The sequence below is a fragment of the Coptis chinensis genome, chromosome 9, assembly GCF_015680905.1.
Source record: "Coptis chinensis isolate HL-2020 chromosome 9, ASM1568090v1, whole genome shotgun sequence".
Lineage (NCBI taxonomy): Eukaryota > Viridiplantae > Streptophyta > Magnoliopsida > Ranunculales > Ranunculaceae > Coptis > Coptis chinensis.
Genome location: NC_141464.1, coordinates 40,326,656 through 40,470,834, shown reverse-complemented (window position 1 = coordinate 40,470,834; position 144,179 = coordinate 40,326,656). Strand labels below are relative to the sequence as shown.

The 144,179-nt window shown below is 38.5% G+C and overlaps 2 protein-coding genes, 4 long non-coding RNA genes and 4 pseudogenes across 10 annotated transcripts; 8 read left to right on the top strand and 2 right to left on the bottom strand.

Moving 5' to 3' along the window:
- Nucleotides 1–33,124: 33,124 nt before the first annotated feature.
- On the bottom strand, nucleotides 33,125–34,337 carry LOC147475987 (uncharacterized; annotated as a pseudogene). Its single transcript, XR_015209741.1, has 2 exons — nucleotides 33,846–34,337; nucleotides 33,125–33,453 (listed from the first exon to the last, which is right to left on the bottom strand). The product of XR_015209741.1 is annotated as an uncharacterized LOC147475987 (transcript).
- Nucleotides 34,338–35,325: 988 nt separating this feature from the next.
- LOC147475986 (uncharacterized) lies at nucleotides 35,326–36,822 on the top strand. 2 transcript variants are annotated; one of them, XR_015209507.1, is made up of 4 exons: nucleotides 35,326–35,349; nucleotides 35,498–35,609; nucleotides 35,771–36,066; nucleotides 36,788–36,822. It is a non-coding gene; the product is annotated as an uncharacterized LOC147475986 (long non-coding RNA). The 2 variants fall into 2 exon arrangements; XR_015209506.1 differs by lacking the exon at nucleotides 36,788–36,822 and having other exon boundaries at nucleotides 35,771–36,307.
- A 9,790-nt stretch (nucleotides 36,823–46,612) lies between these two features.
- Nucleotides 46,613–48,159, top strand: LOC147475985 (uncharacterized). Its single transcript, XM_086585597.1, has 2 exons — nucleotides 46,613–47,573; nucleotides 47,684–48,159. Exons 1-2 carry the CDS (start codon nucleotides 46,613–46,615, stop codon nucleotides 48,157–48,159), a joined length of 1,437 nt encoding a protein of 478 aa, XP_086441723.1.
- Nucleotides 48,160–65,533: 17,374 nt separating this feature from the next.
- LOC147475984 (uncharacterized) lies at nucleotides 65,534–69,060 on the top strand. 2 transcript variants are annotated; one of them, XR_015208351.1, is made up of 4 exons: nucleotides 65,534–65,803; nucleotides 65,890–68,006; nucleotides 68,237–68,402; nucleotides 68,506–69,060. It is a non-coding gene; the product is annotated as an uncharacterized LOC147475984 (long non-coding RNA). The 2 variants fall into 2 exon arrangements; XR_015208350.1 differs by having other exon boundaries at nucleotides 65,890–68,402.
- A 1,325-nt stretch (nucleotides 69,061–70,385) lies between these two features.
- Nucleotides 70,386–73,624, bottom strand: LOC147475983 (replication protein A 70 kDa DNA-binding subunit D-like). Its single transcript, XM_086585596.1, has 10 exons — nucleotides 73,472–73,624; nucleotides 73,125–73,401; nucleotides 72,966–73,041; nucleotides 72,767–72,885; nucleotides 72,595–72,688; nucleotides 72,390–72,522; nucleotides 72,158–72,312; nucleotides 71,960–72,080; nucleotides 71,705–71,878; nucleotides 70,386–70,619 (listed from the first exon to the last, which is right to left on the bottom strand). The coding sequence occupies exons 1-10, from the start codon at nucleotides 73,622–73,624 to the stop codon at nucleotides 70,386–70,388; spliced, it is 1,536 nt and encodes a 511-aa protein (XP_086441722.1).
- A 1,643-nt stretch (nucleotides 73,625–75,267) lies between these two features.
- Nucleotides 75,268–75,927, top strand: LOC147475982 (ACT domain-containing protein ACR4 pseudogene; annotated as a pseudogene).
- Nucleotides 75,928–103,477: 27,550 nt separating this feature from the next.
- On the top strand, nucleotides 103,478–134,323 carry LOC147475979 (inorganic pyrophosphatase 1-like; annotated as a pseudogene). Its single transcript, XR_015208866.1, has 6 exons — nucleotides 103,478–103,615; nucleotides 115,215–115,335; nucleotides 115,422–115,588; nucleotides 125,266–125,275; nucleotides 133,464–133,497; nucleotides 133,698–134,323. The product of XR_015208866.1 is annotated as an inorganic pyrophosphatase 1-like (transcript).
- LOC147475981 (uncharacterized) lies at nucleotides 126,184–127,724 on the top strand. Its single transcript, XR_015208867.1, has 4 exons — nucleotides 126,184–126,952; nucleotides 127,081–127,119; nucleotides 127,379–127,442; nucleotides 127,586–127,724. It is a non-coding gene; the product is annotated as an uncharacterized LOC147475981 (long non-coding RNA).
- On the top strand, nucleotides 130,903–131,985 carry LOC147475980 (uncharacterized). Its single transcript, XR_015208868.1, has 2 exons — nucleotides 130,903–131,052; nucleotides 131,675–131,985. It is a non-coding gene; the product is annotated as an uncharacterized LOC147475980 (long non-coding RNA).
- A 6,552-nt stretch (nucleotides 134,324–140,875) lies between the features above and the next one.
- Nucleotides 140,876–144,179, top strand: part of LOC147475978 (T-complex protein 1 subunit gamma-like) — a 6,152-nt pseudogene continuing 2,848 nt past the window's right edge.

The window sequence follows — 144,179 nt, the reverse complement described above, 5'->3', positions numbered from 1 at the left end:
AAGCTCGAACAAATATTTCCTCCTGCATTCTTTGATGTAATGGTCCATTTGGCTATCCACTTGCCACGTGAGGCGATACTTGGAGGACCAAAGTGCAGTATAGGTGGATGTATCCTATTGAAAGGTGAGGTTTACGGTTTGTAATTTATTTAATTTGAAATTAGCATGTTCAAGTTTTTATTTACTATATATATATATTACATGTGTGTGTTATATGTAAACAGGTATCTACACACGCTAAAACAATATGTTCGAAGTAAAGCTCGCCCAAGCAGTTCAATTCTTGGGCGTATGTAGACACCGAATGTCTCACGTTTTGCTCCATGTATCTTCAAGGAGTTGAAACTTCGGTTCAATCGCGTGAAGAACGAAACTATGATGGTGGTAATGAGAATCAACAGGTTGGATTTCCTGTTTTCACACAGAATGTTCGGCCTTTGGGAGCCTATACAAGTTCCATTCTTGATCCAAAGGACTATGCCAAGGCTCATTACTATGTGTTGAATAATTCTGAAGAAATTTCAACATATTTAGAGTAAGTTTTATTGCATTTAGCTTACCGAGTCTTTTTTTATCATCATCAACTACTCTGAGTTATTAAGTTTATATATATTTGATATGCATGCAGTCAACACATGACAGAGCTTGAAATGCAAAGCTCACACAACTTACATGAGAAACAAGAAATGTTGTTTCCTAGTTGGTTTCAAAAACGTGTAAGAGCTCAGATTGCTACTTTTTATACAATGGTTATGAACTTGGATAATATGCTAATTATGTTTTCCTAATTTGGTGTACTAATTTTATGAATAGATGCAAGTATTAAGCGCAGTGAGAACTCCTCCGAGGGTTTACGGATGAATTATATTCATTGGCATGTGGGCCCGATAAACGTGTGAAACGGTATAGCGGATGCATTGTTAATGGGATTAGGTTTCACACCAAGGATCGAGAAAAAAATCTCTGAACCCAAAATAGTGGTGTTGAAGTAAAAGGGGAACACCAAGGAGAAGAGATTGACTTTTATGGTGTGTTAACTGATGTTTTTGAGGTTAGTTATCTATTTGGGAATCGAGTTTATCTTTTCAAATGTGATTGGTATGATGTTGGTAATAGAAGGACGGGGATTCAAACGGATGGTGACTTTACTAGTATTAATGGCTCCAAGATGTGGTATAAAGAAGACCAGTTTGTCTTAGCCACGCAAGCATGTCAAGTATTTTACGTCGATGATACCAAATTAGGTGTTGGTTGGAAAGTTGTGCAAAAGACAAAGCCTCGAAACGTGTTTGATGTTCCAGAGAAAGAAGAAGCAGGTAGTGATGTAGCATATCAATAGGAAGAGCAAGTTGGGGTGAATATCGACAATGTCCAACTTGATCAAACTCATGAAGCAAGCAGCAGTGGGGTTCAAAATGCACCATTCACACCCATACGTCTAGATAGGGAGAATTTGGACCCAAACGAAGTTGATGCTAATGTGGTCGTGGCTGCTATGGAAAGTCATCAAACCGATAGCAATTTCATTATTGACGAGGAAGATGATGAAATAGATGACACATTAATAGAGTATTGTTCTGAAGAGGAGCATGTCGTATCCAGTGATGATGATACAGACATTGACTAAATGTTAATGAAAAACTTCATTATCCATTTTGTATGTTGGTAATCTATATATATATATATATATATATATGCATTCACATTAAGCGTTAAAGCATATTCTAGCTAGGACAAAGTTGTTTGGATTGCATTACATTAAGTGATAGTTTTGTTGTTGGATCTATTTAATTGCTAAGTCATGTACATGCTTATATATTAAGAATTGAAACTCTCCATTTTAATGCTATATTAATTTTTTATATATGACTTTTAATGTGCTTTATTATTGTATTTAGATTATGTGCCATTTGATATCAATTGTTTTTATCAAATTTAAGTTTTATGTATAGCTATGACGCTTGGTGTAACTTCGACGAAAGTGAGAGCACAACCAATGTCAGTGTTAGCGAAGTGAACACATCAAGTATTGGTAATAAGATTATATTTTGATTTGTTTAATGCATTGGATAGTTCAATAATAAAAAGACTAGGCATCTTTTTTTTTTTCTTTTTATGAATGTTTTGTTAACAACTCTAACTAAGAAAAAAAAAGAGGCAAGGCTATGAATAAGAAACTCATTGATTACAAAAGCTGCTCTGGTAAAAACCTAGGATAGAGATCCACAAAGATCATGCAAGAACTGTGGGAAGGTGGAGTACTCAATTCGTGAGAGGGAGATTGAGTAGTAGTAGCGTGACAACATGGACCTCTTACAGGCAGTGATTGGGATAAAGTGGAAGAGGATGTGAGAGGACCATTATTGATCGCATTAAGGTAATAAAGTTTTTATTCTAGTTGCATGGCATATCAGAATGATTCCTTGTAACTTTGTAATCCATTTCTTGTAGGACAAGTTTGATATGGATATGCAACTTCCACATGTGAAGTACGTCGTGGACAAGATATTAGGGGAGCGCTTAAGAGGATATAGGTGTCTTCTTCACTTGCACTATAAACGTTTTGGAAATGATGCAGTGGCACGACGAAATCCTTATAGTGGCGTGGCGCAAGATAAATGGGATGCTTGCTGTGATTGGTTTCGAAGGGAAGATTTCAAGGTATGATAGTTTACTTATTAGTCTCCTTTAAATGGTTATTGTTGGCTGGTTATTGTTGTTGTGATTGGTTTCATGTGTTTTGAGGAAATTAAGGAAATCTAGAAGAGGATATAATTATATTTTTGAGGTTGAAGTGGTAGTCTGGCTATGTTCCAAGGAAAGGATTGTTCTAATTTTTTTTTATTAAGGCTGAGACCCTTTGTTTTCCTCTTGACTTGAGATTAGGCAATAATGCAGCTCTTTACATTTATCCCATCTTAGTTCAAAGTTGAGTCCAATGAGCCACTGATTATATGATTATATTATTCAAATACAACTTGTAATACAATATTCATTTTACTTCAGAAAATTAGCGAGCAGAATTCAAGTAATCGGCAAAAGCTCTCAACAAACCATTGTGCTGGTTCAAAGTCATTTCTACATTTCTTCGAGGAATCGGTATATTTTTTATTTACATAATTTATGTTGCTTTGGATTTGTGTACTATTATTTTAAAATAAATTATGCGTTTTCAAATATTTTTCAGCGACTCTGAAACCCAACAAACCGTGGGAAAGATTGAATTCTACCGTCGAACCCACTTTTAGTAGTAAGGGATGGACTAGTCCTCAGAGCTCGGAAAATTATGTAAGTTAAATGACTCTTACTTGCTTTTACCATTGCACTTTAATTTCATATATTTATCCCTAGTTTAAACTTACGTAACCGGATCGACAACTTAAAGTTGAGTCAGAAGCGAAGGTGGTGAGCCAAAGACTGACGATGAAATTTTTAGTACAGTATTGGGTGTAAGATCTGGATATTGTAAAGGCCTTGGGCATGGTGTCATGCCACCATCAGCTAGAAGGATGAGATCCATTCACTTAGAGGAGGAAGTGCAAAGGAGCAATCTTTGAAGAGGAAGTACAAAGGACGAGGGTCGAGGAAGAAAAAAATATAATGACGAGCTCACTGCTGAAATGGTATCCCAAAGAACTAAATTGGAAGAGGTTTTGGCCGTTCAAGCTAGGATGGAGGCTTGGATGCTACAGTTCAGTGGAGGTTCTCAATGGTACGTAGTTTGAGAACTTTAAACAAGTAAGAAATATTGGTATCTTATCTTCTATTAATGATGTATTGGTTTTTTTTTTTTTTTTTCACACAATTAGGGATATATGATTGACAATTAGGTGTACACATCGAGGCATTGATAATTCCTTGAAAGCTTGGTGTGTCTGAACCTTTAAGACGTCAGATAACCAGTGCCATAGTTCCTTAGATATTGTATGAATTTTTTTATTTTTATTTTAATGAAATTGTGCTGCCTCTGCATCAGCTTCTGCCCCCTATGCTTCCTTTGCAGCCTCTATACAGGTAGTTAGCCCATTCTTGATTGGCATGTGAAAACGGCCAGATTCTCCCCAGAGCCAAATTACTTCGATCTGACGTAGGAGAAAGTAGACACGCCTTATCCCACACGGGATAACCAGTCCCAAAGCGCTAGTTATAAAACCGAAAAGGAGAACAACCATATTCTGTTCTCCTTATAATGGAAACAGGCTTCTATATTGATTTTGATTATGTCCTTAGTGCTATATCCATAGTAGTAGAGATGCTATCAATACGTAAAGAACTAAATTTGACATTTTCATGCATATAATTGCAATATTTGGGTCTTATTTTACCTTTTGTGATCATTATTTAACAAGGTACTAAATTGTCCAAAAAAAAAAAACAGGGTACTAAATTGTTATTTTGCGGCATTTGGATAATGCAATAAAACATTGCCCTCCCTCTCTGTATTGGCGCCAAGTATAGGAGTAGCATATTTGAACATCTTTTGTAACTTTTAGAACCAATGCAAATCGGGGAACATAGTGAGCTTGTATTCTGGTAGAATTTCAGTCAACCTATCCTACCTTGATTTCCATATCAAGTTTCTAATGCCTTCTTTCATCTTTTCGAGATACATCACAATATATTGATTCTACTTCAGTAGGCCCTTGTTGATTAGTTTGTTTCTGTACTACTTAAAAGCCACAATTTGCATGATGTTTGCAATGGGTAGACTTTGGACATTATTTTGGTGTTAGCTCCAGTTTGCACTTCTCACAACACGTTTGTTTTTAACTTTTGATATGTTGAAACACGATTCGACTCTAGGGGTAATCTCTCAATGAACTCACATTTTACTCGGGAGAGCTTTTTCATACATCTTTGATCAATTCAGAGGAAATGGAAAGGAAAACTTTAGTTTCAATCTTCTTCAGTGAGTTTTGGTGCCTAGTTATTTAGGGGCTGGATTTTTTAATGCACTTAATTCTGGACGTCTATGCATGTGTTTCCTTTTCTATTTTATTATAATTATTAACTTGTTGTTGTGTGAAATCTCGTGTGCTCTCACAAGCCATTTTTTTCCCCATTTGTGTGAGTCGGGTCAGTCCTGGGAAATGAGCAACGACTGTGGTGCTTAATTCCTAGGATATAGCCACCGACGTAAGATGCCCTCTCGATTTAATTTCTTCATTGAGATTTTTACTTCTTGTTCATAGTGGTTCAAAAATCTAAATCTTTACCGATCCGCTTAGTAGTTATATATCATTGCCTATTACAAGTAATGTTAGAATCGTCGATGTATTGTCATAAGAAGGGCTTCCAACCGCTTGAAAAGGGCCTTGGGACATCGGCAACAGATCCACCCACTAGCTTAGAGGCGGTAATGAGGTGTGTAACATGCCTTTTATACACTGGTGTATCTGTTCGCTGATACTTGTGTTGTTTTCTTGGTGCATACTGGATATGCAAGAATGTGTCAGAAATCCCACGCCCGATACCTTTACATCGGACGCCATCTATTTGGGGCGCCTTATCCCACACGGGATAACCAAATCCCAAAGCGCTTAGTTATAAAACCCGAAAAGGAGAACAACCATATTATGTTCTCCTTATAAAACGGGTTGCGACTAGTTCTCACCGAGGAAGCGGTCCACACTGGATACCAGCGAAAGCCGAAACGCATCGGCATCTAAAATCCACCTATTCTATTGTCTTATGCGGGACATACCGTTCAGCAAGCTCAACACACTTCGATCGAAGCCTAGCCTATAGTATAGAAGTAAGAGGGTGTATATATGGGCATAAACGACCGGCGAGGTGGAGCATCCTTTTCCCGGTTCACCTCTAGAGTTGGGTCGTACTCAACTCGATCCTGGTCTGGTCGACCTAACCTTGATGAAGGAGTGGATAACACGACCCCAGAGAGTTTGAAGTGAGGAGCCAAAGGAGTGACAACTGATTCAGCTTCAGCCATAGCAGTTTCTGCATCTGAAACTGCATGAGCAGCAGCAGCAGCCTCCTGTGCGGTCATGTTTCTCAACTTTGCAATCTCTGCATCGACTTGGGATTCTCAGAGCATTCTTTGCCCGGCAAAAGCTTGCTGCCTCTGCATCGACTCACGCCCTCTCGCTTCCTTTGCAGCCTTTTCAAACTTCAACCATAGCGGTTTCGCATCCGAAGCGCATCGCGGAAATACCGTTCAGCACAGCAAGGGTGCTTTCACTCTTTCTTTCCCTTTTATAGGCGTGAACTCTAGTTTCAAGTAGGTTTTCCCGAGCGTCTATGGGCTGTTGGATAATGCAGATAAAGAACAATTCTAGTCTGAATTAGGACTCAGGGGACACTTCTGACTTGTTAGCTGCAGGTACGAACGTAGAGAGTTTGTCCGTCAAAGAGTGAGAGAGTGAGAGGTGAGCTCAAGCTGTATCTCCTTTCTTGGGCTTGAGCAAAGTATTACAGTATGTATATAAACACAAAGCCTTAAGAAAGGGAGTTTAAGTAAGTAGTAATCAAGTATAGAAAGAAAGCCCTCTCTGAGCGAGCAAGCATGAGATGGAGCCGGATCGGATGCAACTCAACAAGCAAGAAAACATTATCACCAGAATTGTGTAGCATATAAAGAGAGAATAACACTAGCTTTTGTTCGATACTCATTCAAGCAACTCTCAAAGCGAAGCGGATAGTGAGCAAAGTGATCATTCTATAGATATTTGGAAAGGCCCGCCCCTTTTAGAGAGGGTCCCAAAGAGGAAGGAAGGGAGGCGAGAGTCGATTTGGATAACCCCAAAAGACTTTGATCCCGCCCGTGGAAGGGGGGCTACTAGCTAAGGTTTCCAAGTGTCATCGCCATGAGCTGACCTATCCAAACAAACAAAAGATGGAAAGAGCAATGTGTTTACGTGTTCCACGAAGTTTGAGGAATGGGAGGTTGAGCGGATTAGAAAATAGATTTCTTTTGTAGCTAGTAAGGATTTGGGCATATCGTCTATTGGTTGGAAGTGGGATAGCGATGCAAGAGATTTTTATCTTGAGGATAAGAAGTTTGCTCTTGTAGGGTTCTATCCCTAAATATGGAATTAGAACCTATTACTTCTATATATCACTTCCTTCTTTTAGTATGTTATCTTCACTTGCTTAATTACGTTATTTCTCTAAGGGCGTGTCCTCGCCCTATAGTTGATGTGTTGTGTCGATTAGCTACGGATCTTTGGAGACTTTTAGAATATTCGGTCCATTGAATAGCCCCAAGTTTTTTCTCTCGATGCCTTTGCTTATGGTTTTGGATCAAGCTATGTCACCGTGAGACAACTCGGAATTTGGAGAAAGAGAAAGACGTTATGGGTTAATGGGGTTTTACGCCTTTAGTCGCTTGTTAAGATGAGGGGGTGTTGCCTTTGCTTTTCGATAGATCTGGTTAATCAACGGGCTTTGGCCCCCGCCTCTCAATCTGCTTTCGAACTCAAAAAGTAACAAAGACCGGATTTTAAGAAGATGACCACGCCAGCGAGTTATGGATATGAGCAATTTGATTTTGGAAATCGTCCGCCTATGGCTCTCGCGATTATCTGATTACCACGACCACCTCCAGAGCCAAGGGCAGCTGAATCGCCAATAGGTGTAAGACTAAGTGGAACTCCACAACAACCGCATCGCACGCCCTGCTTTCAAGTCCAAGCATCGGGGAATGGAACATACGCCCTCCGGTTTGCATTTATCATATCCTTTGGCTCCTACACTTGGCCCTCGGCCACCTTACTTTTCGCCAAGGGCTATTCGATTTAGTTCCACTAGAGCCTGCAGGTTGTGGCTATGAGCAACAATTCATGTTTGGAAATCTTCCGGCTATGGCTTTAAAGTATATGATGCCGGACCACCTCACGGAGTGAAGGGCAGCTGGACTTCCAAAAGGGGTGTAAATCGTGATGGAATTCCACAATAAACCGAACCGCTTCAAATGTGAGAGTCGGATATATCCTCTCGCTATAGTGACTTGAACATGATTTTCTTTGGTGCAAGAATGGAGAAATCTGCGTAGATGGACCGGTCACCAAATGTCTTGAAGAAGTAAGTAGGTGAAGCCATGATTGGCCAGTTGGCTTTTAAAGGGAGAATTTTTTTGCTAAGAAAGTTGATTTATGTGTTTATAGCTTCTATTATAGAATAGAATACTAATGGAGAATAGTATCATTAGTTTAATCAAGGCCATGGTGTTTGGCAAGATCTGAGCTGCATCTGGATCTCGGTCATATCACTATTAGTTGTATAATGAGTGTGCGTTTTCTGAAAAAAAAAATTGCCCTGGCTTAAGCTTATGAATAGTATGATTTTGTTTACGTTGTTTACGCAGCTCTCGCATCGAAAGAAGAGGAAGACTATTGCTTCTTTTGAAGACGAACATCAGAACAATGATTTCTTTTAATACGCTTCGACATGAGATCGACCATCAAGGGCTTTTGTGCCTGGGGTGGAGTTGGGAATAATTCAATTGGAACACCACAGAGGGCACGCATGACCAGGAAGGTTTTGAAGTGAAAATATACCACACCTCCCTCTTATTTTGTGCTTGGAGTTGGAAATGAGCTGCTATGCCCACAGCTCTTATTCGAGTCCTTTTATTTTGAGTATACAGGAAGCATCCCACGCCCGATACCTTTACATCTGACTCTGCCATCTGTTGGAACTGCTTTTTGTAGTTGAGCTTGTTTGCTTGATTTACTTGATGTTTAGCCTTGCTTATTTTATTGTTTCATTGGTGATAACTTTATGACACGAGGTTTTTTAATGGTTTGGCATTTACATGTACAATTTAGTTCAAAATCTATTAGCTTTTGGCTATTTTTGTCTTCTTATTTGATCTGTACCTTCATGAATGTGATCGAGTTATAACTTTGATAAGTTCTTTCTAAGCTTTTGGCCATGGGCACCAATTTACGCATATAGGAGGTGCATAGTTTCACATGCATTGCCAACTTGTGTATATTAGGTTTATTAATGTTTCTAATAAATTTACTAACGTGATTTTTTTTTTTTTAAATTTGTTGTGCCAGATTGGTCGATTGGTTGCCAGAAGTAGTAGAATCAAGAAGAAACTCTGAGTGGATGCTGCTCAAATTAGCATGCTATAGACATTATTTGTGGAATTTTAGTTTTGAATAATTCGTTTAAATTTAGTTGAACGTTGTTAAGATTATGTGAGACGATGTATTTTTGTAAAAAATAGTTATGTGAATTCTTTAAGATCTTTTGTATTGAATGATCTAGTAATGAAATTCATTTTGTTATGATTTGTGGTGAATTGTTATAGGGTTACTGTGTTCTATAAAAATTGTTTTGGGCAGGATTATGTAAATGAAAATGTACAGGTATATGTATGAATTGCACCATTTGTAATGCTAAATGCGTCCCAAATAAAGCATGTGCTTTTCTGGAATTTATATCATTCGCAACAATTTTGGTGTAGCTAAAAGCTTTGATTCTACCGTAACGTAGACACCTTTTGCCACACTTGGTGTGTCGCTAAATTTATGGACGTCTTTTGCCACACCAAATGTACAGCTAAAAATTCAAACTTTCCGCACTGTGTAGCCAAATATTTAAACTTTCCGCAACAGAAATAGTGTAGCAAAAGGTTGCCTTTTGCGACGCCTAGTTGTGCAGCTAAAGGTATCACTTTTGCAACGCCATCCTAGTTGTTACAAGCTTTTTTTTTTGCGCCAAAGCGTTGCAAATAGTTTGAAATAAATTTGCAATTAATTTAATTTTCATAAATGAAGTAGCAACGGAATTAGTGTATTAGCAACGCCCATAGGTGTCACAACAAACTAGGAACATTTGCCACGCCGCTTTTGGCGTTGCATTTGAGTATTTGAGACGCACTTTTTAGCCACGCCTTTGCAACACCATCTGGTGCGTTGCGACAGATCTTTTGCCACGTTCAAAGGCACTTTTAGCGATGGGGTATGGCGCTGCTAAAAACATGTTTTGTTGTAGTGTAGATACCCACCCCGTAGAGTTCTTTGTTTATAATGTTTGATCATTGTTTTATTTCATAACTATATGCGTTAGAGTGTGCTTAGTGTGATCTGTTTAATATCGAATTCTTATGTATTTTTGCTTAGAATAACTAAAATTAAGTTATTCAAGTTTAATGTTTTACGTATGTCATTTGGTTACAAATAGATAGATGTGGGAGTGGCACTGAGAGTAAGTTTTACTATAACTTAAATATTTATTGTTATGAGTGTTATTATTTCTAGTTGTGTTTGTGTCTACCCGGTTGCCATAATAGAGATATCTTTATTTGTTTAGTCAATATTAGTTTGGTACTCAAGTGATCTGGCACTTGTCAAGACGCTTTAGAATCTTTTTCTTTTGTATCTCTTTTAGAAACTTTTATAGTAAGTACTTATTATTGAGAGCGTAAACCTTTTAATAGTTATGGGACTTGGATGTATGTATTTAACTTGTGTTTTCGATAGTGACTTTGTACGAGGTGTTTGGATGATCTGGCATTTATCAAGACATTCAAGCACATTGGCGTACTAAGTCCCAATGTTGAAGTGATCTCATTTTTGTAAGCCGGTTACTTAACTGCTCTAGCATTGGTCGAGATGGTTAAGTAGCTGGGTTAACCAATATGAAATATATTATTGTGATTTTCGGGTTATGACAGGTTATTATATTTATGAAGTGTTGAAAATACAGAGGAGACTTTACTGAAAACTTTCCAGAAAAGTCTCGTATCTTAGGTATATAATTGTTTGAGATTTGGGGCGTCACAATAGCTAAAAAACAAATTCTTTTTTATCTGGGATTGGTGTTGTTATAGAATCACCAAATGGGACAAAGGTAAAATGTGGTTTTAGACTTGATTGTGACTCATGTTCAAACAATCAAGTTGAGTATGAGGCCATTATCGTAGGACTAGAAACACTTGTTAACTTATGAGCATCTTCAGTTGAAATTTTTGGTGACTCTCAATTAGTTATTAGACAACTAATTGGAGTATATCAATGCTTAAGTGGTCTTCTCAAACATATTATGACTACACACTACAATTACTATCTAAATTTAAAGATGTAATTATGACTCATATTCCTAGGTTTATGAACGAAGAAGCAAATAATGTTGCTCAAATAGCTTCGGGATATAGGAATATAACAGATACGGATGATAAACTATCCCACATTTCCAAAAGGAAATTATTGCCTTTATTGGAAAATAGAGAGTTTTCATAAAAAAATCAATAACATTGATGTTAAAGAAGATTGACGTACACCAATAATGGACTACTTGAATAATCCAAACATAAAGGTGGACAGAGCAATAAAATTGAAGGCGTTAAACTACATCGTATATGCTGATACCTTGTACAAAAAAGGATCCGATGGTATTTTATTACAATGCTTAAATCGAGAAGATGGAGTGACGACCATAGCAGAAGTTCATGAAGGATTGTGTGGAGTACATCAAGCTGGAATAAAGATGAGATGGTTGCTTCGATGACATGGCTATTACTGGCCAACTATTTTAAAAGATTGTATAGAGTATGCTAAGGGGTGTCATGAGTGCCAGAAACATGGACCTATTAAGCATTTACCTTTTCGAGGATGGGCCTTAGATTTAATTGGGAAAATATATCCTTTGCCCTCAAAACAACATGGCTTTATCATATTAGCTATTGATTATTTCACTAAATGGGTGGAAGCAAAACCCTTAAAAAGGATCACACAAAACGAAGTGGTAATTTTCCTAGAAGATATAGTTTATAGGTTTGGAATTCCTCAAACTAAAACTATAACCGCTGAATGCTAGTATATTTGAAGGGGAAGTATTAACTTTTACTAATAAATTGGGAATAATCATTACCAAGTTAGCTTCATATTATGCCCAATCAAATGGGCAAGCTGAAGCAGCTAACAAAGTTATCAAGAATATCTTGAGCAAGGTGATAAAAAATAATCTTAGAGATTGGCCAACAGTGTTGCCTGAAGTTTTATGGGCTTATAGGACTTCTAAGAAATCTAGCACAGGTGTTACCCTTGTGCTTTAACTTATGGGCATGATACAGTTTTGCCTATCGAAATCAGAATGAAATCTTTAAGAGTTATGGCACATAACAAACTAGACGGAATAGATTATGGCCAAGCAATGGCCATGGAACTAGAAGATATAAATGAAGAAAGAGTTAGAGCTTTAAATAGTATAATAGCTTAGAAAAAGAAGACTGCAAAAAGCTACAACAAAAGAGTAAGGTTGCGGACTTTTGATGAGGGGGATTTAGTATGGAAAACAATATTTCCGCTTGGAAGTAAAGACTCTCAGTTTGGGAAATGGTCACCTAAATGGGAAGGGCCATTTAAAATCCATAGAGTTTTGACAAAGGGGGGCATACCATTTGTAGAACCTTAATGGATATGTACATCCTAGGAAGATTGATGACAGATTTCTAAAACCATATTATCCTAAAATGTGGGAAACTATGGAAGAACAAAGCATATAATGCCAATAAAAGTACAAATATAACACACCATATTTGGTGTTTAGTAAAGGATATGCAAAGGTACTTGTAAAGGGGCGTTTCGGTTTCCCTTGAGATTTTCTGAAGAGAGGGAAAGGGGGTTGAGATTTTCTGGAAAGACCGGGTTCGCTAATGAGCGAGCTGCCTACATATCCTCTCTTGATTTTTCTTTTTCAGGGAGAGAGGAATCAGGTCTGACGTAGTTCAAATAGGTGGTATTTATAGGCTTGCAGAAGTGTCGATCCTAGAGACACGTGTGTCTCTTGCACACGTGTAAGGTGGAGATTGTGAATGAGTGTTGGGCTGGTTTTAGTATAAGTCGTGTGCTGATTGGGGGTTGGCGCGGTAGTCCCTATTTCCCGGTGGTGGAAAATACAAGTAAGATTTTGGTAATGATTACCCCTGGTGGTGACCTTATTTGAGGCGTTATGTCTCTAGCCATGTGTTCGTACTGAGACATCTTTGTTCATACCACCTACATGAAAGGAGCTGCTCACAGATCGGTCATGGAGGTCGATGTTTTGGGTTCACCTATGCTGCGCGCGTATGTCTTCACAAGGGACCTGCTCACAGGTTGGTCTTGGAGGTCGATGTCCTGAGTTCGCTTATGCTTCACGCGTGCGTGATAATCCTTAATGAGGATATTACTCCCCTACACAGCCCCCTCTCAGTAGATTGTTTATGTCGCGGGAAACGATCTGCTGAGAGAAAAATGGAAGAACGTGTGGAGCATGAGTGAGCTGCGGTGGACGAGCCGACTGAGATGGCGCAAATTTTGAATCCTATGGCATGATGATTTGGCGGGAAAGGGAAGTTGTTTCGTAATTGGCACGTGACAGAATCGTAGCAGTTGGCAAAGAAACGTGTCGCCGCGTTATTCGGAACTGCTGAAAAGACAGGTCCTTGGGACACGTGTGCGGGCTAGAGCATAGGCTGTAATCATAACTTCTTGGTAAATGAACGGGCGGTTTGTACAAAATCAAATTTGGGACAACCAAAAAGGTATTTTGTGTTATCTTTTCCGCAAAAGCGCAGGCTAGGGTTCCTCAGGTAAGTGCTTCTGCTGCTGTTAGCTTTCCATTTTCAATTTGATTTCCTCTCTTTCAAGTGTGCTTTGTTAAGTAGGTAGGGCAGTGTAAGGTTGCAGGGTTTAAGCTTGAGTAATTGATAAAAAGGAAACGTTATAATGTCTGATTCTGATGATACTCGATCGAAAGAGGTTCGGGAGATATCATTAAGTTGTGGAGAGTATGAGGACGAAGAATCGGTGAGTGTTGGCATTGAGGCTGAGTTGGATGAGGGAGCTAGGATAGATGAGGGTAATACCCGATCTAGGTCAGAAGGTGGCGTGGCTAGTACGTCAGGTCAAGGGGAGATGTCGTCATCAAGCGAGTTGCCCCTTAGAACGGTAAACCGTCGTGCTACAAACTCGTTCCCCGAACTGAGGGCAGCGTATGGGATCAATATCCCCGACCTGGAGATATACGAGCCACGGTTGAGTGAAAATGTACGTAGTGAGAAGTACAACCCACCGAATGGTGGAATAATCATCTGTGAGGGCCAGCTGAGAGCGCATATGCAAATACCATTCTCGAAACTGGTATGTGACTTCTTGGCCCATTGTTGGAAGTCGCCTTGTCAGTTCGTTGGTAACACCTGGCGATTGTTTAAGGTGTTTTACCTGTTGAATGCGAGTGGGGAATACGACATAGGGGTGTCCGATATAGTTAAGCATTATGTTGTGAGGCGATCTGGTAATTTGAACTTTAGCTTGCAAACGATGACAACGCGTTCTGTTGTGATCGACGGTGTAAGCAACGAGGCCTAGACAAAGAGGCCGTTGCTACTAGTTGGCAACTACTGTGCTAACGGATGTAGGTTGCAAACTAGGATTTGTAACATATCTAGTGGGTAGGAATATTTTTCTTTTGTTGCTTTACTTAACGAGTGATAGTTATTCTAACAGGCCCATGTTTTGCTTTGGCTGTAGATTTCTCTGTGAAGACGCGGACTGATCGTGGGGAGATAGAGAGGTTCGCACGGCTGACTCGAGAAGAAAAGAAAGCAAAGTTGCCTGAGGTTGCACATTTCTTTGTGGAAAAGGGTGGGCCTGCGATCCGGGAAAAAAGAAAAGCGCAAAAAGACCGAGCTCGAGGTCAGATGGGGCGAGAGGTGATGGAGACGCGAACGAGTGAGTTGGTAACACGGGAAGATAGGAATCGGGCGCATGGCGGCGCGAGGCGACCTGTTAGGGGTGGTGCCTCAGGAGTTGGGGGGTCGAGCTCCCGACCTGAAGGGGGTTCGATCGATGCTCCGATAGAGTTGGAAACAGTTGTTTTCAACCCACATGCGAGGAGCAGGTCGGAGAAGAGACAGTGTGACGCCTCTGATCAAGAGGCTGTCCGAGTTGCGAAAGCAGCGCGACACGCTCTTGGGGAAAGCTCCAGCATAGGGGGCGGTTCTGATGGTGGCCCGGCTGGGGCTACGGCTTCTCGCCGGAGTCGGGCGCGACCCGAGCAGGTGATGGACTTGGCCACTTTTGGGGCAGGGCCTAGTCCGTCTCGGGGGCGTGAACCGAGTCAGCTGGCGAAAGCGAAGGCGCCGCGCAAAGTGAGTGGAAAAGCTGTTGTGATCGCTGACGACCTAGAGGGACAGTTTGTGTATCTGGATGAGCATGGGGCGCAACGTACGGTGAAGCGAAGTGATTGTAGCTTCAAATCGAGTAAGGTATCGGCCTGTCTGTTGGAACAGATAGCTCTGGACGGCAACCGTAAGGAGCTGGATGAGAAAGGGCTAGCTGATAACCTGAAGCGAATGGAAATTGCGTAATGTTTGGTACGCGAGTTTGTCTTCTTTTGATATAACTGCTCACCTATATATGCTATTACATTGTGGCTATTAACCATATGTGTGTAATTGCAGCTGGTAAGTGGATTTCAGAAATTGAAGGAGATTGCTCAGTTCGCAAAAGCAGATAGAGAAGCTGTGGTGAAGCTGTCTGACGAGCTGAAAAATGTTCAGGAGGCCGCGAAGATGGAACGCGAGGAACTGGAAGATCTGAAGAAAGCACATCAAGCTCTGAGTTTGGCCAAGATGCTGAAAGATACTGAAGCAGAAGAACTGAGGCAAAAGCTACAGGGAGTGGAAGAGAATGTTCCGCAAATGATCGTGGAAATTGGTAGTAACGACGACTATACCTTACACTGCAAGAAGGTTGCTCAGGATGCTACCAAGGCCTATGACGTTCTGGATGCGGACTTTGTTGAACTGGAAGCGGACTATAATGCTTTGAAGGAAGACCATGCACGCTGTACATCGCAGACCATGGTAGAACAGGTGCAGGGAGATGCCAGCAGTGTGCTTGCTTCTTCAGTGATCATTCTAGAAGTCGTGGTACCGCGAGTTAAAGCTGCTGCGTCTGATGTGCTAATGAATTTAAACTTTGATGGAGTGTCGGTTTTGGTGGATGGGAGGGATGCTGAAATTGATGAATCGCTCGTGCCTGGAGAATTAATCATCGTGCCTAGAGAGGACGAGCTGTAAATTTGTTTTGTTATGTTGCCAGCTTATAAGCTATGATACAATAGAGCTGGTTTCCTGGGGTAACCTGGGCAGTTCGTCTTTTTATTTGTATGTGCCATTACTATGAGCGATCTGGTACCCCATTCTGGTTTGGGGTAATCATGTGATGAGGAATATTGTTTAGTCGGGTTGGATTTCCTGAGTAGTCTCAGCAACTTGGCTAACGAACTATATTTCAACCTTGTTAGAACAGGTCGTTGTTTATTTGTATGCTACGCTTGTTGTGTGTTTCCCTATTATGTGTGAGTCGCTTGCTTGATCATATGTGTGCATGATTATACTGCGTATAACAAAGCATGGCGGCTGCATTACGGTGACAACTTCCCTGCAAATGACTGGTAAGCTTTCATGAGCGTCTTGTCATTAAATTGTTTTCAGCTATTAGGTGTTGCTAGTAACGATGCCACCAGATCGCTGGACTCTGGTTCGTGAAGCAGGCCGAATTGTGTTATGTTCAGTGCCGCAAACGGCAGTGTTCCCTCACGTGCGTGACACGTGTAGGGAAATGAGCGGTTCAAGGAACATAATGATGGCGGGCAGATGGCGTTTGGCATCTCAAGGTAATTATGAGGCGCTTAGGGAAAAGACGTTTCCTATTGAATAAAACTACTCATCGAATACCAAAAAGGTATTTGCTCATCTTCTTGCCGAAGCTTATCTCTGTCTTCTCGCTCTGCCTTTTCGCTGTGCACTACCTTCATTGGTGCTCCTTCAGGTACGTTCATTCTCATCTGTGAATGTGATTCCGTTGAGAAGGGCTTGGATTAAAATTCTAGCTCACGCCACAGTCTCTTTGTTCTTAGGTTTGATCATGGCTAGATGTCGCCCATTCATGAGGGGAGAAGGAAGTATGAGGGAAATGTCACCTCTGATAATGGAGAGGATGGAGTTTGATCCTCACGTGCATGGTGATCGTGGTAAGAGGAGAGCTGCTGCTGTAGAGGCAAAAGGTCATAAACGACCTAGGAGGGCTGGTCGTCCGGCTGGCGGCATTGTGTTTAGGTCGCTGCAGCGGGTAGGCCACACTGATCGTCATGCTGCAGAGTGTAGCGACCTGAGGCAAGGTCGCCCAGTCGTTGGTGAGAGTTCGCCCCCGCGAGGTGGGGATGTGGGGAGCGAATTCTACTACATGGGGAAGACGGGGAAGAAGCGTATGGTGAAACGCTCAAACTGTAGCTTCCACTCGGCGCCCATAGCGACTAGCGTTCTGAAGGAGATCATGCTGGATGGTGACAAGGCAGAGGTGAAAGATGAAGACATGGAGACGCTGTTGGGGACGATGGATATGGCCGCTTGTTTGGTGAGTTCATGACGCACTAGGTTGTTATGTCGGTTTCCAAGGCAATCTGATTCTTGAACTTCGTTCGTGCAGTTTCTTGCAGGATACGATAAGTTGAAAGATGTTGTACAAAACACCGAGACTGATGATAACCCTCACGTCGAGCTAGGGTGCATGCGAGCTGCGTGGGGGGCTGACAAGAGAAAGCTAGAAGTGATGACTACCAAGTACCAGAACGTTGCTGCGGAGAATGTTGTATTAGTGACTGACGTGACTGAGCTGGAAAGGGAATTAGCTGTAGTGAGTACTTATGCTAAAAATGCGAAGGTGGGCGTAAAAGCCGTAAGGCGCGATACCAACGCCTGTGTTTACACCGCTCTGGACGACGGAAGTATATGGCCAAGAAAGAAAGCTGTAGGTGAGGAACACGAGCAGGGAATGCGTGTGATGCTAAGATCTGCCCAGCACACTGCTTCTACTAGCGCGGCACCAGAAGATAAGCATGTCGTAACTGATATTTGATGATGTGATCTACCTTTGTCTCTGTCAGCAAGAAATTGTAAGTGTTGTTTACGTTCTCCTCTCTTATATGAGAGTTAACAATAGAGCTGTGTCTTCAGGCTTGCCTGAAGCGGTTGCCCTTTTAGTTCAGAGAACTGGTTTCCACGGAAGTGGCAGTTCGATACTGTGTTATTTTTGTAATAGACACCGATCTGGATTTTCTGGGTAATCCCAGCAGATCGGTGGATGTAGTTGTTGTGGCGATTGGTCACATATTGTTACTGGTTATGTTCGAATGCATGTGGCTGCTTACTTGTGTGTATCTAGCATCTTGCTTATTATGCATGTGGCTTGCAATCACTGAGGAGCTTGAAATTTAGTTTTAGAAATATGGTCGGCTTGTGTTTAGCACTGTCTTTCTTGGTTATCATGTTATAAGAGCAGAGATGTTAGGAGTATGCTAGATGCCCTAAGTCTAGGCTGAGAGTTCTTCCTTAAGTGCATTGCACTGAGTTTTAGAAGTAAGACTCAAAAGAATGCTCTAGTCAGACCGAACGTGTGTGCCTGTATAAGCATGAAGCACATGGAGAACACTGTCGTATAGTCGATTTTAGGAGTATAGGATCGTCGTCGACCGATGCTCTGGGAGGGGTTTGTGGAGTCTGCGAGCTCCAGATAGCTGTCTACTCGCGGAGAGCGTTCTTGTTTAGTCGATCCTAGAAATATAGGTCGTCGACGTGACAAGAATTGGATAGGCTATGGAGCCTGTAAGCTCCAGAGAGTTGTCTGCTCGCAGAGAGCGTTCCCGTTTAGTCGATCCTAGAAATATAGGTCCTCGATGTGACAAAGATTGGAGAGGCTATGGAGCCTGTAAGCTCCAGAGAGCTGTCTGCTCGCGGAGAGCGTTCTCGTTTAGTCAATCCTAGACATATAGGTCCTCGACGTGACAAGAATTGGAGAGGCTATGGAGCCTGTAAGCTCCAGAGAGCTGTCTGCTCGCGGAGATCGTTCTCGTTTAGTCGATCCTAGACATATAGGTCCTCGACGTGACAAGAATTGGAGAGGCTATGGAGCCTGTAAGCTCCAGAGAGCTGTCTACTCGCGGAGAGCGTTCTCGTTTAGTCGATCCTAGACATATAGGTCCTCGACGTGACAAGAATTGGAGAGGCTATGGAGCATGTAAGCTCCAGAGAGCTGTCTGCTCGTGGAGAGCGTTCTCGTTTAGTCGATCTTAGACATATAGGTCCTCGACGTGACAAGAATTGGAGAGGCTATGGAGCTTGTAAGCTCCAGAGAGCTGTCTGCTCGCGGAGAGCGTTCTCGTTTAGTCGATCCTAGACATATAAGTCCTCAACGTGACAAGAATTGGAGAGGCTATGGAGCCTGTAAGCTCAGAGAATGCGCTTTCGCGGCGGAGCATTCTCGTTTAGTCGATCCTAGACATATAAGTCCTCGACGTGACAAGAATTGGAGAGGCTATGGAGCCTGTAAGCTCCAGAAAGCTGTCTTTCGCGGAGAGCGTTCTCACTTATGAGAGCGCTAAGCGTGTTGGATCAGGGAAGTATATTGGTCGTGCATCTGATGCGAGCTGTAGGGTTGTTTGATGCAAGTAAATGGAATACCTTATACTAGGTAACATAAACATTTAACCTTAAACTTACAGTACTTTGAAAAATAGTTTATACAACAACAATGGCTTTATTGATAAAATCTTTTTAACAGATAAGTATTCCATGGGCGAGGTAACAATTTGCCTTCTTGAGTTTTTATCCAGTACGCTCCATTGCCTACAACGCGTTCTACGATGTATGGGCCTTCCCAAGTAGGGGCTAACTTGGAGTCTGTTGCAACCCATTTCACAAATTTTTTATTTTTACAATTCTCGACTACTTGGTTAGATGCTGAAGGCGAACAACACACCTAATCTGACTTCATCAGCTGAACCCATTTGGGTTGCCCTCGTACCCCTTATCGGGGATCAAATTTTGCACCGTAGTTCTCTCCTTTCTCCACTCTTTTCTATCTCACTCTTGGATTCTCCTCCTCTCTAGATGTCAACTCCTCTGGTTGTCTCCCTATTCTCCTCTCGTTGTCTCCTCATTCTGGCTCCTCTTCTCTAGGTTTCTCCTCCTCTTTCTCCTCCTCCCTGGATGTCATCACCCTACTCTTCTTCTTAAGATCTCTCCTCTTATTCCTCCTCTTTGGCTGTCGTCTCACCTGGCTGTCGTCTCCTTTGGCTGTCGTCTAACCTGGCCGTCGTCTCCTTTGGCCGGCGTCTCCTCTGACCGTCGTCTCCTTTGGCCGCCGTTCCTATGGTCGTCGTCTCCTCCCTTCTCTGCTCTAGATACCTCCTCCTCTCTTCCTCCTTATCTCGAGACATTGGACTCCTCCTCTCTAGCCGTCATTATCCCTCGGCTGTCGTCTCCTCTGGCCGTCGTCTTCTCCCTTCTCTGCTATAGATATCTCCTCCTCTCTTCCTCCTTATCTCGAGACATCATCTCCCTACTCGTATCCTCGGCCGTCTTATCCTGGAAAATGTCGTCTTCTCCCTTCTCTGCTATAGATATCTCCTCCTCTCTTCCTCCTTATCTCGAGACATCATCTCCCTACTACTGTGGCCGTCGTCTCCGGCGGCCGCGTCTTCTCCCCTTCTCTACTATAGATATCTCCTCCTCTCTTCCTCCTTATCTCGAGGACATCACCTCCCTACTCCCTCTCTCTAGTCATTATCCCTCGAACTGTCATCTCCTTTCCCGTCGTCTCCTCCGGCCGTGCCGTCTTCTCCCTTCTCTACTATAGATATCTCCTCCTCTCTTCCTCCTTATCTCGGGACATCATCTCCTACTCCTCCTCTTTCGCCGTCGTCTCCTTTGGCCGCCGTCTCCTCCGCCGCCGTCTTCTCCTTCTCTCGCTATAGATATCTCCTCCTCTCTTCCTCCTTATCTCGGACATCATCTCCCTACTCCTCCTCCTCGGCCGATGTCCTATCCCTCGAGATGGTCTCCCTTGGCCGTCGTCTCCTCGCCTTCGTCTTCTTTCGGCTAACTTATCTAGACATCATCTCCCTACTCCTCCTCTAATTCTCCTTTGGCCGTCGCCTCTTCGCCGTCGTCTTCTCCCTTCTGATATAGATATCTCCTCCTCTCTTCCTCCTTATCTCAGACATCATCTCCCCCTCCTCCTCGGCCGTCAGTATCCTCGGCCGTTCTCCTTTGGCCGTCGTCTCCTCGCCCGTCGTCTTCTCCCTTCTCGCTATAGATATCTCCTCCTCTTCCTCCTCTTATCTCGAGACATCATCTCCCTACTCCTCCTCTCGGGTCTCCTTTGGCCGTCGTCTCCCTTCGGCCGTCGTCTCTCTTTCTCCTCTTCTCTAGATCTCCTCCTCTTCCTCCTCCTCTCGGCCGGCGACGCCTCCATACTCCCCCTCTAGATTTGGAAATCTCCATACTCCCCTTCTAGATTTCCCCCCTCTTCCCTCTCTCGGGAGGCGATCTCCATACTCCCCTTCTCTAGATTTCCCTCCTCTTCCTCCTCCTCTCGCCGTCGCCCCATGCTCCCCTTCTCTAGATTCCCCTCCTCTTCCTCCTCCTCTCGGCCCGGCGTCCCCATACTCCCCTTCTCTAGATTTCCCCTCCTCTTCCCTCCTCCTCTCCGCCGGCGTCTCCTCTGGAGGCGTCTCCACCTACTTTGGTTGTCTCCTCCCTCCTCCTCCCCCTCCCTCTTTCTCTTTTTTCTCTCTGGTGCCTCTTTCCTCCATTTCTTCTTCCCTCTTTCTCTTCCTCTTCTCCCTCCCTCTCTGCCTCCTCTTCTCCTCACTTTTATATCTCCTCTTTGGGTTTACCTCATGGGGGCCTAGTGGGGTCTTGGGCCTATTCTCAGCCCAATACCACAAGGCCTATCTTATGGCCCGGCTATTACATTTGCCCCTCTCGGGGTTGGTGATTGATGATTGGACAGAGAAGTCTGAACTTCATTGTCTCTCCCCGAACTCTAGATATCCATGATTATCTTGAACTGTGATCTTCTTCTCCTCAAGGCGTTCATATCCATGGCTCTTGGATCATTATGTCGTAAGGTATTAGTCCCTCTTTACGCTATTATATCTTCTTATAGAATTCACTACCATTCCTGAAGTGTCTCTTTCCCGTGGCACTCTCTTCACCATCAATTATCATGTCCGTGAAGTGTCTCAATCCATCGGTTCTCGTTCATATACCTCATTAACGTATCCACGAAGGGTCTCCTCCCTTTCCCTCTCGCTTTTCAACTCAATACAATGCCCATGATGTGTCTCAACTTAACCCAGCCAGCCCCTTTCACATAGAATGAAATGATTGGGCGCCTCACCTGACCACCGGCTCTCTCCTTCCACCGGAACTCACTACCATGTCCATTGGTGTCACTAACGACCCACAAGCTCTCATTCACAGTACTCACTACTATGTCCGTGGAGTGGCTCACCTCAGCCACCATCTCTCCTTTATAAAATTCGCCACTATGTCCGCGGAGTGTTTTAGCCCGACCATAAGCTTTCCTTCACATAACTCACTACTATGTCCATGGGTGTCTCGCCTCGACCACCATGCCTCTCCTCCTCGAAAACTTCGCCCGAATCGTCCGGCGAATGTCTCAGCCCCGCCATAAGCTTCTCCTTCTGGTAACTTCACTATTATTATGGCTGAGTGTCCTCCACCATGTCGTCTCTCCTCGGAAAACTTCGCCACTATGTCGCAGAAATCTCCCGTTTTCATTTCCCTTTCATAGAACTCAACATTGTATCCTCCAAGGGTCTCTTCCCCTTTCGCGGCTTACTCATGGACCGCGATATCTCTTCCAAAGGGGCCTCAAATTTCTCTTTTTTGTCGAACTCAATAGTATTATTCATTCTAGATATGTTGCTTGCTCCCAACTGCAATTTGGAACCCCATTGGCCATGAGGGCTTATTATTTGTCTCTGGTTTCGTTTCGGCTTGCCCCCATGTTTGATCCGGATATCGCGGAGGGCTCATCCCCGGCGCTTCTGGGTGGAGTCGATGAGGGCAACTATTCGGATCTCATGTCCACATATCTTATTTCGAACGGACCACGAGGGTCGGGACAAATTGCATTTGTTTGGACCACGATGGTCGCGGATCCTATCCATTTCGAGGCTTCGGACACGCCGGTCGGGACATTTCTTTTTTGCCACTTTATTTGTTTGGAGCAGAGGTCCCCGGAAGGCTCATCCCCCCGCGCTCGCTCGGGTAGTGCGAACTATATCGAGGATAGCTTCGTCTTGTCCCCCAAGGAAGAGCCATTTTTGTTGCAACCCATTTCACAAATTTTTATTTTTTACAATTTCGACTACTTGGTTAGAGATCTTTGCGCGAACAACACACCTAATCTGACTTCAGTGAACCCATTTGGGTTGCCCGAACCCTTTATCGAGGGATCAAGCTGCACCGTAGTTCTCTCTCTCTCCACTCTTTTCTATCTCACTCTTGGATTCTCCTCCTCTCTAGATGTCAGTCATCTCCGCATTCTCCTCTCGTTGTCTCCCTCATTCGGCTCCTCTTCTCTAGGTTTCTCCTCCTCTTTCTCCTCCTCCCCGGATGTCATCCCCAGACATTCTTAAGATCTCTCCTCTTATTCCTCCTCTTTGGCTGTCGTCTCATATGCGTCTCCTTTTTGTTTCGTCTAACACGGCCGTCGTCTCCTTTGGCAATCTCCTCGACCGTCGTCTCCTTTGGCCGCCGTTCCTATGGCCCGTCGTCTCCTCCCTTCTACGCTCTAGATACCTCCTCCTCTCTTCCTCCTTATCTGGGACACCTCCTCCTCTCTGGCCGTCGTATCCTCTGGCCGTCGTCTCCCTCCGGCCGTCGTCTTCTCCCCTTCTCGCTATAGATATCTCATCCTCTCTTCCTCCTTATCTCGAGACATCATCTCCCTACTCCTCCTCTTTGGGCCGTCATATCCTCGGGCCGCCGTCTCCTTTGGCCGCCGTCTTCTATTGCCGTCGTCTTCTCCCTTCTCTGCTATAGATATCTCCTCCTCTCTTCCTCCTTATCTCGAGGACATCATCTCCTACTCCTCCTCTCTGGCCGTCGTATCCTCGGGCCGTCGAACGCCGTCGTCTTCTCCCTTCAACGCTATAGATATCTCCTCCTCTCTTCCTCCTTATCTCGAGACATCATCTCCCTACTCCTCCTCTCGGCCGTCGTCTCCTCCGCCGTCGGGCCGTCGTCTTCTCCCTTCTCTACTATAGATATCTCCTCCTCTCTTCCTCCTTATCGAGACATCACCTCCTCCTACTCCTCCTCTCTAGAAAAATCGGGACGTCATCTCCTTTGGCGTCGATCTCCTCGGCCGTCGTCTTCTCTCCTTCTCTACTATAGATATCTCCTCCTCTCTTCCTCCTTATCTCGAGACATCATCTCCCTACTCCTCCTCTCGGCCGTGCGTCTCCTTTGGCCGTCGTCTCCTCGGCCGTCGTCTTCTCCTTCTCTGCTATAGATATCTCCTCCTCTCTTCCTCCTTAGACATCATCTCCCTACTCCTCCTCTGGCGGCCGTCGATCCTCGGGTCGTCAATGGCCGTCGTCGATCCCTCTGCCCGCCGTCTTCTCCGCTTCTCTGCTATAGATATCTCCTCCTCTCTTCCTCCTTATCTCGAGACATCATCTCCCTACTCCTCCTCTCGTGCCGTCGTCTCCTTTTGATCGTCTCCTCGGCCGTCGTCTTCTCCCTTCTGCTATAGATATCTCCTCCTCTCTTCCTCCCTTATCTCGAGACATCATCTCCCTACTCCTCCCTCTCGGCCGTCGGTATCCTCGGCCGTCGTCTCCTTTGGCCGTCGTCTCCTCTGCCCGTCGTCTTCTCCCTTCTCTGCTATAGATATCTCCTCCTCTCTTCCTCCTTATCTCGAGACATCATCTCCCTACTCCTCCTCTCTGGCCGTCGTCTCCTTTGGCCGTCGTCTCCTCTGGCCGTCGTCTCTCTTCTCCTCTTCTCTAGATCTCCCCTCCTCTTCCTCCTCCTCTCTGGCCGACGTCTCCATACTCCCCTTCTCTAGATTTCCCCTCCTCTTCCTCCTTCTCTCTGGCCGACGTCTCCATACTCCCCTTCTCTAGATTTCCCCCTCTTCCTCCTCCTCTCTGGCCGACGTCTCCATACTCCCCTTCTCTAGATTTCCCCTCCTCTTCCTCCTCCTCTCTGGCCGACGTCTCCATACTCCCCTTCTCTAGATTTCCCCTCCTCTTCCTCCTCCTCTCTGGCCGACGTCCCCATACTCCCCTTCTCTAGATTTCCCCTCCTCGTCCTCCTCCTCTCTGGCCGACGTCTCCTCTGGCCGGCGTCTCCACCTACTTTGGTTGTCTCCTCCCTCCTCCTCCCCCTCCCTCTTTCTCTTTTTCTCTCTCTGGTGCCTCTTTCCTCCATTTCTTCTTCCCTCTTTCTCTTCCTCTTCTCCCTCCCTCTCTCTACTCCTCTTCTCCTCACTTTTATATCTCCTCTTTAGGTTTACCTCATGGGGCCTAGTAGGGTCTTGGGCCTATTCTCTGGGCCCAATACCTACAAAGGCCTATCTTATGAAACTGACTATTACAGAGTCGTCTTGTGTCTTTTTTAACACTAGATCGCCAGGCTGGAAAGATCGAGGATGCACCCGTTTATTGTAGGAGTTCTTCAAGGTTTGCTAATAAGATGTGACTTTGATGGAGGCTAAGTCACGCCGTTCTTCTGGGAAATCGACCTCTCGTGCTAAAACAGAATCATTGTTTCCCGTCTCGACAAGCTCGGATCGAGTCGTAGTGACTGTCAGCTCGGTGGAAATTACAGCTTCTGTGCCATAACACAAAGAGAATGTAGATTCGCCTGTACTGGACCGCGCTATGGTGCGATGAGCCCACAAAATGTTCTCCAACTGATTTGGCCATTGGCTCTTGTTTCTTTCAATCTTTTTCTTCAAATTCTCTAAGATGGCCTTGTTCCGGCTTACCTTGACCATTACTCGGCATATTGTGGAGTAGAAGAAGCATGAACTATCTTCCATTTGGCTAGAAATTCTTTAACTGTTACGCCTTTGAATTGGGGTCCATTGTCCATCACTAGCATTATGTGGCAAAACAAAATTTGGTGATGATGTGAGTCAGATGAAGTTTCGAACATGTGATTCTTTGACATGTGCTAAAGGAATGGCCTCGACCCACTTGGTGAAATAGTCTGTTGCAGCTAAGACGAATCGAAAACCAGTGCTCTTCTGTGGGACGAATGGTCCCATGATGTCCATACCCCATATGTGAAATGGCCATAGGCTTGCTATACTGATCAGCTCTCGAGCGGGCTGAATGATGTTGTGGCCGAACGTTTGACATTTTAAGCACTTGAGGACGTATGCTTTGGCATCGATCTGCATACGGGGCCAAAAGTAGCCTTGGGAAATTGCCTTGTGGGCTAAAGAGCGACCTCCGGCATGATTTCCGCATTCCCCTTCATGGATTTCGGCAAATATCAATTGGCCTGTTGCGAGTAATGCGGTAAAAGTGTGGTCCACCAGCAGATTTTCTGAACAAATTATTGTGCAATATGCAATAACGACGGGCTTGATATGGGATTTGTCTGGCTTTGGCACGTTCTACAAGGAGCGTGCCATATAGGATGTAGTCCATGATGGGCTGCATCAGGTCTGGCTCAGTTGATCTTTGGAGAGAGGGAATAGATCGGTTATAACTAGGGCATGCTCGACCTGGTATGTGGGTCAGTCGACTACCTCAATGAGGAGTTGTCGTGGAACGCAACTCGGTGTTTGAGTGGCTAAGTAAGCTAGACTGTCTGCGTGATGGTTCTCATCACCCAAAAAATGATGTATGGTAGATTTCTGAAAAGAAGGCAATAAATGATGAACGACTTGAAGATATTTCGAAAGGTTACCTTCATGAGTCGTGTACTCTTTAGCAATCTGGCGAACGACCAGTTGTGAGTCACTAAAGACTTGAAGTTCTTGCACACCGAGCTGTAGCGCCATACGAAGGCCCATGATCAACGCTTCGTACTCCGCCTCGTTGTTGGAAGATGCGAAGTCGAGTCGAACTGATTTTTCGACCATAACCCCTTCGGGGGACACTAAGACGATCCCGATGTCACTCCCTCCAGGGTTGCTAGAGCCATCTACAAAGAGAGACCAGATTGATTTGACACGTTCCTTGGCGTCTGCGAGCTCCATCTCTGGTTCCCAGTGTGGGTCCTTAACAGGGAAATCTGCTAGGAAATCGGCGACAACTTGACCTTTCTGAGAGGTGCGAGGTACAAACTCCATGTGGTGTTCACCGAGCTCTTCGCCCCATACTGCCATACGAGTAGTCTTGTTTTCTTTATGGAGGATCTTTTCAAGGGGAGGTCGGTCAGTACTTTGATCGGATGTGCTTGAAAGTACGGCCTGAAGTTTCATGCCGAATACAACAATGCAAGTACGGCTCTTTCAAAGAAAGAATAATTCTTCTCAGTTGGCGTGAGCGTCTTACTTGTAAAGTAGATCGGCTTTTCTGAGTTGTTCTCCCCTTTAAAGAGAACTGAGCTGATGGCGAAGTCGGATATTGCCAGGTATAGCCCCAGTGTTTCTCCATCTATTGGTTTGGCTAAGACGGGAGGCGTGGTGAGGTATTCTTTAAGAGTGGTGAATGCTTGGTGGCATTGATCGTTCCATGAGAACGGCTCGCCTTTTTTAAGGAGTTGTAAGAACGGGCGACATTTGTCTGACGCCCTGGATATGAATCGGTTAAGTGCAACGACCATGCCTGACAACTTTTGTATCTGCTTCATCGTCTGTGGATCAGGCATGTCGAAGAACGCTCGGATTTGGTCTGGATTTGCTTCGATCCCGCATTTGTGACACGATATCCAGAAACTTACGAGGGAGCTCCAAAGAGGCATTTCAAAAGTTCAACTTCATTCGAATAACTGAGAACGCTTGCTCAAGGTGATTAATATGGTCGCCTGCTTTCTTGCTTTTGACGACCATGTCGTTGATGTAAACCTCCATGGTCTCTCCTAACATGTCCTGGAACATGTCAGTTACCAGACGCTGATATGTCGCTCCGGCGTTCTTAAGGCCGAACGGGAGGACATTGTAACAATAAATTCCTTGCTCGGTAATGAACGAGGTCTTCTCTTGATCTTCCTCAGCAAGTGGGATTTGGTTGTATCCGCTGTACGCATCCATAAAGGAAAGAAGTTCATGCCCACAGGTCTGGTCGACCAGTCGGTCAATGGGAGGTAGGGGAAAACTATCTTTCGGTGTTTCTTGATTGACATTCGTGAAATCTACACACAAGTGAACTGTTCCATTCTTTTTGGGGACCGCAACGATGTTGGCGATCCAATCGAGATAGTCCACCTTTCTGATGAAACCGACTTGCTTGAGTTTGTCGACCTCGTCATTAATGGCTTTCTGAAACCGCAGGGATAACCGGCGAGGTCGTTGGTAAACTGGTCTAGCATTAGGATTTACATTTAATCGATGACATGCTACACTAGGGTCTATACCGGGCACATCGATATACGACCAGGCGAAAACATCTTTATTCATAGCCAAAAAGTTTACAAGTTGAGCCTTGAGTGTAGGGTCAAGGTTAGCCCCGACATATACAAACTTGGGATCATTATCAGTTCCTAAGTTCACTCTCTCTCTGTCGAGCTGTTGAGGTGCTGGCTTGGGTGGCGACGCTTCTTCGTGTGGTGATACTTCCGCGACCTGAGGGAGAGTGAACTTAGTCGCCCGAACTGGATCGGTATCTGTGGTGACGAGAACAGGGACTGGAATGGCGTCTGTGGTCATGATAGTAGGGGTTGGAGTGATTGTCGGAATGGAGATTTGTTGTGCGACATATGGCGGTGAGACTATTGGAATGCTAACTGGTGAGGTAACAATAGTAGAGGGGTCCTCTGGGGGTGTAACTACTGTATTGACACCAACCGACGACTTAAGGATCCGTTCGATGGGCGACAATGGCGGGGGTTAACCACGGAGTGGACACAGAGACACTGCATCATCTTACTGGAGCCCCCAGCGTGCTGCTTTGATTTGTTAGTTCTGACCTCGGCAATCAGATCTTTAGCCATCGTATAACTGGTGGGCTCGTTGCTTGTGTGGATTGGTCCACTGTCACTCCTACCTGCTGTCAAGATTTGGTTACAATGATATGCTTCCGGTTGATTGCTTCTCAGCTCCATCATTCCTCACGGGGCACGGGAAGCGGAGAACTTGATGCAATGTTGATGATGCGACTTGCATTTGGTGGATCCATTGTCGTCCTAGTATGGCGTTATAGGATGACTTGATGTCGAAGCGCTGAAAAGCGTGTATTGCGGTGACTTTGTCCTCTTTAGAGCCCTCGACATTGGAAGGATGATATGACCCGGCGGTCGACTCTCGAGCCATTGAACCCATAAAGGGGAGCAATCGGATCTATAAGAAACTGACTTGGGTAAACTCATTTCTTGGGCCGGTGTGATAGAATAAAATGTCGCGACGAACTTCTCCCGGTCGATCAAAGGCGCTTTTTTCATCGATCGCTAATTTTAACGTGGACAACCGGTCGTCGTTGTGAGGGAGGAAGGCAGACCTTGTTGAGGTCAGCCTCTGTGAAAATGATATCTCCTGAATGGCGACCTGAACTGCACGGAGCGTGTGCTGCCTAGGAAGTAAAATGATACACTTCCTGAAGAGCGCCGACACGACGTCTTTTCTCTCTGGATGAGGTGACGGAATCATCGGGGAAAGTAATCATGTGAATCGTTCTAGCATTGTCTCGATCTGAGGAGTGTTATCTGCGCTCGTGACGAGAACGGTCTCTGGGATGTCCTCTACTGTGGGGGCGAGCTTGAAAGTCTTGATGATGATGGCGAGGTGGAGATCGACTGCGTACTCGGCAAGCCATGAGCTTATGACGCAAATCACCGTCAGAAATGTTGGTGTACTGTTTAATATGACCAGCTTCGACAAGGTCTTGGAGATAGTGCTTAAGCCCCCAGCACGCATTGGTTTCATGGCATTTTGCTTTGTGGAATGCACAGTATGGCTTGTCGGGTCAATCTACTGGCTGCCTCACATCTGGGCGGAAGTATGGGGCTCGCTGGATCTTGTCCAGTATGTAGCTAGGGGAGCGTGTCAAGACAGCGAACTCTCTGTTGTTATCCTGCCGAGTACCTGCCTTTGGTACCAGCGACCTGGATTGCTTTTTGGCACGCGGGGTATGATCAGAAACCGCTACCACCTCCTGGACCTCGGCTAAACCACTGGACTTCAAACTTTCTTGCAACTTGATATACTTGTCGACCCGGGAGTACAGTTCGGATAGCATTTCTGGGCGTTCTTTCATCAGCGATCTGGAGAGGTCGGTATTACACACTCGACAGGCGTTAGAAAATGTCAGTGTGGCAAAAGACTCTTTCAGTCTGCTTTCCATACACAACAGTTCGGCCTTGAACCGTCCTAAGAATTGGCGAATGGTTTCATCTTCCCTGAATGACAGCTGGAACAGCGAATCAAGATCTGCCTTCTTTCGTCGGTTGTGCACGTACTGGCTAGCAAACAGATCAGTAAGCTGCTCAAAAGTTTTAATAGAATCAGGTTCAAGAGAGAAGAACCAATCAAGTGCGCCATCCTTGAGACTGGCCGGAAATAGTCGGCAGTGAAGATGATCAAACTCAGGAGAACTGTAGAGGGCTAGACTTTGAATGTATTGAGCCACATGCTGGATGGGGCATGTGCTGCCATCATACATGGGGAAGCGTGGCTGGATAAAATCTTGAGGAGAGGGTTTACTGAGAACTTCAGCATTGAACGGGGACGCGCGGTATGTCTTGAGCATCTTTTGAACAATTTGGGTCGCATCCTTTCATGGCGCGACTCGACCTATTATTCGTGTGATAATTCGTTAATCGTTGATTAACCTCGTTGATGCCGTTTTTCAGCAACGTTACCGACCGGTTCTTTGTTGGTAAGCGTCTACTTGGGCCCGTAAAAGCAAAGCATTTTCTTGCCTAAGCAAAGGAAATGCTCGCTTGTTAAACCGGTTGTTACGCAAGGTTTTGAACTTGAGCTTCGAGGCTGACCATGCTTCGTGGGCTTGAGAATTGTAATTTTTTGAGTTGGGTTAATGTGATTTCTCAAGTAATCGAAACCACAGACGGCGCCAATGTAAAGGGGCGTTTCGGTTTCCCTTGAGATTTTCTGAAGAGAGGGAAAGGGGGTTGAGATTTTCTGGAAAGACCAGGTTCGCTAATGAGCGAGCTGCCTACGTATCCTCTCTTGATTTTTCTTTTTCAGGGGAGAGAGGAATCAGGTCTGACGTAGTTCAAATAGGTGGTATTTATAGGCTTACGGAAGTGTCGATCCTAGAGACACGTGTGTCTCTTGCACACGTGTAAGGTGGAGATTGTGAATGAGTGTTGGGCTGGTTTTAGTATAAGTCGTGTGCTGATTGGGGGTTGGCGCGGTAGTCCTTATTTCGGTGGTGGGAAATACAAGTAAGATTTTGGTAATGATTACCCCTGGTGGTGACCTTATTTGAGGCGTTCTGTCTCTGGCCATGTGTTCGTACTGAGACATCTTTATTCATACCACCTACATGAAAGGAGCTGCTCACAAATTGGTCTTGGAGGTCGATGTTTTGGGTTCACCTATGCTGCGCGCGTATGTCTTCACAAGGGAGCTGCTCACAGGTCGGTCTTGGAGGTCGATGTCCTGAGTTCGCTTATGCTTACGCGAGCGTGATAATCCTTAATGAGGATATTACTCCCGTACAGTACTAGAGTATAGAATTTCTCTCCACAAGGAAGTGTAAAATGGTGGAATGTTTTCAAAAGTGAAAACTGCCGAGTGTATGAAAACTGCATCGAATAAACTCTTATCACCAACTCAAATTTTTCTCAAAATTTAGCTGGCGTGGGGGGTATGTTTACTCCAGAAAATACATATCCTACATATGTGTCATGTACACTAATAAAATGTGCTCATTCAAACTAATGACATATGGCAGAGATGGCAGCAGTTAATATCTTAAGACAGGAAGTTACAAGCAGTTTTATGCAGCAAAAAGTTAGGAGCAGTTACAAGCCTCAACTATAAAAAGAAGACATGCAGAAGGAAAAAGGGATACACACTTCAAACTATTCTTCAAACTAGTCTTTCATTCATTCATGCTCCCTGCAATTTAGAAGTAGAACTTAGAGTTAGAACTAAATACTTCAATAGTATTGTTGAAGCCATTGAAGGTTAGTCTATTGTACTTGTTCATCACTTTCAATTGAATTAGATTGATTTAATAGTAGTTGTTAAGTAAGAAATCTTCGTTCTTGATTCTCAATTTTTATTCATATCAAAAGTCCTCTTGATTGAGGAAAATTAAGAATCCATTAATCGCCTATCGCCTAAATTGGTGAAATCTAAAAGAAATTGGTAAGATTTTTTTACCTGGCACGCTCTGAAATTCGACGCGTCTTGAGAAGAAATCGACGACTCCCCCAAGCAATTCTGCATCAACAGTAATATGTGCCCAAATACTAGAATATGGAATTCTTTAGGCCTTTTCTTTATGAAAAGAAAATGTGGGATACAAAAGAGGACCCGCCGTCCACGATTGAGAAATGACCACGCCACTTGAATTCAAGCAATGACCCACATTGTGATCTAGACATTATCAATTTGTAATTTAGATGAAATCATGTTGTGGAATGACAAAGTGGATGCAAGGAAACAGAATGGGACTTGCCAGAATTATCTGATTGAGTGGAAAATCTCCTTTCTTCGGATAATAGTTTAGCGCCATCAAGTTCACCAATCCTGTTGCCATTCTTCCAACTGTTGACAAACAATCAAGATCAGAACTACTTATGGGGATGATCTTGAAATGATTCTTCATCTAGCTCATTAACACAATCAATATGGGGAGACAATAGTATTGAAATTTCTATGTTGATTCCAAGTGATTGCAAGTTTCGGACAATTCCGCTTAGCTACCCAGAGCTATCGCAAATTTGTTTGAGTTCCTCAATAGTGGCGAGACTTCATTAACTGTAAAGCCCCTTAATGTGTCACCTTTTACTAATGGAATACAAATTGATCAAAAACAGTTGAACCTAAACTTGTGTTGTTATTATTTGGTTTCGAGGGGATTTGTTAACCGACAAAGTACCTCTCTATGAATCTTTGTTGCCTCCTCTAACTTGTTGAAAAAACTAAAGAAATGTAGTAAATACAAGAACAATTAGCGGGACAACTTCACCGACTCATCATTCATATATTGGTTTGTAATTCCTATAAGATATGATCAGCATAGAAAGGGTCCGATCCGGAGAACAAACCCAAGATCCTCTGAATCCAACCAAAAGTTGTTGATTCAAATTTTCGGATTTATAGCCACTGGCTAGCTTCCGAATGGTTTCAGGCTGTGTGAAACCTTCAACACATTGGAAGTATTGAACAACCGGTTGAACCCGATCAAGACGTAACCGGTGCCCTCTCTCCATGCACTGATAGCTTTCTCGTAGAACAATCGATTACTAAAGCTCACAATAAACACTCCTCCTGGCTTTAGCACCCGAAACACCTAAGCAAATACCTGTCAAAAGACATAACATACATTTTCATCTTTTTTACTTCATGTCCACGCATGCGTTCTTACATTTGCAATGCATACTAGTAAACGGATACAAGTTGAAGATGAATAACTCAATAACTGCAATGTAAAGATGAGGAATTTTACCAACCCCAGTGGACCTATTGATTTTGCGCAAGAATAAATTTTGATTTCACTAAACTTTTTAGACATACATAAAGGCAGTAGCATTCTAGGCAAAGCTATTATTGAGTTTTATCAATGGTCTTTTTCGATGCACTGATTCAATAGGTCCCTAGGTGCAAATCAAAATAGAGTATAATTTCAACCGGCAATTTTATATGTAACACTAACTATTGCTAAATATTCATGCTAACTAGGATTAACTGCCTTACCTTCTCAGGCTGCTGAAGATACTGCACACTAATTGTGCACAACACAGCATCAAAACTAAAACTTTCCATTTCCAGCTCTTGATCCTTGTTAAGGTCCTTTACAAAGAAATAATCTAGCCTTGGATTCTTGGCCAGTTCTTGAGCATTAAGTCCATGTCCAACTACCTTCTTGTACTTAACTTCACAAGGTAAATGGTTAATCCATGAACTCATAAGATCAAGTATCTCCTAGTCTGGCTTCAATCATTCTCTATAGAGATCAGTTAATGTAGATATGAAACCATTGTCGACGTGCATAACAAAACGTGGATATGCATAGAAGTCTCTATCTGGAGCAATGTTAAGCTTTGTTCTACCTTCTTGGGACAAAACAAGACGTTTAATTTTGCCGGCTGAGGAGAGTTTTGTTTGGTTAGATGAGTAGGTTTTGTAGTTCTTGTGAATGGAAAGGTGGAGGTTTTGATTTGGAGTTGTGTACGAGTTGAGAATGGTTTAATGGGGTTTAGATAAGAGGCGAGCATGTAATATGAAATGATGAATATAGTTTGGGATGAATTGCCACCCTCTCCCATAAATTTTTTTTTGTGTGCTTTCTCTCAAAATTTGATGCTTCCAAAAACCCCAATTTGAAAATTAATAAAAAATGGCGAAGAAGAAGACTTGGTGTTTTACGTAACCCCAATTGAGCGTGAAGAAGATATAACAAGTTGAAAGAATAAGTCAACTAAGAACTTCACTACTAAGTCTTTCTTTTGGAATAAGAAATAAACTAAAACTGTTGCTGCCATTTCTGATTATGCAAGGCCAAGTGAGTATAAATATATATATTTCTGTATGATCTATGTGTTTTGGTAAACTAATATGTTTTTTTTTTCTTCAGCTAAGCTGCAAGAATTGAATGTGTATGAGATCAATGAAAGAAGCTGAGGAGTTGAGTAAACTAATATTTATCTCGCTTTTCCTTTTTGTTATTCTTTCAAAATTTTCATTTACAAATGTTCATTCTCTCATGTTAGAAATGAAGAGAAGACGAAAGGAATGCTAGGCCCGGATCTTGACATGGTAACTTATTTTATCTCAACCAATGAATGTGAAGGATTTTAGGTTTTCCGTTAACAAAATAATTTTGTGCAAAAAATGATAATTTGGTATCCTATTCTTTTAGATTGTTGGAGACATTACCAAGGAGAGTACTCTAACTCCTGAGTACTTCAAAGGAGTGAAGAAGGTTATCAATGCAGTATCTGTCATTGTTGGCCCTAAGGAAGGAGACACTCGATAGGCAAAAATACAGCCAAGTAGAATCTTTATCCCTAATCAGTTGATTAAATTTATTACTTTTTGATGACAAATTGAGTGAGTGTAGCATATTGAACCTCATTGTTTATTATTTTCTTAATCTTAAAGCTTGAATGCACATTTAGAAGTGTGTAAACGTTTTTTAGTATATTAACATTTGGATTTCCTTTTGTTTCTGAGGGGAATCAAGTTTTTCGAACTAGAGGTGTGTATATATATGCTCTCTATTGTGTCAGGAGTTAGATTCATTCTCTTATAAAATTTTGAATTCCGGATCTTATTTTTTTATATTGTGATATGTCTATACATGTGATTATTGACTAACCTTTAATATTCCAGTGATTGTTGTGTAGATAAAAGGTGATTCACTTGAAATGGTGGAGTATATCGGGATGCAGAATGTAATTAATGTTGTGAAGAAAAGTGTTGGCCTTCAAAATGGGAAGTTGCTATTTGGATTTCAAGGTACAGCTTTGGTTGGCGTCAAGAAAACGTTGTTAACTTCCAACAGTTGATTCAAGGTGTCTCATACTTATGTTGATCAGAACATTTGCAGATGGAAATTTTGTTCCTAAGGACATTTTTATTCACCCTTATTTCAATAACATAGTGAGTTTCCACTGCAGATAATTTATCCGCAGATTTACCATGGGGTGTTTTAGATGATGTTGTCATGGGAGGAGTTAGTGAAAGTACTTTTCAAGTTGAACCAACAGGCAGTGAGAGTGGTGGACCCACTGGGATCTTTAAAGGTTAATACCTTTCAATTACTCCAAGAATATATGATTAATGTGTATTATCGCTCTGAGGACCTTTAGGTCGTATATTGGTTAATTTTGTTTCTTAAAAACTTTGTTTCTGATATCCTTCAGGTGTTGTCTCCACTACAAACAATGGTGGTTTTACTAGCATCAGAACCAAGGTATGCCTAGGAAGTGTTTGGATTATTGTTGCAGTGTTGTCCAATTTTATGAATGTTTTCTTAGTTGGGTCATGAAATTGGTACTGTTGAAATTGCACATGGTGCTCTGGAGTCATTTTAATGAGAAGTGATGTTCACATATAAAGTGTTTCCTATCCTACTTTCTTAAAACTTGAATCTTCCATTTCAATACCTATTAATGTTTTTCACTTGTATGACTTTTCAGCTTGATACAATTTAGTTGTTAAAAACGATGAACCAAGTGTGCAGGCTTAAATTTATTTGCTCCATTGCATTATAAAGCCCAGGATGTCCTTGCAGATGTGTATCCAAGGTTTCTCTGGGAAACTACTACCATCTTTGACTGAATTTTTACAACCCAGACATAGCTAGACTTCAACAAGTGGAACCCATATTACTCCTGGCCAAAGTTTAGATGGTGTATATTTACTTGCCTAAGCCAAAACTAGTTAAATGTTGAGAACTAGGTAACCTTTGGCTTGAGGCTACCAGCCCATCATATTTTGAGTCTTATAAGTTAGACCTGGTATCACTTGGAAAACGTTCTAAAGAAAGATAATGATGAGTCAACTGTAATCTTTGGTGCAACACACAACCTCCATTACGATTAATCTGTCCTCTGCTACATCCTGTATTTGTTTGGATGGGTTTCCTATCCAAAGGGTTTTTCTCATTCTCACTGTCTCTTGATGATCAAAAGGCTAGACAAAGATAGAAAAAGTCCTACTTGGGAAAGAAGCTACAAGTGTAAGCCTTTTCACTTCAAATATATTCATGCCATATTGACATGTAATGAAAGATAATGATGCTTTATATTGCAGACCTCAGTTGACAATATCGACTGCAATGGTGTTATGCCATTGGTTTTACTTGCGCCAGTCTCATGCCAAAAGTGATTGGCGGGTATACATCTTGCACCTTCTAAACTTGCACTTTCTTTTTAACATTATCGCATTACTTTGGATTTGTTTCCTGTTTGTGCGACTGTTCTATTGCGATCTGAAGCCAAGTTATATCCGTAATGGCGTAAACATAGTTAACTCTTTGATTGTACTCATTATCTTTTATAACATTTTACATTGTAAAATAGCTTCCTCCGAGATCGTTGCATGATGACGAAGAGAATATGGATTTTACTTATAAAACACATATTTTGAAATATTCATTTAAATTGAAATATTTGCCTTAGTGATTATGCATGAAGACTCTGTAGGTTCGGAAACATGGGCTTACTGGGGTTATGTAGAAGGACACATTAGCCTAAATGTTACTTTTGTTACTGAAATTTTCATGGTATCACACTGCAGGGAAAGTGGAAGTTCGAAAAACTTATGGCAACATGAAACACATGGATAGTAATTGACATGTACGGGATGCGGCGTTCTCCATTATTGTATTTTGGGTGAACTTCAGGGAAAGTATTTGGACTTATGTTGACATACCATCACAATCACAAGTTGAAATGTTTAATATTGCATCCTGTATATGTTTCTAAATGAAGGTACTCCACTTGGATTGGTTTCCTAATGCCAAAACTTAAAATTTCACTACTTAAAATCAGTAGTGTAGGTTAATTGGGTGCATCGTGCACAAACCATAGGTGCTCCTAAACTTTTTGTATGTGAACCTAAAAGAAAGGAAAGATTCAAGAATAAAGTGCCTTAGTTTATACTTCTTGCTGCAATGTATATCAGTATACTGTTACTACACAGGAGGTGGATATGAACCAGAGATTTCCACAAAATTGCCTAAAAGAGATGTTTAAGAAACCGAGATCAAGAATTACTCCTTTGGAATGAACGAGTCCGGGGAAAGAAGTCAGACATCCCACTTTTGCAAAGAGAAAGACAGATAACAAGCCAAGCAACTCTCAAGTGAAGAGTTACTCTGCTGAACTAAACAAGCCCAAGGAAACGAAGCTGTATAGTCCCACTTTTGCAAAGAGAAAAAGTTTTAATAGTCCAACCATCACCCAAGGTAATCAAGCTTGGTCACGGTTTTAATCTTCAGTCTTTTGTGCTTGCCATATGATATACTTTCTTGTAGAGGTATTTCCCATCCCTTTTATGTGCTAAATAGCTATTTTTTCGTGATTTCAAAGTGAAGTTTGAGTTGTGTATATTAGATTTAGTGTTTGATAGGTTTCTGGTTGTGCATTGGCTTAGACCATGGAGGTGGAATCCATCAAAACATAGTAACTAATTGTGTAGTTGTTTTACCCTTGTAGTGGGCCTTCTACCATTCTACCAAGACATGACAAAAACCCTTTTGTTTCCAACACAAGTAACCCAGATTTGAATCTTTCTCAAGTCTTAACAAAGCAAGACCAAAATTTGAATTCCATTTGTCAGTTGCACACTTTTTTTGCTTCAAGCTGAGCAATGTAATCACATATTCTGACCATTGTAACAAGTCTAAAGTCAGCATGGCCTACATAAAAGATTGGGATGGAATTTGATCTGTATAGTTTTACTAAAAAATCAATTGGTCAAATATAAGAAGCTATGCAGGCACCTTTTTGTTTTTTGTTATTAAATTGAATTAAGTAAACTGCAGCATTTTACTCGTGATGTAAGTTTGGAAATTTGCAGAGCAAAAGGAAACAAGGGAATCTCAACCAACTATGGCACAAGGACCTTCCAAGTGGAGTGATTACTTGGTAGAAGATGAAGATGATTTGTTATTTGGAACAACTGGAAGTTTGGATGATGCTCAGGCTCCGTTCAACCATAACATGTTCGAGACCCATTTCAATGATCAAAGAATAGAAGATGAAGTCCACCCTGACTTTCATTGATAAGTTCCCATGTTGATATGTTAGTGTTCAGTGCTGTGATTCAGGTTTATGATTTTTGTCATTACAAGTGACAAGTGCTTGTGTTTGTAACTTTGACCAAATTACATTCTAGAACTCTCAAAAGAACCATGGGGTAAAAAGCAGGAGCTCTGGATAAATAAAACTTTGCTTACCAATTTTATGATGTAGCAGGATGCATATTTGTCTAATATTTGTGAAAGTGCAGAATAGCTTAATAAAACAGTATCATATTTAAATATTGGCTGTTTTTTGGATATAAAAATTGCAAACACCCAAAACAGCACCTATTGATTGACAGTAAACCAACGAAAGACCAAGGCATTGATTTAATGAGTTCAAGAGCCACATTGAGGTTTAATGAGTAGCAAAATTCAATGAAATAGCAAAAAATTTGGAAATCAAAGAAACTAAGTATGCGCTAGAAAGATGTGCAACAGTTGAAAGTTCAATGAGATAATATTAGACAACTTGTTTCTAAATGTGCGTGACAATGAGATTATGCCTATGTTTGACCTCTCTCATGAATCCATACCTTTGTTGATTTTTGGTAAGCAAGAAATTGTCAGTATCGGCTATGAAATTGTATAAATTCATAGTGTACCTAAACCTTTTTGTATCATAACCAAAGCTTTGCAGTACAAATTCCGCTTGTTTTTTTGCAGTGAACATATAGGAAGAAATGTGCTTATTAAAAAAGAACAAAAACGTAAAGTGTTAAGTAAATATTACCTCGAGGAAAAGAGTGCACATAGCTAAACATACAACATGACGAACACTCACATGCACATATAAACTTACTACAGCCTTCCTAACCCCCCCCCCCCCCCCCTTCTCTTACGTTGTAGAATTTGGGTGATATCTGTCTGGCTGAATCAGGGGAAGGTTGTCCTTTAATCAAGGATGTGGTATTATCTCACTGCAGAAAAATAACAGATGTTGGTTTAACTCATCCTGCTAAGAAGTGCACCATCCTTGAGACCTGCCACATGGTTTATTGCCCATTCGTAACATCAGCTGGAGTTGCAACTATGGTTCCAAGCTGTGTAAACTTAAAGAAGGTCCTAGTGGAGAAGTGGAAGGCTAGTGAGAGGACAAAACGAAGAGCTGAATCCATCCTATCTTACTTAAGCGTTGACCTTTAGTTCATAAATTGATGTCTTGCACACTATGGCTATTCCAAATGTGATACTAACCGAATTTGGGAATAAAGCCGCTTCCTCGAGTTGGTTTCAAATACACCAGCTGGCATAGGGTAAGGGCATTTCCACGTTCTTGCGAGTTCATGTCTCTGCAATTTGCTTGTAGATTTTCTTGTTTGTATGGGGTGTTTGTGTATAAAACTAAGTGTCCAATGTCATGAACCAGCCCAGCCATTTATTGCCCATTTGTAACATCAGCTGGAGTTGCAACTATGGTTTCAAGCTGTGTAAACTTAAAGAAGGTCCTAGTTGAGAAGTGGAAGGCTAGTGAGAGGACAAAACGAAGAGCTGAATCCATCCTATCTTACTTAAGCGTTGACCTTTATTTCATAAATTGATGTCTTGCACACTCTGTCTGTCCAACTGTGAGACTAACCAAATTTGGGAATAAAGCCGCTTCCTCAAGTTGGTTTCAAATACATCGGCTGGCATATGGTAAGGGCTTTTCCACGTTCTTGCGAGTTCATGTCTCTGCAATTTGTTTGTAGATTTTCTTGTTTGTATGGGGTGTTTGTGTACAAAACTAAGTGTCCAATGTCATGAACCAGCACAACCATGAGGTCCTTTGGTGGAATAGGTGTACTGTGCCAAATATGAAATTAAGCTACTGATTTTATTTTTTTTTGCTTGGTATGCATATGAGAATTCAGTCGGTGTTCACGGAATAGCGGAGTACATGGAAAATTAATAGTTAAAAAAGGATGGCCTGTAGAAGAAGAGAATGAGATAAACTAACCTTTTACTCCTGACTTTCCAAAGAAAATAGACAAAAACATGGATCTTCCATTAAAATCCCTTATATCGATCTTGAAAGCTTCATATTGTCATTCTCTGTGGCAAAAAAATCATAAAATCATGAGAAGATGAGATAATAAAGTAATTAGGTACGAAACAGAGTTTTCAATTCTCTTCCCATCCTTATTAGTACCCACACAAACCTATTTTTTTGGCAAACCAAACCATTAAGTCAACATTGTGTTGCAAAATGACTATGATCGTTGCCATAGCCACCTTTTCTCTAATTTTTTCAAAGAAGGGTCTCACCTATTTGGCTGCCACGTTAATTTGCCTTGATAGTTGATACTAATCAATTAAAAGTACTTAAGCGTACTTGGGCTAACACTCCTGCCACACATGGGCTTACAAGTTGAGCCATGTAGAGTAATTACACATTCACACGCGGCAGACAAAATGGTGTTGCTTGTAACATTATACGACATTGCTGCTTAACATTATGGAAACTTGATCACCTCACATGACTCCATCGTCAGTAAGTTGTGGCCTAAAGCGAGGCCACACCGAGACACACCTTCAGCTCGGTGCAGGCACACACCCCACCAGCAAAAGATAGACTTTCCACTACAGGCGAGCCTGGGTACTTTATAATAGCACTATCCATGGGGAATGTATGAGACGTTGACCAACTAAGCATACAATTAACATTCCAATAGCAAGCAAACACATAGCCAAGTTGACCAGTAAAAGTATGCTGACAGCACTTTAGTTAAAACAAACTGGAAACATCTCAAAAAGTCGAGGCAGTTGTAGCATAAATTACGCATATCATAACAAACGGATAAAAAAAAACAGGTGTGCGTAAGAACTTCACACACAGGTTCTAAACATAAGCTAGAAATAGTGGAACAGTACATATTAACTATGTTAGCTAGAAGAGAAAGGTGTAAAAGAAAATCTAAGAAATACCTTTTCCCAAGCTTCTTACTAACTCCTAATATGTTTTTCCTCATGAAGAAGTTTGTCGATCTTGAGTCTTTTGAGCCCCAGGGTAGCCGGCCAAAACCTAAATGAAGAAAATTTGGAAACAACTCAACAACACAAAAATTAAAAGAACACAGGGTTATCAGTAACAGCCATGCACAACTTATCCACTGTGTCCCTGCACTTAGTAGCTTAAGATTAACTTGTAAGCATACATCACCTTTTCAGGGACTTTCATTTATATTTTGGACAAATTTGCAACCTCTTCGTCGAGCTTTGTTGAGCAATCAGTTGCTTCATTTTTTCTTGTTCGGGTACTCTTAGAATATCCGCATTTTAGTCTCCCTTAATGTCACCCGCTTTTCAGTTTCAACGACGTCAGTTGGATCACCATTCAATCTGTTAAACCCAACACGGAAAGAAAGATCTTTGAGAAATCCATCACACAAGTCAAACTATTCATTTCACTGATGCAACACTCTGGATGGAAGCCACCTGCTAATTCTACAATCCCTTCCAAGCTTAGTATAGATTTATTAAAAGAAAAAAGAAAAATAATCAAGCTAGAGATGGACAAAAAGTGGTTTTTATTCAAATACAAAATAATTACACAACAATTATCCTAAATAGTATGTCTTCATAACGTATTGAGAAACTTAAACAATAATAAGAAATTAATGGACACATATCAAGACTAACCAAAAAAACAAACCCACCCTTATTTTTTTTTTCGATACGGCGCTAGGTGAGCGATAGGGTAAACCCGCCAGTTCATTCGATTATTTTTGCCAGTAAATGGACACCTTTTGGTTTTTGCTAAAAATAAATGAAATATGCTGATCATTGGTGTTTTTGATTGCTGGAAAGTGTAGTATACCAAAATCTTATCCGGGCTGGTTTTGGAGAGGACCCTACATCCTATTTTCCTTTCTCTGTCTTGATGATCATTATAACTTTGGAGCTTATTATTTAACGGTATAGTGATCAGAAATGACTCAATATCTAGCTACTTTCTATAATAAAGAAAGGAATGTGGAAACACAAGCTTACATTCTCATGCGAATTTTCTACCTTTTCAAAAGCATCATATGACTCATGGGCATGACAGCTCCCCTCCTTGAAGCTGCTGCAGACCCCTTGGGGAGTTCCCAAGCTAGCAAACTTTATAGACGAAATTTTCTGCCCAGGAGAACACCTTAAATGAGCTTTGGGCCTTAATGGCCGGTTGATTGTTCCAGAGACTCGCCTCTGATAACTTAACAACGTCGGTTGCAATTCAAATATATCAGCACAAACGCTGTCAACGGTTCGGCTAACCAAAGAAATTCCATTTGGGTCACTGCCCCATTCTTCAAATATGATTAAAAGGTTACCACTTGGATTCAGTCATGAGGGGGGGACATGATACCTGCATCGAACATAAAAGATTGATTAGGTAACATTGATTAACATAAACTATGTAATTAGGAAAGGTCACCTTTGCCTCACCATTTCTGGGAGGCTGGAGAGATTCTTAAACAATGGTTACATGCTCAAAAGGAGAAAAAGATTTTACCTTTTGAAAAAATCAAATGGTAATAGAGAGACTCTTTTTCAATAATCAAATCGCCATTATTTGAGAGAGAGAGAGGGGCACATATGAAGAAGAGAAAGATAGATATGGGAGAGAATGGAAAAGAATCGGTTCGTATTCACTGATTAGACTTTTCATTTTCTTAACCTCTTATTAAATAACCCAATTATTGCTAATTAAATAAAATTTATTGTAAAGCGTACAATTCATAATGGCGTGGATTTGGTTTTCTAATATACTCCCACATGAAAAAACTTATTAGCCCTATTTGAAGGTGTTAAGCAATTATTTTATTTAAGGACAATATCGGTACTGAAAATTTATAAACACATAAAAAGACAAAGTAGCCCTCATTAATAAATAGCTAGGCATCTAATTTTATTATTCATCAAAGGTATTATGCATCAGAAAAAGTGCGGGATGAATTTAAGAGGCCACGATCATTATAGATATACTAGTAGTAGAGATTGGTAATCGGTGGTATAGTGAGATAAATGATTAGTGGTGCATAGAAAACGAATTTCGCTGCCATGACTACACTTATGACTTATGAGATATTCTTATTCCAAAGTCATGGCATGGAGGGCTGGAAGCTAAATTCCCCCTAATTTTTGTAACTTTGATAGTTAGTACTCAGCCTTAGCGGTGACTCGAGATCAAGAAAATCATCTTTTGATAGATGATCTCGTAATATGGTACCCACAGGCCACAAGTCGACAACATCCCATATAATTATGGGGATACAATCATACAAATCCAACCAAAGCGTTCAAAGCACAATAAAAAACAAAAGAAAACACAGAAGGTGAGAACGTGAGATAGATTTTAGTCTGTGTAACCAGCGTGGAAAAATGACAACAACTTTATCTTCAACTAAAAGCGGTCTCAATAAAAATCAGAGTACGAGCCAAACTATGAAAAATTACAGTACAAAGACATATACAATGAGGGATGGAGCCAGAAATTTAAGTTACCCAGGGCTAGAAAACGTCTTACAAAAAAGTACTTTTAACATTTTATACAAAATATACATGTCACAATTGCAAATATACAAAAACTATATATATATACTAGTTTTTGTGCCCGTGCATACGCACTGGGTTTTTTTTAAAACGAATGTAAAATATTAATGGTCACTTAATAGTTTATTGAAATAAGCCCAACATAATGGAACTATAAATATATTTGACTTAATTGTTTGTCAAAACAATATAACTAATAAATGAATTATTAAACAAACAAACAAATAAAACTATGCTAACCTTCAAGAATCATCGCTAATATTGATGAATAATTCGTTTTCGTTGTTTATGCATATTGGATTTGCCACACCACCCCTTTTCATTGGTAATTTAGCTTCTAAATCATTGTTTTCTTCAATAATACTGCATATTATTTTCTGGAGATCTTTATTTATCCCAATGTAGTGTTGGAGAATATCATAATTGATGTCATATATTTGTAAGTTCTTGTAGATTTCTTGTAAGTGTTTTATTGCATTATTTGCTGCTAATTGCTCTGAATCAATTCTTGTGGCTTTTCTATCTCCGAGAATCCTTTGTGTATATGTTTTGTATGTAGTGATCTCAATTTCTACCCATGCTTCAAATTGATGGTTTTCGTTCAGCTTGCCTCCATATACCGCTTGAGGCGTATTGATTTTCTTGAGTGTCCTTTTGAGTACACTTTTGAATGAAATCGGTACAATTGTTATTGTCTGCATATAAAACAATATTATATAGTATGTTAAAAAGATAAAAGAAATATTGAGTGTTTATATACTTGGGTCATAATGTCCATGCGTAAGGCTTTTATCACTGGCTTGACTATTAATTCGTAAACCAATAAGCCATAATGGATGCATGGTAAAAATTAATGCATATAAAGTTGAACAAATTATCACTAAACATAGTTGTTAATCATATATGAAATTTAAACTAAAAATTAAAGACGGATTAAATAATGACAAACTTTCATAAATGAGAAGCATTGAATCTCGGTATTCATTGTGATGCTTTCCTTTTCTTTATTCTCAAATCCTTTTTCTTGTCTTTGCTGCTAATATCTTTCCAACTATTTTCTCCTTTTTCCTTCATCTCTTTAATTATTTCTTTGAGCTCAAAGATCTTGTTTTGTTTTCTTTTTCTTCACACTAGTAGAAAAAAGGCTTTTTGTGACTGTTTTAAAATGGTATTTGTGACTGTTCTGTTCGAAACGGTCACAAATGGCATAAAAGGGTTTTTGTGACTGTTTTAAAAAGTTTTTAGTGACGTGCATTTTCGAAACGGTCACAAATGGTTTTTTTCTAAAGAAGGTGTATATGTGTGGAGAACTATTTGTGACTATTTCACTAAAATAGTTACGTATTATCCGACTCTTAAGTGACCGTTTGACCCATTATATGACCTAGGTAGTTTTTGGTCTACGCCCACAGCTCCACTAAAAACAAAAAAACACGACACACCCACGTTCACTCAACTCCCGCTTTAGTTGAAACTCTTCAAATTCTGTAATTATACAAACACGAAAAACAAAAACACTTTCGCGAGCTTCCTTCAAACTCAAACTCTAAACACACTTCGCGACTCTATCTTCACTCTTTCAACCTAAATCAATTCCTCACGACTCTCTCTTCACTCATTCTCCATCTAAAATTTATTACCTCTCCAAAATTCAGTTCGGTAATTGAAGACAGACAAGGTTAGTTCTTTATCTCTATTCGATTTTGAATTTGTTGCAGTAAAAAGTTTTGGTTTTTGAGTTCTATACCAATATTTTTTTTGGAACAGGGGAATTTCAATTGATTGTGATTAGGATTTCTACGTGTTCACAGCTCTCTCGAACAACAATATCAAGTTAAATCAAGTAGGGTATGGGTTTTCATTTGATTTGGATTTTTTTTTACAATTTGTGCTTTATTCCTGATTTGAGGTGGTCGTTAATTTTTTTTTTTTTGGTTTATGAAACGAAGGTTTACTTTAGGGGCTATACAGGGTTTATGAAACGAAGGTTTACTTTAGGGGCTATAAATGAAGGTTTATGAAACGAAGGTTTATGAAGGGGCTATTTAGGGGCTAAGGTTTCACAAATGGTTATCTAACATGATTTTTTGGTTTTTAATTTTAAACTAGACTATATTTTTCAGTTAACTCTATTTTCGTATTTGCTTGTTTGTCGACGATAAGGACTTATCGTATTTTGTTTTGGTAGCCTGAGATGGACAAGTCATGGATATCGAGAGATATATTTTCTATTGAATATGTAGAAGGCGTTAATCAGTTTCTTACATTTGCTTTTGATAATGCAAAACGTAAGAATTATATACCCTGTCCATGCATTGAATGTGGGAATATGTACGAATTTGATATAGTGGAGGTGGGACGTCATCTGAGAACGAAAAGGATTGAACAAACATATTGCACATGGGTGTGGCATGGGGAAGATGCTCCAAAGGAGTCAGCATCGAGTAGGGAGTCAGAGGAAGGTTTTGATGAGGGTGGACTAGATGAGGCCGCAAACATCGCAAAAATGTTTGAGGCCACTCAAGAGACTTTCATGGGGAACCCTGAAAAACTTTGTGAACTGATTGAAGAAGTTGATTTACCTTTGTACGACGGGTGTAAAAAATACACCAAGTTATCATCTCTGGTTAAGCTTTTCAATGTGAAGGCAATGAGTGGGTGGTCTGATAAAAGCTTCTCTATGGTGTTGGCTATGTTTAAGGATATGCTCCCAGATTGCAATGAGCTGCCTTTGACCATGAGAGAGGTGAAGGAAACTTTGTCTGTTTTTGGAATAAAGCATGAGAAGATTCACACATGTCCCAATGATTGTATTCTCTATAAAGGTTTAATAAACAAGGATAGAACTACTTGTCCTACATGTGGAGCGTCAAGGTATAAGGTGAAAAAGAATAATCCTGACCAAAATTATAGTGTTCCAGCAAAAGTACTATGGTATTTCCCAATAATCCCTAGACTTAAAAAAATGTTTCAATCTGTTGAAACGGTGAAGAATTTGGTATGGCATGCGAATGAAAGAGAGGTAGTTGATGGTCAAATGAGTCACCCAGCTGATTCCCAAGCATGGAGACACGTCGATCAATCTTGGCCAGAGTTTGCAGCTAATTCAAGAAGTCTTCGGTTTGCACTTTCAACCGATGGCTTTAATCCACACAGTTCTCTTAGCAGAGACATAGTTGTTGGCCTATTATATTGGCGACTTACAACCTGCCACCATGGCTATGCATGAAGAGAAAGTTCTTAATGTTAACATTGTTGATATCAGGTCCGCACCAACCTGGTAACAACATTGATGTTTATCTTGCACCTTTGATTGAAGATCTTCAGTTGTTATGGCAGCCCGATGTTGAGGTATATGATGCCTATAAGCAAGAATCCTTTATACTTAGGGCTGTGCTATTGTGGACAATCAGTGATTTTCCCGCCTTTGGAAACTTAGCTGGTTGTACTGTCAAGGGGTATCTTGCTTGTCCAGTATGCGGGGAAAATACAGATTCTATTAGATTGAAACACGGCAAGAAGAATGTATACCAGGCACACAGGAGATGGCTTCCAGAAAACCATCCGTACCAAAAGGAGAAAAGACCATTTAATGGTAAGCAAGAGCTGCGATCAAGTCCAGAATCATTGAACGGGGTGCAAATCTTCACAAAAGTTGAGCATTTCAAAAACTCATGGGGAAAGCCACCAGAAAGTGCTAGAAAGTCAAAAAAATCAAAGAAGGAGAAGGCGGCGAATTAGGTCCAAAGGTTCAAAGAAAGAAAAAGGGGAAAGGAGCAAATAAGTTCTAAGGATACAGAAACACCAAAGCGGAGGAAAACTGATGGTGTACACAAAAATCATGAGGAAGGTCGCTGGAAAAAGAGATCTATATTTTTTGAGTTGCCTTACTGGAGACATTTGCTTTTGAGACATAACTTGGATGTCATGTATATTGAGAAAAATGTGTGTGATAGCATCATTGGGACTTTTCTTAACATTCCATTGAAAACAAAGGATTCACTTCAAAGCCGACTTGACCTTGTAGAGATGCATTTAAGGGAAGAACTAGCACTAGAGAAGAGAGGGACAAGATTCTACCTACCGCCAGCATGTTATACATTATCTAGAGAAGAGAAAGAGGAAGTTTGCAACACACTGTTTGAACTGAAGGTCCCAGATGGATATTGTTCTAATTTCAAATCTTGTGTTTCAATGAAAGATTTGAAATTATATGGTCTTAAATCTCATGATTGCCACCGACTAATGCAACAACTTCTTCCTGTGGACGATACGATCGGTGTTGCCAAAGCATGTGAGGTATACCATTATTCGGTTATGCTTCTTCTTTAATGCTCTTTGCACAAAAATAGTGGATGTGTCGAAATTGGATAATATTCAGAAAGATTTGGTGGTAACTTTGTGTTTGTTAGAAAAGTTTTTCCCACCATCATTCTTCGACATCATGGTGCATTTTGAGTTCATCTTGTAAGGGAGGTCGAGCTATGTGGTCCAGCTTTTTTTCCGATGGATGTATCCCTTTGAAAGGTAAGTGAATGATTTTTTAATTTATTTATTAAATGTCTCACAATGCACGTATCAAAGGTTTAAAGCTTTAAAAACTTTCTAGGTACATGATGGTGTTAAAGGGATATGTTAGGAATCTAAACCGCCCGTAAGGATGTATGGCGGAGAATTATATTGCAGAAGAAGCTGTTGAGTTTTGTGCTGAATTCTTGAGTGAAGTAGATGCAATTGGAGTTCCTTCCACAAGAAACATGACAGACAATGATTTGGAAGATGGAGATACAATTTGCAGTGGAAGACCGATTGGGGGTTGCATGTTGTTGAAGTTGATGAGAAGTCCTGGCAACAAGCACATCTTTATGTGTTGGAAAACATGAAAGAAGTTCAGCCTTATATCAAGTAGATAAACGCACAATAGTTCAATTTAACTAGATGTTTATCTCCAACGTTTCCATAAGGGAGCTGGTAGTTAATACTTGTATTCTTTTAATTATTAACATAAAAGGGAGCATATGGACTACCTAAGGCTTCAAAATCATCACAAGGGTGTAAAATGGATAAAAGCTTAGCATAATCGCACCTTTATTAATTGGCTTCGCCAAAAGGTATGTTTTGTTAACACTCTATTGTTACTTAAAAAATTAAAACACTGTTCTTAACATTGTTTGAGAACCAGGTTGAGGAAGAGCAAGACATACCAAATAACAAAGTCTCCGAAACGTTGCAGTTTTTGGCCATGGGACCTAGTCTAGATGTGCTAAAATATTCCGGATATGAAGTTAAGGGTTTTCGCTATCACATAAAGGACCGAGAAGCTAAACTAGTCAACCAAAACAGTGGAGTCGGGTTTAGTGGCCTCAAAGAATGCAGATTTCTAGTGCCAAGGACAAGAATCCTCGTAATTTCGGATATGTGCTTTTTTATGGTGTGCTTATCGGAAGTATGGGTGTTGGATTACTTGACCTTCGAGATTCCTATTTTCAAGTGTGATTGGGTTGACAGCAAGAGAGGCATTAAGGTTGATGAATTGGGTTTCACATATGTGCAACTTGGTAAAGTTAGCCACAAGTTCAACCCTTTTATTTTAGCGTCCCAAGCCAAGCAAGTTTTTTATGTGAGTGACCAACTAAATATGGGATGGTCAGTTGTCCTTGCAACTCCTGAAAGAGACTATCGCAATAAGAACGATGATGCTGGGTTCGATGATGATTCCATTACAGACAAGGCACTGCCAACTATTGACTCCTTTGATTTAGCTAATGAATTGCCATTGCCTTATGCTCGTGAAAATTGTGAAGGGATTTGGGTCGAGCCCGAATGAGTTTTTCTTTAAGTTAAATAAGACTTCTTACTAGTCATTATGGGACTTTTCTTTTCTTTTTCTTATTTTTTTTGTTGTTTTTTTTATCAGGTTTTAAGAATGTTTCAAGTTTTTGTGTTAAACTTACAGCTAAACTGAGATGACTAGTGCTGTTTACATTTCTAAACAATTAAAGACCTACTTGGTGGAAGCTTTATATATGGAAGCTTTATATATATATATATATATATATAGACAAACCTTGCAAAAACAAAAATGGTCTTTACAGGTACACTCATGGATCCTGAAGAGCATTCAGAATCACAAGAGTATTCAAATTCAAGAGAATTAGGACTCGGGAAGATGGCTCGAGAAGATCATTGAACTCCAAAGATGGTTCACAAGGGCATTCAAACTCGGAAGATGGCTTTGAAGACCATTCAGACTCAGGAGAAGCGGTTGGGCTCAAAAGATATGGAAGTTTCCAGGCAAGAGCAAAAGGTTCAAGCAAAAAAGGAAAGTCGGAAAAGAGCGCAAAGTGTGTAAAAATAAAAAAATTGAAAAAGGGTGAATATCAAGGAGTTGTTTATAATGAATCTGGGCAACCAATTGGTCAAGGTGGAACTGACATCAGTAGTTATGGAGGCTACTTGGTGAGGGCAAGAGTAAGGATTACAATAACTAATTGGAAAGATGTATCACCAACATTGAAGAAAAATTTGTGGATCTCTTTGAAGGTACATTAATCTAATGCTTTATAAGCTAATTTTATTTTGTTTACATGATTAACTAATATGCTACCTACAAATAGGAAAAATTTAAGTTGGACACAAACGAAAGATCTATTCGTACAAGTGTGATGGGCAGGTTGTGGAAAGCATTCAAGTCTCGTTTTACTAGACGGTACATCTTGCCTTTTAAGAATAAACCGAAGAGACTCAAGAAAATACCAAAGTTGTATAGAAAAGTAATCAGTCAAGAAGATTGGGATACTTTTGTAAAAAGTAGACTTACACCTGAATTTCTGGTATGTATTTCTCTTAATTTTATTTTGCTTTTGTTTGTACATGCATGCAAGCTATTGTTTTACCGTCTTAGTTTCTTGAAAGTCCTAAAGAGGCTAGTATCCATGTACTGGTGGATTCCAAGCAAAGAGGCTGTGCCTGGGGAGGTTGGACTTGTGGCAGAAGGCCAAGTTTAGTTTGAGTGGATTTTGTTGATTTGTGGTTTCCTTTTTTTTGAGATTCCAGTAGGGTTGATTATACAAGAGAGCTTGCGAGAATTTATCTTGTAAGATTCTAGGTGGATTCCCTTGCATCATCTGTTCTTGGTTGCATGTCATCCTTAGCTGTTGTAGTCTCCCCTTCCGAAGTTATCCGGTTGGCATGACTAAGTGTTTAAACCTGTTATCTCCATATCGCAAAGAAAAGTCTCGCTTTATCTCTCTATGCTTCTACTTTAGATTTGTCATTTGGTTTCGGTTCGTCTTCATTGTTCTTTCTTTGCCTTTGTATTCCTTGTCCGAAGTTTCTTTTGTGCTGCCCTTTGTATTCACGCTCAAGTCTGCCATTGTTTAATCATGCTTACCGAGTTCAAGGGCACGACTGAAATTATGTTGAGAATGTGACAAAATGATATTCGTCTAAATTTATAATAACTAAATCTATGTCTAGATGATTAGAATTCTGTGGGAGTTTGTATTCACACTATACTAGGAAGTATACCCAGAAGGCCAGAAGCATCATTAGATGTTTTGGTAGATTGAGATTGATGTCCCTTATGGCTGTTGTGTTTGATTTGTTTAGAACTTTCAGGTGTTTGTTCTAAAAGTCGTTGTCTCTTCCTCAGTGTTGCCACCATGACTCAACTCTTTTTTTACGCAGCTAGCTTCAACGGTCGACTAATTTTCAAAAAGTTAAAATAGGGAGTATTGAAACTTGTGTAAGTGGAGGACTGAAACGAAATACCCAACGATATTTGCCACCTTTTTTTCTTGTTTTTGCATGGATGGAGACCAATAACATTAGCAGTCTGATATTTTCTGTGTTTGTTTGCAGCTGGAATTTTTTTAGTTGAATACTTGAATAGGGGTTACTACTAGTGCATGAAAATATGAGGCCAAAATGAAATGGTCGACTAGCAGTGGGTTTCATAAGTGCTTGAAATTTGATATAGGTCAAGGTTAATTATGATCATCTCTAGAGATAGACTCTTAGACACTAGGGGGAGTTAACCCTTTTTTTTTATGCTTTGTAAGTATAAATTCTGTTAAAAATGAAAGTGAAATGTACATTGAGTACAAGAGATTAGCAGGGTCAATGCACCCTGCTAGGATTCAAGCTGAACTGCATCTACTACTATTTATATCTATAGGGTAGGATACAATTAATCAAATCTAAAAAGCCTATCAAAAGGTGCTTCCTACTTCGCAACCTAACCATGTAGGTCCGCCATTTGTCCGTAGCTTCATTCGGTTGTAAAGATGCTCCCCGCCTTAGTTAAAGCATCAGCAAGATCAAGTTTCCCTCCCTCCAAATGGTAGTGATCCTCAATGCTGATAATGTTTTATCTTTGTTTTATATGGTTTCGACAATACATTGAATTACTACCCAAGAGAACAACATCAGGTGTACTTGTCACAAAACTAACTCGCCGACGCAGAGACGAGGTACTCCTAGATCGAAAAGAGATCCCTCGCATTAGTGTTCTCAGTTAAGAAGCTTAGGCCTTACTTCTACGCACACACGATCAGAGTAATTACAAAGTCTTCTGGGCTTAACATGGCTCGGGAGCTCGGCATCTCGAGTCTAACTGTCTTCAGTGACTCCCAGCTCATTGTCAACAAACTTGGGGGTAGGTACAAGGACGAACGAATGGCTACCCACCTTGACCAGATTAAGGGGCTCTCTACCCACTTCCAACAGCCTCAGGATATTCCAGCTTCTTCCCCGACTTGACAATAGGCACCCCGATACCTTTTGCCTACGTGGCCTCCATGTTGTGAACTAATGAAGCTCGGAGTATCCCCAATATAAGGAGCTACCCAAAGATCAGTCTCCGAGGGTCGATCGCGGCCCCCATTCGCCTAAGCAGCAGCCGAAATGGATGGACCCCCGAAGGCGAGTACCTTCTTGACGGTACTCTTTCCCTCTATCTTCATATTTGTCATTCTTTGGTCCCGCGCCCCCCTGCTCGATCGGGAAAGAGTACCAAAGATGGGAATACTTGAGTATCACATCGTCCCACCCCACTCCAAACCAAAACAATCTAGCTACTAGAAGCAGCCTAGCTACTAGAGGAAGGGAACTCAAAACTAGCTACTAGGGGACGAGAGAGAACAAGAAAGCTATCGTCCGCATTCACGTTAGGGTTGTTATGCTTGTTCTCTTTATTTGCTATATACCGCATTCACGATCTCACTATGCTATTACCTTGAGGTTTTGGGATGTCCGCTGGATATTGAGGTTTTCTCGAGTGTATAACCCATCGCCATTTTACAATCCCATATCGAATTGTTCCTATAGATGCACGAAGTTATCTTCTTGAGTTAATCACTTTAAGGGCCTATAGGAATGTTTTTCTCATTCAAAACTACTTCCAGCTAAAGTATTATTTCAAGAAATGGTTTAAACAGCTCTAGTACATAACACGTATTTATTTTTATTTTTTAATTTGTAAGAATCTTAGCGAAGTGCAATCTACGCGGCGAAAGCAAAAGAAGTTTAACCATCGAACAGGCAGGATGAGTATTGCTAATCGCGTGGAGAAAAAGTAAGTAAATGTATATAGCATTCCTCTAATTTGTTATTTGATATGTAATATAGCATTCCTTTAATTTGTTATTATTTATGTAATATTGCATTCCTCTAATTTGTTATTATTTGATGTGTTATATACTTCAAAATAGAGACAAGAGGAGGGCGCATCATTTATTGGAAAGGACAGGTCTTATGGGTGGCAACTTTCCCTCCAAGGCAAAGATGGTAACTATGCAAATGATGCTACCAAGGAAGTTGTAGAGAGAATAGTACGTTTCAGTCTAGTATACTTCCTAGTATAGTGTGAATGTTATATTAATAGTAATAATAAGGTTACAATATAGAGGCAGTAGAAAGGTCACATTGACCAAGGTGATGATTTGCTTCTCTTGTTTTACTTTCTATATTTGATCATGTTGCTTAGCTTATCATACTAAGGGGCAGTTCTTGAATGGTACATGGAAAATTTTAAGAATATAAGTTACCCACTTGCACTCCTTTTCATGCCCCATGCATGCGTGCACAACTAGAATGGATATATGTGGGGTGGGGGAGGGGTTCAAAATCACTTCAGTAGGGTGTCATAAAACTCCTTTTTATTTTGAGAAACATTTGTGTGATTATTAAGTCCACTGTATGAATCAAAGTTCAACTGAGAGGGTGACAACACTTTTGAGAAACTTTTGATAGGTTGCTCGAGATACTTGCTTAGAAACAATAAACAAGGTGTAGATTATGGTTGTGACCAACCCTCTTATTAATTCAAATCTTGCACTGTTTTCTGCTTCTATGGTTTTGGGTGACTGATAAGTCTACATCCACACTCTTATTATCTTGTAGGATGATTATCAAACGCAGGTCAAGGAAGGAACTTTAGAGGTTGAGGGTACCAAAGACGTACTGACTCTGGCATTGGGTACTCCGGAACACGGTGGTCGTGTTAGAGGCGTAGGAGATGGAGTCACCCCCACACAGTACTTTCGCCTAATAAAGCGTGGATCTAAGAAACATGTGCGTGCATTGGAGTCGAAAGCTCGCGAGGAAGAGGAAAAAAGAAAAAATGAAGAACAAAAAAGAAAAAAGGCAGAAGAAAAGGGAAAGGAAGAACGGAAAAAAAGAAAAGAATTGAAGAATAAATACAAGGAGTTAGAAGCAAAATTTAATGATCGTCTCACTTCTCCTGCGTTGGAAAAAATTGCTTCGAATAGCCACAAAAGTGACAATAGAGACCATATCCCCCCTTTAGGTGGTGCACATAGCAAGCGTAAAGTAAGCTTTTAAATATTGTTTACACTACTTTAGAATTGGGTGTTTTTTGTTTCCTATTTCGTTTTTATTTTGTAAATATTCTCTAACATATATAGCCGAAGAACAAGGAAGAGAAGAGTAGATGCCTGGTCGGAAACAAACTCTGAACCTGATTTTAGGAAGGTACATGCTAAGGGAACAAGTCATTCCCCACTTCCAAATCCTATGCTTCCTCTTGGAAAGGTATCGTTGTCACAATCTTTGCAGTATCACATTTTACTTAATATAATAGATAGGTTCTGAATCTGATTAGCACACAGTCTTCTAATCCACTTCATTATTTTCATATTGTTAATTACTAAAAACTCTGTATACAATTAGGACCTGAGTTGCAGTTTGGCTGTGGGTTCCAAGTCCAATATTGTTGCTAAGGGTAAGGTTTACGTGGAGCTTGGACCAGAGACTAAGTTGCACAATGTTCCCTTAGGGCCAAACAATGCACGCCGATCGCTTGATGATAAGATTTTGGAAGGTAAAGATCATGTTGCTCTTCCTATACCAATTAGATGATGAGTGGTAATTTTGAAAGATGCTCTTGGATCACAAGTTGCTTGGCCAAAGCACTTAGTATTGAAAGGCATTGAGGTAATTTCATTAAGTTTTAATTTATTTTGAAGTACTTTTAAAATATTTTTTGTGTGTGTCTAGTTTTTTTTTTTTTTTTTTTTAAATATTCTCACCTAAAATTTGTTGAAGACCAAAAAGGCTAATTCTCCGATAACACAAAAAATTCTAAAAAGAAAAATGCTGAAGTAACAAAGTCGTCGCACCAAGCATTTAAATCATACATGGGATCTTGGAAAGGTGAATACTAGTGCTTGAATCCCTGTTTTATGTTGTATTTGCAATTAACCCATTATGACTTTACAATTCATCTTAGGGCCGGAGTTGCAGTTTGGCTGTGGATTTCAAATCCAATGTTGTTGCTAAGGGTATAGTCTACGAGGAGCTTGGACCGAAACTAAGTTGCACAATGTTCCCTTAGGGCAATACAACTCACATGTAGTAGTTGGGAAGATTTTGGAAGGTAAAGAACAAGCTCTTCTTCCTGTACCAGTTGGTGATAAGTTGAAATTTGTGGAAGACGCTATTGGATCACACGTTGCTTGGCCTAGGGAATTAGTGGTGAAAGCCAACCAGGTAAAAATATCGATGATTGTAAATTTATAAGAATCCCCCTTTAGGATCGGACCTCTCCCTTTCTCTGTCTAGCTCCCTCTATTTATACATTTCTTCCTTCTAATCCACCTCATGATCCTTACACAACTCAACATTCCACCTCCAATTTGTGTAGATGTGCATCCGCACTTCCGCTCCACATACACATAGGCCATAACACGCCCCACCGCAGACACTTCAAGCCACCGCCAGATACCTATGCACCACTTCGGTCCACGCACATAGGCCATGTTGCGGCCACCCTTGCTAGACATGACATTATAACTTTTTATGCTTATCTTTTATTTTTCGGTTTCTAAATCAGGATAAAATAGGGCAACCGAAAGTAAAAGTAAAGGCTAAAAACTAAGTCGGTGGCCACAAGCAAAGGAAGCGATCTATGCACTTCCTTTGGTGCCATGATTGGTACAATTATTCAAAGTGGTCGATTTAAGTTTCCATATGGACAAGAATTATTCGAGAGATAACATAGAGTTTTCATACATAGAGACAAATGACGGAAGGATGTTTGTAATCTTGAATCTGTCGAGAGTCTCCTTGTATGGTTGCATATATGAGGTGATAAAACTTACGTTGTTACTAAATATTTTATTGAATGTTTATCGCGCTTATAAAATGAGTTGTGTTTTCACATTTCAGATGTTTGTATAAGAAATTTGTTTGTTCTAGAGATGGATATTTGTTTGTCAACCCGGCTGTCTTTAGTGTTGTGGATTCAAAAAAAGAAAAACTAAACTTGTTCTTGATAGATCGAGGGAAGCAAACATGAATGAAATTGTTTTCATTCCTTACAACCCATGGTATGGACATATATTATATTGGTTTTGTTGAACTCATATTTGGTTACAAGTACATATTAAATGCTAGTTAATAACTTGTTTGGTTTTAGCTTCCATTGGATTGTGATTGTCATTAAACTTGTCTAGTATGGATGTTTATTGGTTGGATTTGATTTACATGGTAAATGCACGGTGACATGGAAATCATTATCAACACGCATCACGTAACTATTTCCATACACATTTATTGGTATACTTTTTATTATATATGTAGACTTTTTTTATTTCTTATATTGACATTAATTGCTTAAATTTTTAATTTGATAGCTTTAAAAGGGATCCAAGTGAATAGAAGTTCTCAAAACCATGTTGGCACCACATCAAGGTAAACGACATAGCTTACTATTTTTTTTTATAAGCAAGTTTAGGTTGTTTGAGAGGTCCCCTACCCCTTTTCATTAATAATTGTAAAAATTGTATTACATCCCGACATACACTTTCCCCATAGCATCATCATAGACTATTTTCTTTATATCCACGAAAATGAGCTAGGATAACTTCTATGTATCTTACATCGGGTACATTACTTGCTAAAGCATCAACTAATTTATTACATTCTCTATAAACATGTCTTATAGAAAACATTTCCATTTGACCCATAAGTTCCAATGCATCTGTAAGCTTCCTTGCTTGCCACGGGGTGTTGCTCCTATTTTTAGTGAAGGAGATAACATTTGTAGAGTCTGTCCTTGCCTCCATTCTTCTTATGTTGTATTGTTTAGCTAGCTTTAGCCCTTGATATGGGCCCTGCAATTCTATAAGCTCCATAATAAGAAGTTGAAGACGCTTGAAACCTTCACCCTTTCCGACTTCATGCTGATCTAATCAGCAAACTATGATATCATGCATGAGACTTGGGCTTTGCAAAATATCTTCTGCATCCATGTTACAACCTGAATTCTTTGACTTGGCATTATTAAAATCCACATTTCCAACAGCTGTCCCACCAAAAAGATGTTTGGAGTCAATGCCCAACTTATTCTTCCCTCAAGGAAAACACACGCTTAGTTGAGTCGGATTTGCAGTCTTGAAAGAGACCTCCCTCACTCACTGGCTTCCTTAGAACTAGAAGAACTGGACACGGAAACCTGACAACCAACTAGCCCAAGACTGAAGAGACTACACTAGAAGACCAAGGGCCTTACGGAAGGACTCATAGCTTCCCCTTTACCACATATGCTCTCCATACCCAAGCCGGAGAGCACGCCATCTCTTCTAAGCTAGGACGACTACCCTCAGGTACTTGACTGAACAAGGTCAACTCCGCAACTCACGGTAGATTGAATGAGTGGTTATTTTACCAATCGATACGCTTTTAACAGCTACTTGTGTGGAGCTTCTCGGCTCATCACCTCTGCGTTCTCGAACTATAGCAGCCTTTTTCCACGAGAGTGAGATATCCCCTAGTAGTTTCATACCTCGGCACGAGATATTCATCCAATCGGACCTACCAGGGAAAGGGACCTGCACAACCCGGCTGTGTGTCTTAACACCAAATACATCTGCAATTCAGCAGGGGTTCTTCCTTACCAAAATGATGACAAGAGTTCCTGCCTAAGCGTCAAACCAATATCCGATCAACGCACTTTGACGCCTGTGGAATACACCTCTCAAAACGAGAGGAAACTAATCCATTCGATCTACATTACATAGACCACCGGTCAAAATCAATGCGTAGGACCCTTTCAATGTCATCAGGATATTAACAGTTAACATGTCAGAAGATTGTTACCCCGACCAACGAAGTGAATTCTCCCTCTATTTTTAAATAGTTGGTCTTTGTTCAAAGTGATGACAGGTTCGTTTTACTAACTGTATGACTAATTCTAAATAATAGATTAGGTCAATTAGGTGATCCGCTCATATCTATGAACAGGGATTTTTGTATGTGCTTCAGTCTCTAGTCTGCGTTGGTCCCTCTTATATTGATACATGGGACTGCAGTTCTGAATTTGGATAATGTACTCGGATATACCTAGTTCCGCTACTTCACTTGAAAGACATCACCCTTTTCATTAGTGTGTATAATTGATCTCAATGTTGTTGTCTAGAGCTTACTTGTTTGGAGGTACTACTCATGATGATTTCCTCAAGAAAAGAGTGACAATAGGATTGGATGCAAAAGTAGCATTCAATTTTTTATGCCTGGTATACTTCATAATCCATTGCCACCGATAAGAAATCCTGACATTCATCCCACAAGCCATAGAGGTATGGTAAGAACCGAGTAGCATTTGGGTTTTGCGGAAAAGCTTTTTAGTAAACTGAATTCAAGTATTTAAAGTTTTAAATGACTTTGTTGGTAAAGAGTGGTATAAAAGCTAGATTCCAGTGAAGTCCTCAATTTCTCTTATACATTTTTCAATGAATGGAGACCTCACAAAATATTAGCGGTCTCAATGTGTTAGACGTTTGATGTGTTACTTCTTGGCATACTCTGAACTGTTGTTGACGAAGGGCTCTATCGTAACTGTCCCTTTTCTTGAATATCACGTTACAAGTTGCAAGTGCACCGTGTGGAAATTTTGAGAACTTTCTCATATTTAGTCAAAGAAAATACTTATGTAAGAGCCCTTCACTGATTAACAAAGTGATAACCCTCCCCAGCAAGTTCCTGTGGTTCCACAGAGCACCTCACCACATGTTCATGTGGCTTTGAGATAGACACCACTGCCTTAGAGCAGCTTGAGCACGTGGATGAGTGTCAGGCTCACTCAGTCTTCTCCTTTGTGATGGATCTATGTTGCTATAGTTCGTAGTTTTATTACTTAATGCAACTGTATTGCTAACAATATATTTGGTGCGTAGTCTCTCTGTCATCTGTTCTTTCCAGGGTTAAGTGAAGTGAAGCAGCAATTCACCTCGTTTCTTTTCTTTTACCATTAGCTTTTCCATTTGTATAAATAATGTAACTTTTGTACTCTGGAAACTAATTTAACAATGTTCCTATCCTGTGTGGTTATCATTTTAACAATGACAATCTTCTGACATCGATGCGTAGGACCCTAATATACAGTTACAAAGAACTGGTTGATAGAGGCGCTGCAATTCTTATTGTGAAACCCTTGCCTCCGATTGCATTTTTTCTATTTAGAACTAATTTGTTCTGAAAATACAATTTTGCCCCTAATAAGTAATTTGCCCCTTGATTCAATTTGATAATTTGATATTTTTGCAGGGCCCTCTGCAACTAGACGGTAAACAATGTGGTATTCATGCAATGCGCTTTATGCGAGACATAATGAGCGATCCTTCTCCTTTGTCATTGAAAGTAAATAAAATACCTCTCACATTTTAACTTAATTTATGCTTTTGATATCTTTAGCAACTGTGTTTTTAACTTTTTTTTATTCTCTATTTTGCAAAATATTAAACTTGTTTCTTATATTCCAGATAAAAAATCTTAGCAATAAAAAGGCCTTCACCGACAAGGAAATAAATGAAGTTCGAATGGATTTTGTTATGTTCATCCAAGAATGTATTATGAACTATCCTCAAGATGAAGATGGACCATAAGGCTGAAGAGACATATATGTGGGTGATCGAAGAATTTGACGAGATTAGGTTATTTTTCATTTGGATTTGGATTTGGATTAGGCTGATTATATTTATATGAATTAGATTGGAAATGTGTTATTTATTTCATTACGTTTTACGATTAAGTACAAATATATATTGGTTATCTAATGGGATTGGAATGTTTCAATGAAATTAGCAATATATATGAGTGTTATTTGAAATTTAATGGATCATATTCAGATATGTAGTTTATTAAGGTGTGTAGTTTATTGCAGGTCCCCAATTTTGGGGGTTTTTATATATATTCACGTTTTATTTTTATTTTTAATAAAAAATATATATATTTATATATACATATCACTGTTTTACCCAAACAGTCATGACTAATGATACTTTTTATGACTGTTAAAAAAGATGAATGAATAACTGTTTATTTGAAACTGTCACAAATGATATGATTTGTTGTGACGGTTTTTGAGCAGTTGTTACCATTTTTTATGATTTTGTGACCGTTAAAAAGGATGAATGCATAACTGTTTATTTAAAACCGTCACAAATGATATGATTTGTTGTGACGGTTTTTGAGCAGTTGTTACCATTTTTTATGGTAGAGAGAGGCTAGTTTGGAACAAATATTTGTGACGGTTTTGGGAAAAAAATAAATGACTCTCACTCCGTCACGGTTTTGGAAAAAAAAAAACCGTCACAAAAGACTTTTTGTCACTGTTTTTAACAGTGATATAAAGCTTTTTTTCTTGTAGTGTCAATCATACAATCTAGCAGAACGTTTTTGATGGTGTCAAGCTGAATTTGTTTTTCTTCAACTTCTTTTCTTTTCTTTAAGAGTTCTTTGAAATTGAAGTCTTCAATTTCTATTTCACGTTCATCTTTTATAAATTTTATTGCATTAAAAGCAGCCGAATCTTGTGCTTTTTCTATAGAATATGTAGGGCTTCCAGAGAATTCTTTAACTATGACGTCTTCATTGTTAAAGAATATGTCTTTTGGTACCTGTACTGTTACACTGCTGATAAATTGTTCGTTCTCTATTTTTGTGTTGTACACCGGATCTTGTTGAACATCAAGTTTTGCTTCTAGAATTTTCTTTAGCAATTTATTTTTACATAATTTGTAATTTTCGTACTCCATGACCCTACAATATAATTTTGTATATAGGAAAACATAATTAAATATGTAAAACTCATAAGAATAGATATTTGGATTAAATTGAATTATTTGCTATATATGTAAACAATATTGGCGAAGATACTAAGCAATACATACTTTAACTTACTTAAATATGTTTACTATGCGTATGATCTTGATCCAATACACTTTAGTTTATGCAATGAGAAAGGCAGAATGATTGTAAATTTCTACATATATAGGTTTATTTATGTCAATTTATTAGACTTCCATACGTGATTAGAAATTCAGTTCGTGCATGATTCTAACTTCGTATATATCTAAAATGGTGAATTTTCTAGTTGTACTATTGGGCTAAGGTCCCAAATAGTTTGGGTCGTTAAGTTGGGCTTCAAGCCCAAAGTCCTAAAAATTCACATGGAGATAACTTAGGACTAACAGACGCAGTTTCTGCTACATCTCGAACCGGTAAAACACCAATCAAACTCTTTTCTTCTCTTTGCCACAACTCTTGCTCAACCAATTTCACACTACACCACACATACATACATACATAAATAAACAAAATTTCAATTTCAACAACATAATAGACCCATCAATTAATTGAACAAAATTACCTGGCTGGGGGAAGTGCAACGAATACGAATAATAGCATCAGGTAACAAAACTTTGTTCTTGAATGGTAAAATCACTAAACGACTCGGTAACTCAACCGATTCCGCCATCTCTTATTTTATGTTTATTTTTTAAGATTTGATTTAATTATGTACCGTTGATTTGGAGATAATTTAATACTTTCATTCTAACTACACCAAAACATATGGAACTAACAATGATATAAAAGATGATTGCGGATGCAATATATAGTCTAATTGTGCTGTAGGAAAGATGAGTTTATTAGTAAGTTTAATAACAAAAAAACTTGTATCTCGTTGGCTTTTTTTATGATTTTTTTAATCAGTATCGTAATATGTTATAGAATAGTAGAGAGAAAACGTACCTTTTATCAAACAATCAATAATAGATAAGAATATGGTTGCTAGATATTGGAGATGAAATAAGTCGTAGGTCACAAAAGTTATAAGATACTACTTCTCCTTAATCCCTTTTATATAGGCGATTGTGTTTGTTTGTTCTCTAGATAAGGTTTTCTAATTTGATTTGTAATCTATTTCTAAATTGGCTTGGATTTATGTCTGGGAGTAATTTTATTATTAGTATGTATCTAATCTTAGTATGACTCTTATAATTCCTAAAAAAATAGGAAAGTTCTCAGAGTCGGATCGGACACAACAGACATGTGTTTCTAATATGTGTACTGGTGCTACTTGCTAGTGTACTAATTCTTGTTTGTTTCACTATTGTTGATTATATGTAATGAAATTTGAGATGGTAAATTTGACAAAGAGATTTACAAAAGGCTTGAGAAGGATTATGGAGAGACAGTGTTCTACTGCTATTTGGCCATCCCCGGTAAGTTCATAAGTATTTGTCTCAATGGTCGAAAAGAAGAATTCATATTTCATTTTGTACTAATCTCACTCTGGATATTGGATTAGGTTCTAGTTGCGGTGGCGGCAGCTGGCATGTGGGCTTAGTAGAAGCATTTCTCAGCTATTTTTGATGATTTTTTGGAGCTCCTAAGCAAGTTCACTATAAGACGGAAGGATTCGCAAGCCATGCAAAATATCTATGCCCAAAGAGAACTAAAACTCACAAAGTAATTGCCTAACACCTATCTCATCTATACTCCAAATTATATAATGTCGGATGTTGATATAATTATTTGTATATTTTACCTAGGATTCCAATGGATGTTGTGCATATAGTGCCCACCACACTGCTCCATAGTCTAGAAGGAATGGAAGGCTTGGATTGGGAAAAGCTTATAAAATTGCATGGTGTAGGTGGATCATTCCTGTTTTCACCAGCATCAACAGCATTTGCTTTTATGAACACTAAAGATGAAAACTGTTTGGAATATCTGAAGAAAACTATTGGAAGATTCAATGGTGGAGGTACACACTCTTTTACTCATTCTAGTGTGTGCGCCGGGAATATGTCACAAAATTCATATTTCTTATATACTTCACACCTGTTTGGCTTAATTAGTGAATGATTTGATTTTTTTCAGTCCCAGGTACCTACCCAGTTGATTTATTCGAACATATTTGGGCTGTTGATCGCTTGGAACATCTTGGAGTGTCTAGATACTTTCAGGCAAAAATTAAATAAATCATCAATTGCTTACTTAAGTAATGTTATTTTATTGCAGATAGAGAGTAATATAATGGCAATTTTCTTTCTACGTAACGACCGGATATTCATGAGTACAATTTCATATAAGATGTAGTGAGATATCTATTCTTAATGCCAAAAACATTTGTTGCACCGATGTATTTCAACATTTTTTTCAGCTTGTTTCCGAAATAAGAACTGTGAGTTCCGTGCTATTGTGTGCAAACATGTAGGTCATGGGACTAACTTCATAGCTGAATGTCTAGCTACATCGGAAAGTGTGGAGTATACTCTGCATAGAAATTGGAAGAAGTTATGGGTGTGATCGGATTTTACCGCAGCAATTCATGCATTTGGTGGTTCAAATGTGCCAAGGTAAACGAAGCAAAGATGGCATAGATGCACAGAAAGACTAAAGAACTGCAGGTGGCAAAGCATTCATGCAGTCAATCTTCAAGGCAGTGAAGGAGTTTTTTTACTTTTTTTTTATTTATGTAAAACCCCACATGGATCACCAAATGTGAGGTTCCTGGGCATACTTATTTTAGTGCTATTGTTGTGCAGTGGACTGTAAGTACCTCCTGTACTGTGTAGTTTGTACAACTTTTTTTTTTCTTTAGTACAAATTTTTGGTAACTTAAATAATTTTTAGTGATGTAAATGTGTTCTACACTTTTCTGTATTGGAAATATGGCCCGAATTATCCAATATTTGGAGAATATTTGTGCTATATATGGAATTTCAGGTATCTGATAATGATATTTTTATATGTATTCACCAATTTCTACTATTTTTCCCTCGATTGAATATGAGATAGATATTTTCTAGTGGAAGTTATGTGTTGAAAATTTAGGATTCCAATATATCAGATGTAATATTTTGGTCTTAATTTGTCTGCTACTTAGGCAGTTTTGTTTTGTGGAGGAAAATTTGGCAAATATGGCTGGTACTGCGTTAATATGACTTGATTATTTCTTTAAATTAGGGCCTGATCTTCTTAATTATCACTACTAAAAACAGGGGTTTTTATCTCGGTTATAAAATTATCAATATCTCAGTTATGCTGATAAGTGAGATAATATGTCCCATAAACTAGTTATTAGCTATGAGTAGAATTATGTTATCTTGATTTTTATATATCCGAGATAAACCAAAATATAATTATCTCGCATGGTGTGGCACTGATATAATAGGAAATTTCAGTTATCTCGCACTCAATCGAAATAATTGAAATTGTACTAAATATCTCGGCACTCAACTGATATAATTGATGTTAAACCAAATATCTTGGAATAGATAGGCAAAATAGATTAATAGAAAATAGAAATAGCAGAAAAGGAGGACACAATTAGATAATGGCAACCACCCCTCTTCTCGCCCACTCTTCACACTCTCTCGCACGAACTCAGGATGGCAACCGCGCACCCCATTATGCTCCCAGCCTCCCAAGCATCTCGCTTCTTCACTCTCTTTTCATCTATATTGCCCTCTCCAACTCAACTCCCTTTTCATCTATATTGCCCTCTCCAACTCAACTCTCTCTTCATCTATATTGCCCTCTCCAACTCAAAAACAATTCCTACTCCTTTCAGGTATGAAAATTTAATTTTTTACTTTTATGGATTGGGTTTTTTAGAAACCGATTATCTAATCTTGGGCTGGCCACTGGTTGGTACAGAACCAAGTATCTTTTCAAATTAGAAAGAGGGAGAAGAAGAAGACTGAGAAAGAAGGAGAAAATATTATAAGGAAAGAAAAGATGAGGAGGTGGAAGCGGAAAATCATCGAATTTTGACGTCAAAACTTGGAGTTCGGTAGCTCGAAGTCGATTCTTGGAGTTGGGAATTTGCTAATCGGTGAGTAATCATTCTACCAATTTCTTGTGGATTTTGGAATTGAAAGTTTGGGTTTACCTATACCATTATTTTTCTTTGATTTGCTTTTATGAATACACATAGTTACTAAATCATGGACTATGGTGGAGGAGATATTTGAACCAATTGATATTATTGCTTAGTTGATTTAATTGTTTGAGTATGTGGTATGATTGTCTAACTGTATGGTTTGCTTAACGTTTGTGCTATAGTTGATGTTGATCCCTCACCTCATTGTATTCTTCACATAAATTTTGGTGTGTATATATTGTTGTTCAGGTGGTGTTTATCAAGTGTATATAATCTGGTCATGAGTTGGCACACTGTGTTGGATTGCCTAGTATTATTAAAATCATATGTGGGAAATGTTAGACTTACATCTTAAAATATCATAGAATATAATTTTAGTTGTATTTGTGACTTGTATCCATTTTTTAAGTTTTGAACATTTTGAATCATTCATGAAACAAAAAAACTGGAACACTAATACTTGTGTCCTGTTTGGAGCTAATGTTTGTATACTTCGAGTTTATGTTAGATTTTCCTCAAAACATGAAAAACCATGTTTCTTGGGTATGCTTTTTATAACAATAAGTCATTCTTCATTTGATTGCGAGTGTGAAAGGTTAGGAAGTCAATAAAGTACACCATCAGAAATCTGTCTTCTGAAAATCAGGATCTGCGTCAGTTTTGGAGCCACATTTTCACCTAGTTTGGCTGAGATTCAAACCCATACTAAAACATGACAAAGTAAGACCCGTGTGTCTTCTTTCCAACCCAGTTGGTCTTGGTACATTCCGAGGCCTGTGGAGATAGTTACGATGTCTAAAAGTTTGGTTGGCAGAAAACAGTACGTCAGAAATCAGTTTCTGCGCACTGTTCGAGCCTACTTATAGCATATTTAGAATGAGATTGAGAATTTTCGTAAAACATAAAGAAGTAAGGTCTGTGTGTTATCTTTATAACGCAAAAACTTCGCTGCTTTCGGATATCTGTGGAAAGAGTTGTACTATTCCGAAGATAGCCTGTTAGAAATCTAGTTTGCTGAAAATCAAGATTTTTACCGTTTTCGACCTAAGTTTTCTTCTAGATGGGCTGAGATTGGAACTTTGAGTTCTACCTAAAAAAGTAAGTCTACATAACCTAGTTTCTAAATAATCAAGTTACGTGTGATTTGGATGAATGTAGGGAATGTTTTTACTTTTACAAGTTGGCTAGAAAACCTACCGTGTCCTCTTTTTAGGTGCACGGACCTATTTTGAGGAATATTTCTAGAAATGAAGTAAGAGCTTCTTAAATCATTCCTGAGTGTTTTGTACGTTGTTTGTATCTAGGGTTCCAATGGGAGCTCCAAAACAATTCTAGAATTGAAATAAGACAAATGATTGATAATGACTGTTTATTTAACTTGTTGAGAATGTTTGCACTGTGCTAGTGACTATCAAGGTAAAGGCAGGTTTAAAACTCGGGAGGGTGATGAGTGGAAGAAAAAGCCTGATATATCAAATTCATCAAGTGTAGTTCAGGTCACATCATAAACATGATCTAGCACTAAAGACACAAGTAACATCACTACTTATGAGAACTTTGATTCATTTTTTCAAGAGGATGTGATCGAGAGAAAGGAATGCAACATTTGCTCTTGTAACATTTGATTATCATAAGGCAAAAGTATTGTTTGTCTCTATTGCTTTCTCACCACCCAATTCCCAATTCAAGCTCAAAGGTTGGTCAATAACTAGTTAGAATTTTTTTTATTATTGTATGACCATCAATTACGTGTTAACACACTTAGTTAGAACCTTTTGTTATTGTTGTGTGGATAAAGCTAGTTATTGTAATGGGAAAAGCATAGCTATATTAATAGATCACTTCAATACCCTTATCAAGCTTGCCCTTTCTGAAGACGCCGGCGATAGAGGTACTCTCCTCTCTCTAATAATTCACTTCTGCTTCACTCTTTTTTTTATACTTCATTTTTGAGCACAAACCACTCATGTTGTACCATATTATATATATGTCCTTTCCTTAAATGTTTTAAATGTTGATAAAAACTATTCAAATCTAAAAATTGTTGGTTTTTTATTGGATTCTGATATGTCATCTTTAGTGACATTAATTTATGTGGTCTATTTATCGGGTTGCTTCTAGGGGACGTCACTTGTTTGGCCACCATTCCAATTGATATGAAAGTAGAAGCACATTTCTTCGCCAAGGAGGACGACATCATTGCCGGAATTTCTCTTGCAGAGATGATATTTAACGAGGTTGATCCTTCATTGGAGGTATATAGGGACACAGTTTGGCAAAGTTTCTGGTAGGTCACTGCTACAACATTTTTATACTTGTTCAACCCTTCCTTTTTTTTTCCCTTCTTCTTTTGTTTATATTCTCTTTTATTATGTGGTTCTATTGCTTAGAAGTAATTTCTAAGCAATGTGAGGACCCTGTATCTATCCTACCAGAGCTTCATTGGGGTGAGATAGCTTCTAGTGGCACACATAGTAATGATGTTCTTGAGCAATCAAATAATAATATTCAGGTAGGGGCCTCTACTAAAGATGCACTTCAAGTTGAGTCCTCAGTTGCCAAGCGTTCCGCTCCAGAGCGTGGAGATATTCTTATTGACATCAATGCAACCGTTCTACTCCAGAGCGTGGAGATATTCTTATTGACATCAATGACCGATTCCCTCGGGATTTCCTATCAGATATATTTTCAAAGGAAAGATTGACTGAAGACTCCTCTAGCATAAGTCCATTGTACAGTGATGGAACTAGATTGAGCATGAACATGGAAAACCATAATCCTAAACATTGGTCATTCTTTCAGAAGTTAGCATAGGATGAGTTTGTTTGAAATGATGTTTCTCTTATGGATCAGGACCATCTTTGATATTCGTCTCCACTTACTAAAGTTAAGATCATGTTTGACATTGTTCTTTCTTATCTTAATGAAATAAGTTCTTCAAAGAATTTATTTATGTTGGGTTGCTTTTGTTAATTGGTGGTGATGTTTATGAATATGAAAGGGAATGTGGTGGTTTGGGACAGGTTTTTGTTTGTTGGTTAATTGTCATGAGCAATACTAGCAAAAAATGACAAAGGGTGAGATAAAAGGTTGTCTAACAATCTCCCGACATTTCCAAAAGAATTTATCACGGTTATTTTTTGATATTATCTCGGTTTCAATAAAAAAAACATCTCAGTTTTCTTCTATACTAATTGGTTTCAATCAACAATTTATCTCGGTTTTATTCTATAAAATATCGGTTTTATTTAGAAAACTGAGATAATATAGTTAGATAAGATGTCAGACTTCTGAGATAATTTAGTAGCTTATTATCTCGGTTTTATAGAACTTTATTATCTCAGTGGATTTTACCTCGGTTGTTTTTTCCTAGAAAACCGAGGTAAAAACTCTAACATCTCACACTTTTAGCTGAGCTTATAAGCCCTTTTTTTAGTATTCTTTTGAAGGGCGCAAGAAGAATATCTGTTATCTCACCTGAACACACAGAGATAATGTCTGCAAACTGTGACAACGATTTGGCAAGATAAGATCCTCTAAGTGACGGATCAACCATCCTTAACAAAGCATCAATATCATGAAGCTAAGGGACTACCCATCTCACCAGAAATTGCTCTCCTCGAGGTATTTAGTAAATTCTAAAAAATTGCATGAACCATCGCAACCCCGTACTGATCAAGTCAGAGTCATTACCTATCATAGGACTTTCTCCCAGTAAGGAGTTCTAACATGACTACTCCAAAGCTGTATACATCACTCACGGTAAGTATATGTACCCATCTCAAATTCGGAGCACCATAACCATAGGCAGAGAGAAGGTTTTTCGACAAGTGAACAAAAGAACAACATAGTATGAATGTCTAGTATCCAATCCAAGAGTAACTAAAACTTCGGTTGAATCCTGACCACTGTGTTATCATGTTCTCTAGTAACTCACAGACATGAAAATGTCACAGAAGTTCCAGAAAAAAAGGGGTGGATAGAAAACAATAAATTTGATATCCAATTTGAGCATCCATGGCTGAGATGCCAGACCTCCTATCGAGGACCCATGAGGTGAAGGGACTATTGCATAACTGTAGCAAGGAAAACCTTTTTATGTTATTTAGACCTGATGTAAATATTTCTCAACCTGCCATCTTATCTTCACCTTTTAGGTGCTTGTCAATTAATTCTTTCCACCTAACCATGTCCTAACCTAGAGCTGTCAGGATGAAGCCTATTAGACTACTGAAACAAATGTCCTGTTGACATAGACGACTCCACCATATTAAACTCTCGTAAAAAGTCCAACTTCAATCCAATGAACTTGTAACAAAAATTTGAACAATGTTGTAACCACATTACACAAACCTCCCAAGTAGAACTGCTCGCCTAAAGCGATGGAAGCCACGATGGCGACAACTAAGGTCTGAACAGGTTGATACACGGCCACGAACACTGGGCCACCCCTGTCGATGCACCATATTTGTACAGCAAAGGCAATCCCCGAAGCCACAAATCCCTGCAACAAAATGAACCGCCCTTTGTTACCACTATTTCGGGTATTTTTTCAGGTTTTCTCGATGGGTGGAGTTTTGTTTGCAGGAGGAGCTTCTTGGTATAGTCTGAAATTCATTATTGAAGATTCATTGTGCTGAAAAGTTCAAGTGTATTTCATACCGCCTGCGTTGGCTCCTTATCAAATGGGCAAAATAAACAGAAAGGGAAAAATCATCAATGTTGAAGAATGGGAGGGGACCTTACTACCGTCATTTGGGGTTACTGAATCTTGATGAAGTCTGGTTGAATGACTGTCAAGGCAAACCATTTTTGACCCTTGGAAATATAGTATGCAAGTTTCTTCAAAATGAGTTTGGTACTAACGGTGGGAGCTCGTTGTGCACTGTATCTATAGTAAGGACATTGATTAAACGATGAACACAATTTGCCACCAACAAATAATGATGACAATCATCTCATATTATTATAACTTGTTTTCCTCTTCCTATGTGTCCTTGTAAAAATGCCCACTCTATTTGCGTTCACTCTCTGATGTTCAACCACTACAAAAATCTAAACTTAAAAAAGAACACATAATCGCTATTAATGGATACTTGAAATAATTTACATTCATCAATTAATTAGTGGTGTGAGGGAATGAAAAGTAGCTATCAATATATTATAAGATTCATCAAAATATTTATATTGAAACTACCATAAAAGTTGTAGTGCGAGTGAGTATCAGTATCACAAGTAAATCTACTAATTAATTAAATATCCACTAACAATAAAAGCAAATTCTTGTATTTCTAAATTCTACTATTTTTAAAATTCCTTTTGATTATTCCTTGTGCAAAGTCTTTTTGTTGCGTGTTCATCTTCATGTTACTCATTTGTCTCGCTCATCATTTGGATTTGTGGTAATGCACCCATCCTCATGCAATGATGAAGCAAAGGTGAAATTTGATGGTTTATATTCATGTTCCTATTCAGAGAACATTGGGCTTCAAAATCTTTCCGTAATTGCGAGAAGGAAAATTTAATATGGATTCAAGTTTGAATGTAATGCGAAAGTGTAGTTTAATATTTTTTTAGTGAGAGTAGTACCTTTTCGGTGTGTTCGATCGTGTTTCTCGCTCCATTGTCTTCATTTTCAGTGGTCTTGGAAATATCGGAGATTGAAAAAGACTGGTACCTCTCTCTCATGCTGAATGGACTTAATTTAACTTTAAAGATGAATGTCTTGTTAAGATTCTTTTCTAGTTTCTTTTGAACAGCTTCCTGGAGTATTAATTAATTATATTAGTATAAATATATTAGTTTATAAGATGTAAGTTTACTGAAAACAATTCCTTTGATTGCCTGTGAAGATATATCTAGCAACTTTTCAATCGGTTGTTCTATAAGGAAATCAGCATGTTTTCCAAAAGCAATGAAAGTGGTTTCCCCAGTTTCATCTTCAACGTCTATTTCCAGCTTGTATCTGTTTATTCAAGTTTAAAATCAGTATGTACTTGATAAATTTTTTGATTGTCAAGTCTAAATTTAAAATCAATTTACCTTTCTTTTGGATTTTTGTACGCGAGCTCACAAAATTCGCAGTATGAACCTGAGTCTGTCTCAACTTGTTTTCTCGGACATTGTGGGCATGTTGAGTAGTGCCATACTTTTCCGTTCACAGATTTTACTGTTGCTTTGCAAGTATGAAATGTGTCCTGTTTTGCAAAAAAACAGTTGTAATTAATATATAGAATAAAATGATAATTGTTTTTCAAAGTAGGAATGTAGTTACCCTGTTGGTGTATATCTTGGCCAGAATTTTTAGTTGTTCTGTTGTTTTGTTTTCATTTTGTAATGTGTCCATTGTATTGATTTCCTTGTAGTGAGGTTCTTCAATTTGGACCTGTATGCTTTGTATTCCTGACCTGAAAGATAAGTAAAAGATAAGTATGTGTATAATACTAATGATGTAGACATTATAGTTGTGATAACGTTACCTATTTCTTAATTCTTCAACGCATTTCATATCCAAGTTCAAATATATCCTTGTTGCCGACTTCGGGGATAGTTTGAACACGTCCCTTTTATTAACTGTAATCATATTGAGTGTAAATGTGAGTCAAATATAAAAGTAGATATAACTAATTATGTCCATTTAATAAATAATACCTTCAAACTTTTTGACAAACATCGAGGATAAGATGATGACGACATCTTCTTTTCCAGACATGCTGCTTAATATTTGTTTTGAGAGATCATCCCATAAAGCTGTGTTTAGTTCTGTTCCCCTGTTGAATAAGTATAATTATGTTAAGTAATGAGATATTTTCTAGTACAGAAAGGAAATAATGTATGTATAAATATTTACCTCTCGTTTACGATTGTAATTTCAATGTACTTTTTGGAACCTTGTGGGCTGATTCCTTTCAGAAATCCAATAACATCTGTTTTGTTGGAATTGTCAGTTTAAAATAATGTATGTAAAGATATATAAGAAACCTTCAAAATTCTAACTTAGCCTTCATACCTATAGTACAAGTCACCTTCCCATGTCTGCTTGGAATATGTTCTAGATCAGTGAATGTGAATTTGTTTTTTGAGAACAGGCCATCATTATCATCAGTTGTTGCAGTTACAACTGTGTCGTCTTTGAATTTGATTGTAAGATTGTTGTCTATTTGACGGTATGTTCCGTATGTGCTTGCAACAATAAACTTTTCAAATACGAATATATCCCCTTCGTTTAGTTTATCTTTAAATTGGTCTATGTTGTATGCGGGTATGGAAGCTTTCATTTGATTTTCCTACAATTGAAAATACTTTATTAATAAAAGTAATAGTAATATAATTGAAAGCTTATTGATATTATTTTACCTTTTCGTCGATCATTAACATTTCCAAGCCATATATGGTTTCTGGATTCCTCTCGTTTCTAGCTATCCACATCCTCGTAATTCTTGCTTTCATCTTGCCGCAAAATTTTGTGTCTTTTACTTCATCGAATGTTTTGTATCCTTTTACCGCCATCCTGATACGATTCTGAAAAAACCATAAACTGCACTGTTAGAATAGATAGATCTAACTTCATCAAATTTATTAGATCTGTAAGCATGCAAGTTTTATCTAGTAACTTAATTTTGTGATATGTAGGTTTGTCTTAGCTTTTGCAATAGGAGGTGGTCTAGTTTCAGATCTTTTCCTACCAGAAACTATCCTAGGAAGAATCAGGTGAAGTCTATGTTTGTTTGAATGTAAGTTCATTGAGTAATTATTTTTGTGCTAATTTCTTTTAATTGGGTGAAAACTACAAATAAGCTCTTAATATGAGTGATTCTACTTTGGCATAGTAAGTGGTCATCATATGTGCATAATTTAAGTAGGTTATGGCTGTCAATCAATTGGTTTGGTCCTCAATCACATTGTGACTTGTTTTCTATATATTAACAAAATTCTTCTCAAAAAGTTCTTATCTCAATTAGATATCTAGTGAAGGTACGGTAGCCTTGAAATCCTGACTCCATATAGTTGTATCTAGGTATCCAGACTCCATAGTTAAATCTAGATATGTAGTGTGTCTTCTATTAACATGAAAGAAGTTATCAACACTGTGTGTGTTATGAATAATGCAGATAGTAATCAAATATATGTATTTTTGTTTCTTGTAGATGAGATGAAGAGATGAAAATCGAATACCTGTGTTTGAAGAAGATGAAAGCAATTGTTTTCTTGCCTAAACTCTACTGTATGTTATTCTCTCATTACTTAGGTTGTATTTATAGTTATTCATATATTAATTCCAATCTCACTTGGATTCCTTTCTAAATATTGTTTTATTAGTAAGTTTTCTAATTGGATTCCACTTTTATTAAAATTCAGTGATGTAGTAACCTTTTGTTTTCTTAAAATCTAGAGAAGTAGATTTTTCATTTCTTATCATATACTAATTCCAATCTGACTTGGATTCCTTTCTAATTATTGTTTTATTTGTAAGTTTCCTAATTGGATTCCACTTTTATTAAAATCCCGAGATGTAGCTTTTCAAAAAGTTTACATTTTTTTCAGGTATCTGTTGTATGTATAGTGATGGTGGGAGGACACCTTCTCGTACACTCCTAGTTTACGTTTGTATAGTTGCTTATATCAGTAATATATATTAGTTTATGTTCTCCTAAATAGGTTCAAGTGAGGGGAAAAACCTGCTTCAAGAGGCACAGATGATATGAGCTCAAAAATAGCGGTCACATTGTCGCCAGGCATCACCATCTTAACATTTTCAGGTAATTCCACCTTCCCAGTAATATCTGCAGTTCTCAAATAAAATTGGGCCTTGTAGTTCGAAAAGAATGCGGTGTGGGAGCACAAAAGGAAGTTTAATCTTATTCTATAAATGATGATCTCAAGTTATTTAGTGTTCTAACAATGTGTTATTCTTTTTACTGATAGTGGTTTACAGAACTGCTAAAATTAACGAAGTTAAGTGATATGGATTAGCAGTAAGCAGTAAAGCAGTAAACCGTACTTGACAACAGTAGTGTTTCATTACCTTTTGCAGTTTTATTGTTATATTCCTATTTACTTTTAGATTTTATATTTGGATGTACAAAGAAAATCTACTGTGCTCTTGGGACAATAGTTATGGCACTTGGGAAGTCTTTGTGATTTGGTGATTATTTGAACTGTTGCAAACACTGGGGTCAAGAGTGTGTAGCCTTTGGTCATTGAGAAGGTCCGTGGGTGTCCAGGCTACTGCGGAACATACAACAATTGAATTGACTGGAAGAGACAGACCAGGCTTAATTTCAGAGATCTTTGCTGTTCTTGTCGATCTAAAATGCAATGTTGGAGCTGCTGAGGTGTGGACCCACAATTCAAGAATGGCCTCTGTTGTCTACATCACTGATGATGCCACTGGATCTCCTATTGATGATAATGACCGCCTCTCGAATATCAAAAAACTCCTTCGTTATGTTCTTAAAGGAAATCTTGATAAACGGTATGCTAATACCACAGTTACTACTGGAGGAACTCATACAGAAAGGAGGCTCCATCAAATGATGTATGCTGATCGTGATTATGGGTGGTGTGATGATGATGATGTGCCGTCTGTGAGTGATAGAAGCAAGCCCTTGGTGACTCTTGAGAACATTGCAGATAAGGGGTATACTGTTGTGAATATGAGGTGTCGAGACCGACCCAAGCTACTCTTTGATACTGTGTGCACTTTAACAGATATGCAATATGTGGTCTTCCATGCAACTGTCATGGTTGAAGGACCAGAAGCTTATCAGGTTTGTTTCCTATTGCCAACTTGTAGTTCCATTAGATTCTAATTCATTTGAATAGGTTAAAGTTAGAACCTAGAATGTGATATATATATATATGAGTTCCCAATCCATGTACATCATCACGTTTTAACTAACGTAGAAGAAGACCAACATTGTCACCAGCCTACAAAGAAAGGAAACAATGAGACCCCCCTTTCAAATATCTAATAGCTTGGAATACAATCAATACATTAAAGAAGTTTTTTTTGAAAATAATAAATAAGGAAACAAAATACTCACCTCTCCGTGATCCAAGATCTTCTTGAACATTTCTATGCCGGTTACAGTGCTCTTTAGAGGACCCCCCTACAACAAAAAAAGAGTCACAAATCATTGTCAAACATAAGTTTACCAGATACAGGTAGTAACATTACATAAATCATTGTGAAAGTTTATGCATTCACATCAAGCATTCACAGTAAGGCACTAATGCTCCATTGTATAGCTTTTCATCCCCTAGGCGGCACTAAGTGTAAGACATTTTTTCGTAGAACATCGAAAGCAAATTTGCCGACATACACCTTTTGAATGTCCCAAAGATGGCCCATCATGATCAATTGGTTTGAGTTCCCAAATCAATCCTTGATAGAACGCTCTTTACACACGAACGTTTGGCTTTCGGGATTGGTAGGATAGTCCAAGTCGAAGTAAGGTATAGTCGTGCGTTTTAGTCAAGTTAACTCCGCGTGGGATTGGTAGGGCTTGGATAGGGATCGTCCAAACCTTAGGACTGGATAGGTTCACAACCAAACTTTTAAGTGAGTAGGATTTTTAGGTTTCTTTTTAGTTGGTTTTAATTAAAATAACGGTAATGCAAATAAAATAAATTACTACGGCGATTATATGTAGGTAAACAAAATGTAGAGAAACAGGGAGAGAGTTAATCATGCTCATGCAAGAATCATTTTTAACAATTTTTATTACCAAATCACTACATCTCTAATTCGTCTCGTTTGAGACGACGCCGAAAGTATTGATCCCTAGTGCATGCCCACATCTCTAAGTCGCATTTCACTAGCATAAGGAGTTTTAATAATACCGCATCTCTACGGTATATTATTTCCCTCTCCGGCTCGATTTCACATCATTTGGGCCGAATTGGAGAGTGTCGACACTGCAGAGTCGCTAGCGAGACATTTTGGTCGCTAGCGATCGTATCTGGAGCATCGGTGATCCAACTTTGTATGCGATCTCGATCATTTTGGGACCGGATGTTAATTCTATGCCTAATTCCTAAGTAGTGATTCTAGAATATTAACGAGTCAATCGGATTTTACACGGCGCAAAGATAACCCTCCCGGAGGGGATTAGCTCATCATCATCATAGAAGGAATAATAAAACTTGTCGTATACATTAAGTAAATAAATGCGGGATAGAAATTAAACTAGAAAAGAAATGTTATTAAGGGTAAAATAACTTACGATTATTAAGTTCTTTGAAATGGAAATGGCGGAATGTAAGTCTTGAAGAAGAAGAAAAAAACTAAAGCGTAGCTAAAGCATTAATATCTTTGAAGACCTTATAATGAAGGCAAACCCTCATATATATAGGCGGATGTCCGGAGGATGATTTAATTCGGTCTTGGCTGTTTCTCCATTTGAGACATTCAAAACTTTGAATGTCGAGGTTTTGTTTTCACGTGACTTCTTTTAAACCAAGTTTTGTTTTACTTAAACAAAACTCATTTAATGTTTCGATGCCTTGCGCCTTATATTTGTCCCTTTGCTCAATTTCATTTCCATCTTGAGCAGTGCGCGTCTTCTTCTCATTGCAAGGTGGCATCAATTTGAAACCATTTCTCGCCACTGCATATGCTAACTCATCATGCCTTCGGGCCCATGTGTGTCCACTTAGTGTGTCGATTGGCAAAGACCGATTTTGGCGTTTTTATGACTTTTTGTCCTTGCGAGTTAAATTCGCCGAATGGTCGCTATGGCAGCTTCACTAGCCAACGTCGGCACCTAGATTTATCCGATTTGAGCCGGAAGTTTTCTCGCTTCTTTATATATGGGCGATCCTAGACTTGGTTCTATTCTTTTGGAAACTTCGCTCTAGTGGGGCTTTGTTGGGCTTCACGGGGATTGAGTGGGAATTCCAAATATTCCCGTATTCTTGTACTTGGCGGCTTCACTAGCCAACGCGTCGGCACCTAGATTTATCCGATTTGAGCCGGAAGTTTCCTCGCTTCTTTATATGTGGGCCCATTCTCGCTTTGGTTACGTTCTTTTGGGAACTTCGCTCTAGTCGGGCTTTGTTGGGCTTCACGGGATTGAGTGGAAATTCCAAATATTCCCAGTATTCTCAGACTTGGCGGCTTCACTAGCCAACGTCGGCATCTAGATTTATCCGATTTGAGCGAAATTTTTTGCTTCTTCATATGTGGGCCCGTTCAAGACCGGTTCTCGTTCTTTTGGAAACTTCGGCTTCACGGGTCAGTGGGAAACTCCAAATATTCCCGTATTATTCGTGCCGATGCATGTTTTATCACTATATTCATTTTAATTGCGAAACCCGCAAAAAGTCACGAAAATATAATTATTACATGATTATTAAACATATAATCGACCAAAATGCTATGTCTCTAAGGGGTTTAATATTACGGTTTTGGGTGCTTATCACACCACCCCAAATAGCACTTTGCTTGTCCTCAAGCAAAGAAGAGACATTAAAACGATAAGTGATCAAAAATGTGTTGTCTAAGCTAAATCTCATTTCGCGAGAGCGCGGTTGCATTGACCGTATGCAACAAGGCCTTGAACCACTAGGAATTCCCTAGTGGACCGAGTTATAGCCCTCGTGAGAGTTTTCCGAGAAGATACTCACAAACTTCATTTATACTACAACGACTTCAAGAACAAAGGCTTGTTTCCTTAATTAATCTCGGTATCTAGACATCTCACTAGCAAGGGAAACAAGGATTTTATTCTTTCAAAATTCAAGTTAATATACATACAATAATCGAAACATCTACGTATGAGCATGCATGCGGTGATCTAATAATAAAATGTCTGGCGGGGCCGTTTACGGATCCTTTGGATAGCGTCCTTAAGTAGGTTCTCACGCGGTATGTGTCGAAACACAATTTCTCTCTTATTTTTCCACTCAAGCTTTGCTATCTCCGGTGTCAGCGGTGGGCACACGTTTCCTCACATACTCAATGACAGTCAGAGGAGCCGAGTTCGAGAAGTCACAACCACTACTTATTATCACACTATCCTATCCCTAATTGAGCTAGAGATCTTTATTAGGTGTTATGGGGCTTAGGTGGTAGTGTAGAAGAAAATGGAATGGAAAATTCAAAAAAAAAACGATAAGTATGAGAGAATAAGGTCTTGAGATATTTATACTAGAGAATCCTTATTTTCCTTCCCCGCTTTTAACATGGGTTTCCATACTTGGATTTTGCAAGCTTTTGTATTCCCTTTTGATTTGATTTTGGCCTTTTGATTTTTGGAAACATATTTCTATTTTTTTTTTTCTTTTTCAAAACGGGTAACTAATTTTGATTTGTGACAAGGTTTTTCTCTTCATTTTTCTCAAGACTTCATCCTATTTCTCATACTCATCATCTAGGTAGGCTTATTTATTTGTGGTTACTAGATGGGTAATGATTTTTGGTGAAGTAGAAAGGATTAATGAAAGGTTCAGATTAGGCGACTAGCGGTAACAAAAAATTTTACAGTGCGAATTTTGGCTATATCGATCCAAAGAAGGCCTAAATTCTCGCCTAGGATTTGGGTAGTGATCAAGTAAGTAGGCGATGAACTTCTCTATTCGGAAGAACTACTCCTCGTGTCATTACTCATATATCATACATTTGAGGCTTTTGGTTAGATTCTTACGGGATATGGAAACTAAGTTGTCTAACCGTGGGTCCTTAAACTTCTTGTTGTGTACATTTAATGATAGTCAGTGCATGAATGCTCATGAAAAGATGTAAAAACTATTGCATACGTATTAAATTAAGTTTCTAAGGACAAGTCCGGATTCTGATGCTAGGGGGAGATTTCTAAATATTTTTCATCATAGAAAGGGAAACGAGAATTTGTCACTAAATACGTTTATTTAAACATTAAGTAAACTATATACAACTATGCATGCCTAATTTTTGCAAAAGGTTCTCACCACCCCCAAACAGTCGGACACTGTGTCATCAAAGTGTTAAGAGGAAGAAAGAGTATACCTGAGAGGCTTTGAGCAAAAATAAAGCTGACATCTTCCACAGAAATTTATTGTAACACACTATATATTATACATCATAAAAGTAGAATAACACTGCTTGTTAGAGTAAGCACTTTGTTAGGTCATTTATTTATTTCACATCAAAACATAAAACAAATATGTACATGCATCAACTCACATTGCCCCAACCTTGAACTGGGGGATAGTCCTTCCTTGCCTCGTCCCTGTAGAAATGCCATTCCTTCGCATCCCGCCAATCTATCATAGCTTTCCAAACTTCACTCCACTTCCTTTTCTTTACATTGTCTAGATGAGCTATCATTTTATCATCATTAAGGAAAGAACGAACTTTCTTGAGATACCTTGCAAGGCGTGTCCATGTCCGGAATCGCAAGGAACGAATTATCTTGTTTGTTGGACACATAGAGTCCACCTTTACCCAGTCTTGAAAGGTGGCTGCAAACTCAGGGAAGTACGTCCTCACAATCCTGCATGCTGTAACTGGCAGGGTGATATAGTCTTGCCGAAAAGACCGAGCCTTCTTAAGATTCTCAATTACTAGTTCTCAGAATGTCGAAGGTGGTACGTTCCTTGGGCCAATGCATGGAATGTCTTACACGCTGCCTTTGATGCCGTGGAAAAATGCCAATCTCCCATGATGTTTAGAAGAATAAATAACATGGCAGTTCCAACATTCATGGTCATACTGGCTAGTGGAATAGTGAATTCTAGCCATCGGCCAGCTTCGGCACGTTCTTTGGCGTGGGCAAGGCCATCGCCATAGCGGGCGCAAAATCTTCCCTAGAGTAGTCATTAAGGTCATTCTCTATCATGTATTGGATGGGGAGATCTGGTGAAGAGGAGGAAGGTCTAGAGCCATAGCCCTTTTGTTGGCTCATAAAAGGCGTGTCGGGTGTTACCAATACGTAGTGTAAACCCATTCAAAGGGAAACCCCGGACGGTGGTAGATCTTCCATGTTATTATAAAAATAAGTTGTCAAACACGGGGAGTATGTCCGCTCCGGTGTAGAATGAGAGAGTTCCATCCAACTTGAAAGTGATGTAGTCTCCGGAAAGATGTCCATATGCCGGAGAATTTAGCAAGGAATGGAAAGATTGTTCGGAATCATCTTTGGAGCTTCCATTGTGAAAAAAAATGTGACTGTTTAGACAAGGATAAACAAATATTAGAGTATGATGAGAATAATTAAGTAAAACAAATTACCATTCGAAAATTAAAAACTAAAAAGGAAAATGATAATATAAAATTGCAATATTTAAATGGTTTTATTGCCCAAGTAACGGCGAGGATCCTTATGTGGGAGGAATCCGTTTATAAGATTCTCTATCTATGTCAATCAATCCGCAAATGACGACTGTTGCAACATTTTGCTAAATGCCGTAAATCTCGGCGTGGTTCTCCATTATGAGAGTGTGATTTTCCAAGAATTGGTTGTGGCTATGCAAGAATTGTGCTTGTTCCTCTTCGTTTATTGTCCGCAGGTCCTGAAATTCAAGAAGGCTGGTGATAATAATGTTCTGACGTTTGAATAATGTCATCAGTCCTTGTTGAATTAAGCGAAGCCCTTCCATGGGATTAAATACGTTGCATAAGGCATTTTCAGTAAAGATGTTGTCGGTGGAACAATCTTCGTTGGTTTCTACACCGACATGGTTCTTTGCAACGTCGGGGTTCCAGAATCCGTTCCTACATACTGAGTGAATGGTAAGAATATTAGCTGTTCAAGAGGTGTATGAGGAGAAGTACTAGAAAAAACCCCAATGTATCATGATAAGTGTTACAATGGTTTGGTAAAGGGCTGTCTTTTTTCGCACGCGTCGCGATCGCATTCGTAGAGAAATTTTATAATGCAAAAATCATTGTAGTTAGTCTGCAACACCCAGAGTAAATGGAGGAGTGGTTTGGTTATTTTGGAAGTCTTAGATGTGCCTAGGACATTATGAGCTACCCATTGGATCACAGATAATTGGTTCTTTTGTAAAGATCATTTGATAAACAATACGGTTTTTCGGTTGTATTAGCCGTGAAGGATAGTTGCAAACATTAGATACCGGATATTATCGAAAGGTGAATCCGAAGGTGTACTCCTTGGTTTGTAATAGGAATTTGAAGTACCTCGAGAGATGATTTCCATAGTCAATTCATGCTCGATCCGTTAGCACGGACAAAGAATTGTCCATTTTGGAAATAACCGCTTTTATAAAATAACAAGACCAATTCTCGGAATAAAATGTTTGCTTATGGTGAAAAGAGGGTACCATCCTCGACGTAATATTTCAAAGTGTCAAAAAGGGATGAAAAAGACCATTTTGAAAATTTTCCATAAAATTTTGCTCGGAGCCTAAACTTCGAAAGTGAGGGCCATTAAAGATGGAGTGGTGAAAAATTATTTTGGAAAAAGGGAAGTTAAATTTTTTGAGGTGTCTATCCTTGGTATAAATAGCCACCCATCCAAAAATGTAAAAGATACATTTCGAGGTGTCACAGGGTAGTTAGACCACGTGTATCTTCTAAGATATGCGCAAAAGTAGATGAAGTGTGGATGAGAAGAATGGGGCATGTGACAAGGAGTGCCCCTTTGTTTGTTTGTTTTTTTTTTTTTTTTTAATGTAAGTAGAAGGACAAGGAAAATGTAGATATACTATCACAATAGGATGTAAGAACGTACAATGGCATGGAAACACAACATAATGATACGATGACTTAACTACAAACTTAAATATTAGATAGAATTATATGCCACATTAACAACATGACTATAATAAAACAACCGAGCATGAAAACTTGAGTAGCATATTCAAAAGCCGCCGCTTTCAAACTTTTCTAGTGCATCCATGAATCTTGAACTTGGAGTGATCTAAAAACGTTTTTTAGAATAAGAAGTGTAGAGGGAAGAATAAGAAATGAGTGAATATGGAGGAAGAGTTGAACTTATTTATAGAAAGAAAATTGCCGTTTTCTGACCGTTTTCTAGATGTGGTCATGACCGTTTTCTGACCGTTTTTTAGTTGTGGTTCATGACCGTTTTTTAGATGTGGTTCATGACCGTTTTCTGACCGTTTTTTTTTTATGCGTTTTCATTATCGGTTTCTGAACGTGTTAGTTACGTTAAAATTTGTTGTTTAAGTATGACATATGAAATATATTTATATATATATATATATATATATGTATATAATTTATTATTAGCAATATATGTTCCTACCTATATACTATAATATTAGATATAGCTAATATAAAACTATTTAGGAACCATCTACTATTAAGCTAGAAAGTGAAAACACGTAAATAAAATGTCCGATATAATAATATTATACAAGACCGGAAAAATAAATCTAGCTCCGATGATCCTCAGTCCGTAAAGAATCCTCGAGGGTCGGAGAAGAAGAACCCGGGAGTCCCGCGACGTCGCGGCAAAGATCTGAGCTCCGTGGAGGCTAACTGCTCCTGGATATCACCAAGAGTATCCATCACCGAGCCACGAATCGATCTTTGGCTCGCCATGAACATTCGCTGAAACCGGTTTCGGCGAAAGTAAGCATCTTGTCTGAAATGCGATCATGGAGGCTCTCATTTCTGGCTGGAATTCACCCATCGCCGCATCGTCATCGACTTCGTGGAAAGTGGTCATATCTGTCCTTAACTCGCCCAATGTATGTCTCATCGATACCTGGCGAGTGTACATGTCTCTCAGACCACTGTTCACTGCACGTAGGGCCTTTATGGGTTGGGTGATCTTACTCTTGGCAGTCTCATCAAAGTATGGTGGGTGAGAGGATCCTACGCTTAGCGTGCTTTCGGCAGCCTTAGGTCTTTGTGGGTTCCCAAGGGTCTTGTATGCATTTCTTAAACACCAGCATATTCTCATATTGTGGTATAGGGAGTAGAGGGGTGGCGCATGTAAAGCCCAGATTAATCATGACTTGCGTTACTAGAACGGCAAGGGGGTGACCTAAGAGTGGCATGTGTGATAATATCAAAAGAAAGGTAACGATGCGAAGTTACCTTTTCGCCCTGGAGGATCCAAAGAAGGTGGAGGAAGGTCTTGTTGATGTCGGAAGGCTTCGAGGTGCCAATGACGTTGATCCCAACCATTGAGTTCTTGCGCTAGCTGGTTCCGTCGCGACCGGCGTTGATACGCGCATTTTCGTCGATGTTGTACTCTCCCTCGATAAAGCGTGTCGAGCATTAGGTCGTAAGTCCATGGGTACACGGATCTGCATCGAAGTCGATGCGTGGTCGACCCGATGGAATGCCCGTGATCCCGGAGAGCAACACCGGTGTGACTTCGCGGTCGCGACACCCTCGACGGTGACCAAAAATGGTCGCCATTAAAGCTTCCATTGTCGTAGAATTTCATCACCAAATCCTTAGAATAAAGCCCTCCATTGGCATATAACAAACTCTCCCATCCTCTAGATTGAATTTCGTGATCAAAGAATGGAGCAAACATCCCGTTTTCAAACAAATTCCCAAAAAAAATTTCAACACAAATCCGCCTGTTTCCAGCCATTGTTGGTCGTATAGAGAGGATGGGTATTGATTACTGATGAGGGGGAGAATTTGGATAATCTGACGGAAGGAAATCTTGATCGGAGCTGTGAGGGTCTCGCGTGAGACCTGGTTTTAGTGTGGGCCTGTCTCGTGCAAGACTGATTAGAGAGGGGGCAAGATCCGGTTTTTTAGGAAGACGAATCGTGGAATAGTGACGCGTGTTATCGGGTTGTTTGGGTTTAAATGGGCTGAGAAATCGATATTTTGGTTGGGCCTAAAATTTTCTCGAAGCCCAAATCAAGCCTAAAGCCTGATTTAAACCTAAAAATCTAAAAGTGTACCCAGGACTCGTTTGGACTCCGAATTGGACGAATGATATATCGAAACGATCGGCACAAAAAATTCTATCCAATTATGTGAGTCATTCTTAAAAGTCAATTTTTTTTTTTTTTTTTTTTTTTTTTTTAAACCATAGAAAGTGTAAAGGTTTTATTTACATACAAGGGAGATATACGTGAAAAACACTGGATGTCCAGGGGAGTCATCATCTTAAATCATAGACAACTGTCATGTGTCGGCTCGAGTGAACCCAATCCAGCCCGGTGGGGCTTCACCTCTATGTATTATGGGGTTAGGGGCGGGCCGGTACCATCCCGGACCGCGGCGCTACACGGTCTAATAAAATTGCCCTTTTACATACGGCTATCCTCAAACCGCCCAAAGGGACTCAAAGTAACCAATTCTAGGGTTGGTGCGGTGGAATCCATTGCCCGTTTGTGTTCCAAGTATGCAACATCGAGGTTTGACCACGAATCCCTTGTGCAAAACTTAATGCAAAGGGAAAAGGTAACAAAATAAACATATTTACAAGGTGAGTCTTTTAACGTCGGATCCTCAAGACGAATCCCAACGTGGGGAGAAACGGCGGCGGCGAAGATTATCTGCGCAAAGGTGGTGTTAGACAAAAGTATACCTTAAGCTGGCTAGTATCGGATAGGAAGTCCGGGCCTAGACGGAAGGTGTTTGGCAATGCATACACCAGCCCATCGTTCGTCAAGACGCCGTTTACGAGCAAAGAACTACGACCATTTCCTATTCGTGATGAGTGAGACTTACACCAAATGATTAGCTGAAGTTAAGCGAGGTAGAGAGTAGAAAAGGGAAGAGAAGGAAGGAGGTGAAATTTTAGGTACCCATCGTTTACCGAAAAGCACGCGTTTGCTTTCGGTTCTGAAGACATTTATACTCGGTTCTGCAAAAGAGTTTTCGTGGACTAAGGTTCCGGGCTTTGCAACCACACACTTCAAAGAACTTTGGAGATCATAAGATAGAAGATGGCCCGGCTACCAAAATGGCGCACCTCTATAGAAATAAGATTGAGCACGCCAAATGAAACATCTAGTCGATTGTAAACCGGATTCGAAGAAGAGTCCGCTTCAACATCCGGTGGCGTAATTTGTGGTAATGTTTTAGGCGTTGTCCTTTGACTTGAAATTCATTTGTTATCTTTTGGATTAAGCAAAGAGATTGCCCCATAATGTTTCACTACCGACACAATGAAAGGACCGGACCATCGTGTTTTCAATTTACGGGGAAAGATGTGTAACGGAGTCAGACAAATAAAACTTTTTGGCCAATTTTGAAATCCTTACGAAAAAAATGTGCTTGTCGTGCACTCTTTTCATATTAGTTTTGTAGGATTTCGAGATCATAAGCATCACTCGAATCTCCTCCACTCATTTAATTGCAGTTTTAAGCTTCGCCTGCCGCCCGATGATATTGTAATTGAGGCTTTTGATGGCCCAAAAGGCACGGTGCTCAAGTTCAATTTGGCAGATGACAAGGTTTTCCAAAAACAATGCGGTAAGGAGACATCCCTATAGGTGTCTTAAAATCGCTCGGTATGCCCACAAGGCATCCGATAAGAGGAGAGACGATCCTTTCTTGATGGGTTGACGGTTTTCTCGAATAGACTTTTATCTCTGTTGGAGACTTCCACTTGGCCACTTCGTTTGTGGGTGGTATGGAGTAGCTTAACCTTGTGAGTAACTCCATATTTCTTCATTAAAACCCAAAACTTTTGTTACAAAAATGTGTACCCCCATCACTGATGATAGCTTTGGGAACACCAAAACGAGAGAAAATGTTTTCTTTTACAAATCTCACGACAGTCTTATGGTCATTTGAGCGACATGCGAGTGCCTCAATCCATTTGAACACATAGTCTACAGCGACTAAAATGTATAGAAAACCTTGAGAAATAAGGAAGAGTCCCATAAAATCAATGCCCCAAACATCAAAAATTTCCACAATTAAGATAGGATTTAGGGGCATCATATTTCGCTTTGGTAATTCGACCTAGGTGTTGACAACGAATGCAAACTACGCGAATGTTAGGTGTGCATCGCGAAAAAGGGTAGCCAAGTAAAACCACATTGTAACACCTTGGCCGCAGTTTTCTTTCCACTGAAATGACCTCCGCAAGATTGTTCATGGCAAAAGGATAATACACCGGTGTGTTCCCAGTCGGGAATGCAGCGACGAATGAGTTGGTCGGAACAATACTTAAAGAGGTAGGGTTCATCCTAGAAATAATATTTTATAGTGGATAAGAACTTTTTATGATCAGGACGTGACCAAAAGGAGGGGACTTCCTCAGTAACTAGGTAGTTAACGATATCCGCGTACCATGGAGATGAGAAAATAGAGTACAAGTATTCGATGGGAAGGAATCACCGACGCTTGTAATCACTATCGATGTCACCAACCAGCCTTGATAAATGGTCGGCTACGACATTTTCGGTTCCTTTCTTGTCTTTGATTTTCAGGGTGAATTCTTGTAAGAGAAGGATCCAGCGGAACAATCGTTGTTTTGCATCCTTTTTCGCGAATAAGTACCGAATTGCGGCATGGTCAGTATATACTATGGTCGATGTTCCAACTAGGTAGGGCTTAAACTTATCCAAAGCATAGACAATAGCTAGGAACTCTTTCTCAGTTGTGGTATAATTACGTTGGCGTCGTTAAGAGTTTTACTAGCGTAGTAAATGACAACGGGTTTGTCGTCATCGCGTGGCCTAGCACGACACCAATAGCAAAGTCGCTAGCGCCACACATCGATTCGAATGGTTGAGACCAATCGGGGGTTGAATAATAGGAGCGGTAGTCAGAGCGGTTTTTAGAGTATCAAAAGCTTGTTTGCAATTGAAATTGAAGTCGAATACTGCATCCTTAAGCAGGAGATTGGTTAAGGGTCGAGCAACTTTAGAAAAATCCTGAATGAATCTCCTGTAAAACCCAGCGTGGCCTAAAAAGGCACGGAAATCCCGAACTGTGCGTGGGAAGGGTAGCGAAGAAATTTTAACAATTTTAGCTTTATCAACCTTTATCCCGTCTTTTGAAACAATATGACCTAGAACAAGTCCTTTGGTAACCATGAAATGACACTTCTCCCAATTGAGTACCAGATTTTTCTCTTCGCAACGCGTTAATACTTTAGAAAGGTTGGATAAACAGTCGTTAAAGGAATTTCCGTAAATGGAAAAGTCGTCCATGAAGACTTCCATATAACGTTCCACCATATCACTAAAAATGTGAAGCATGCAGCGTTGGAAAGTGCCTGGGGCATTACAAAGACCAAAAGGCATTCGTCTGTATGCAAAGGTTCCAAAGGGACATGTGAAAGTTGTCTTTTCTTGATCGGCGGGATCGATGACAATTTGGAAGTATCGGAATAGCCATCAAGAAAACAGTAGTAAGCATGACCGGCTAAACGTTCTAGCATCTGGTCAATGAATGGGAGAGGGAAGTGATCTTTACGGGTTCTGGCATTAAGTTTGCGATAGTCAATGCAAATTCTCCATTTCAAAGGAATGCGAGTGGAGATGCACTCACCATTTTCATTTTGCACAACTTGAATGCCGGACTTTTTGGGAACAACGTGGACAGGACTAACCCAGTCACTATCTGAGATAGGGTATATGATACCCGCATCAAGTAAACGTAGAACTTCCTCTCGCACTACTTCCTTCATTGTGGGATTAAGGCGGCGTTGTGGTTCTCATGACGTTTTGGTGCCGTCATCAAGATGTATACGATGAGTGCATATGCTAGGGTCTATTCCCTTGATATCATCTAAGGACCATCCGATAGCTGAGCGGTGTTCATGAATGACATGAATCAAACGTGCCTCTTCGTCTGTAGTCAAGTGAGCAGAAATTATTATAGGGTGACTACCGTCGGGATCGAGATGCACGTACTTCAAATCTGGGGGTAAAGGTTTTAAATCCGGAGTTGGAGGATTGGGGATCAAGGATTCGTGAGGGATCATCTCTTCAATGGAAAAGAGTGAATCCGGTTCTTCTGAATTAGTTTGCACCGTAGCATTAGGGTCAAATAGTGGTACTGATTCTAATAATGCATGGACATCCCTTATGTATGAGTCATCGTCAAACTCCGGATTATCAAAAGAAAGAAATTGGTGTATCTCGTCTGGGGGAAAAGAGTTTGTGAAATAATCATGTTCCAGACTATCAAACAAGCTAATCTCGCCCTCCATTATAGGATCGAGAAATTGTTTCATTAATTTGAACACGTTGAGTTCGACAGAAAGGTTCCCGAAAAGACAATGTCATTGAACCGCCCGACGCCGGTTTATGAGAGCGTTGGTAGTTGCAAGGAAAGGACGTCCCAAGATGATAGGGATGGAGTCATAGGCTACTTCAGTATCTAGAATGACAAAATCAGCTGGGTAGTAAAAATCTTGGACCTTTACTATAACTTTCTCTACTATATCTTTTGGGTACTTGATGGAGCCGATCCGCGAAGTTCGCAGAGTCATATTGGTAGGTTTCAATTCATGAAGACCTAACTGCGTAAATAAGTAGTAGGGAAGTAAGTTAACACCGCACCTAGGTCTAAAAAAGCGATGGCGGTATACTTGTCGCCCAACGCATGCATGGTACAGCTTGGTCGAATTGGTCCTTGTACTTTACCACACCATTGGTAGTGGTAATCGAGGGAAACCGCCGATGAGGAACGCTTTGTTGAGGTACATTCGTACGTCGTTTGGTGGTGCACATGTCCTTCAAAAACTTGGCATGCTTGGGCAAATGCTTTAGCGCATCTAGGAAAGGTAAGTTTATGGTCAAATTTTTGAAGGTTTCACGGATCTCATCAAAATGTTCGTCATGTTTATTCTTTACCAAACGGGCAGGGAACGGAGCTTTTGGACGGAATCGCGTATAAGGATCAGTGGTATCTTTTCCTAGGGACGTAGGTGTAGATTTTGATGGCACAACTTCGTCCGTTATAGGTTGCGAGGTAGGAGTTGGAAGGACGTTAGTCGTGGCTTCCGTCGATTCCTCGTCTGGCATACGTATATTATTGTCGACGGTTAGGCAAGAACGAAGAGTGGTAATGGCATTTACCTCACCCTGGCTTGGATTACTAGGTCCTGGTGCATTGTTGAGTTCAAAGGCAGTGTTTGTAGGCTTAAGGTTTGGAACTGCTTGGCCAGGGAACACGCCATTTTGACTTTTATCCTGAGCTAACAGCTGAAGAGACTGTTGGATAGAAGCTAGGATTTGATTCTGTTGATTCATGTATGTCAGGAAAGTTTCAGCCGTTTTATCGGATGTGGATTGTACCAAGGGGAGCAAAGGGGAACTAGTTCACGGTTATTATTCGCGGGTTGATTTTGGTAGCCATATCCTTGGTTAGCGGGAACAAGGTTGCGGTTGTTTTGGTATCCCATATTTGCGTTGTTGGGAAAATTACTTTGCCCTTGCTGAAATTGTGGAGGATTTCCTTGACGATAGGAATTGTAGTTCGCAGTGGTCGATGACAGAACGCGTTGTTGCCACGAAGGAGCTTGTTGTTGGACGGGGGTGCCCAAGCTAAATTCGGATGTTGTCGCCAAGGTGCATTAGGGATGTTGAAAGCACAAGCCTCTTCAGGAAGGAAGGGGGAGGACACTCGTATACCAAAGGACAATAAGAATCGGGTGCTTTCGGGACTTAAGCAAAGAGGGCATGGGGAAGCGTTGGCGACCATGACCCCGTTTGGGTTTTGTTCATTTACTTGTACCGAAAGAGCATCAACCTTTTTGTTTAGGGACTCGATTAGAGTTTTTAATTCTGGATCGGGTTTGACCTCAAACATAGACGTAACTTTGGTAGGAGTGTCTTTAGAAGATCTAGAAGAATCAATGTTTCCCCAATGGGTGCTTCGTGAGGCCTGTTTCTCCAGAAAAGTGTATGCTTCAGTAGCGCCCTTGTCCATGAAACAACCGTCGTTCATGATATCTAATGTTTCCTTTTGATGGTCAAAGAGACCATTAAAGAATGAACAGACTAATACAGCGGTGTCGAGTTGATGATGGGGACATTCGAGAAGTAGATCGATAAATCGCTCCACGCTTCGGAGAAGGATTCACGGGGGTCTTTGGCGAAAAGAATTGAATCTTTTGAAGCATTTCTGTAGTTTTCTTCGAGTATAGAACTTTATCATGAATGCTTGAACAAGTTTGGCCCATGTGTCAATGGATTCGCGGCGCTTGTCCGGGCGAGCCAAACCGAAGCTTTATCGCCTAAGGTGAAGGGAAACATCCTAAGCAAGACTTGTTCGTTGGTAACGGTCAGATGGCGGAAAGTGGTGACTACTTGTTGCATCCGACGAAGATGATTGTACGGTTTTTCATGGTCTAACCCATGGTAAACAGGTAACAAACCGAAAATGTTTGGCGGAATACAAAAATCACCTACAATCGCATCGAGTTTAATGTCGGAAGCAGGTCCTTCCTGTAAGGCAGTATAGAAATCCGAAAGGGGTTTCTCGACTGTGAGATTTTCTTCAGCCATAATTAAAGGAGATAATGGAAACGGAAATGTTTGACGAGGTTGATTTACGGAGGAGGAACTATGCCTAGGAGATAACATAAACAGTTGTTTCTTGTATTTTCGACGGTGATATGTAAGTTCTAATTCCTTATGTTTACCAGACCGTAGTCTCATACAAATATAAATTTTAATTTAGTGCTCATAAGGAACGAATAATGACAGGAGTTTTTTAGAAGTTAGGAAGGAGGGAGTTGAAACACGTCTTCCTGAGCTGTTGCTAACTCGAGCAGGGAAGCTAGGATAACGTGTGAATATTCCAGCAGCCAGGTCACCTGAGAGAATTGAGGGAGGTTGTTCGTGCTAGCACGTTCCTTAATTAGGCAACCTCAATTTTTTTTCAAGTTTCCTAGGCACTGATGGAATAGGATGATTTATGATGGTGTATTATGCGGGGTGTTATTAAGATGATTTAGATGAAATTTTTAATTACTATGATTTTTTATTTATTTATTTATTTATTTTTATTATTTTAATTTACGTAATTAGTGTATTATAGAGACGTGATTACAAAATATGCAATTAAAAACGATAGATGCCAAAATAGAAACTAACTAACATATACTAGTTTACGCAGAAAGTCTACCCATGCAAATCTATATTACCTATACGTGCAACTATGTGTAAGTTATACGTGAGCTAGGGGAATGTCGAGAACGAACTCATGCAATTGAATACTGCGTACGTGAATTGATGTAACATACACATACAAATATATTCTAAGCAGGTGGTTTGGCGCTACGCATATATCAAAATATATTCGAATCATATTAATTGTGTTACGTGAATATGTGATGACGAACCACCTTTACATGCACAGAGTTCTCATGCCAACATACAAATATACGAGGTAAAACAGGTTATAGCAAATAATATCCTTGACAAAGTTTGAGGAGTTTAAGAGTTTGAAACCTGGCATCCCGCGATTCCTCGTATAGCGATCGACTACTCCCGAGCTTATGCTTACTAGTAAAACATGACCAAAGAGCCCAAAAGAGTACTGAAAAGTAAAGTGGCATGTACCTGAAAACCGGAGTGTTGATACTCCAGGTTAGTCTTGCGTGCTACTAATTCAGTCTCGTCCTAGACTCTTTTGTCTATTCAGTATTTCAAATTCCTATGGAGTACTTAGACTGTGCTAATGAAAATAAACAACTTGGTTCACAAATATTTGTTAGTAGAAAAAAAGTTAGGGTAAAGAGTTACAGTAAAGAGTTAGTATTGTAATAGAAATTAAAATTAAAAAGATGAGGAGGTAAGGGAGGGGTTTTTATGGATGTATTCCAGTTATTACGTTAAATCCAGAGTCCTTCGGCGTGCAGCGGCGCCATTTGACAGAACACTCTTTACACACGAACGTTTGGCTTTTAGTTAATTATTTTCTTAAGTCCGAGGTCCACAGTCCAAAGTCCGAGGTCCACAGTCCAAGTCCAAAGTCCAACGTCCGTATAGTCGTACGTTTTAGTCAAGTTACCTTACTCACGTGGGATTGGTAGGATAGGTCGAGTAAGGGATCGTCCAAACCTTAGGGCTCGGATAGGTTCACAACTGGAGTTACAACTTTAAGTGAGTAGGATTTTTAGGTTTCTTTTTAGTTGGTTTTTAATTAAAATAACGGTAATGCAAATAAAATAAATTACTACGGCGATTATATGTAGGTAAACAAAATGTAGAGAAACAGGGAGAGAGTTAATCATGCTCATGCAAGAATCATTTTTTAACAATTTTTATTACCAAATCACTACATCTCTAATTCGTCTCGCTTCGAGACGGCGTTGAGTATTGATCCCTAGTGCATGCCCACATCTCTAGGTCGATTTTACTAGCATAAGGAGTTTTAATAATACCGCGATCTACGGTATATTATTTCCGCTCTTGGCTCGATTTCACATCATTTTGGGACGAATTGGAGAGTCATTCGACACTCGTAGAGACATTTTAGCGTGGCCCCCCCGAGCATCGGCAATCCAACTTTGTCTGATCTCGGTCATTTTGGGACCGGATGTTAATTCTATGCCTAATTCCTAAGTAGTGATTCTAGAATATTAACGAAGTCAATCCGATTTTACACGAAGCAAAGATAACCCTCCCCGAGGGGATTAGCTCATCATCATAGAAGGAATAATAAAACTTGCTGTATACATTAAGTAAATAAATGCAAGACAAAAATTAAACTAGAAAAGAAATGACTGTTATTAAGGGTAAAATAACTTACAGTATTAAGCAGCTGAAATGGAAATGGCGGAATGTAAGTACTGAAGAAGAAGAAAAAAAAACTAAGCGTAGCTAAAGCATTAATATGCTGAAGACCTTATAATGAAGGCGAACCCCTCATATATATAGGCGGATGTCTGGAGGATGATTTAATTCGGTCTTGGCTGTTTCTCCATTTGAGACATTCAAAACTTTGAATGTCGAGGTTTTGTTTTCACGTGACTTCTTTTAAACCAAGTTTTGTTTACTTAAACAAAACTCATTTAATGTTTCTTCCGGCCATAGCCTTTATATTTGTCCCTTTGCTCAATTTCATTTCCATCTTGAGCAGTGCGTGTCTTCTCTCATTGCAAGGTGGCATCAATTTGAAACCATTCTCTCGCCACCGCCTATATCGACTCATCATGCCTTACGGGCCCGCAGAGTGTGTCCACTTAGTGTGTCCATGGGCGCCGATTTTGGCGTTTTTATGACTTTTGTCCTTGCAGAGTTAAAAGTTCGCCGCCTGGTCGCTATGGCAGCTTCACTAGCCAACGCGTCGGCACCTAGATTTATCCGATTTGAGCGCCGGAAGTTTTCGCTTCTTTATATGTGGGCCCGATCCGACCGGTTCTCATTCTTTTGGAAACTTCGGCTCTAGTCGGGGCTTTGTTGGGCTTCACGGGGATTGAGTCGCGAATTCCAAATATTCCCATATTCTTCTACTTGGCGGCTTCACTAGCCAACGCGTCCGCACCTAGATTTATCCGATTTGAGCCGGAAGTTTCCTGCTTCTTTATATGTGGGCCCGTTCGCGACCGGTTCGTTTCTTTTGGGAACTTCGGCTCTAGTCGGGCTTTTTGTTGGGCTTCACGGGGATTGAGTGGGAATTCCAAATATTCCCGTATTCTCAGACTTGGCGGCTTCACTAGCCAACGCCGGCATCTAGATTTATCCGATTTGAGCTTGAAAATTTTCGCTTCTTCATATGTGGGCCCGCTCGCGACCGGTTCTCGTTCTTTTGGAAACTTCGGCTTCACGGGGTCGAATGGGAAACTCCAAATATTCCCGTATTCCTGTACTTCGATGCATGTTTTATCACTATATCCATTTTAATTGCGGAAACCTGCAAAAGTACGAAAATATAATTATTACATGATTATTAAACACATAATCGACCAAAATGCTATGTCTCTCGGGGTTTAATATTACAGTTTTGGGTGCTTATCAATCCTCATGTGGTGTCTGGAGGGGGCACCAAAGGTATATGTCATTTACATTCTAAGATTTAGATATAGGAGCTTTGGGTTTCAGCTTTGTTGCCTTATCGGCAAAGGTCCGATTTGATGATTTAGAACATGTTACGTGAGGAGATTAAACTTTATTGTGAAAATCATTATAACATTGTGACCGACTTCTTCGTAGAAGTATCGGTTTCTAAGAGTTTTACGTTTGTCTTTGCGATCTTATTTTGGAAGTGTACTCTGCAAAGGTTGTAGCCATTGTCGAACTTCATATAAGTGTTAATTCAGATCCTTGGAGCTTAAAGTAGAGTCTACTTAAACATTTTGGCAGCTAGACATAGATCATCAAGTTTAATTTAATCAAGATTTGAATTTTTGCATGAGCTTTTCAAATTTCAGAACATATTAAAAGTGGGACATTAATAAATGCAAAGGCCTTTTCTCGCTTTGATTAAGATGAATCACAATACTCATATCTGCGGCCTTTTTATATTGCAGTCATATTGGAAGGCCTTAAGTGCGGATCCGGCATACAAACCGGCCAGAAGAATGCCTTGCAATTGTGCTAACAGACCTCGGTACCTTAAAGCTTGCTTTGGGAACACTCGGGGAAGGAATCCGGAAATCTTGTGAAGCTCTTAAAATAGACCCTCATTACATTGTAATCTTACAATCCTTCTCATTCCCATTTGTAATGTTCTTTGGCAGTTCTCTATCTCCGCTCAGTAGTTTGGGTTTCTCATTTTGTTAGTTCTTCTATGCAGCCGCTGCTTATTATAACCTTGGAGTGGTGTATTACGAGATGTTGCAATATGATATGACTCTTAGTTGCTATGAGAAAGCTGCATACAAAGGTTCATGTATCTTTGGAGCATATTGCAAGATGGGTGTTATGTTCAAAAACCGTGGGGATTTGGAATCAGCCATTTCTTGCTATGAGAGTATATATGCTTGTCCTTTCCATTTTTTCTTATGCTTCTTTGGGTTTTAATCTAACTTTTGACCTTACATGATTGGGGCTTTGCTTGTTTTTGCATTTTTATGACGGGTGCTTGTTTGTTTCCCCAAATTTTCAGATTGTGAAGAGTAACATGGCAATTGCTTTAACAGACTTGGGAACAAAGGTGGCGGGGTCGGGTTTGGTTAATGAGAATGCGGTCGTTGTGACCTATTTAAATGGAAATCTTTTTCCTGGATTGGCAAGATTGAATATATACAAAAGAAAAATATATAAAATTAAAAAAAAAAAATCATTGAATTTATATATGGAATAAAAAAAGTGCACCAAATAAGCATTATCTAACTAAACTCGCGGTAAATTATTTAATACTTCTCTATACACAATGTTTTGTGTATGCCCTTCAGGCTCATTTTCTGCTCTAATTATTAGGAACTTTAGCCCTTGTCGCGATGTTGTGCGTGATGTAGCAACGTACAGCTGGCCATGAGTGAACACTGGCCTTAGCAAGTAAACCCCAACATCATTGAAAGTCTGCCCCTGACTTTTGTTTATCGTCATCGCAGAGCAAACTTTAACAGGGAATTATTTTCTCCTAAATTCGAATGGCAACTTGGTGTCACTTGGTTCCAATATTATTCGTGGGATTATTACCTTGTCGCCTATGTTGGTCCTTGTTATAATATCAGCTTCTATGACCTTTTTCCCAACTGTGTCACAATCAGCCTTGTTCCATTGCACAAACCTGCACTTTGGTTTATGTTCCGCATAAGTAGAATCGGAACACCTTTCTTTAGCTCGAGGTCGTGGCTTGGTAATCTCGAGAATTGCAAGGTGTTCAAGAACTTAACAGGGTACATAACATCCTGGCTTTCTGATTTACCTGCTATTGGGCTTAGTGAGTCTGCACTCAAGTAGTGATGAACTTCTCCAGGGAGGATTGAAGACATTATGTAAGAATTTATCTCATCAACGTCTTCATTTTTTGGAGCCAGAATACTCCTCTCTTTCAGATAGTGTATTTGATTTTCAAGAACATTGTCGTACTTGTTGGAAAGATCTGGATAGATTGTTGAAACTATTTGGTGGATTGAATCATCAGAAGGTGGTATGAGGAGATCATCTGGAATTCTTACCCACGATGGTTCGGCTTCGTCGTTTATCGATATTGCTGGTAGTTTGCCATCTCCAAGGTCTAACACCCACTTACTGAAATCTCTTGCACTTTCTGAATCGATTGCATCATTCATCACCCTCATATTCTTTGCTAGCTGAAAAACTTTACAATTCCTCCATAGGTGCGACCTGCTTATTGAAGCATCCACAATATTTTCCCTTCTTCCTTTCCGAATGACCGGCAGTATTTGTCTGAAATCTCCTCCTACTAGGAAATTTTTTCCTCCAAATTCAGTGCTTTCTGAGTTAGGCACGATTTCTTTCACGATGTCTTTCAATGTGCGGTCAATTGCTTCAAAGTTGTGCCTATGATTCATAGGTGCCTCGTCCCATACAATGAGATCAGCTTTCTGGATTAGTCTTGCCCGGTCTGTATTAGGTGGGATGTCGCAAGTTGAGTTTTCAGCAATTGGAATTGGAATTTTGAATCTTGAGTGTGATTTCTCCCACCTGGAAGGAGGAGCGAGGCTATTCCTGAAGAAGCAACTGCTAAAACAATCTTTCCTTCTGAGCGCAACTTAGATATGATTGTCTTGTAGAGATATGTCTTCCCAGTTCCTCCGCTTCCATAAACGAAGAATACACCGCCAGCTTTTGAGTCAACGACACTTGTGACTTCTTGGAACACTTTATATTGTTCTTTGTTGAGGCGCTCGTGCATATTTAAGTAGTTCTCATGCAAGTCTTCCTAGTTGTAGTCCATTTCCTCGTCAATCATTCTATTCCCAGACGTGAGTTGTGTATCCATGTCTGGATAGATTTCTTTTAAACCGGCGATAGTTCTCAATGTTTTTTGTCTGCGCATCAAGATTTTTTCAATCTCACATAAGGTGAAATTCTTGACCTGGCTTTCTGTGAGCGTAGTAGTTTCGTCATTTTTCAAATGCCTATACCTGAATAGAATGTCTTCTCCTAGGTTGTCCCAGTGGTCTTCTCACAGTTTCAAAGGATTTGTCACTTCACATAGCAACAACAGTGTCACAAAAAGTTCTCTTAGTGATCTAGCACTCGCCTAGTCGCTTGCCTCTTTAAGTGCATCATGCCATTCGTTGTCATCTTCTTCGTAGACCAAGTGTCATCATACACGACTTTTATAGTCCGGGCAAAGACACCGTTGATCCTTCGAATGTCTTCATAGCTTTGAGGTCCTTTGACAATGTTAAGAAGCATCCACAGATAGTATCTTTCTCTTGATGTAGGGTGTGCGTAGTACACACTACCAATCTTTCTTTTCCCTCCCTTTCCCTTTCCTCTTCGAGTCCATGTCCTTTTGGTTTTCTGCCATGTCCATTTTGTTGGGAAATCAACATATGTGAGCTCTCTTGCATCAGCATGCAGTGTGTTTGTCTTCAACCATTATGTGAACTGTGTTTTTTTTGAACTTTCGCGTTCAATGATTTCTTCCGGATCATCATTGTCATTGTAATAGACCATCTGTTCATCTACAAATAATAATGAGAGAAATAATGTAAGATATATAAATAACAATGTGTTGAATTAACTATTAAAGGACTACAATGATTTTCTGTTACCTTCAAGATGAAATGGCAGCCGTTCGACACTCGGATCCTTGTACTGTATATCGAATTTCAAAATCCTCCAAGTTGCCTCCGAAGTAGATACATATCGATCGTCCAAGTAATTTTTTATTTCGTCAACTTCTTCAATGACCTTCTTTCCAATCAATTTGTCTGTGGCGACATTTTCCACAATGAGAAATGTTGCTCGATCTTTTCCTTTATTGATGTATTTGAAGAGATACTTAATTGACCGTGTTCTGTTGCAATGTTCCACATTGATATGGGATTGGTACTTGACAACCAAGCCTATGTTGTGTGGAACTACCAATCTATTGTCTAATTCAGCTTCCCCAACAATTAATTCCTACCATTGTTTCTCCTTCTATAGACTGTGTACTCGTTTTGGTCAATGACTGTTTCACTGCAATATTTTTTCGGATAGTGTCGTGAGCATTTATTTTTAACCATACATGGGCAAGACAGGTTATCTATTCCACACGGTCCGTGTATCATGAACTCTACAACCGCCTTGTATCCCACTTCATCACTCATTGGGTTAGGCAACTCTACTGAGATGAGCTTGTCGATATCAAAAGGAGTTTTTGGCTTATTAGTTCTGTCTAGGAATAACAAAATATGAGCATGGGGTAGCCCTCTCTTTTGGAACTCTATCGTGTAGATAGCTGCAAATATGATATTTACATGTCAGTTCTGTAATTGAATAATTGTAAATAAAATAACAACATAGAGATTCATTACCTGCCCAAGCTTTTCCGAAATGTTTTTTCCGCTGCAAGTCTGTCATTAACTCATCTAGTTTAATCTTAAACACCCTTGCTTCAATATCAGGTCTGTCTTCTGGGCGTAGTCCTTTATCTATCTTGTCTAGAGCTGACTGAATTTCTGGCCATTTTGGATTGAAGTGAAGGTGACAAAAAGGTCGGGAGGGCCTACCCATCTACAGATAGCTATCACATCTTGGTAGTTTTGGACCATGTATCGGGGTCCTCCTGTGAAAGATGACGGTAGGACTAACCATTTACCAGCCGAAGCCGCATTTGTATCACCCGCAACTACAGTGTCAACCAATCCTTTGTACATGTCAGATCTTATTTTGTCTTGATTTTGTCTCACCCAATTCAATCTGTTCTCTTCAGTAGCTGCATAACCATCAACCAAGTATTGTAGCATCAGTCTTCTTCCACAAACAATAGTGTGTCCTTCATTTGCCCTCTGTTGTATCCTATAAGCATAGTACTCTCTCATGCTCACGTGTTTCCTTTTCTTCACATTTGAACCCTTTCTATAAGGGATGCCCAACATGTATCCATCTTTTGCATACGAAAAAAGCAAAGGATACTGCATCGCCATGAAACTTGGAAACAGTTCGTTTATTCTCTTTAGACCGTGGCCTATTACGTCTACAACAACATCCCGGGGTCCCGCAGATACTTCTCCATTCCCAGGAATAAGTCCAGCAATCTCTGATATAGAAGGCAAGTTATACTGTCTTCCATCAGTCTATCTTGTTCCAATAAGTTTAATACTAACATTGGCCAACTCAGACTCTTTAAACCTATCCATTGCCATTATGTAAACCTTTGTAAGGTTATTTTCATCATTAAGCATTTTCATTAGTCCTTCAACCACATCTGGATCTAATCTTTCATCATCCTCCTCATTTTCTTTATATGGAATTTTTTTATCAAGTGCCTTTATTCTATTTGAAACTTCATTTGCCGAGTCATACATGTACAACTGTGTGAATTTTGGTTGCTGCCCTTCAGATGGTAGAAGAGTTCCGATCCTGTGGTAATTTTGACCACTTATCTTGAACACATATGGACCCTTGCCATCGTTCACGGAGTGATCAACTATACCACCCATTGATGTGAATGCGAAAATGGAGTTGTAAGCCCTGATGTTTTTTGCAAAGTTCGAGGATCTCAGACCACCCTTAGAATCCAAAAGACGACGCAGGAAATTAGGCGGCTCTTTCAAAAGTGGTAGTTGAACTTTACCTTTTTGACAACATATTGAAAACTTTGGATTTGATGTTCTTCTCGTTTTGTCTACCCTTTCCTCGTACCAGACCATGGCTCCACAAAAAGAACACACACATGTTGGACCTCCAAAATTCCATGGCTTTTCTTCTCGTCCTACATATAACACAATATCATTGTTAATATATGTTGAATAAAATATAACACAAAAATATAAGTAGTAGATCCTACTTGGATGGAAATCATCGACTTGATCAGAAATTGATGATTCGTTGAACTGTCCACTAATCGATTCACTATCAGAATCTTCCCCACTCATCTGGAACTGGTAATCATTGTCCTTAGTTGCCTTTCTCATGCGTTTAGATACATCTAATATAGGTTCTTTCTTGCGTTTGGAATCTCTAATAACTGTTCACAGGTTACGTAAAAGTTAATAAATTAATAGCGTAATAAACAAATAGAGTACACTTATAATAGCATTATAGATGATACCTGATTCTTTGTAGATGATGTTTGCAGCTAGTAAGTTTGTGTAGTACTGATTATAGAGGTTGCAAGTTCTGAACTGATCCAGAAGCTTCTTTTGTTGATTCAGATGCTTCTTTTGTTGATTGTAGTCTCTAATCTCATTCAAAATTGTCCTTCTTCCAAATCTATTTACTGTAACTTGTTCTTTACTGACAGTAGGTATTGTTTTCGACAATGTTATTCTTTTTCTTTTTGTACTTGGTGAAACCATGATACCTGTCAATGCCATGAGAAATTTTTTCGGTCAATGTCATTGTTTATAAAGGGTAATAGAGTTAGTGATTTTGATATTCTAAATGAACAAAATCGTGGTCCCATAACAAATAGTGTTAAGAACATTTCTGCATCTGAAAATGGTCCAGCTGTATCTTTGATATCTGATGGCGATGATAAGAATAACAGCTCAACAGTTGTAATAAGGCAGGATGACTACAATCTTACTGATTTTCCTACCAAGTATGATCATGCATTGTTCTTTGTTATCAAATCCTACAGTGAAGATATTCCTTTGGTTTTCTCTTCTTAAGGTAAATGCAAGTGGCCAATTCTGTGGTGTAGCTGAGATGATTGGGCGAGTAGATTTCAATAAGAACATGGACTTTTGGCAATAGGACAAATGGAATGGTGGTATTTGTCTAATGAATAACGAATTTTTTTGCAGGGCATAAGAGCAGCATAATAAGGAAAGATGGCATGGTGGTATGGTGCAATGATGAGTGATGAATGCTTTAAAATTCTGGCTTTTGTGTGTGGAGACTTTTGTAGGTTTTAAATGTATAATGTTGGTACCAACAAAATTTATCATTTTTCTGACACACACTTTACATCAAAATAGGCCATTTCATGCAGAGAATGACATAAACCACTCAATTCTATCAAACTATGTAATTTATATTGATACGTATGAAACTATGTATAAAACGAAATAACCATTAAGTTTCCATAAGCTTTCTTGCATGCTCACGAATATTCTAATTTCTGCTTCCCGCATTAAAGGTTTCATCCGCCTATCCTTAAGTTCTCAGTCTACATGCCTTATGTACTCTGACGAATGGATTAAGTTATGGTTTTCAATTGAGAAGATTTACTGAAGAATAACTAACTGTGCTATCAAACTATGTAATTCTGATTACGCGTCATTAGGTTCGTGAGCATGCAAGAAAGCTTATGGAGAAGCATATAAGAAAGCCTTTCTTCACTAATTTGCTTCTGAGAATAAAAGAGCAATTTGATCAGTACGCTTCATTGTGGGTGTTATTGAATACAAACAATTGGAAAAGCGAAAGAAGTTTCTTAAAAACTTAAGTATGTTATGTAGGTGAACTGAAAAAGTACGTCTTGTTATACCAAGTGTTTTATTTGTTACAGAAGGAGGTCCGTGAGCATGCAAGAAAGCTTATAGAGAAGCATATAAGAAAGCCTTTCTTCACTAATTTGCTTCTAAGAATAAAAGAGCAATTTCATCAGTACACTTCGTTGTGGGTGAAGTTTCTTAAAAACATAAGTATGTTATGTAGGTGAACTGAAAAAGTAATAAGAGCTGGAACTCTAAGGTAATAAGAGAATGCATATACGCAAATACGATCACGGCACCGCTGGAACTCTAAGGTAATAAGAGAACACAGATACTACGCGAATACGATCACGACAAACTTACAATAGAGAAGAGAAGAAGATTATTTACCTGTGAAGAGGATACACCACCCCACACAACTCGATTAAAGATCACGTAGTAAAGAATACGATCACGGCACCGTTGGAACTCTAAGGTAATAAGAGAACGCAGAAACGCGAATACGATCACGGCAAACTTACAACAGAGAAGAGAAGAAGATTATTTACCAGTGAAGATGATAAACCACACCACACAACTCGATTATTTATAATGCTACTATTTGAGTTTTGGTTCTAAAAGGAAAGGAGATTCCCGTTTGAAGTTGGATTCTAAAAGGGAAAGAGTTTCCCGTTAAGTTAACTATTAAGTTGATGACGTGGAATTTTGTGGGAGCTCGAAAAATACCCCATGCAGGAGCTTTAATATTATATATATATATATATATATATATATATATATATATATATATATATATATATATATATATATATAAGACTTGTGGTGCACTATATATGGCAAAAATTGAAATTTTTGCAAACGAATACAAGCTTCACGATATTTTCCTTTTGCACCAAATCTAGAACTTTAGCTTTTCAACCGAACAAAGTCCCTATAAATACCTTCTTATGTGCACATTAGTTGTAAGAAAGGTACCACATTATTTGTGTAGTGTTATTTGTGATATTTGTAAACATCCAAACACCAATTTTCGATAGTAAAAATGGCCAATATTGTGCTGCTTTTTTATTTCGATTACACTATTATCGACTGTGAGAGCGATACATGGGTAGTAGATGAATTGAATGTCGCAAATTTGTTCAATGAACTTCTTCCTACAATGCCTTGGAACACTGCCATGGTTGGTTTCTTATGTTATTAACTATAGTAACATACATCACTTATATTCTATATTGACGGTTCTTTATTCCAATTGTTGTCATTGTTAGTTTCATAGTTTTGAATGTTCTTTAAATGAAAGAATATATATATATATATATATATATATATATATATATATATATATATATATATATATATATATATATGGTTTATACCATGGTTTATACCATGGCCCACCCCCACAAGGCTAACTAGAACCTAATTTTTTGCGGATATGTCCAACAAACCATGAAGATCACCTCCATAAAATTTCAGCTCATTTGATGATGTTTAACAATGTCAAAAGATGGTTGAAAAATCGAAAAATCTGGGTCGTTAAAAAAAAATTAAAGTTGTCAACAATTTTTAAATAGGTTAGATATTTCTAAATGAGCCGAATTTTTGTGGAAAATATATCCATAGTTAGGAGATCATATCCATAAAATATTAGCTTTTAACACATCTTGTAAAGGGGCGTGGTATAAACCATGGTAAATGGATCCCTCCCCATATATATATATATATATGGGGAGGGATAGAGGCACATTATTATGCGCACATTATAACCACATTTTTCACACACAAATGAATTAAGGTTTGGTTTTTTGTAGAAATGATCTCCCCACCATGAAGATCATTCTCATAAAAAATTATAATATTTGGATATGTCTAACCATGTAAAAATTAGTGTTCATTTTTGAGCTTTTCATCTAACGGTCCAAAATTTTTGTGAACATGTTCTAAGGTTAGATTTCTTTGAATGAGCTGAATTTTTGTGAGCATGTTCATCATGGTGGAGAGATTATATCTACAAAAGTTCAGCCTTTAATTCAACTTTTAAGTCTATGATTTTGCTTCGATTAATTTACAATGTGGCTAGAATGTGGTATATATGTTACCCTCCCTAAGAGTAACATAAGGCATCAAACCTAAAATACTTGGGATTTCTCCCTACACGTATAGTCCCGAAGGAACAAACATTGGCAAGAAAATCACAATCAGCAACCCCATCTACCATAGCCTGAGGGACCATCTGCCTTCAATCCACAAGCCCCAAACAAAGACAAAGGGAGCATACAAAGACTACAACAGGCATGATGCCCTCACACAAATGAGATTAATCATTACACATACCACAAGCAAGTATTCATAGGAATCGTCTCATTTGATCTTCTACTTTTTAGCCTTCAATTGCTTTACTATCTTAGGATGATCTTTCCTAAGATGAAGTTGCGTTTTCTCATAGTCACAGAAAAAACACCCGCAAGCACAACACACGTATGTGAGTCCCATAGTGTCGTCCCAAAACTCTTTCGTATAATCCTCAAGATGCCTCTTTTTGTTTTTGGCTAGTGACTTTATCTTCTTCATCATTGCAAGAGTATACTCAATTTCTCCAGAAGAACGCTCTTGGATTCTTTTACTTATTTTTGGCTTTACCATTGACCAATCCTCTGAAGAGGTTTCATGTCTCGACATGTTTTTAGGCAAGTGGTCATTAAATATATCTTCCTCATAATCTGATAGGTCATCCATATTATCTACCTCCTCATTTTTAGCAACGAACCTTTCATACATATTTCTTTATCGGCTATTGGGTAGTTGGAGAAGGGAAGTAATCCTATCTTGGTGACTCTGGATAGGTGTAACCATAATGCTCTCCTCAAGATCTCTTTGGTCCCCAATAACACCACCTTGCACCTGTGCAATATCGGTTTCTGTATGTGTACATACCACTACACCTTGAGCATCTTGAATGTTGCTTTCAGATTGTTTAGTGTCATCAGTTAGAATAACTGGAGTGTCTTCATGTTGTCCTTCATGCTCATGAAAAGGTCAGCCCTGGTCATCTCTGTGACAACTCGTTTGCCCTTGAACAATATTCTTCTTTGGAGTCCATCTCTGTTGGGGTTTGCGTTGCTGAACCTTTTGTACTCTAGCTGGCTTTACTACCTGAGTACTTGTAGCTTTCTCTGTCACCGGCTTGTCCTTGTTCTTATTCAATGGGTAGTTTTCGTCAGAATGCCCAAATATGTTGCAAGCTCCACACTGATCTAGGATCCAATCATAGTCCAACCCAATGTCTTCCCTATTCCCTTCACCAAGATTAACTGGAATGAATGAGGGAAAACCAAAATTGATATCCACCACTATGCAAACCCTTGCATAGTTGATTCTTGTTCTCTTAGCTGTCACATCATCCATGCAAATAGGCTCACCAAGAAGGCTAGAGACAAAATCAATCCCATTTTTAGTCCACAGCCGTTTAGGTAAATTGATCTTGAGTTCCATTATTACAGTGTGTTAGAAGTTAGGTTCGTAATAACGTATTTGAGCGAAGGGTAAAATGGGCAGTTGACCAGTCAATTTCAGAAGCTTCTCCTCAATTTTAGCACATTGCCATCCGTTTTGCAACAAATTACACTGTTTTGCCACTGTCCAAAACAACTGACATATCCTCAGTTTTGCAAATATTTGTAAAATTGCCATTGCCCGGTTTTTAGACTTTTGTGCTTCTCGGACAAAAAATTGACCGAAAATTGTATTTTGCTGCCCGAAAAAAAAAAAAAAAAAAAAAATCAAGAATATCTAACCGCACACGTGGCGAATGCAATCTAACTATTTTAATTTACAAAACAGCCCCTTATGCTTTACCTAAATTACAGAACAGTCCATAATATTTATATTAATTAGTGAACAGTCCCTATACTTTATGATAAATTATATAACAGTTTTAAGCCTTCTCTAATCTCTACTCGTTCAAATTCCAAATTGCAAATTAAGACCAAAGAAAAAAAGGAAAAAAAAAAAACCCCCAACGGCTAATATATTCGATCTTAAATAAGAAAAGTGTACACGTGTCACAACCCAACACCGTTCTCACAAGTTTCCTTGTTTCCCTCCCAACACAAAACTTTCAAAAACACAAAACAAAAATATTTCCCCATCCTCATTTCTCTCTCTACAATAATGGAAGAAAAATATATTCGGTCTTAAATAGGAAATGTTAATTTTATTCCATTGTTTTTTCTTTTACAGTTCAGATAATATGAACTTTTGGTCATACTAGAATTCGATTCTGGTCCCCATCTCTAGCTAGTTTCAGGAATACATAATCTGACGAAAAAAAAATTGATTAAGAAGGAAAAATTACTTCTGTAGGATCACAAATGAAGTTGAGTGTAACCCTTGGTAACAAACTTAGAGTTGGAGTGAAAGAAAGCATAGGTCATGGACAAATATGGCGTGTACATAATAACTTCACCAATAAAAAACAAAAGAAAACACAAAAGGTGAGAACGTGAGATAGATTTTAGTATGTTTAACAAGCTTAGAAAAATGACAACAACTTTATCTTCAACTAAAAGCGGTCTCAACAAAAATCAGAGTACGAGCCAAACTATGAAAAATTGCAGTACAAAGACATATACAATGAGGGGCGGAGCCAGGAATTTAAGTCGCCCCGGGCTAGAAATCATCTTACAAAAAAGTACTTTTAACGTTTTATACAAAATATACATGTCACAATTGCAAATATATATATATATATATATATATATATATATATATATATATATATATATATATATATATATATATATATATATATATATATATAGTCCCTCTCTTAAACGTAGGTACTTAAGATAATAACTAACGGAGTAAATCTCACAAGATATCCCATGAGATTTAGTCAATCCAAAAACTAAAAAACCCCACTCGTATCTCTCTTTCTCTTTTATTTTCGCTCCCCATTTTTCTCTCCCATTTTTTACTCCCGTAACTCTCTCTCTCAACTAAAGGAACAAAAAAAAAAAAAAATGAAAAAGAAAATAAACTCTCGTTGCTCTCTCTCTCACTTCCTTTGTTCACTCGTGTTTTTCTCTCTTTCCATCTTTTGTTAATAGCTTCCATGGAAAGCTCAATCTATTCTAATATGGCAGCCTATTTTGTTTTTTTGAAGATTTTTTTGTTTGAAGTTATTTGAAGCAGCGGTGAAACTTGAAAGTAGAGGTAAGGGTATGGATATGTTGACTTCGATTTCATATTTCTGAAACTTATTTCTCGTATCAAATTTTGTTGTTAGTAATTTTATTTTGTAGTTAAATTTTTTTTTGGGGCATATGGCGTCTTGAATTTCAATATCAGGAGTGATGGATATGTCAATGGGCATGATCTAGTGAAGCTGAAGTTGAATTTGGTTTTACGTTTTGTTGTTGGCTTTCTAATGGTAATTGGTGTGAGGGAGTAAACTGGTTTGTCAAGCACCAATGCATCTAGGATCGGAGTACTTAATTTCTATTGGAAAAGAACGTCATTTGATTGTCTTGATCTTGTACTATGGCTAATTAGTATTAACTACACTGCCTAGTCTGATTTGCAGACAAACATAAGCATAATATCTCTTGTGTTTCTCTGTTTTCTGCTATTGGAATACAGAACAGGACAAAAAAAAACATAAAAGTTCAAGTGACAAGATCGACTTAAGTTTTCAAAGTAGAAAAGACAAGTGACTTACCGATTTGGTTATGAGCCAAAGAAGAGAAGTCGCAAAAGCTTAGCAGTAATCAAATAATATATTTTGAGAAATGAGATGTGGAGTATTATTTCGAGAATTGATGAGATGTTGCTATACTAAAACAAATAATTAATTATTACTATATGGTGTTTTTTGGTAATAAGTTTAATTTTTTCTTATGTGTTAGGTTATAGTGATGGAGAATTCGGAACTCGATGCAGAGAGTGGGAGCTTAGGTGCTGAAAATTGTGAGATCTATACTCCTCAAGAATCAAATGACGTGAAGCCAAAAGTAGGTCAAGAATTTGAATCATTGGATGACATTTACAACTTTTACAACGCATATGCAAAAATAGCTGGATTTAGTATACGTAGTTGGACTCAACAGAAGAAGGATGGTGTAACAGTAAGAAAGGAATATGTTTGTTATAAACAAGGAAAAAGTTTACTAGTAGCCGATGTTGGGCAAAAAAGGCGTCGGGGTAATATAAAAGAAGATTGTAAAGCAAAAGTAGCAGTGACGAAGACAAAATCTGGTGCATTTGTAATTAGTATGTTCGTTGAGGGGCATACTCACTCGTTGTCAACTCCGAGTAGAGTACACTTTCTGAGATCTCACCGTGGCTTTTCTAATGCCCAAAAATGTTTAACGCAACAACTTAGCATGGTTAATATACCACAACATCAACAATTCAGCTTGCTTGGACTAGTGCAGTCAGGTGGGATAGAAAACATTGGTTTTATACAGAAGGATTTATATAACCAGAAAAGGAACAAGCGTAATGAGATGAAGGGCCACGATGGAGATATGTTTCACGAGTATTTAAAATTGGAACAAGGAAAGAATCCTTCTTTCACTTTTTAAATTGAGGCAGATGCTGAACAAAGAATTACTCGTTGTTTTTGGACAGATGCAACCTCTAGGCGAGCATACAAGTTTTTTGGAGATGTGGTTATTTTTTATACTACTTATAAGACCAATCGATATGGATTGATTTTCGCACCATTATTTGGGGTTAATAATCATGGCCAGACTATTTTATTTGCTTGTGCTTTTTTATGTGATGAGACCGCAGTGTCGTTTTGTTGGTTATTCGACCAATTTTTAGAAGCTATGCCAAGCGACGCGCCGAAGATGATTATAACATATCAGGATCCAGCAATGACAAAAGCCATTTCTCAAGTTCTTTCAACTACTTATCACAGGTATTGTAATTTTTTCTTTTCTTTTTATTTCTTTTGACATACTAAAGATTTGGATACTCTGTCACAGGTACTGTAGTTGGCACATATTAACGAAATTTTTCGAGAGATTAGATATAGTTAAGTATACTGAGTACTATGGTGAGTTTTCAAGTTGCATATGGAGATGTGAGATGAAGGACGAGTTTGACTCCAAATGGAATGATCTTGTTCAAAGGAGTGGTTTACATGAAAACAAATGGCTGCAGTCAATGTACGATATCCGTTCACAGTGGGTGCCTGCATATGTGAATCATATTTTCTCTGCTGGTATGTCAAGTAGCCAGCGAGCGGAAAGTGCTCATTCATTTTACAAGAGGTATGTTTCAAAGGAAAATTCTTTAGTAGATTTTATGATTCAATTTGGTAGGGGAATTATGCACCAATGCCATGAAGAATTAATGGCTGATAACAAAGATATGATTGAGAAGCCTAAATTGAAAATGCCCCATAATTTTTTGGTACATATGGCTGATGTTTATACACTTGAGTTGTTTTTTAAATTTCAAGATGAGTTGTGGGAGAGCTTGAACTATAGATTTGAGCTTCTTAGTGACGATGACAGTTGTTGTGTTTATAAAGTTGAAAGAAAAATCTTGGGGAAGGAAGTGGTGGAAACGTATAGAGTGCGGGAAGTTTGTTATAAAAAAGATTTGGATTTGGCTTCATGCCGTTGCAAAATGTTTGAAAGTGCGGGGGTCATTTGTAGACATATTTTGGCATATTTGAACAAGATGCATGATTTTGATAAATTGCCGGACCAATACATTTTAAAGAGATGGTGTAAAAGTGCAAAATCAGAGACAGTCATTGATGATGGTGGAATGGAGATAAAAGATAATCAATTATACCTTTTGACGAGGAATGAACTGATTCAAATGTCTACAATTGTAGTTGATGAATCTCTTAGAAGTAAAGAAGCAATTAAAGTGTATACAGATGCTTTATGTAGTGCACTTGAAGAGATTAAGAAGTTAGTTGATTGTGGCACAAGTGTAGCAGCAACACGCGATAAAAATATTTTTCCTATAAATAAGAGTTCTAATCTGGAAAATAATTATACTGAACCGAGTCAAACAAGGTCAAAAGGTTGCAGAAAAAGGCTTAAGAGGGGAAAAGAGAAGGCACTCAGAAATGGGAAGCAAAGTAAAGGCAGGCGGTGCAATGGATGTAATAAGATTGGAGTATCTCATGACAAAAGGAATTGTCCAATGCTTAACAATGGGTAAGAAATGCCAATTTATTATTTCTTCATTTTTAATCCTAAAAGTGCATTTCACATATTCTTTGTTATGTTAATTTCCTTACAGCGAACAAGCTTCACAAATTTTTTCATGTGATGAGGAGGATGAAACTAATACAAATTCTAATAGTGATGATGATTCTTATTCCGCCCGTAATAACCGATTTTTTTGTATTATTTTTACCTTTTAGATAGTATTGTATTGCTTTTACTCTTTGTTGTATTGAATTTTTGCTTGATATTAGGTGATGGAGCTTTGCATTGATATGCATAAAGTACATGGCAAAGGGATTTGGTCTTAGCTGCTTGTGTCATACACAATCATATTAGACACGAAGAGAAAAATGATTGGTTATTCTGTGCCGGACAGAGTAAAGCTTTGGAAGAATTGCATGATCTTGATGATCAACCTGAGGCACAATGCACTTCTATGATGCAAGATCAGACTGCATATTTGCTACGTAACTCAATTGCTGGATCAATGTGGAATAACTTTATGAATGAATGGGAGACATGGTAATCAGATATTGTCAGTGTTTGAGCTCATTGTAGAGACTTGTGTATGTCAGCATAGAGAATGATCTTTTTCTTTTCAAACCATCAATATTTTGTCAACATTTTTAGCCTTTACTTTATTCTGCATTAAATTGACATTTGTGGTTTAGTTGTTGTTGGTGGTACCATGATTGAGTTACATTGAATCCTCAAATCACTTGACCGGCAGAAATGTTCTCAGTGTGTAGTAACTTTTTTTTTGGATAGTGAAGCATTTGTACTCTAAGGGCACAAGTGTGTAGTAACTAAGTGAATGGCAGGGAGCTCAATTACTCTTTTGCGATGGTTATTGTGTGCTTGAACTACATTGTTATTTTCCTTGACTTTTTTCTTCATCGATTCTTTGTCTTGAGGCAAATTTTACTCGATATGTCCCAGAATTGACATTATTATCTTTGAGCCACTTGAGCTCATAAACTTTTCTATCGAAACCCACCTAAATAATGCATCTAACAGTCTAGTCCTAGAAACTAGAAGCAGACTTGTTAAAGATAAACTAGAAGCAGACTTATTAAATAAACTTTTCTGACATCTGTTGGTTAATAAATAAACTTATTAATAAACCCACATGACTTATTAGATAAACTTTAGAGAAAACCTTTATTAAATAAACTTTTCTAACATGATGCTTACTTGTAAAACTAGAAGCAGACTTGTTAAAGATATGTGGAGTACGTGCTGCTGCCATCACATTGTTAGTGAAAATTTGGAAGAATAGTAATATGATAAACTATGATGGGAGTAAATCCAATTTCGGCTTCATTTGCTTGCAGCTCTTAAGTGCAGTTAATAGAGCTCATAATAAGCTTTCTAGTGGCCTCACAGACAACTCAGTTCAAGACCTCGCTATTCTCAATAATTTTAGTGTCCAATGCAAACTCAGAAGAGCGCCAAAGATACTAGAATGCTACTGGAGCAGACCACCACTAGGAATCACAAAAGCTAATAGGGATGGTTCTTCAAGGGGAAACCTCACACGGTCATTACTTACAAAGGTCCTTATAGCCTTAATCACTGTGCATCTCTGACAAAATTATCACATAGCAACTGTTTTGTGATGACAATGGGTGGCAATCTCCGAAAAGGAAAAACAGCTACAAAGCTAGAAACAGAAGTGATGAGAGTGAAGGGAGGAATGAAGTGATCAATGATGGCATGTACCCAGGAACAAAAGTATGCAGGGAAATTCTGACAAGGAATACAAAGGGCAACAGCAGCAGTGATGAAGGACCTAAATTTAGGCTATTTATACACCCTCATATCCATAAATGATTGATTGTGCTTGCTGGAAAATGACACTCAAGTGCATGTGCTTGTACAATCTTGAACCGAAATGAGGAAGTCTCAACAACAATATAGGATCTTGGTGGATTCGAACCACCATATCTTTGGATAACTCCAAAGTGCTCTACCATTTGAGCTAAAGATCCAATCCTTGTGAATGTGTTTATCGGCATTTTATAAAAACCAGTAAACAATGTAGGCTGGTCAACATCTCATCAATTCTCCAAAATACTCCACATCTCATTTCTCAAAATGTATTATTTGATTCTTGCTAAGCTTTTATGACTTCTCTTCTTCTTCGCTCATAACCAAATCGGTAAGTCACTTGTCTTTTCTACTTTGAAAACTTAAGCCGATCTTGTCACTTGAACTTTTATGTTTTTTTTTGTCCTGTTCTGTATTCCAATAGCAGAAAACAGAGAAACACAAGAGATATTATGCTTATGTTTGTCTGCAAACCAGACTAGGCAGTGTAGTTAATACTAATTAGTCATAGTACAAGATCAAGACAATCAAATGACGTTCCTTTCCAATAGAAATTAAGTACTCCGATCCTAGATGCATTGGTGCTTGACAAACCAGTTTACTCCCTCACGCCAATTACCATTAGAAAGCCAACAACAAAACGTAAAACCAAATTCAACTTCAGCTTCACTAGATCATGCCCATTGACATATCCATCACTCCTGATATTGAAATTCAAGACGCCATATGCCCCAAAAAAAAATTTAACTACAAAATAAAATTACTAACAACAAAATTTGATACGAGAAATAAGTTTCAGAAATATGAAATCGAAGTCAACATATCCATACCCTTACCTCTACTTTCAAGTTTCATTTGCTTCAAATAACTTCAAACAAAAAATCTTCAAAAAAAAAAAAACAAAATAGGCTGCCATATTAGAATAGATTGAGCTTTCCATGGAAGCTATTAACAAAAGATGGAAAGAGAGAAAAACACGAAAGTGAAGAGGAAGTGAGAGAGAGAGAGCAACGAGAGTTTATTTTCTTTTTCATTTTTTTTTTTGTTCCTTTAGTTGAGAGAGAGAGTTACGGGAGTAAAAAATGGGAGAGAAAAATGGGGAGAGAAAATAAAAGAGAAAGAGAGATACGAGTGGGGTTTTTTAGTTTTTGGATTGACTAAATCTCATGGGATATCTTGTGAGGTTTACTCCGTTAGTTATTATCTTAAGTACCTACGTTTAAGAGAGGGACTGTATATATATATATATAAGACTTGTGGTGCACTATATATAGCAAAAATTGAAATTTTCGTAAACGAATACAAGCTTCACATTATTTTCCTTTTGCACCAAATCTAGAACTTTAGCATTTCAACCGAACAAAGTCCCTATAAATACCTTCTTATGTGCACATTAGTTGTAAGAAAGGTACCACATTATTTGTGATATTTGTAAACATCCAAACACCAAATATTGTGCTGCTTTTTTATTTCGATTACACTATTATCGACTGTGAGAGCGATACTTGGGTAGTAGATGAATTGAATGTACGGGTGACTTCGGATCGGATCGGATCGGATTAACCTCCTTCGGAATTTTTCCAAAAAAAATTCGGAACCTAAGATGCTAGCCAAATCCGATCCAATTTTTTTTCGGATTCAAAATATATTTCCAATTTCGGAACTTTCGGAAATTTCGGAATAACTCGGAAATTTCAGAATACTTGGTAAATTTTCAAAGATCTCTTTACTTTCAATTATTTTTAGAATATCATACGCCAATGTTCATTGTAGGGAGAGAAAACCATGTCCACAACACCAATGTACCAACAACAATACGCACTTGTTTACTGAGAAAACCCATTTTCATTTAAACAAGTGATCCAAGAAAAACGAGAAAAGAACTCAGAGCCACCAATAGCAAGCATTGCATTCTGTTGAGGTCTGGGTATTTGTAATGTTTCAATCTTTTTTCGTGTGTGGAAATTGAAGCGTGAAGTGTCTGCATAAATAATAGATTATGGTCTTGGACTCTAAGTAGCTTTACATAATATTCTATCTATTGGAATTTGGCTTTTGGATTGGTCTAGAAGTCATTGTATGGCTCAATGACATTTGTTTTCATATTATTGTTGTTATGGCAGACGGTGTAATGACAGTAGAGTGGTCCAATTCAAGTGGGGAAGTAGCAGCTAGGTTATATTTTTGTTTTGTTTTTGGAAGTAAAAAACTAGAAAATGAATGAACGGTCGAGATCTAATCAAGTGAATAGTGAGAGAAGTATATATTTTCTGAATAAATTGGCAATAATATCGGAAATTTTGGAATTTTCGGATCGGATCGGATTTTAGAATTATATCCAAATCCGATCCAATTTTTTTTCGGAATTTTCGAAAATCGGAAAATCGGCCCATGAAAACTACACCCAAAGCTAGACCAATTTCGAGTCAGATTTTGGAAAAATCGGAAATTCGGCAAAAAGAGACACCCCTTGAATGTCACAAATTTGTTCAATGAACTTCTTCCTACAATGCCTTGGAACACTGCCATGGTTGGTTTCTTATGTTATTAACTATAGTAACATACATCACTTATATTCTATATTGACGGTTCTTTATTCCAATTGTTGTCATGGTTAGTTTCATAGTTTTGAATGTTCTTTTAATGAAAGAACATTATTTTAATTGTTATACTACTGGGTTGGATACTTCGATAGACTACTAATTGTGTGTATAATGGAATTAATCGATCGATGTTCTTTATTTGTTTCAGGATACGATGATGAAGGAACTTCACAAACAAGGTAGAACAATTGAAGAAATTGTTGAGTGCTTGAAGCATGCTCCTTTGATTCCTAAATCATCTCAACTATTAAATCAGCCCATGCTCTTGGGTAAATTTTGAAATAAATTATACTACTATACCCTCTTTTTATATATTAAGAAAATTTGTTGAGCTAACTATTGGATTCGCTTCTAGGTGTGAACTGAGGATTGTAAGTGATGCAAATCTCTTCTTCATTGAGACAATCTTAAAACATCATGGTCTAATTGATTATTTCTCGGAGATCAACGCAAACCTTGGCTTTGTCGACCAAGGCACGGTTAGGATCTTCCCTCACCATGATTTCATTTCCTCTCCTCATGGTTCACTACACCAGATTGGTTAATAAAAGACAGGTTAAATGACGCGAACATTAGCGCCAAATCTTTGGACCCGTAACCAGCGCCGTTTATATTACAAAAAGTCTCGTTTCTTTTTTTGTTTGAAATACTTAAAAAAGAAAAGCCCAATATAAACAGCCCAAAACGAAATAAAAACCACCGACTTTCTTTTTTCTTTTTTCATTTCATTTCTTTTTTTCATTTCTCAGAAAGGTGATTTACTCAAAGGCGATTCCATTCTCTTTCGTTGTCAAAGGTGTTTTACTCAATAAGGTGATTTTTCATTCTCCTCAAATCTAATTAGAAACCCTAGTTTTATCATTATATTTTCTGTTCTCCTCAAATCGAATTGTTAAATTCATTGATTTTGTTGATTTGAATAATTTTGATTTAGTTATCTTATTTACCTGAATTTTAACATTGATTTGAGAAATATTTTTGAATGAGTGATGCTTTTGTAAATATTTTAGGTATTTTTGAATAATCGATGCCAATGCCAATGACATGGTCGAGGGCCCATTGAAGGGTCTCATATGAGAATTCCTTAAGCACGTCCATGACAATGACGACATGTTTACTACTAGTGCCCATTGAATTGGGTGATTCCCTTAGTACCATATTCTTGGCCAGAGTCCTCTTGCCAAAATAGTGAAGTGACTTTGTTTTTGCTCTACTACTTTTGCTGCTTCCTTCTTCTGTCTTTATACCATAGAAGTGAAGTGCTCTTGTTGGTATTGGACTGTGTTGTGGAAATTTTGTAGGAGAACTGATAGTAATATTATTAGTTGGATGAGTTAAGCCCAAGAGTATCCACTTGCCAAAAACCCAGGGATAACTTTTCTTCCAAGTTTTTTTCAACATAACAACATAGCTGTTGCTTAATGTTTACAAAGAGTGCATATATAGAAGAGATAGAACAAAGAAAGGGAATTGTTTGAGGGCCTTGCACAGCTTAAATAGGCATGATTCGTCAACTAAAAGCCGAGGCTTGTCATTTGGGACACTTACAAACTCATATTTTTGAAGATATGGCAAGGCTTACTTAGTTACTTATGCAAATGAGTCGGAGGGACTATCCATCGGGGAAGTCGGGGATACACAGTTTTCCATACATATTTGTAGTCTTTGTTTGTCTCCCCTATTTTGACATTTGTTAGTGTTTTTTGAGTTTGAAGGCTGCTATTGATAAACTTGATTTGATTATAGCTTTTTCGCTTTTATGGCCACCTTTTTGTATTTAATACCCAACAACTATGATTGTTGATATCGTTGTTGTCCTTTGATATTATTTGTTTATAATTGCATTTATTATGTCCACTTATCCGTTAATTTGAGAGTGTCCGGTCTGTTTCATCTTTTGTATCCTCACTACAACACATCTTTTGTGTCCTCAATAGGCACGCGCTAAGAATAAATCTCACAAACCAAAGCCATTTCGTGTGAAAGGAATGGCTTTATTACCACCACACAAAGATTGGATGTCACACCATTGAATAGTGATGAATACTTGGATGGACTTGAATCCTTTTTAAAGTTCATGACCGATAGATTAGGAAAAGGAACTTGGTGCTCTTGTCCATGTGTGAGGTGTCAGAATGTGAGTGGAAGGGTTGATCCGAAAATAGTGGTTGACCATTTAATTTCAGATTGGAATAGACCCATCCTATACGACATGGTATTTTCATGGGGAATCATTTGAAGAAGATGCAATCAATGTTGAGACTGTTGGTCCTTCCTCCCATATCCAATATGAAGATGGCTATTCTCGAGACATTGATTTAGTTAGTGAAGAGTTAGGATATGTTCATCTTGATGGTTTGGATGAGTCCATGGATGGGAGTACTTCAGATGAAGATTGAAATGTAGATGAGATGAGCTTGGACGATGATTCAAATTCTCATAATGAGTACCACTGTCATCAAAATCCAAATGATATAGGGAAGGAAACGAAGTTTAACAATTTATGGGAAGATGTGAATAGGCCTATTTATTCATCTTGTAGGAACAATCAAACGAAGTTATCTATAACAATTGAGCTGGTTAACCTTAAGACGAAACATCAGCTGTCAGACAACTGTTTCACCGATCTATTGAACACTCTAAGAGGAATTCTCCCTAAAGATAATACCTTACCAGTCAGTACATACGAAGCCAAAAAATTGATCAAGTCCTTAGGTATGGAGTATGAGACGATAGATGCTTGTCCAAATGACTGCATATTATATTGGAAAGATGATGAAAGTCTACAATGTTGTCCAAGATGTGGTGTAAGTAGATGGAAGAATGAAAAAGGTGATGATCTCTTAGAGAAAAAAACTTCGTACCACGTGAAAGTATTGAGATACTTCCCTTTGATACCGAGGTTGCAAAGATTGTATAGGTAACCCTCTTGTTTAAATACTTATAACACATTTCCATTTGGTTTTAACACATAGCCAATTAAGATATTTATGTTTTCGTAGTGTTCCTTGGATTGCGGAGCAAATGACATGGCATTCGAGGGCGGTTGTCGATGAAAATAGAATGCGTCATCCAATCGACTCTCTTAATTGGAGTACAATTGATGCTAAGTATCTGGAGTTTTCTTTTGAGCCTCGAAATGTCCATCTAGGACTTGCAACGGATGGGTTTAATCCTTTTTCTCATCAGAGCAATTCGTATACTTGTTGGCCTGTTATGGTTGTTCCCTATAACTTACCTCCATCTCTTTGCATGAATAAGCAATTTGTTATGATGTCTATGTTGATACCGGGAAGAGTAGTCCAGGGAAAAACATTGATGTTTACTTGCGACCTTTGATTGCAGAGTTGAAAGAGTTGTGGTCCACGGGCACTCCATGTTATGATTCTTATACTCGGTCTACTTTTACCATGAAAGCAGTTTTATTATGGGCTATTCACCTACTTTTCTGCGTATGGCATGCTTTCGGTTGTAGAATTGGTGAAACTTGTGGTTGTCCTGTTTGTGCGAAAATCGTGTTCAATTAGATTGAAACATGGGTCTAAGACTGCATATATGGGTCCGCGAAGATTTCTTCCCGAAGATCATCCTTTTAGGCATCAAAAGAAACCGTTTGATGGAAAGGAAGAACTTGAGACTCGCTCCATCCCGATTGACCGGTACTTTCGTGTTGAGCATAGTAGAAGGGTTTGAAACGGTGTATGGAAAGGGGGGCACGGATAATGGTCCTAGCGTGGACCAAATGCTCAATTCTAACTAAGTTGCCATATTGGGAGGCAAGTAATGTTTTAATTTAACAATATTTTGAATATGATTTATCATGTGTCATTGTCATTTGAATGTTTGTATAATGCATAGGACTTGTGTGTCTTTCACAATTTGGATGTGATGCATGTAGAAAAGAATGTCGCGGAGAATCTCATTGCAACTATTATGGAATTGGACAAGAGTAAAGATGGGTTGAAAGCACGCCTAGATTTGAAAGAGATGAAAATTAAGCAACACTTGTGGCCCATAGAATCGGGAGATAAGTTACTATTACCAAAGGCTGAGTTTGCTCTATCCCGGGTTGAGAAAAAACTCTTCTTAGAGACTTTGTCCACTTTGAAGGTACCTATTGGATATAGCTCTAATTGGAAGCGACATGCAATGCAAGCAGGGTAGATTTTGAATTGAAAGTACTGAAGTCACATTATTATCATATTTTGATGCAACAATTATTACCATTACTGCTAATGCATGCTTTTAAAAAACACAAGCCATTCGTGTAGCTATTGGGCAATTGTCAACATTCTTTAAAATCCTTTGCTCCAAAGTAATTTACCGTGATGAGCTTCGTATTGTGAAAGAAAAAGTAGTCGAAGCATTATGTGTCTTTGAGAAATATTTTCCACCTTCGTTCTTTGTTATCATGACACACCTTGTTGGGCATTTGGCGGAAGAAGCAGAAATTTGTGGACCAGTTTGGAGTCGGTGGATGTACATTTTTGAGCGGTAAGTCTTTTGAGCAAATCATGCTTATTTTTGTTATTGGTTATAAATAATATTTTGGTGATGACATGTCTTAGGATGTTGAGATCTTATAAGAAGTATGTAAAGAATCCGGCACACCCTGAAGGTTGTATTGCTAAACGTTATGTCATTGAAGAATCAATAATGTACTGCATGGAGCACATGCCTAATGGCTCAAAGGGAAGCCACAAGCGAGGCAAGGAGAGATATATTGATGATGATGGTGAATTTGTAAGCGAAAAACCCCTTAACAAAAAAGGTGTACATACACTAACTAATGTGCAATATGAACAAGTGCGAAAATGGGTGCTTCAATGTTCAAAAGTTGCGATTCCATGGAGAAAGTAAGTATAACTAGTCAAGGTTATCTTAATTTGTGACTACGAGCTGGGGAGGCATATATTTGACTTGTATTAGTTTTGTTTCCTATTTAGGAAATACCAAGCATCGCCAATGGATTCAAATCCAAAGAAATGCAAACGTAAAAGCAACATCCGATGAGTTTTATTTTTTGGTTAAGGTAACAAGTAAAACATCTTGACACCGAATTCAACATTTAAAGTTCAATTAATATTAGGTAGTTTTGTTCAATTAATATCATATATATGTTTGGTTTTTTTGACAGCTTTGAAAACAAGTGAGATGTTTGTCATCAAGAGACTTTGTCGATGGTCCGCGACTTTCAAGCAACATCTTATAATTCCTATCAAGCAAGTGGATATGTGTTTTTTACTGCTCTGAATGGGAAATTAACAAGACAACTCAGAATTCGGAGTTAAAATGAACGCGATGACCAGCCGCTCGAGTGCTAAAGATAGGAATCTTATCGATAAAAAGCTACCTATTATGGGGTCATAAGACAAATTCTAGTTGAGTTGAACTACTTTGACTTCACTCAAACTGTATTTTATTGTGATTGGGTTCGAATTGAGGATAAAGCGAATGGATGTTACTTTGACCCTGATATTAATTTAGTTTTTGTGAATTTTAGCAAGTTTCGAAGAAGTTCAAAGTTTGAAGATGAGCCATTTATCCTAGCATCTCAGGCCTCTCAAGTATTTTATTGTAAAGATCCAACAAGGAGTGGCTGGAATGTGGTGTTAGATGCTCCAAAGAGACTAACTAGAGATATGGATGCTTATGAAGACCCCTTGACTTTTGAGTCTAGAGTGCCTAGAGAATTTTTATATACATCACATTTAGAAGATGTTGGAGAAATAGGTGCAGATTGTGTACCAAAAAATTCTCGTATTTTGAAAAAAAAAATGGTGAATGAATGATATGCATTTGTAACCTAGTCCAATGACATTGGAAAAGGCAGGAGAAATATATGCATTTGTAACCTATAATCACCAAATTGGTACATGTTTTTCTTTATGGGATGTTTCTGAATGATTTTTCTGTTAGCCAATGATTGATACTTTGCTCTGAACACTTGAGCACTTGTTATTGTACACTTTTTATGCATGATTTATAAGATGTTGTGTCATAAGATTTATAAGATGATTTATAAGATTGATACTTTGTCTAGCATTACTTTGTCTAGTATAGTCATTAAGACATTTTAGACTTTGTTTCTCCATTGTACAATATTTCAACCAATAATCTGTTTGCTTTTTTAGGATATGGCAGACCAGGAAAACGCAAAGGTATATCTTAGTGATTAAAGATGTGTAAGTTTCATTGAATATGCTATTTTCTAATGGTTTGTGTTCTATAAAGAGCTCAAGGAAAAAGTTAAAAAAGGCCAAGAAGGAAAAGGTTGTGATGCATGATGTTATGCCTACAAATACTTCGAGGGTTGAGGTAATTTCATGACTAGGTGTATAACTTTCATTGCATTTTGTGCGTACTAATGATTTGTTTAAAAAGGCCAAGAAGGGAAAAGCTGTGATGCATGATGATAAGCCTACAAATACTTCGAGGGTTAAGGTAATTTCATGACTAAGGTGTATAACTTTCATTGCATTTTTTGTAATGGTGATAATTCACCGTCCTCTCATTTCTTTAGCTCACAAGCAACGGTGATAATTCAAATTTTCTTGTATGCTTTGTTGTTTTTATTCAAATCAAGTGTATGTAGTTCCAATCTGTTGTCATTGTTCATATTTTGTACTGAATCTGAAAATTGATTTAGTTTTGAAATCGAGTTTTGATCGGTTAGGGCTCACATTGTCTAGATATGTTTATATTTGATGAAGCAAGTGTATATCTAAGTATCTAACTGCTATCAATCCCTTGCATACTTAATCGATTGTTTGTTAAGTAATTAGTAATATAAGTACCTGATTTAATTTCTCTCGCTCTCGGTTTCTTCTTATATTTGTTGAAAAGTAGGAACCATTGAGTACACTATTTTTTTTTCCGTGTTGGATAAATGTTAGATTGTTTTGAAAGTGGGCAATGTTTTGTATTAGTCTAGTTTATAGATTGCATATAATTTAAAAGTTGTTTTTCGCTATTCAAGTTAATTAAGCTTGTATCTCTAAAATCTGAATCCTATACTCCCTTACATCTTGAGCAATTGTTGTTACATCCGTTCATTTGTTATACTATTACTGGACTTATAGTTTTGTGAATAATTTCTTTCATTTCTTTAGGATATGGCAAACCTTGAGCATATGTGTATATTTTGATAACTAAATATATGAAAGTCACTAAGTGTCAACGAATATGCTATTCACTATTGGTTTTGTTTTATGTAAAGAGCCCAAGCAAAAAGAGGAAAATGGCTAAGAAAGAAAAAGCTCTATTACATGTTGTTATGCCTAGAGATATTAATGAAGAAATGACAGAGGTAATATCATTAACTAAAAGTATATAAGTTTTATGATGTATGTCGATTACTAACAGTTTGTGTTATATAAAGAGCCCGGCACAAATGAGAAAGAAAGCAAAGAAGGATAAAGCTTCAAAACAGAATGTTTTGGCTGGAGATATGAATCAAAGAATATATAATTCTACTTCAAGGGGAGAGGTAATGTCATTACTAAAGGTATACAAGTTTTATGAAAATGTCGTTTACTAAAAGCTCATATTACTTTGAAGAGCTCAAAGCAAGGGACGAAAAGAATTGAAAAAGAAAAGGCTTCAATATATGCTGCGTTGACTAGAAATGAAAATGGTGGAGTACGATTTATCGATTCAACAACAAAGGTATCTTCATTACTAAATTGCTAACGTCAATAAATTTCATTAAATAATGCTATCTACTAACAGTTTGTGTTAAGGGCTCAAACCAAGGTACAAGAAATGCTGAAAAGGGAAAAGCATCACTATATGTTGAGAGGGAAGTGAGATAAATGGAGCATGCAAGTCCGATTCATCTGGCTAATCCTGTTGCTACTGTACTTGAAAATTAATTGGCCAATATATATAGTCTAAATTATATACATCTTCCTTTTTGTTGAGTTACTTGATTGATCATCCATACATCTTCCATACTTGATTGATCATTCCCATTCTTCCTTTTGTTGATTTACTTGACCAATATATAGTCTAAAACTATGTGAAACACCCCACCGATCTTACGATTAAAAATCTCGCTAAGTTACCATTACCTGATCGCTTAAAGTTATTCTCAATTTCAGGATCAAGTGCTAGGATGTGCCATCAAGGTTCAATGCCTTCGTTTATATCACGATTTTTTGAGCAACTTGGTGGTAATGAATTTTGAGAAACAAGCTTAACCTTTTCTTTAAAGTTAATTACTGGTAATGAATTTTGAATGGGTATACTTCATCTTTTTCAGGGTCGTCATCAAGTGCTTTCCAAGTTTCGCCAAAGATGATGGACGGATCTTCTAGTACATAAACTTTTCTCTCAATCACATACGCATAGCATTTTTTCATGGAAAGAACGAAAATAATTTTTAGGTTCTTTACTTAAAGTGATTGGATTTTGTGATTGTATAGGAAATAAGAAAATTGAATTTGATGCGGATGGACAAGCAGTTGGAGATGATTCGTATAGCTATTCCAGTGCACTTGGTGGAACCGCGAAAACCCATTGTCCTATATTTTATGAAAGTTTTAAGGATGTGCCTTCTCCGACTAAGAGATTGATTTGGAAGAAAATTAAGGTTAGTTTACGATGTTAAGTTCTTAATATTAATTTTGTTGTCTTTCTACATTGGTGCATGGCTTTTATTAGGAGCAAGAGAGTGGACCCTGTTCTTGATAAAGTGAATGGATTTATAAATGTTATTCTCAAGTAAATGCTATTTTGTGCAGGATGAGTATGGTATTGCTGAAGTGTACAAGAAATGTCAACTCAAGAAGTTTGCTAAGTCTTGGAGGGAGTACAAGCATCGGCTTCAAGTTAAACATTATGACAAGTATGACAATGACGATGAAAGGAAGAGGCACTGCCCAAAAGGAGTGAAGCGCGAAGATTGGGACAGATTTGTAGATAATGAAGCAAAACCTTCTAGGAAGCGAATGCGGCTGGTGGGCAAGAACTCAAGAAAAGCCTTGAAATTATTACATACATCAGGAAGGAGAGGAGCAGCAAGAACCATCCATAATTTGGTATGTTCCTTTACATCTCAGTTTATGTGAAGTCATAAAACCGGTTTCTATTCCAAATCGGTTATTATATACTTTTTTTTTTTTTCCGAAAAAGAAGAATCCAAATGTTAAGATCACCGAACACTTTCATACATGGCTATCCATACACGCAAAGATGGTTCTTTTCTTTTTGCTACCGAGAGGATGGTTCTTTTCTTATCTTTGCCTTGTTTTGTACCTTCTCTTGTTCTAATTACTCCTTTGTTGTATGTCTCCTTTCCCCGCTATATATTTGCGTAGATATTATAGGCATATTTGTAATAGCAATGCACGAGATAGAACTCATAGTAGAGATGAGTATAGAATGTAAGGAATATGTTATGAACTTCGATTCAATACAACTTTAGACAATAGATTCACAGGTGTTTTTCTATTGTAAACAGGCTAGAATTAATGCTATAATTGAAGATGACCCATCTAGCATTGACTTGGACTTAGACAATGATCTAGTTGCACAAGTATGTGGTCCCGATCAATATGGTCGTGTGCTTGGTATGGGTGTTGGTGTGTCAAAAAACTTCTCTCATAGCATCGTCCCGCCAAAGAGAAGCTTCACCAAGAGACTCAACAACGCACTATGGTTGAAGAGCGGGTTGGGACTATAGAGAAACATATGATTACGCTCACCCAAATCTCGATGGAAATAAAAGATTAATGTACAAAAGTTTTTGTTCTTTGATACATCAACATCTAGTGTACTCTACTTAACTTATATTGGCTGGATTTCGTAAGTGCTTTTGCTTAGTTTGATATTCTTTGCTAATGTATATTTGTTTTGTAGTAATGCGAGAACCAGCAAATACACAACTCGTGGAAACTATTCACATGGTATGCAGTTGTGTGAATTGTTGAACATGCATAGGGAAGTGGTTGCAAAGGGACGAGCAACAAAAGCGAATGTTTTTACTGATATGAATGTTGATTCCTCCCTGGAAATGTACAATGTCCAAATTTCTCTTGTCCTCGGCAAATGGAGAGATTGTTTGGGTCAAAAAAGACATTTGGAGAGCTAAATTTTCCTGCAAAAGTCAAATGGCTAGCCATTTTTACTCGTTTTATTTAGGTATGATGTTGTTTATTATCTTTACTCCTATATAACTCAATATCTTTGACAGTTAGTATGTTCTTGGTGTTTCATCTCCTTTTATTACTTTCTTAGGATTTCAATGTTGTGTTAGTGCATGAAAACATTTTACTTTCTGATCAAGTCGGTAACTTCTATATACTTCCCTTGCTGGAACTCATAATGGTAATTCATAATCAAATTAGTGAAGAAATTAGCTAGCTTGCACTATGACTGACACTACTGATGATATTGCAGAGGAAATATCGTTTCAGAGTTTTGAAGATGATTGTAGATTACTTATATGAAGGGATAAATACTGGTATGTATCACCAGAAGCTCATCATTAATATATATCTTTTGAATAGACATGATAGAGACTAAATTAATGGTATTGATCTCCACAACCCCTATCCCAATACCATGTACTTGACTGGGATAATTGGTCCTGCTTTGCTAGGACTCAAATCCTTGAGGCATTTAGATTTGAGTTTCAGAGTTTGAATTCTTTTCAAGGCATCTCTATACCTGAATTCTTTGGTTCATTAAGAGAATTGCACTACCTAAACATGTCGAAAGCTGGGTTTTGAGGACTGGTCCCTCACAGCCTTGGAAATATTTCTGGATTGCGATATCTTGATGTGCCTTCAGAGTTCTCAGCTTTGAGAGTTGATACTCTTTGGTGGTTAGGTAGTCTTGCTTCTTTGAGGTACCTTGGGATGAATCAAGTGGATATGTCGATGTTAAGTGTAAATTCTCTACGAGTGCTAAATAGGCTTTCTTTCTTGACCGAGTTGCATTTCTCGGGTTGTAGCTTATCAGGTTTCGCTCCTTCTTTCGACCTAGTAATTTGACATCACTTGTTGTTGTTGATCTCAGTTCTAATAACTTTGATTCAACGTTTCCTGGTTGGGTTGTCAATCTGAGTAGTCTAGTATATTTGGACTTGAGCTCAAGTGGTTTACAATCACTACACCATAATTGCATTTTTGTGACAGAGGCTTTTGAGGTTTTGTGACGCCAAAATGGCGTCAGAAAATTTGTGACGGCAATTAGGCGTTAGTATTTGGTTTTTAGCGTCACAATAAATCAAAAGGTTATTTTATTTTTTTAAGAAAATTCTAGAAAAAATTAGTGACGGCATATAGGCGTGAAATGTTAGCTAATAAAAAATTGAAATCAGCGCACGTGTTCTGGCACAAGCATCAAACTCGAAAGACATCGGGTTTCTTCTCGATCTCAACTCTCTGAAAGAGTGAAACCCTCCACCCAATTCGCCATCAGATTCACAAACGATAACCCCACTCTCTCTCTACTCTCTTTGATCAAAACAAATCATCTAACCACATCCTCTCCTCTCCTTCTCATATCTTCAAACCCCATTTCTATCGCTCTTGCCATTTCGATTGAATTTTAGTTTTTCCAAATTTCAAATTATTATTATTATTATTATTATTTGAAGGTTGCGTTGTTTTCACGGAGCGAAGAAGCCGCCTTCTATAAATAAATAGAGTTTGTATCTTGAGTCGATTTGAAAACAAAAGAATAATAATGAGGAAAGCAAGGGGGGCAAAAAGGAAAGCAGCAGCAGCAGAAGTAGTAGTATTGGTAGAGAATAATAATAAGAAGAAGGTTAAGGTGGTTGAACAAGATCCACCAGAAGAACAAGCTGGTTCAAGTAGACGTAAGCGTGTTAAGGCTCCTACTACTCTCGACGAATTCTTCCAAGAGAAACGTAACATGGTATAATAATTTTCTTTAATATTCAATTTTAGTGTTTCTCTTGGAAATGTGAGACGTTTCAGATTCACAAATACCCACGTTTTTATATTGAAATTCATCTAATCAAATCCTCGGTTTTCATTTTGCAGGAAGATTTATGGAGAGCTGTTTTCCCTGTTGGAATTGAGGTTCACTTTTGTTTCGTTCAATTTTTCATTTGTTTATTTATTATTACAGCAAAAAACTTGTTATTATGTAATTTTAATGCAGTGGGATTAGTTTGATATGGTCTATCGGTTCAATTGGAACTTTTCAAATTTAGAAGTGAGTATGAAAATTCCTTATATATATATATATATTTTTTGGATTAGTTTCTATTATTTATTTTGCCTTAATAACTGCACAACAACAATTTTCTTAACGCTAATAAAAACATATTTCGTTCAGGATGCCTTTGAAGAGAATGGAGTGCTTCATGGCAACAAAGTTTATCTTTTCAGTTGTACTGAGCGTAAGTTTTCATGTCTTTCCGGATCTACTTAGGTTTTGTCTCAACTTATCTATATGCATTTTTAATATGCACATCGATATCTATCTATCATAAATACCTTCATTATTATATCATACTAATGGTCTCCTGTTTCTGTTTTTCAGCTTAATGGGTACCTGTGAACGGTGAAAATAAAGTAATATGCATCCCCGTGGTGGTGGTGGCAGTAAGTTCCCTTTGCAAACATTCTTTTTATGGACATCATTGAGTTAACTCCTCGCTTTGGAATTATGTGAGTGTTTCATAGGACAATTGATGTTTGCGGTTTTTCTCTTTTGTTGCTTATAATAGACTTTCGAAATTGTGATGGGACCGGATATTACTTGATCATTCGGAATTATTAGTGAAACGCTTATAATTTCTAATACAAATGGGTAAACTTATAATAGTAAAGATGCGCTTAAAATAGTATTATGTGTTTCTATTTTGGCATTAAAGAACAACTCAAATGATTTTTGATAATGAATATGGAAATAAATTGTTGAATAGGGAAATAAATAAGGCAACTTGATATCTGCTTATGAATAAACTTATAAGTCTGGAGATGATTTAATCGTCATTATGTAGCTTGTAAGTATTAGCATACTCATAAATGCATTTATAAGACCTAAAATGAAAAAAGAGGGAGGTGGCATTTACTGATAAGTATTGGCCTGTTTACTTATATAGACTGGAATATAGTTTGTCTTCAAAATTCCAATGTCTGTTTTTTTGTTTGTTTTGACGTTAGATCTCTATAGCTTAAGCAAGCTGAAGTAGAAGCTTGCAAAATGACTTTTATCTGCAGGATCACTTCAGATTACCATTTCTAACTTGGAACTGTAGACATTTAAGAGCATTAATCGCAGAACTTCCTATTGCACAATAACTCTTGTGAGCACAAGAAGCTTGCGTGCTACTCTCTTTGGGCGATCATATAGACAATAACCGTAGGCGATAACTGTTATCTTTTAACATACACTGGTTTTACTTGTTCCACTCATTCAATAAATATGTAGTAGTGTAGGATCACATAAAAAAGTGTTCCAGCTAATATACGTTTTGTATCTCATGCAATGTTTCATTTACCTCTATTTGACTGATTGTGTCTCCTTTCCCGCCTTAGATAAGATCGGTATTAATTTGGTTCAAAAGGAGGCCGAGGAAATACTTCCCATGAAGAAAATGAAAATGGATTGGGTTCCATACATCCCACTAGCATATAGGTATTCTCTTCTAACTTTTTGTTGTTTTATTAGACCTTAATTATCATTTCTTGAAATTGCTATTCTATCTCTTAGTTTGTTTTGAATTGTTATGAAGTTTACAATACTCTATAGTCTATCCTTCCAGTACATATATTTATATGTTGTTTCAATTGATTTTTCATACAGGGATAGCCAAGTGGATAGATTGAAGTCTCGGATTTTTATCTTAAGTTGCACTCAAAGAAGGTACTACGGTCTTCATTTTTCCCAGCCATAGATTTTGTATTCCTGGGCTATCAGTTATCAATTTCGTAATGTACATATGATTAAGATCAAGTAAGTTGACTATTTCTTGTGATATTTTGTCGCTCATATGGCTCATAGTTCCTAAAGTTAATTATTTGTGTTTTAAGTTCATAATCTGGTGAGGGGGAATGCTGATTTTATTGGCAAGACTGAATACTAAGTGCGAATTGCACTAGAATTTTTATTTCTAAAATTTGGATGTCAAGCCAAATAAAACATGAGAAAGGGTTCTGAACCCATTTTCATGCTGTTTATTTTTCTAAAGCTACAATATTTTAGCTTAAAAAAGGATTCCAAGTAAAGGGCCTACGTGCTTTTCTCCTCAATTTCTTGATGACACTTTTTATATTGCTAGTGCTCATTCCACCTAACGCACACCATTGGATGTTTGTTTCTCTATATTGCGTCTTTTTTCTGGTTGAGACAAGTTTGGCTAACACACAAGCTGGTAAGAGCTACGCATGGAGTAAATTGTTATTTTCAAATTACTTAGATGTGAATTAAGGAAGCTGCCTGTTTACTGCTTGGGGTGTCATCCTTGTGCTACTATTGAAACAAAATCCATCGACATCTGTTTCTTGCATATCCGCGCCTCTCACTATCTTTGGAGTTATACTGAGCTATGAGCTATCAAAGCAAGATGCTGTCTCCTTTCAATAGTTTTGGTCCTCCATTTTACTAGACCCTGCCTTGTTTCATTCAGTCACTAATTTTGAATCAGTATGGACTTGGATTTCAAACTGGGGCCTGCAACTTCAATTAGTGTTCAATCTACGCCGATTATCGATCAGTTTGTTACTAGGTATGATAATGTTGTTTATAGCTATATAGTTTGAGCAGTTAAATAGTAAATTATGAATATGTATTTTTATTTGTATTTTTGCTAGTCTGATGAAGCAAAGGACAACTTTCCTTTGACCGCCTCACCTCGTGGAGATTCTATTGAGAGTAGTGGTAGACTGGAGCAGCCTTGGTTCGTGACACAAATACTACCGATAACCTCTTGCTTTTTATGGTGAAAATGATATCGTCGAGGGGGAGAGAAACTCCAAACCTTGTAGTAGAAGTAACATTGCTCAATCTGAACAAGTATCCCGGATGGATGGCTATCGTAATGTACGAGGAGCCGGAAGACACGGGATGTTGTGGTTTTGGTGAAAAATCAGGTATGCTTTCGGAGAAATAGGTCAAGATCTAGCCGTGATAGTGTTCGTGGATGCTCCACCGATTTTATTTCAATTTCGACCGTAATGGCTCTTGGTTTTTGCGTTCGCCACGCATCTAGGTGTGCTGCTGGTCTTTGCTGGTGCCATGGACCCGCTTGGTGCTTTGCCGCCGCCGCCATGGACTTTGCTGCTGCTGCTACCATGGACTACCATGGACTTGCTACCATGTGCTTGCCGGTGCTTGCTTCTGCTTTGGTGGAGGACTTGTCAAGACCTACCGATCCGCTTGTGATAAATATCTTGCAAAACTTTTAAGTAAGAACACAAAGTGGAGCACTTGAAAGGCCAAATGGCTGGATTGCACATCCCTCTGCAGATTGTCTTGAATTTCCCCATCTCTAGGGCCAAGGCGTTGAAAACAAAGCCGGATTTGGAAGGGATGCAGAGTTCACACTTGAGGTACATAATACCTTTTACGTGAATGTGATATATATGATCCTAGTTTGAACCATGGTTCATGCACACAACTCACTCCTATTAAAAGAGATTCTTATCCCGAAAAAGTGTAGCATGTCTCTCTTATATATCCAGTAGGTATCATATTGACAAAAGAGAGATGTATCGACTAATATTTAGGATGTTTTGAACCATGATTTGAACGTGTACAAAAATATGGAGAATCTTAACAACATGAGTATAAGGTATTATATTTCATTTGTAGGGATGCATTTTGCTCTCTCACAATTTTGGGCTTACCTGGAAGAGGAAAGCCATGAAAAGATCGCTAGCTATACCATTGAGGCTCTTTGTGCAAAATCCTTTGAGGATACCTTAGAGAATTTGAAAGAGAATGAGTCACAAATCGTAAGGAAGAGAAATGAATTGCAGCTGTTTGAGACCGAATATAGAAAGGTATGTCATTACTTTCCTAGCTAGAAAGTATCTGGTAAAAATAGTCCAAACTAAAGTGTGGTGGTTAACTGTGTAACTCTATTTTGATTAATAGACTAATAGGAAAAAAAAAGTGGTTTAGGATTGTTTTACTGTTAGTAGTGCCGATGGTTTGTTAGTGCATTCTTTTATTGAGTTGAACCTCAAGGTTTTGTTTTATTTCTTCGTTTCGTTTTCTACGTTTATACTTTAACCAAGGTTGGAAGTTGGAACATATGCCACTCTAATCTGTTATAATGTAAGCCAGTTTCCATGTCATATGACACCAGGCTATATACTAGAAGGTAGAGGCAGTACCCGTTTAGTTGTATATATGTCACATTGTTGTTCATATAGCTTCTAGGGCTAAAGAGGCTCCCATAGGTGCTTTACTGTGTATTAGTGTTGTGTTGTCAAATAGTAATGTCCTATAGCTTCTTTGATATTCTAGTGGCATGGTTACCTTCTTGCTATGTTACTAATTTGGTAGACTAGAAACTATGTCACTTAGTTTTAATTATTATAAGTGAACCTATTGTTGTATATATCTCTCCTTATATTTTAAGGTAAAAGTCTATCTAAACTTTTTTGTTAAATAAAACAGGTAATACATGTGACATTTGTTTGTTGCCGACCTTAAAGGATGGAGGTGGTCGATATTGCCACTTGGACACTTTCTAATAAGAAGACTTTCTTTCTAGCTACTTGTAAGCATAATGTAATGTACTTTTTCGCTTGGAAAATTGAAGTACTTGGTATTTACAAGTGATTTGTATTGTACTTTTTGTTTGAAAATTGAAGTACTTGGTGTTTACAAGTGAGTTGATAATTTTGAGTGATGAAATGAATGTTTTATTCTTGAATGAGATTGACGGTGTGATTGTGTATTTTATGGAATGGACTATTTTTTAAAAAGTTTTATCTTAGCTAGTTCATATAGTAACCGGTGGATGTATAGCAACCAATTATTTTTTTTTCCCTAAAATATATTTTGTGATGCTAAAACGATGTCACAAAATTTGTGTCGCCAAATATTTTGTGATGCCATTTTGACGTCACAAATATTTGTGACGCCATTTTGGCATCACTAATTTATGACGTCAAAATAGCGTCACAAATATAGTGACGCCATTTTGGCATCACAAATTTGTGACGTCAAAATAGCGTCACAAATATTTGTGACGCCATTTTGATGTCACAAATTAGTGACGCCAAAATGGTGTCACTATATTTGTGACGTCAAAATGGCGTCACAAAAATAATTGACGCCAAATTGTGACACCATATTTGTGACGCCAAAATGGTGTCACTAAAATTATTTGTGACGCCATTTTGGCGTCACAAAAAAGCTGTTTTGGTGTAGTGAATGGACACATTCCTTATGGTATCTCTGAGCTTCCAAATATGCGACATTTGTGTCTGGTTGGAAATGAGAACCTTACTGCTGACTGTTCAGAACTATTACAAGGAAGCTGGCCAAAGATTTTGGTACTCAACTTAGCTGCAAATAGTATATATGGGATGTTTCCTAATTCAGTTGGAAATATGACCTCACTTGTTAATCTCGATTTGTTTTTTAACGACATTGAAGGTGGAATTCCTAGCTCCATTGGTTACCTCCACAACCTAAAAAGTTTGAACATGTTTGGTAATAGCTTGACAGGGGAGTTGCCAAAGTTTCTTCTGAAGACCAAGAGCTGCATCTCTACAAGTCCTTTGCGTAGTATGATGTACTTAAGATTGAGTATGTAGAAGACAGAAATCAAGAAAATTGATTGTCCTTTAAATTCTGGTCACTCCTATAGATCATAAACTTATTTGATGAAGTAACTGGATTTGGCTGTTGAAGTTATTAATCTAAAATGTTGCTTGTGAATCAGGTGAAGAAAATGGCAATGCGTGCAATTAGCAAGTTGTGGAGGATTTGTGCATTTAGTGAGCTGTGGAGGATTTAGATCGAGGCAACTAGCAAAGCGAAACTTAGTAGGAAAATAACATTTTTTATTCTTGTAATAGGCGATTCAATTAGCTCAATACTAGGTGATTGAACTACATACAAAACAAATGTTCTAGAATGCTCATTTTGATATTCATATAATATTTTAGTGTTTATTTGGAAGGTTACTGCAGGGTTATTGGTTACGGAAATCTCTAGTGAGCCTGAACAATCAAGTTTTTGTGTTATTTTTTTAAAAAAAATCCAAAACTATAAAAAGACACACAATGAAGCGTCATTTTACAAGGCAATTTGGTGAGCCAGACGACACTTTTGTATCGTCTTTTAAAATAAAAGACAGCCCAATAAACGGGTCACAATCCGACACTTTGCCTGTGTCGTTCTTTATGAGAAAAGACACACCAGAATGTGTCTTTCCCCTACAATTCTGTTGTAGTGGTTGTGATCTCTGCCCTCCAAACATGTGCAAGGTAATTGGGATTAAACATTGTTCTGTATTCAAGGCATTTGAGTTATCTGAGGTTATGGTTTTGATAGAATACAATGAAATAACGACTTTCATGCAATGGACTTTTGGACCCCTAACATTTGGGATACCGACGTTGATGCATTCTATTCATAGCGCCTTTTAGCAGTTTTCTGATTGACCATAGTTTTTCTTTTCTAATAGGGAGTGGTGATTGAGAGAATTAGAGCATCTGCATTCACTGAGGGAAAGAAGCATTTTTTCTATCTTGGAGATGGCAAGGGTGATTTTTGCCCAAGTTTGAAACTTGGAGAAAAAGACCTTGTGTTTCCTAGGAAGAATTTTCCCTTATGGGAATTAATATGCAACAATCCATTACCCCTGGAGGCAGAAATCCACGGATGGGGCAACGGCGAGGAGCTAGAAAGGATTCTTCTTCACCAGATCAATGAAGCTATCTTGGAAGAAACCTGTAGCAATGCCAATTCTTCTTCTGCATTCTCTGGTGATTGCAAGTTCCAGACTATTCCAATATCTGGCCATGAACAATTTCTGCAAGCACTTCAAGTTCCTCAATAATTAGTGCTTAAGATCAACTTCAAATCTGGCTATAAGCCCATTACACTTCATTTAATTTGCTTTTCTTTGTTTTGCAATGTAGTTACATAATCTGCACATGTTGTAATATGCTTAAAGCTTGTGCTCCATTTCATTAAACTCAAACTTAAATCACCATTACTCTGTTCTTTTACATCATATAAAACCTCAATCTCCGTACGTGTTAAACATTATTTTCATTGGCTTAGAGCTTGAGGAATGTGGATGTGACATTCCTCTAGGGTTTAACCCATGAAATGTACTTGATTAGAAATTTAAATTGAGTACCAATTAAATGTTCACCTTGTGGGCCTTCTCTGTGGTTCAAACTCTTATCAGATTGTTGGCCCAACTATCCAAGTATATTCTTGCACGTCCAAATTCCAACTCTCAACCCTCCTTTGTTAGCAATTCATCGAATTATTCGAAAATTGAATTTTTGAAGAGCAATACATATAATATTTTCGAATGTTTGAAAGATTCGGAATAATTCGTGATTTTTTGCCTTGAAACTTATAATACGGTTTTTGGGGAATTTTTCAAAAATTTAGCTAAAAAATTCGGCCAAAATAATAATAATAATAATAATAATGAAAATTCGGTTGGACTTTTGTTATTTTTTATGTATTTTATATCTCACTCTTACTTTAAGTCCCCCACTCTTATATTCTTAGTGATAAATTAATCCAAAAGTTTTGCTTATATATTTTTTGGGCAAAATTTAAATGTTGTCATGACATGGTATGTGTATTTTGAAGTTTGAACTGTAATTTCAATCCAAGAACAAATAAATGAAGGCACCCATGTAGACCGTTCAATTGGTTTCAATATTTTCGTAGCTAAATTGCTTGGATATGTTTGTTATGTTGTAAAGAATAACAACTATTACTAATATTTACTAACACAATATCACGAATTTTTTACTTTTGAATTTTTTCAACCAAACGTTTAAAACGCGTATTAATTAAACACCGCATAATTGCCGTATTGCGAATTTTTACCGAATATTTGACCGTACCATTTTGTTGAGTCACCGAATAATTTTTGAATTATTCCTATACCGAATTTTTGTAGTATCCCGAATGTTTGACCGTACCATTTTGTTGAGTCGCTTTCATGAATCATGAGAAGTCATTCGTTCAACTCATCGCATTATTGGATCTCTTGAACCATGTTTTCGACTCATGGACATCACATCTGCCTTTGATAATGTGAAGGTGTGTTGTCAAACACTCGAGATTAAGTAAAGATGGACGTAATATACTTTTGTAATTGTTTACTCCATAAAATACATATCCTACACGTGTGTCATGTACACTAATCCGTGAGCGTAGCGAACTCTTGAGGTAGCATTTCTAAAGTCTCCCAAAAAACCACTTGCTACGTGTCATCCTCTCCTTTGTCTGACCGTACCCCCAAATCACTTATGTGGTTTTTTCCCTCTCTTCGCCTCCAATCTCTCCTGCGGTTCTCTCCCAACCTCTCCCAATCTCTCAACTTCTCCCTCAACTCTTCTCTCTTATTCTCATCACAGACTAATCTCTTACTCTCGTCAGTAGTGGAACAACCTTGCGCGAACTCTCGTGAGTAGTGGAACAACACCTTGCACGAAAATAACTTGAAAGAAATTGAACACCTTGCGCGAAAATAACTTGAAAGAAATTGAAGGTGAATTTGTGTTAGAAAGCCAGTAGACTTTATTTCTAATTTTTGTATGCAACTGCTTTCCTAATTTCACTTTTCTTCGTCTTGTTAATAGCAAAAATAAAAATTGGGTTTTTCTCACATTTATTGTTCTCTAGGCTGTTGTTGTCGCAAGGAAGAAATCTCTTATCCAGCTTAAAAGGTGTTTTGGACACTACTCATTAAATTCTTGAAAAACTGGAAGCTCATTTGAGGGCAAATCGGTCATTTTAGAAAAACAGCTTTTCTTAAAATTTATGTTTGTTTTTTTTACGTGATTTTGTGTGTTTTTTTTTCTGAAATCAATTGAGTTTTTATACTGAGTTTGTCTCCTTTAGCATGTTTTCTTTCACATCTATGGGGATGAAACGGTCAATACTATTCAAGATGAAGAACCATCTTGAATCGGGCGTGACTGGGGTTCATCTCATGCCTTTGTAGTATGTGTTTAGAAGCATGTTAGGGAAAAAAAATATCGATTTATGAATTCTTTTTATTACTTTTTAACTTGTTTAAACTTTTCAAAAAAATTAATGGAGTTTATTTTGTTGCATACATAGCCGACAATGAAAATTCATCTACAACTGTCTTGCAGAGAGGGACCGTGATGATGTCTTTGTTGGTTGTTCTTGAAAGCATGATCAAGAGATGGTCCTTCTTTAGGTAGTCTGTTTTCCTTTTATCTTGTTTTTCTTATTTTTGCAGCTCAGTTTTAGCATGTTTTAAATCACATCATACTTGGACGATGAGAGTCATTGTGGACGGTGTCTTTTGACCTTCGGCCGCCAAGGCTCATTTCATTTCGAGGTGGTTCTTTTTTGTAGAGGAGAAACCGTAATGATTTGCCATTGCTTATTAGATTTGACTTCCTAGCTTGGACGTGTCCCAAACTGTACCAAAACATTTCTGTTTTCAAAATGGTATTAATATCTTGAATTAAGTAGTAAAGAAGCTACTCATTGCTTTCTCATCCCAACTGGCCCTTAAACTTTTCAAAACAATCCAGGGATTTGTCAGTATTGTATCATGTTGAATCCTTATTGCAGCATTTCTTGAATATGCTTATAAATCTCATATATGAAAGCATGGTTTTTCATGTAGTAATCAAAATATCAAACTTTCTATGTAGGAACAAACAAAAGAAGAAAGCGACAAGTTGAGTCAACAAGAGCGTGAAAAAATTTCAGAAAATCGGAGGAGGGATTTGGTGTGTACTTCCTTCTTTACTTATTTATGAAACTTGATTGGAGACTTTTTACCAAGATATACCTCTTGACTTCTTTACTTTTGTACTATGGCTGAAATAAAGGAAACAGACCTTCCAAATAATTTACCTAGCAGTTGATCTCCAGCATAGCCTAATTCCTCTTATGTTTACTGCAGACTCTCTGACCTCGGGGGTAGCTGCCAAGGTAGAAGAAAAAAAACTGGAGTTGCTCTTTCTCAAGTGGAGTGAGCACCATAAAATACTTGGCAATTATTTAAGGTAAATTTTCATATGATTAGATGTGCTATTTCATAAGGTGATTTTTTTCTTTGGGAGGTTGTATTCATGACAACAATTGAGTCCACGATCCGAAAGTATAATCTCCTTGTGTATAGCTATGGATGGTGCTGATGTCCAGTGTAATTTTGTTATTTTCACATTGTTTTGGGAAAAGACATTAGTTTGCCTTAGTTCCTTCAGTCAACTTTTTAGGCATGCTATACTTTGAAAATTTCTTAACGTATAATGTAGTTTTCTTAGATGAGATGTTCTTAGAATTATTTTTAAAATGTATTATTTTTTTCCTTTTATTCTCTTTTGCAGTTTCTTAGTTTTGAATAATTTTCCTATGCAACATTACCTCTCCATGTTTTATATTCATGCCTACAATGTCTTCAAGCGTGAGAGCTAACTCCCCCTTCCCCAGATATGGCTTCCATTCAGATTATCATCTTGCTGTGCAATATTTTACGTATTTGGTGTTACCCTTTAGTCTTGCCAAATATAAATAGTTGTATGCTTTTGTCCTATAACGACACATTTATTATGTGTACTTCTTTTGCGCTATTTTTCCTGTATATTTCTTTATATATATATCATTCATGCATGTTCTACCATGTCATGTCCCAATAACCCAATAGAAGGGATGCAAGTAGTCTTACGGCTAGTGGGTTACACCACTGGTGTCGGTGTCGAAAGCCCCAACCACATCACCAACTAAAGATCCATTAGCGTTTTTACATACGGGGGAGGTTTGAAGATGTGGAACCAAGCCTTATTAGATGCATAAACCAAATCTCTATATGTTTAAATCATGATTCAGAATTTTTGTTTGTTTATGTCAACTGCATGTAAGTCCAATTTTAAATTTGGAAATGTATTTTTACTTTAAATTTGTTAGAAATATTATCCAAAAGGAATAACAAGAATTAAGATACAAATTTACTCTATCATTTTCAAACAATTCCACAAATAAAAGCAACCTAATCGTTATATAGATTTACTTGATTAAATATCTATATTCATGGAGCTAACCATTTTCTTCTGTCTTTACAGCTGCAGTTTTGTGGCTCTAGGTCTTTCTGTTATTGTGGATTTATTTTTAAAAGGAAGCGGTATGTTTTCATTCAGATTTGTGGTATTCCTAATCCTGCAACAAATATTTTCTTGGCCTCTAACTACCCGTTTTCATTACAATATATATTTCCAAAGCTAACCACTATTTGTTTTGTCCTTGCAGGCTCAGTTCTTTTTGGGTTTTTTTTTGTTCTAGGTATTTCTGTTTCTTGGAGATATTTTTGTCAAAGAAATTGGTATGTATTCATTCGCATTTGCTTTACTCTTGTTTTAATTTGTTTTCAGTTTAAAACTACTATTTTAAATATTGTGAATATTCATGCAATTCTCTTGCGCTTAATATTCTAAATATATCCTAATACATTAGTTACTTTGGGTGCATTTAATAGGTGGGTAATAATGGTCCAAATTTCATTATTTCATTTAGATATAACAAAGTAAGTGGTCATATTTATGTTTCATATATATTGCAAGTTTTTCACATTTATGACAACCAGGGTTGAAATAATAAGTTTGAAGTAGTTCGACTTTATAGTTTTTATCCGTTTACTCAACTTTTCCTGCCTTAACTTCTCGTTAGAGAAAAGAAACATAATTCCTAAGCAAAACTTTCAACTATTTAATGCCCATGTAGGGATTTCAATTGACACGACATAAGAAGGCTTCCCTCTCGTCCCTCATTTTCCACTCTCAGTGTTTGAATGCACAATGGATGCAGCTGATGAAGGTTTTCCAGTAACACTGCACCAAATTGATAGGTTCTTTGGTAGATTTTATAGCACTACTACAAAAAAGGGCATTAGCCACGGTAGGTGAAATAGTATATACCACTGTATTTATAATAACAGTGGGTAATAGTCATTTACCACGGTACATTTCGCATTTCTAATCTAGGTACAAGCAAAAGCCACTGTTTACGTGATATAGTGGTAAATAATATCCCATATGCCACGGTACTACCAAATATCGCTAAATTGTTTTTAGATATTCGAATTCCCCACTGTTTCTTGGAAAAAGGTGGTTTATGTTTTTCTAAAAATTACACCTACCGTGGATAAAGGGGGTCTCCAAAAGTCCAAAACCACTCGATCGAAAAACCAAAAATTAAACTGAAAATAGGGCAAAAAAACATAGCGCTAAAACCCCCTCTTTTCAATCGGCCTTTGGTTTTCGCTCTATCTCTCCTAGAATTTTCCCCGGTCGCGTTCATCATATAGGAAAATCTATCTCTCGCTGGATACGGCTTGTAAGGCTGGTCCTTCAAAAAATCGCCGTGCTTTCGGTTAGGTTTGATTCGGCTTCCTTTTCAATTCATCCCGGTAAGAGTTTATCGCTTTTAGTTCGATTTTGACGTGTTTCTTTTATCGATCCTTTGAGAAATCCTCCGTGTCTTCTTGGCAATTAAATTTGAAAGAGTTGTTCTATTTCGTTTCTTTCCTTGTTGGTTTGAAAAAATTATTGTAGTTCTACCAATCTGAAACTTAGATTACATCCTCTATAAGTTGTCTTCTTCTTAATTTCTTAATTTAAATAAATGGAAATATTGTGTTGTTTGGGTGGTGCTATCTTCCTGTTTTGGGTTTTAGTCAATCTATAAAGTGTTTGACTAAAGGTTACTGAGAATGGTGTATAGTTTATTGGTTTTCATAGCCATTGTTTTTCTATCCCTCTTTGTCGAAGCAAAGAGAAATATAGAAGCAAGATGGTTTATACTATGTAATATAATTAAGTTAACTTTGAACTAACTAAGCCCCGTGATAGGAAACCGGTTTGGGGTTTTATTGCAACTGTTTAGGTTATTTGAATTAGCGTCTACTTTGATTTGTTGGTCAGCATAATTTAGTTAGTTAGTTTTTTTTTTTTTTTGAGAACGCATGGTTTGCTGGTTTGATTAATATATGCATCGATCTTTATAGCACCTTTTGTTCATGAATTTTTGTCCAGAAGTGAAGTAGCTCTATTTGAGTGTAATTAAGAATAGTTAAAAGAGTATAAGACTATTATTGGAGATCGAAGTAGAGAATTATTCAGGAAGTGGTTACCCCTTTAGTTTCTAGTTTGTCTTTAGCCTTTACTAACTTACATGCACTGACATGTATTACTAATATTTCGATTGATATAACGCTTATGCTTAAGGGTGTGTCTTTGGTGTTTTCCTTCCTGTGCAGAAAAATAGTAACACCGTCTCGCGCTAAAACTTACACTTTTCAACTTCCAAGACTCTCAAAACTTCTAACTTCCGAGACTCTCTCTAAAAAATTGCCGGTGTTAGGTTTCTCAACTAACGCTTTGGCACCACCTTAGGAATACCATTGACCATGTCCCGCGAACTATCTTCACTAAAACCGGTCTCCTTGGTGGTTGCCTTGGATTGTCATGGCTCCTCTTCGACAACATAAAAGCTGATGAAGAAAAAAAATAGTTCAAACCTTGGTGTAGTCTTGAATGCCGCTTGTCATGGTCTAGGTCGATTTTACTATGTGTTTGGTCAGTATATACTTTCCCGTTCTCATTTTGGCTAGTGGTGCACCGGGGAGTTATGCTCAAGATGGAAGAGGTACATCGAGAACATTTGTGCTCGATTCGAAGTTCAAGCCCGACTTGGTAATCATAGAGAAAGGACTTAGTGATCCGGCTTGCCATTTCCTAAGCAAAAGGCCTGGAGTAAGTGCTATCAGGAGGCTAAGGAAGACCGATAGCAATGGGATAGCTAAGGCCCGTGGGCGCAGCTTGTTGTGAACAGACCGGAGGAGCTTCGTGAATCTGATATTGGGAGTAGAGCAGGACTCTTTGAGGTAAGGAAGATCGGAGATGAGTTCTTTGCCTTCATCGTGGAGTGCAAAGACCCAAAAGCCAATCGTTCTTTTAAGAGGGGCTAGCAAGGACCTCTTGAACGAAGTCGAGAGAAACCTTCGTGTACCTTTGTAACTTATGTCGAATGCTTCTTTGTCCCGTATGTGAACACTCACGTAAGATGTACCTATTAAACAGGATGCCATGTCGAGTAGCAAGAAACATTATTAAACATCCAAAGCTTGTCCCCGGTGGCGGTGCATCGAGTTGATCAGATTGCAACGTTGAAGCGAAAAGTTCAACTATTGAAGGCATTGAAAAGGTGAAGAGTGATGTTTGAAGTTGGTTAATTTATTTTAATTTCTTGTAATTTTCTCGAGTGCAAGTTTGGAGAGGTTGCGACTTGTGACCAGTGGTCGAGCAATTGATTAATAAAAAGGTTCTTCCGTATATCAAAACAATGTAACCCATGCAAAACTTGCTTCCGCCATTTGGTTCTTGACATCTTGTTAGTCATTGGGGAGTATTATTACCACGCTTGTCGATAGTGTCACCTCACTTATAAAGATGCATCATTCTCAGACCGCCGCTTCTCTTGTCTTATTGACCATCAATCAATAAACTTAGAATACGTGGTATCATTCGGTTGATCTAAAACTCCATTCTTCGTTTTTCTTTTCTTTCTTTGTTTCATTCCCTACTTTACTTCTTTTTTGTTATTTTTGGCGCCAAAAGTTTCGTGGATTTCTCTGCATGTATTATGAAGCCAACACTTTTTTTGTTATTTTTGGCGTCAAAAGTTCGTGGATTTCTCTGCATGTATTATCGAAGCCAAAGTGGTTGGTTTGAGTTGTAGCTGAGTTTACAATTTGGGAATGTCATCTAAAGCTCAATTAGCACAATGAAGTTTGATTGCGATCTTTTTTTTTTTTCTATTGAAGTGGGAACTTGTCTTATATAGATTTTGGAGAGCTTACTAAACACCTACCTCAAGATGCATCCTTTATACCTTCCCGAAGCCTCTTTGTGGAGCAAATCTGAATCTTTTAACTTGAGCAAGCCAAATTTGTCGGGCACATTGAGAAGAAGAATGAGAAAAGCATTATATCACAAAGCACTTCATCGGACAAAAAGTTGAAACTTAAGAGTTCAAACACATCGGACGATGGGAACCTCAAGCGACCTACAATATTGGAAGTTCTCGAGAAGAGCGGAGCCGCGGAGCCAGGAAGTGCCAAATGAGGGATTTTCAGATCGGGTCATGCACGCGGACCGAATCTCAAAGATTCAGATTGTCATGCCGATTCTAATGGTCCACCCCTGTTGAAATCTCTGCAGTTACCAAGATTTTAGATGGGAAGAGATTCAAATTTAGAGAATTATCGGTTATTTGTTTGTCCATTCTAACCTTTTCAAGGGTATGTATATTTGCTCACAACAGTTTACTATTGAGAATAGTTAGTATATATTTGTATTTTGATTTTAAACCATGTTCTAAGTCTTCTCTTCTTAGTAAATGTTTTCCACCATGGTTGCCTAAATTTATTTTTTTTTAGATTTACGTAAACTTTTTGGAGTACTTTGAATGATTTGAGCCCACAATTCGATGCGGTTGAATATATCCTTTTATATTGCGGACTCAAGGTAATCGTTGTTCAGATCCCGCACCGAGGTAATCCCTGTTAGCTTTAGGTGGATGTGGATTTTGTGTTTGCAAATATGTAGTAACCAAATTTCTTTGCCTTAACATCTAATTTTCGTACTAGTTACCCTCGCAGATCTTTACCTTCGCGTGGAGCTTTGCCACAAACTGGACTTGTTTGACCCGCCGGACCAAACAAAATTCAGTTGGATGCTTAAGGGTTCCATTCAAGAATAACAAAGTGATATCCGTGAATTCGCGGAACAAAATCGAGGAAGTTATTTCCAAGCTTGAAGAAACATTTCGATTGCAGCAGGTTTGTGTTCTCGATTGAAGGTAAGCCGCAACCAATATATATGCTAACAATTTGGGGAAAACCACGCATCAATGCTTCAATTCGCATTTCATAATTTTATGGTGTTGTAGGTGATGAAATTTGTCAAGAGCATTGGAAATTCCAATCTGCCTCTCCTCTTTGAAACCCGGATATGCCCGGCTTGGTGGTTTTAAATCTTCAAGAGCTGGTTCGGGTCTTTAAAGAAGTTCTTAGGTGCTTAAGCAAGGTGTAGTAGCTTCCAGATTTTGTGCTTCTTTCCCAAGGAAATTGCCAAAAGATTCGATTTAGAAAATCACCGAGGAAATAAGTTCCGAATGCGGATGTTAAATCTTCCCGATATCAAGATGAATACTCCAAGACTATTAGATCCGCTTAACACCTTCCGACCCCATCGAGAATCCCGGATAGTCTTTTTTTTCGGCATCCAACCAATCCCTTCACCCGGAAACATAGATTACATGTATTGTGGCATTTTTTCATTTCGGAAGGTGTCTTGGACTCGAGGTTGTAAAAGTTGTAAAGTCATCTGTTTCATATGGTGTTTTGTGAAGTTAATGGATAGCGTCGGGACCTCTCTTTTGGTTTTGACTAAAACCGCTCTTCTTTGCGTACCTGCTCAGATTCGTTTTTTTTCGGGCATCCGAGGTACTAGTTACTCTAGAGTCTATTGTAAGTTCTCGCTCAATCGTTCCTTGACAAGTTGCTTGAAGGGAGTGGGAAAAGTACGCACCTAGGAGTTGTCCGTAAAGTCATTCCTTTAATGCAAAAGAGACTTGGAACTTATGCGCACCAATTGTTAACACATAACCTGGGACTCGGAAAATTTTGAGAATGGTTCAAGAGTAAAGTGAGTGTTTATTCAGACCATATTTTCTTTTCCTTATATTTTTAAAATGTGATTGCAATTAGATCTAGGAGCGAATCGTTGACACGCTTTTCCTCGACACCTTATTGTATTACACTTACTCTTCTTGGGAGAGATCATACAGAGGATATTGCACATCTACTTTGAAAACAGTGAATCTATCGCTGATTTGCTTGAGGAATTTGCTTGTTCTATCTTGTCTCGGG

Coding starts and splice junctions, on each gene's coding strand:
- LOC147475985 (XM_086585597.1), top strand. CDS start 46,613: ATGGACAAGTCATGGATATCGAGAGATATATTTTCTATTGAATATGTA. Junction 47,574..47,683: donor CGATGGCTTTAATCCACACA/GTTCTCTTAGCA, acceptor TGTTGATATCAG/GTCCGCACCAACCTGGTAAC.
- LOC147475983 (XM_086585596.1), bottom strand. CDS start 73,624: ATGGCGGTAAAAGGATACAAAACATTCGATGAAGTAAAAGACACAAAA. Junction 73,402..73,471: donor TGTTAATGATCGACGAAAAG/GTAAAATAATAT, acceptor TTTCAATTGTAG/GAAAATCAAATGAAAGCTTC. Junction 71,879..71,959: donor TGCTAGATATATCTTCACAG/GCAATCAAAGGA, acceptor TTAATACTCCAG/GAAGCTGTTCAAAAGAAACT.